We start from the raw sequence: 138,106 nt of genomic DNA, 5'->3' as shown, positions 1-138,106 counted from the left end.
TATTCCAAGAATTGATAAAGGAGCAGAATGACACCAATAGCCTCAGCAGAAGGGTCCTCACACAAGCTGAAGGGACAAATTGCGGTAATTAGCAAACGTTATCTTTTTGAAAGCAGTTAACGTCACTTTCCAGCAGACATATGATCATATTTCAAATATCCATCTAATGGGCTATTAGGATATCACATCCCTCTAATAGCCTACTTTCTACAAATGGGACCACATTAATAATTGATTGCATCTTGCGGATGCTCGCTGTGCACTGATGGACTCAAACTGTCCAGGCATACAACGTTATTACATAATCTAGTTATATACGGGCTACAGTTTTATTGCAATACAAGTTCTTTATGTAAAGGGAAACGTTTCATGGGGTATTTTCACACGTACTTTTATAGGAGTAGCCTATCCGGCGTAAAAGTAACATTCGGCTATATGTCCTGAAATGTAGGCTGTGCTTTGTTCCACATGCATCGCAAAGAACAGACATCTGAGCCGGGTAGAGACAAAAGTACACTGCTTTGCATTCACATTGTACAAATGGGCACGGCTGTAAGTCGGCTAGACTGGCCCCTATTTCCTCCTTTGAAACTTTGATAGATCGCCAGAATAAAACTACTCACCGGGTCCGACTCTCCACACAATCCCAATGCGCAACTCAGGGCATGGAAAATCCCTCCGTGTAAGAGCAAACTCCACAGTGTGAGATGAGAGAAAACGGATAAAGCTGTCCCGAGTTGGAGATGAGGGCGTCACTTGGGAGAGAGAGATGTTGGATTTCGACGCAGTGAGTCTACTTCTTCAATCCAGCAAAAGCGCCGCCAGGGCTCAAACAACAGGCAATAGGTCCGCCCCGCAATCTGTAATGGAAAGCCACACAGTGCGTTTTTCGCGCCAGTGAGATATCCTGTTATAAGGTGATAAAGTGCAGGGAGGAGCCTCGGAAATATCTGCAGCGGTAGATCCGGGTAAGCCCTTTCGTTTGCATAAAAGGCGGGGGAAGGTGCTCGGCCACGCCCAGCCTCAGAGCCATTTATGGTCATGGCTGAAATATTATCATTAGGGTTAGTAGGGTTAGTAATTTTCTCAGTAAGAGAACCTCCTCATATAATAATAATAGTAATAGTAACAATAATAATAATAATAATAATAGGATAATGATGATTATGATTATATAATCATCCATATTATTATTCATAGTACTCCTACTACTACTAGCACAACCACTGGGAAATACAGGGAAATTAATTAATGCATCATTCAAATTCACAGCATCCCTGGAGCTGGTGGGGATTTAGTGTCTTGCTCAAAGACACTTCAGCAGTGTGGATGCTTGCTGACACGGGACCTAAAATCTTTCTAACCACTAGGATTTTTATTTTTTAAATGAAATCTCTCAGGAGTAAATTCTAGGGCTAACAATGTAACTCAGTTTGTCCCAAGACTCAGACTCATCCAATTCTGTCATGATGAAGCTTCTGCTATGGATCAATAATTTCCTTTCAACTGAAAGGATTCAATTCCATCCAGTCCCTAAGTGAATATTGCTCTCTATGTACATGGAGAAGTCCAATTGACTTCTTCGTTCCAGCATGATTAACATGATATCCCACATATTACTCAATTAATATTTAATTATGCCATTATTATATTCAGTCAAGATATTCCACATAGCAGTTTGGTTCAGACACTGTGACTGTTTCCACTCAAGACAGATGTCTGTGTGTCTCCCATTGTTTCAAGATTGCACAATGATGTCTTAACCTTGACACCAAACACTGGTTTTAGCTGATCCTCTTTTCCATTAATCCCATCTGTTAGTGTGACATAACTAGGGGGCATCAGGAGCCTCGCTTGGTCTGTTAAAACGCACAGCGCATATGAACAAAAGTGTGTGTCTGAACTGTACACAATTAATCAGTGTGACTAATGAACTGAAGGTTGAATAATTTCAAACCCCACCCAACAATGTTTCTGTCTTTTCGTTTGGTCTGAAAGACGACTTGTTTCTGTTTCTGTTGATTCTGGCTGTTTCTGTCTGTTGACAGGTTGAAAAAGGAGTGTTGTCTGAGTGCATCCGGATGAACTCCTGACCCTCACTGATCATTTTTTATGTCTGTGAAGCATTTGATCATTAAGAAACAGCTGAAATGTAAATATTTCCAAATCACTTAGAAAGGCAGACAACGCAGCTGTGCAGTAATTTCCTGAAGGTGTATCAGTGTATAATGTTGAGAAGTTGTTGATTTGGTAGCACTATTGCTGATCTCTTAATTTGCTTTACAAAAGATAAGAATGAGGCACAGATAGCTCTTCATTAGCATATTCACCAATGTGACTCAGAACAAGGTATATGGTTCTGAGGTGTAATCAGGGAAGATACTTGAGAGCAAAGCTTTTTCACAGTGAAGGGGGGAGGGTGCAGTGCGTCTTTGAATGGCATGTGTTTTAACACAAAGGAGCACAAAGAGTACACAAACAATAGAATTTAGAGCTGAAATGTCCACAGTGAAGTTAGTGATCTTCTCAGTGAGGAAGCCTCCTCATCAAACAAGGTAATGTCTGAAACAAACATTACTGTATTTTGTTTTAAAACGATGTTTACAGGCAACCTGAGAGGCATTGTGGAACAGAAAACCCCCCGTGAAACTCATCTGCACTCATTGACCTCGAACATTCAGCATAGTGGCTAAAACCATTTGAACACAAAACATGGCATAACCATATTGAGTCAGGCAATGATTAAGTGGAGACATAAACTAATTCCAGCATTTATTGTCTGGTCTGGAGTGCGGTCAGAATGGATTCTGTGAAAACGAATGCATTGTGCTCGCTGGCCTCTGGCTAGCGAAGGGTCAAAGTTCGCCAACGTCTCCCGACAAGACGAGGCAAGACGAGACAAGGTCACCGTCACACACCGCTGTCCGTTTCTCTCCTCCACCTCCCTCTACGCAGCAATATTGATCAGACTGGACCATAGCGTGCCGGTCTTCGCCTTAATTAAGCATCTCAGTGGCCGAGACAAAGCCCCCAGTAGCCCCGGCCATATTCTGGCCAAGTTAATGACACTGATTAGCGATGGACATCTGTTGTCAGAGACGGGCCTGAGGTCAAACACACGTATGGCCTGAGAGTGGCGTCCCTGCCTGGAAGGCCTCTTCGGTTCGGTCACAGTGTGGGTTTCTGGTAGTGCTAATACTGAACCACCTGGCAGTACAATAATCAATCCAGTTCAATCCAAATCGGTTCAACATAGATATGTTTTTATTTCAAGCATCATGATAATCCAAGTTCTTTTGCAGTAACACTCCTGATCATTCTCCACAGTCAGTAAACCAGTCCACGAATATAACAGCTAGAACCCATTGTCTATATTAAGTTGCAGCTGTAAGTGTGAACTCAGTGTTGGGACTAGAGTATGCACAACTTTGTGATCTCAGTTGTGTGATATTTGTCTTATGAAACTGAAAAAATAAAGAGAGGGATGCAGCTACTAGAAAGTTTAGAAGGGAGATTTTCTTTCACCCACAATGCAATGTCTGATTTCACACCACCTCACAGGCCGTAGGTCCTGCAACTTCACGTCCCATATTGTGAAGTGGACCACCCCCCAATCTGCAATGTCAGGAATACTTCATCCCCGCCAGTAAGAAGAAAAACAAAACCTTTGGCCCCATAAAATTCAGATGAGGGCCCTGCTCCACCTCCTCTGTCCTATTCCTTCACGAGGAATGAAAACTTGGAAATCATTTCCTCAGCATGGACATTGTTGGGGGTAACAATGCTTAACACCAACAATAGCCGGCTCCCCAAGTCATCTCCAGCTTAACTTCAAGTACCCGCCATTGTCTTGCATTGTTAGAGTAGCATATGTGTGAGGAGGAGAAAGACACTGGTGAGGGGAGGGGGTTGGGGGTGGGGTTGGGATCCACCTTTTGGGAGAACTCATGCAGGGCACATTAACATCCACTCTGTCGCCGAGGGACTATGGGACAAAATGCACTGGAGGAATTTGGAGGTTTTTCGGGGACTGTCCCTGGAATTGTCCCCATGTAAGAAAATAGGGGTTCCCCTCCCTCTCCCCATGACCTCCATGACACAGGAACCCCCGACCTCTGACCTTGTCCTCCCATCTAAAAAAATACAACCTGAAACAGATTGAAATGAGCCCTGTCACCCTATGCTCAGAGAAAAGCTGATGGGAGCAGATGAGAAAGGAAAGAAAAAAAACCCACACTCACAGAAAAGTGTTATTGCTCCCCAGGGATGTAAAACGCCGTATTCTGACACACCCCTCGAAACACCGTGAGATTGTGATCAGCAGCGTGTAAACATTACCGCTGTGACATAATAGATCCATATCCATGGTCTATAATTGCCTTGCTTACATTGCGTCAGGCTTTTACTATTGATTTTATCATATGTGTTTTTATTTATTCCTTTTTAAAGCGCTTTGTAACTGTGTTTTGAAAAGTGCAGTACAAATAAACATGATGATGTATTATTATATACAGTATATGTGTCCAGGTTATTGACTTAAGTAAAGTCTCTGATTAGAAATGACTAGATACTCCAATAACAAATATATGTCTGAATTTATAATTCATTGAGGAGGAGCTCATGCCATAAATATATTGGATAGTTCTATTAGCACAAAGTTCATTAATGGTAAAGTACAATTACCATTCTATATGTATTTTGTTAAACCGAACAACTCTAGTCTATTATAGTGCAACTTACAGCAAGCTGAAAACAACATGTATGTAAGTGTAAAAGTACTGAGCACTTATGTGAAGTATTTAACATGACTGTAACATATCACAAAGAGACAAGCCCTTGGACAGAGTGTGCAACTATTCAGTGCAAGGATGAAGAGTGCTGCTTCCTTGTAACAATATGGATTGAGTTTGGCTGCCACCTGGTGTCGGCTTCACTTTATTCACCCAGTAATACAAATGTATTAAAGAGTTATGGTGAGTTTGGCATTATAAGGATCTATGTGACTTTTTATACATATATGTATATATATATACATATAAAAATTTAAAAATTGAGGTATTCACATATTCATGATTGTGGAATGTTACTATGTCATTTTAAGAAAAAGAACATTGAAATAACAGTTTTGCACCTGGGATGTCAAATCTTTGATGCTCATTATCTATGAACTGCACTCTACCCAGATAGATCTTTATAATTCCAAGCTCATGTTGTTTAGGCATTATAATAGGCTACACATAATATAAAACACATTATAATAAATACAGTGGACCAGATAGTAAAGTAACATCTAACCAAAAATGTAGTGAAACACACATAAGACTTACAACAAATGAGCTGTTACTTCAAATTACAGAGAAATGTCTTTCAATTTTTGAGGATACATTTTGTTTTAGATTTTACACTGTAATAGTTTTGAATATTACATTAATGTCCAGGAGATGGCGCCATTACATCATTTTCCTCCGTAAAAGTTTTCTACTATAACAGTGAAGCTGTGTGTGAAAAGGTTGGGGTTAATTCGCTTTTACCTCAGTCAGTTTCAGCTATACATTGAAACCGCCATTCATTTATAAATGATAGAACATTGTGCATGTGTTTGTAACGTTTTTACCATCTGACATGATCCAAGTATCCACACAAAAATAGAAAAAGCTAAGGTGGTCACTTGTAAGGAAAAAAAACGTTTATTTCTAGTGTACACAGCATTGATGAGGATGAAGGTCACAGTTAGAGTTTAGGAAATGAATCTAAGTCAACAGGGTGTGTGTGTGTGTGTGTGTGTGTGTGTGCGTGTGTCTGTGTGTGTGTGTGTGTGTGTGTCTGTGTGTGTGTGTGTGTGTGCGCATGCGTCTATATACATACACACTTGGAAACAAATCTAAAAAGATTAAGATGCCTTGGGTTGCTGTGTGTCATAAGACCAGCTGAGTTCCCTGTGCCACCACCATGTGTCCATTGTTTCCACCACTCTAACTGGGTCAGTATACAGTAAAGGGGGGAAACCACAGAGGGATATAATTAGCCCCAACTTTAGCCCCACCATACTCTAGCAAGAAAGAGCCCATATTTTATTAAAAGTCTCAGAGAATGAGGCTTATCTGGGATCAGCTCAGCCTGTCAGATAATGACTGAGATGGTCCAGAGGTCATATTCAGTAATGTGAGATCAGCGTTTCTCTGAAAGGTTAGTTATAGCCTCTGGAGACCTTAAAGCATCTGTCTGCCGGGCTATAATGGATTTGGTGTTATGGCCAGGATATGATATGAATTCAAAGGCAGCAACCTCACCTCACGAATTAGAGTCGGGTGTCGCTGGAAGGGAGTTTCCATCTGTGGGTTTATGAACAACTCATGAACTTAAAAGTAGGACATGTATGATCTCATGCCATTTCTGGATTCCCCCAGCCAGGCTTATGAATGTTTGCCAACAGAAGATGTGTGACTCAATGACTCGTGAGATCCGGCTGTCAGCTTCACCCACCATTCTGCACACACAGACCCATGTGCGTAAAGCAGACTCCTCCTGCAGGGTCGAATGGAAACAGTATGCCCAGCGGAGCATGGTGTCTCAGCACAGTAGGAGGCATTACATTAAACACTATGTGATTACCAGCGCTGCCTGGCCGGCCTCCTGTCTCGGCGGCCCCTCACTAGGATGAAGCGCTGCTATTTCAGACAATCAGCTGATACAGAGGTCAAAAGCAGAGCGAAGGACACATCAGGTCAGATTATGTATGAGAGGGGAGGGGGGACCAGGAGGGAGGTAATGACAGTGGAGGAGGAGGGGCGCGGCTTTTTCTGCTGTGTGTGTCTGACAGTCAAGTGTGTGTGTGTGTGTGTTTTCTGTATTCAAATAGTGGGAAGGGTGTGTTTTTGTGTATGTTTGGCTTTCACAACTGAAACCATGTGTGCCCTCAGCTACGACAGGTTGCTCACTAATCCTTTTTGAATAGGAGGCCAGAAACAAGTCAAAGGGAAAAGTTTTGCATAATGTTACCAATAAAAGCAAAGATGTTTAAGCCTTATCAGAGATGCCAAGCTCAGGATACTGACAGTATGAGTTAGGCTCTGTTGTGACAAGGACATAAAGCTGGTACTGTATGATTAAAAAGTAATAGGATACAGATGAAGAAATCAAACACAGTTCTTTTCAAGGCAGCATTTATGCAACTTTGTCCAATACACTGACTAACTGTATTCCTACTTAACCTACTTAACATACACTCACTAGATTCAATCTAGCGCTGAACGACCCAGAAGGAGATTGCCCCAGCTATGCAGGACACTGTCATTATATAAAATGCTGCACTGTGAGCCTCCATGTTGCATCGCCGGGGTGTTAGTGAAGGGTAACAGGTGGTATCTTGTTTCAGAAGTCCCCGGTTTACATATACACACAGGCATAGGCACACGCACGCACACACACACACACACACACACACACACACACAGAGTGCGAACTAAATGCCAGACTCAGGAATAGACAGCAAGCTGAGCCTCCCTCTCTCCACTTCGCTAATCTTGATATACTGTCCACAGTGTATAGTATACAGGCTACTTTTACTGACACCTTATTTTATAAGGGCCAGTTTTAAACACAGACAACCAGTTTAACTGTAACTGTGACACTGATTGAAAGCTCAAAATGAGGAGAGGGGATCAAGAAAGCCGTAACACCCGAGCTACAGGAGTTTCTGAAAGTTACGATGATATAGCAGAGACATTATAGTGGTTTCCACAACCTCCAAGGCAAACTCACAGCCTCGCAGATGGTGTTAAAAAGTAGACTGCTGTTGTTCTGGTTTTACCCCCCTGGTTCATCTGCATGTCATTTGCATAGACTGGTTCTCCATCAAGTGGTGCACACAGCTGCTGCTATGTGTCAGTCACTTCAGATAGCCTACAACTATAATAATGCTTAACTGCAGCTGCCTGGCTGTATGTTGGCAGAGGAGTTATGTTGAAGATTACATTAACACTGAAGGGGGTGGGGGCTAATAACCGTCATCTACTTTAAGGTACTCTGTGTGTGTGTGTGTGTGTGTGTGTGTGTGTGTGTGTGTGTGTGTGTGTAGGCTAGTACCGACTGCCTGGATATTATTGTTAGGCCTATCTATGTTATGTATACAGTCTGAATGAATGATGTCAGAGACAAGGTAGTAAAATTCTATCTCAAAATTGAATTATCCACATATTCATGATCTTTAAATGTTACTTTATGCCTGTGTGATGTTTCTCGAGGAGCTTTTGGGATGAAATACTTTTTTAAAAAAAAATAGAAAGCTCATAACAGATGCCAAATCTTTGAAGCTCAGTATCTCGGAACTGCACTCCACCCAGACAGACCCTTATGATTCCCAGCTCACGACTCTGGCAGACACACACACAGAAAAATAGCGACAGAGACATAGAGAACCCTTCCTGCTCTGAGTCACCAAACCATACCAAACCAGCACGAGTCTCGTTTTAGCAGGACGTTTAAATGCGGCGTTGCTTTGGGTGGCGTGTCTTTTGCTGCCTTTAAGGGCTTCTCGTAAGCTCCGAAATTGGAAGTTCTACAATCGATTGTCGCGCGTCCAAGTGCCTTTGGCTTGATATATAGGCTAATAGGCATACCAAAATGTGTCCTGTAATAAATGTAGCTTTTTGGTGGCTGTTGATTCATTTTGAGAAATCATCTGTCAAAGAACTACTTTGTGCTGCAGCGGCAGATTGAATAATCAATGTTTTAATTGATTCATCAGGGAAATACAGTGTAATACATCGCTTTTGCCATCAATTATTGATTGACAACAATTGATGGCGGATGATTTTTCCAATCACATTTACCACTTTGTAGCTTCGTTCGCGCGCGCTCAACTGGCAATAGCGACAATTCCGACAGCACTTGAAGGCAGCACGTGTTCAGCGCTGGCAAGTGTCACCGTCAGCACAGTGACATTGAAGGGGTTAAATGACGTCGGAGGCGTAGTACGGAGGATGAATGGGCAGGGGAGGCACGGAGGGAGCCGAAGTGGAGAATAGACAAGCGGAGAGGACGCAGACACGCTCTGAACCGGCTTCTTTAGCTCTGAGAAATATTCCTCACATCGAAAAACATCTTAACTCTCTCATCGTCTTGAAAGCAAATTAGGCGATGGCGAGAGGAGAGGGCGCCGAGCAATATGCGGTGACAAGTTTATTACCAGTTAAACCAGTAAGCGCAGATGGAATCAAAATATCAAAGGTAAGTGAAAGGCTTTAATAGGCTAATTAATTTCGGTGGTTATTATAACGAAATAGATTTGGATTTGTGTGTTACCCCTATGGATTTCCTCTGGGATGTTTTGGGGGGTTCGGGGGCGCACCTTAATACTCGGCAGTTTTCAGGTGCTAGGAGCCAATCTGAATTTGGTTTTGGCGTAGGCTAATTGTGCAGCCGAACCACAGATTACATCCACTGAATCTGTTTCACACCGCTCACATCGTTCCCCATTTCGGTCTACGGGGTTTGAATTTCACCCGGCTTGTCCATCTGTCTGCAGGCAGCTGTTCGCTCATACCACGTTTCCTGTTTTAAAGGGGCCACGTCTTAATTAAAGCTGGCCGTTAAAATAATGTGCTGAAACTGCTCCGTCTTGTGAAATAAACTAGTTGACTGACGCGCTATAATGTGTTAAACAAAGCTGATAGTTAAGCATTTGCATGTTATTATTTTATTATCTCCATTACTGTCATATTGTAATATTTTATCATGGCTTGCTCAGTTAATAAGTCTCTTCATGCATATGGAGCTGTTCAGCTGCTTCTGAACATCAGTGTATTCAACCTGCCTAACACAGAGGTGCAATACACCTTAACCACCTGCAGTACAATTTTTGCTGTGCTATTGCTTTACACTGTATAGGATTTTCCTTACCAGCCGTTAAAGGACGCCTACAGGCTGCATTCCTGAAGTTTTAGATGATCACCTGAGTGGTGCCTGTCCTGTGGGACACAGTGGACTTAGTGGGCTTAAGGGTGTGGATGAACGGAGATAAGGAGACAGTATGATGATCATCCCTGCCATCATCTTTCCTCAAAGCAGCAGCCAATTTTCTGATGAGGCAGAGCTCTCCTTTCAACATCAGGAGATGCTGCAGTTGTCTGTGTGGATTTGAAACAGGCTGTATAAACTCCACTGGGTGACATCATCAAAGCGATACAGCTGATTGGCTGTGGGATGCAGGATGTGATCAGACTCCTGACTGTCTGGTGACTGTTGGCTGCTCAGCCTGAAATGTCACACTACCTACAACATCCTATTGCCAGAGCCAATGGCTGCGCTCGAGCCAGGCGGAGTTTTATGATGTGGGTTGTGTGTGTGTGTGTGTGTGTGTGTGTGTGTGTGTGTGTGTGTGTGAACTAAAGTGACCTAACATTCTCACACCACTTTCTAAGCGGCGCGCAGGGCCAGATCACACCGTCGCAGGGGATTTGTTTCTAATCTGACATTCTGAGCAGTGGGGTGAGGAGAGTTGGCCAATCTCTGTCCCTCACTCTAACAAGTTGTTTAACAGAGAATGACTTTGGGTCTCAGGGCCATGTCGGCGAGGCAACCAGGATGTTTTGGACAGTGTGGGATAGGAGGAGGAGGGTAATTAAGGCACAAAGCAGGGATGAGATAAACTGTAGAGTGCAGCAAAGAGCGATGACAGTGTGATCACACAGCGCACCACTGCTCACATCTCTTCACCTTAATTCATAGCTCCCTTTGGAATGTGAGCATTTTTATTTTTATACAGTCAGACGCACAAGCTGTTCAGAGCTGTCAGCCATAAATGAATCACAGATCCGATCCGCTGCATTTCTCTACAGTCCATAATAACACAACAGCCTCTTATCTTCTCTGCTCGTCTTCTCTCCCTCCCCTCTCCCTCTCCTTCTCCCTCTCCCTCTCTTGCAGCAGAGGGACCAGAGAAGCCGCCTGTCGGTGTGCAGTAAGCTGTGCTATGCCATCGGCGGGGCTCCCTACCAGATCACCGGCAGCGCTCTGGGCTTCTTCCTCCAGATCTACCTGCTGGATGTGGCCCAGGTGACTGAATAGAGCTTCAGACAAAAGGGAACACCAAGATAGTCGAACCACAGGGTTGGAGCCAGAAAGGTTCCAGAAAGTTGATCCAAAAGAATATGAATATCTTTGATCACTTACCTACACTCACTCACCCTGAAGACTAGAGTAGGTAGCTGGTGAATGTTGCTGCCTGTCATATAGTCTTTTAGATTTATGACGGAATAGCCTGATGATGAATATGGCACTTATTTCCTCTATTTGAATGCTCATATCCTGTGTATTGAATGCATTTATGTTATAGTTATTAACAAAAAAGACTGGCATAACTGGCAAGATTTGTAAGATTAACCATAAGTGGCAAATTAAGTAGAAGCTAAAATCTGTGTGTGTGTCCTTCATATTTATGAGTTAATGCATTTGGTAATTCAGTAGAATATACAAAATGGAAACATGTTCCTTTATTAATACATTTCTTCCAAGTACGCACTGATAAGGTTCAAGGCCAAAGCTTGTGCTCACTCTCCGGTGTCGAGTATCATTTTAACAATCTCCAGCATGCAGTAGCCAGTCAAGCGCATTAACCCAGACTCCTACTGTTTTGCTTTGTCTCTCAATTAGTTAGTGCATTAGCGAGATCCACTGTACACTGTGGGAACCTAAATAAAGGCCATTCAGCCCAGGGGATGAGATCATTGAAGCGGTCTTGAATGCTACTTTGTTCTTAAATGATTTACGGTGTTGCATATTTGGCCGCTGTTGTATTCCAAGCACTTAGATACCCTTGAAATTTCTCCAAGTCCCATTTGAGGCATATTCTCTGCTAGATGTAATCCACCAGTGGTGTCACCGCCCTTTTGAACCCTTCACAAAGGCCAGTCAGTGGTGCTGTATGAGGCGGTGTTTGGCGTGTTCCTTGTGTTGGGCTCACTCCCTCCTTTTCCTCCTCACAGCTGGATCCATTCTATGCCTCTATCATCCTGTTTGTGGGCCGGGCCTGGGACGCAGTGACAGACCCAACAGTGGGTTTCCTAGTGAGCCGGACCAAATGGACCCGTTTTGGCCGCATGATGCCCTGGTAGGTGTCCACGTCACATAGCAGCACATGTGTTTTAGGTGGGGTTTACGTGTTGTTTTGCTGATGGGAAGGGGGAGAGGAACTCATTTAAAAATGAGTCGATGGGATATTGAAAGGCGGATCTTTCTGGGAAATGTGAACCACATGCGCTCACTGTACAGTAACCATGACAACTAGGTGGAAGTGGATAAAAGTGAGGAAAAAGAGGCAATAATGTGTGAATGTAGTCTGCGTGAGTGTGTGAAATGCGTGCGAAAGCAAGTGCATGTTATGCCTGCACCAGTTTGTGTATGACACAAACTACTGAAGCTACAACAGTAATTACGCTGTTAATACGCAAACAGCAGCTGAACCATCTCATCGCACTGGTCTTTTTGACTTGGTCCTCGCCTCTTCCTGGGTGCAGATGAGGACTGCCTTTTAACTCCAGCACACTCCAATAGTAATGGGATGTAATACCCAGGTTGTTCACTTTTTGTAGTGAGTTGGCACTGTGCAAAGTTCCAGGAAAAGCAGCTAGAGCTTTGAAGCTGTTGGCTAAGACGGCAGGAGACGGACTCTCGAGCTTGGCTGTGGGTGCCAGAGGGCAAAGAGGTAAATCTCACTGAAGTGATCAATGGTCGGGATTAACCTGAAAACGTTCAAAACAAACACTCACATAAAACACTGGCACCTCATCATGAAGCACATTGAAGTATATACATTTTTTAACTGAAGCATTGCTTTGCTATATATGTGGCACATATGCACATGAAATTTAGCAAGGAAAAGTGTGGGTTTTAGATTGAGATTACTTAGAAGAGTTGGTGAATGAGCTAAGCAAAAAGGCTTTTTCAAATGTTAGTTTAGTCTGAGAAATACTCTACTGCATTTATCACCATACACCCAAGATGATATGGGTGCCTTATGTTGATATTCAAATTCATGGAGGAGGTCTGTTTGTAAAGAGAGACCTTGATATGTTGTCCATTCCCCACCGCTACCACCTTACATGACCAGGCCATCCTTTCACCCATGTATGTAACTCAGTATGTTGCTGCACACTCAAGGGCAGCACTGATCCCTATCCCTAAGTTTGGGGTCCCCAAACTTAGTTCAGCTACCGCTGCTATATAATATGCTGAGCTACACCATATAGTGTTGAGGTGGGGTACGGCTCCCTGTGTGTGTATGTGTGTGAGAGAGAGAAAAGGAGAGAGAGAGAAACCATGTGATATTATCAGTGAAAGGGTAGATTAGAAACCGCTGCTTGTGGACGAGATGAGGTTATTTTCATTTGCTCGAGGACAAATCGAAATATTCTTCGAGCAGTTTTCACACAGGAAATTAGAGTCATATCTTAGGACCCTGGGTATGCAAGGCAGAATGCCGGCTGTGCATGAGCTGCATGTTGTGTGTGTGAGCGGGGGGTGGGGAATTTGCCGGCTTCTCCTGCTGGGATTGGTCCAACCCACAACACACCATGAGCTTTAGACCAATAGGGGTGTGAGAAGCGTATGTGTGTGTGTGTGTGTGTGATTTCCATGAGTGACAGTTTGGGAGGGGGCTTGGCAGCATTGGAGAGAGGTTACCTTGGGTCAAGAAGAGGCCTGATGCTTGGCAGAATGTCAAAGAGGTCATTGTTATACAGAGGCAGTGTGTGTGTGTGTGTGTGTGTGTGTGTGTGTGTGTATGTTCCTCTACAGCCGGTTTGGCTTTTAGGCCTGAACAAAGCTAAACCACTCACTGTCATATGAGGTCCCGTCCGTCCATGAACAAGAGACAAGGACGTCTTTAGAATTATTTATGTCGTTTGAACTGTTCTTGGAATTTGAGGACTTGCTATTTCTTTCAAAAGGGCTGAAAAATATTTTACATAGACAGAAGTTCATTGTTGTGGGGAAGCATAGACTGTAAAAAGGGGAAGGAGACTTGTCTGTTTGACAAACACTGTCACATTTTACCATGTGTTTGTGTATATCTGTGTATTTTTTTTTTTGCAAATGTGTTTTTATTTGGAACACATATTGACGAAAAAAAATTCAGAGTATGCATTCTTGTTTTCTTGACAAATGAACATTTCTAATGTGTGTGTGTGTGTGTGTGTGTGTGTGTGTGTGTGACTTGAATCAAGGTCATTACCAATGCCTTACTGACCTCCAAATGTGACACACGCATCTGTGATCTGTGTGTAATCAGCCATGGCATCAGTGTGCAAAACAGAGCCAATCAAAATGCAATCTGACCTCTATTTCCAGATAAATGAATCTCTTAGCTCTCATTAACCTGATTCAGTCAGCCAATAGAGAGAGATGCAAGGGCTTTTTTTTTTTTTATTTCCACGTGTGTGTCACACAAGAAGGGTGGGGGCTTCATATGACTAGCCAGGCATGAGTGGAGAAGTGTTGTGTTCAATAAACAAGCATCTCTGTGTGTTTAGTGAGACGATGCGCCCCTCAGGGAGAGTCAGCTCAAAAACAAAGCAGAGGCAAAAATATTTACTTAGACATTGTTATGTTATATTTGCTTTTCATTTTTACAGCTCTTTAAGAGTGGAGGATGAGTTCAGAGACTGCAGCTCTTAACCTATTGCTGTGTGTTAATGCTAGTGTGTCCTGCTGGCACAGAAATGTCTTAGTCAATGTATGTTTCTCTTCACTGCCCTGCAGCAAAGCCCATGTCTAGCTCCTACATGGAGAGGCTATTGACTATTACAGCTGGTTTGGACCCACCCGGTGGTCCCCTGTTTCCTCTGTCCATTTCACACAAAGTAAAATGTGAGGTTTCTAAACTCAGACCTCTGCCTTTAACGAATGCTGTGAGCGAGGTCAGCTGGAGGACATACAGAGCTAAGGAAAAGCCTTGTTGAGATTCAACCATAGAGCGATTGTGAGCAAAGAGTGGGGTGAGAGCGAGGTGGGCCAGCGTGGTTCCACCGTAGGCCAGCCCACCCTCCTCTCCCGGTGCAGTTCAGACTGAGCCCATTCTCCACACACAAGCTCTAACAAGGCAGGATTAGGGGGATTATTCACAAAAGACCCGCTTACAAAGCATCAGGGAGAGAGTGGGAAAGAAAGTGACTGTAAGAAAAGAAAAAAAATGAAAAGGGGGGTTAAGCTACAGTAACAGTTGGCAGAATTCATTAAACAAACTTTAGCAGAGAGCAAGGCTGGCACACTTTTTGTATGAAAGGTGTATCAATGGACTGTGCAAGCTGTTTCTACTGGGACACCCCACCCCAGCAGGGCACCTGGATGTAAATATAACTATCAGTAAAGTACATGAACTTTGCCACCATGAAGAGAAGAAAGACATTACACCATATTGTACCAATTCAGCAACATCTTCCTAATATAAGGTGAACCCCAATCTGTCTGTAACTGTAGTGACCCAAAAGAAAAGTATTCTCTCTAAAAATGGAGAATATCTCTGTTTGTTTTACAATAAGGACACATTAACATATCACCGTTGACATGTGAAAACCTTGTAACTAAAATGTTTCATGTTTCAACTTCAACTGAAGGATTGCACGTTCTTCTATGGGCTGAGAAAATTCTTCGACCCCTTGCACTTTTGAAACCCTTTCAAAACCCGTTGGATAAAATCAAAAACACGTGGTAGTCAAGTTAAAAGCAAGGCTGTTTCCCTTAGTTCCTGAAAGGTTTACAGTTTAGAGATACAATGTTTTCACCCGACAGCGACGATATATTCAGCACACTGAAAATGTATCATTCTCTCTCCTAAACGAATCCTCCACCCCTTTCTTCCCAGGATCCTTCTTTCTACTCCGCTTGCGGTGCTGACCTACTTCCTGATCTGGTGCGTTCCTCCGGTGGAGCAGGGGAAGGTCTTCTGGTACCTGGTCTTTTACTGCCTCTTCCAGTCGCTGCAGACGGTCAGTACCTCGTGTTGATACTCTCCAATACTGTGTTCCCTATGGTGTCATCAAACACACACCTCACTGTGGTTTGTGTGTGTGTGTGTGTTGGCAGTGCTTCCATGTGCCCTACTCGGCCCTCACCATGTTCATCAGCACGGAGCAGAAGGAGAGGGACTCTGCCACTGCCTACCGTAAGTCGAGCCTCCTGCGATCAAGAGCTTTTTTTACATTAATGCTGTCATTCATGCACCGACACTCTGCTCCGTCATCTGTGTTGTTGTCAGGTATGACGGTGGAGGTGCTGGGCACCGTGGTTGGCACGGCAATCCAGGGGCAGATAGTGGGTGGAGCCATCGCCCCCTGTGTCCCCACTGAGTACGATGTCCTTGACAAGGGGAACTCTTCCCAAATGGGGTCCGAGGTCAACGTATCCCACATCTCGCTGGATGAGACGGTGAGGCTTGGAGTCTGTTGGCTGGTGTCACATAAAAGATAAATATTGGTAAATGTTAGATACAGCTAATACATTCAGGTACTTTGACAGACTGAGGACATGATGATTTAATCTCTTGGTCTATCGGATTGCTGGTTTTGTTTGACAAGGCTGCTGCCATGTGTTACTCTGAGCTAACGCTGCCTCTTCTGTCTTCTCCCCTCATAGAAACGGGCTTACATGATCGCCTCAGGGGTCATCTGTGCCATCTATGTCTTTTGTGCCGCCATCTTGTTTATGGGTGTGAGAGAGCGAGAAGGTGAGAATCCATTAACTAATAAAACAAGTTTCCATTTACCCAATGGCAAGTTTTGAACATTTCTATTCAAATATTTTAAATTCAGTATCAGTATCAGTATCAGTCTGTATCAGTTGTCCTCGGCAAACAGTTTGCCCCCGGCCATCACCCTTCAAACTGTTGAGGCTTTTCTGTTGCAAAAAAAGAATGAGACAGCCAAATTCTGGCAGGCACTAAATGTCTCTACTTAAGACTTAGGGTCTATGGAGTTGAGCAGAACTTCATGTTACTATTTTACCATGCAGTATTAGAGAGTATTATAAGATATGGTATTACAGCCTGGCATGGTAACTTGACGGTACAGTTGAAATCACAGATTGCTCGTCTGGTACAGACTGCTATGAAAATTATGGGGGTTAAAAAACACTCGTCCCTCCAAACAATTTATGAGCAGTCTATTATCAGACAGGTACAGAAAATAGTGTCTGATCCAACTCACATTCTCCACCCAGAGTTCCAGCTCTTACCTTTCGGTAGAAGATTCAGGGTTCCCAAGAGCAGGCTGAACCGTTATAAACATTCATTCCTGCCTATGTCCATTAAGCTTCTCAACACTAACATGTAATGTAGATGTTGGCCATGAGGGTTGTGCAATATGTCGCCATTGTCAGTAGGTGTGTATGTGTATATGTGTATAGGCAAACTGTTGAATATGTGTATGTGCAAACTGTGTATGTGTATGGAAGCCATGTGTTGTTAAGATGTTGACGTTTTTTACTATGTAGTATGTATGATTTTATCTTCTGTGGAACTGCAGGACAGAGTCCAGAACAAATTTCCTTATGGGGACATTAAAGTATATCGTATCGTATCTACAAAATATACAAAATAAAAACTGTTTCTGAACATAATGGCTCAGTATTCCACTTTGGATTCCACAGCAAAGATTTCCTGCTGGTATTTGGGACAGAGGGTGCAGTGAAACTGATTTTTGTTCTGTTTTGCTCCTCCTGGGTTCTAGAGAGTGGGCGAATAAAGTCAGAGCCCATCACCTTCTGGCAGGGCATGAGGCTAGTGATGGGTCATGGGCCGTACGTCAAACTGGTCATGGGTTTCCTCTTCACCTCTCTGGCCTTCATGGTAAGACTGTATTTCATAATCTATTTTATATTTTATACTAAATGAATATGAATTTCTGAAATTCACAGGTAAGGGTACCTATAGTTTGATTAAAACATCTTTTATCCCTCTGTCTTTGACAGCTACTGGAGGGTAACTTTGCCCTTTTCATCACCTACGCCCTTGGCCACAGGAACGACTTCCAGAATATCCTCTTGGTCATTATGGTGAGTGTTCCCATTTCCACTGAGGAACTCAATACCTCCTGTGCCGAAGACCTGCAAGTAAAATCCCAGAACACAATGGGAAGGACATCAGTACAATCAGCAGACATCATTACCATACCTCTCTGCTCTACATAATTAAAACCTGTTAAGTTCTCCTTGTAGCATAGAGTAACTCTTCAGGATGTATGGGGTTTCCGGCAGTCAGTTGGGGGGCTTTCCTCACGCGAGGAGATGCATGGCCTCGGGGCTGAAAGGGCAGATTTTCAGGGTGAGAGGAGGTGTTGTTTGGGCCCCTGGGAACCCGTCCCCTGCCCACACTCTCGCTCCATGATAGCAGGAGATCCAGGGAGAGACAGGCACACAGTGGAGCTTTTGTTGCCCAGGCGATACTTCACCGCCGCCATGGGAACGGTGCTTTGGTTGCCCCCTCCTTTCCATCATTCTCTCACTGCTTTCTGCTGTAACGCCTTTCCCTCTGATTAGAAAAGGAAAAAAAATAGAGTGATAACTGTTACACTAGGAGAGGTGGGAGTTGGAAAAAAAGAAAGAAATTTCCACTGTATTTGGTCACTTTTGGTCATCATGTGCTGTTTCTCGGGCTGCTGAATCCTGAGCTTGTTCTTGTGCGGTCATTTGACACTGGTTGACCATGTCTGCCCTGGAGGTCAAAGGTTGTCCGCCCCCTGCAGGGTGCAAGTCAAGACCCCATAGAGCACACTGTGCCCTTGTCCCATGACCTTTTCCTCCATTGGTCAGGTTATCCTTTCCAGTTCCCACATTTTCCACAATCCTTAATGAGGTCCACTTAGCACAGAATTTAGATTGATACCAATGGAAAACAAATGTATATGGGTTTTTTTTCATTCTGTGAGCTTGCATGATGATATTAAATGAAACAGTGATACTGACATTCTCCTTTGCATCCTTTCCAGCTGTCGGGAACTCTATCCATACCTTGGTGGCAGTGGTTCCTGACTCGGTTTGGGAAGAAGACAGCAGTTTACATTGGCATCACGGTTAGTAGAGGACACTTACTTTTGGCACACCAAGGCATCCTTTCAAAGATGTGCTGGTGTGGAATGGATTCTTTCAAGTCATGCAATCACAATCTTCTGTCCCCCCACAGTGGGCCGTGCCCTTCATGATCCTGATCGTGTCCATCAAGAGCAACCTGATCATCTCTTACATGGTGTCAGTGGCAGCAGGTGTGAGCGTGGCAGCAGCGTTTCTCCTACCCTGGTGAGCGTTGGTTTATCTTCCGAATCCCTCCCAGAGTGTCTATATGTATCACTTGTGGGCTTATCTTTCCATTGTTGTGTTTGTCCTCTCAGGTCAATGCTTCCAGATGTGGTGGATGACTTCAAGGTGCAGAACCCAGACATCCACGGTCATGAAGCCATCTTCTTCTCCTTCTATGTGTTCTTTACCAAGTTTGCCTCTGGAGTGTCCCTGGGCATCTCTACTCTCAGTTTAGAGTGAGTCGATTGATCTATATTTAATTTCACAAAGTGTCAATTAACCAGCGCAAATGGCATCTGTGTGTGGTGAGAACTGAATCTTCATCATACATTAGTGTACTATGCAATTCGACCTTTGTTCTTCCTCTCCCTCCTGCTCATCATCGACATCATCCTAAAAAGACATTGTCAGCACTCAGATTTGTATTTCCTTCTGCAGGACTGGGAGCTTAGAGCAAAAGAAGTGTATTTGAGTGAGGATTATCTTGGTCTATACGATCAGTGTATGAGATTAGCTCCACATTTACAGTCCAGCAGTCCAGTGGTCATGTGGCCAACAATCGCATAATCCCTTCAACTCATAATCAAGCCAAACTGTACTCACATCAGCTCTCTTTTCTCCTCCCTCCTTCTCTCCGCATTTTTGCGCAGCTTTGCCGGGTACGTGACCAGGGGCTGCTCACAACCCGAGGCGGTCGTTTTAACCCTAAAGATGTTGGTCTCTCCTGTGCCGGTGGCTCTTATTGCTCTGGGACTGTTGATATTCAAGTCCTACCCCATCAACGAGGAGAGGAGGCAAGGCAACCGCAAACTGCTGCAGGAGATGCTGTGAGTGAGGCCAAATGCACACACAAACAAACACTTGTACACACACACACACACAAGAACACAGAGGTTTATACTTGATTTGGGGTAACCAAACAAGGCCAGACACCTATTGTTGCGCAGCAGGACTCATGCATGACCAGAGCTGTCTCCCCCACTAAACAGGCCACTAAGCACCCCAAGGAGGTAACAGGTCCGGTGTCCAACAGATTCACACCGAGATGCTAAATTCAGTTCCGTTCTGGCATCTGATTGCACCTGAGCTAAATTCAAATGAAATCCTCAAACAAACTGTTTTTGCCCTGTCACTGTCATGTATTATGCGCCCTGTTTGGGCAAGCCAAGTCCTTTGTGTGTGACTCTTGGCTGTTCTCCCATCTCGAAACAGGGACATTGAAGCAGATTCTGAGTCGGACTCTGCGGAGCTTGGGAGTGTTGTGTAGCGGAGCGAGGAAGAAGAGGAGAAACCAACCAAAAGGCCACCACTGTCTTGCATGTTTGCACAGGCTGGCAGGAGGGATGAGACCACCAGGCGGGCTGGACAGGCCTTGTGTGTTTTGGGTTCAGCTGGACTAACAGAGGAGAGACCACAGACCGCACTGTGGCCGGCTGCCCGACGCTACCTGAACACAACAGGCCTCCTCCAGCGGATCACACAAGATTACGGGGCCCTCTAGTGGCTAACCGCTGTCGTCTCGTGTGTGACCTGAGTATTTTCTATTGGCCTTCACCTGTGCTTTGTGGTACATTTATGTTTGTTTGCTTGTTTACAAGATTGGACTTTTACCCATGCAGTCTAAGATTGGAATGGGAAGTTACCTAATCTGAGTCTTAAGTCAGCCGAGGAAAGCTGCACTATTTATACTTTACATTCAGATCGTCCTCTGAGGGAAATATATGGTATCAGCCCTTATTTACACTAGGGCAACGTATTCCATCTAGATTGGAGTTGTATGAAGCTGTGCTAAATTTATGCTTATGTTTGTTTTGGTGTTGTATTTGTTTCCTGAAAATGAGAGATACCGGATACAGTTAAGTTCTGCTAACATAAAGGTAATTCTAAATGTACTTGAATTTTCTGGTGGGAAAGAGCCAGTTTCCATGGCATCACAAATGGGGCTGTGATGTATCTAGGTCAACTGAATTACTGCCTTACAACCACACATCTTGTATAGTTAGTTGCACTGAGATTTTCTGCTGAACTTGTTTTTAACCAGATTCTTTATTTGGTTATTTGATTGTTTTTTTTTCTTTCTTTTCTTTTTGCTACTGAAAAGGGTTTCCCTTATGAACTTTTGGGGAAAGTGCTTTAAAAAACTCCAATCTATCTCCATCAAGGTTGACAGCCATTTCTGAATCTAATGTGCTTTGCCTTGACATGGAGGTCGACTCCACACTTTGAAGTCATTTCAGCTAAAAGCATGTTGCTCACTTCCCAAGGGACAGGCTTTATGTAATTATTTATTTTAACTAATTAATCCAAGGGATTATAATTTTCTAATAAAAATGTGTATGGTACTAATTTGTTAACATATATAACAGATAAATCTAAACATGAAGTTATTTGTAACTATGTGAATATGGGGGTGTGCAGCAGTTTGTGTATACTGTTGACATGCATGTCAGTGTGTGTGTGTGTGTGTGTGTGTGTGTGTGTGTGTGTCTGTGAATGGACCTATATGGTGAGGGTTTTTCAAGTCCCGGGGAAAACTCAAGCCAAGTTTTCTATTATTAGACATATCACAACACATTTTTCATCATTCTAGATGCCTTTATTATTTATCAGTCAGCTTTCAAATGTTTCTATTCTCTTAAATTATTAAGTTTACACTATAAATCTCTAAATCTTAATATATAGTCAACCCACATTTTTCAACTAATTTTTCGTTTTTCGGGCATTGAAATGGCACTGAATGTGACAAAGCATTTGGCTTACATGCTTCACTCCTTGGTGTTTTATCTTGCTGTATATAGTGTAAATTGTTAATATTTCTTTCTTAAGTTTGACCATGATGTGACAATGATCAATGTTATGTAAATTAATAAGTGACAAATTGATGTGCTGTAAATTGTAATTTGGGAGTAAATATAGCAAACAGAGAAACGAGTCATTGATTTCACTGCTGACACACTAAATTGATCGTAGAAATCACTGTGAGTAGTATCAAATTGGTGTAAGTATATGAGGACAGGGTCTTTTAGAGAAAACAAATTCCTGAAAATTTCCTGAAAATATTATTTATTTTTGTTTTTTGGATGTCTACCTTGCTCTGATCACTGATTGGAGGTCATGGTTTACCAACCTTTTTATTACATCACTGCAACTAACATAGTAAGGCACTACATCCTGACTCACATGAAACAGGAACAACAGGAGCTCACATCCAGTGCACAGGGACACTGGGGCCTGCAGTAGACAGTGGACTGTATCACTCTTCAGACAAAAACTATTCATCTTAGCAAGCCATGTAGTCTACCACTGCGTCTTGAAATCTTGTTTTTCTTAAAATGAGTGAAAAAGAATTCCAATGGGGTGAGATAATTTCACTTGCTCCCAATGCAAATCAGAATTTTTGAATTTCCTTGAAGCAAGTCTATGTTGATACTAGGGGAGTGATCTGTTTTATATCAAGATACTGTCACTTGATCCAAGAAAATGGTTGAAACTGGTGAATCTGTATTGGAAACAAACGGCATTATCTCACCCACCCAATCACGTTTTTAGAATCAATACTAGATTAAATAAATGACTTGTTATGAATTATTCTGTAAAGAAAGGACAAAATAGGAATAACGGGAAGATTCCCTCTGCTGGAAATTTTGGTCTCATGTAGATATTCACTAAACGGTGCAGGGTTCTTTCAAGTGATGCTATAATCAAGCTAGAGGAAGCCCACAGCCTCTGCATGTTTGAGAACAAGGCCTCGCCACTAATTATCTCCAGCTGTGACCGACGCGCAGATCTACAGTCAGGTAGAAGGACACCAGGCTCTTGCGATGAAAACAAAGTGGCGTCTCTACATTTTGTGGAGTGTTGTATCACTTAGCATAGTCAGCTCCGCATTGGATAGACCAACTAATGAATCTGCACGACATCCTGTTAGAAGGAAAAACGTCTTCAAACTGGGCGCTCCTAAAATCATCGCCGACGCTATCAACCTGTCAACAACAGGCGACAGTAAATCCGCCCAGAGGTTTCCTACCACCGACACCGCATCACCTCAACTCATCTCTGAGCTGCGACCCGCACCTACAAAGTCATTTCCATCTCCAGCACCTGAAAAACCTAGATTCATGCGTCCAGAAAGGGATGAGGCAAACATCCAGTCGCACTTTGCTTACCTCCCAGACGTTTCTGTAACCTGCTCCACGTCTGACTTTGTCGTGCGGGTCAAAACGGCCTTCTATGGTCTTGGCGCAAATGCCGAGGAGCTGAAATTAGGCAGCACCTGCAAAAGCAACGGGGTTCTCGGGCCCTATGGCGACCTGCTCTTCACTTATCCTTTGACAGAGTGTGGTGCCCAGCGTGAGGTAAGATTGCCATGGATGTCATGTGTTCTTTTGAATTGTCCTGCATCTTGGATCCTAGAAAATCACAAGGTGCTACCCCTCCCGACAGATGCCCCCTGGTTATCTGGTGTATAAATTCGTGCTCCACTATGCGCCCTCGTCAGAACGGTTCCCAAGCAGAGCGCATCGGATCCATGTCAACATTGAATGCCGATTTCAAAGGTTAGACTGGTGTATTACTTGTTTTCAGCATGTTGTGTGTGAAGGATACTGCCTACTAAACCTCCATCATGCCCAGGTATCATCATGTGTACCAGCTGGCTGTGCGTCCCACCTGGCAAACTGCTATTGTGCGTAAAAGGCTGAAGGGGCGTCCGAACGACTTCCAAATTCAGCTGATGGATGGTATGCATCAAGACCTCTAGACAGTGGTGGTTAAGGGTTACTGTAGGGTTCAGTAGAATGTATTCAAACTTTGATAAATGCTTGTAACAAATAGGTCTGTGAGGTGGGTCCATATTATGTGATACTTTGTAATGGACTGTCTTAGATTCATGGACCAGGCCTGCAAAGTCCCAGGTGTACCAGCTTGGGCAGACTGTTAATTTCCAGGTTTCTGCTCCACACCTACCACATGGAGGAAAGCTGTACATCAATAGCTGCTATGCTGCACTTTCCAGTGGCTCAAAGTCATCCCTCAAGTACACGATCATCGACAACTTTGGGTGTGTACTGAGGACAGTCATGTTTTAAAAATGTTGTCATTTCACCCTTGGGTTCTGACCTAGATTGGAGGCACAATTACCTTACCATGAAGTGACGTAAGTTCACTATGTTGTCCTCCACAGCTGTTTGTTGGAGAGCCAGAGAGATCCAGGGGGCGCTCGGTTCCTCTCTCCTCGGACGGACAAGACCCTGCGGTTCTCCCTAAGTGCCTTCCAGTTCACTGCTGACCCCGACACCCAGGTGAGCAAGGATTCCCTGCTAATTGTTAAATATTTAGTCTGTTTCACTGTATTACATCACTGGTAACAGTGATAATGTCTTTATTTTAGGTCCACATTCACTGCAAACTGTTTGTGACGTCAGAGGACCCAAGTCCTGTATACAAATCCTGCACCTACAGAGAGAACAGGTGTGCTTAAGCACCACTAATAAATTCCCATACCTGGACTATGATTGACTTCTCTGTCAGCTCTTTTCAAGAGGCATGAGCATACTTGTGCCTCTGCCATGATAGGTGGAAGGCCCTTACTGGTGACGACTCCATATGTGAATGCTGTGATTCACAATGTGTGACCCCTAAACCCCGGAGGGCCATGATGGAAGGTTTGTGATGATGTTGTCCTGTCTGAATAACTAGCCAGACCATTTTATCTTCAATGGTAACATTAACGCATCCAGTATTCCGACTCAGATATGTTGCCAAAGTTTTTACGGTGGTTTTAACTTCCACTAACATGTCATCCCTCTAGCAGTCTACTTCTGTTTTGGCTGTGGGTCAAATGTCCCTAGACTGCCAAGTTTTTCCTGGAAATGTTGTTGTTGTTGTCGTCATATCTTCTCTAATTTGGCTCTGTCTCCTTAGGCTCTGCCAGCAGTGGGCCGCTGTTGGTCTCAGATGAGCCACACACACCAGAAGACGGCTTTCTTCCAGTCAATCCCTCCCTGGTCAGCATGAGAAGAGAGGGCGAGCTTGAAGACATCCTGGTGTTTGACACCAAAATGAATCACCAAATCCATGAGCTGCACAGTCCTGAGGACCAGTGGGATAACACTGATGAAGAAGAGTATGATTATGATGATGGTGATGACGACCAGCAAAGCTACACGTACTTGGAGGAGGAAGAGGAGGAGAAGCAGCTTGAAGAAGAAAGCAGGGTTACCCTTGAAGAGGTAGAAGAACCCGGGTCAGACAAATTGGGTTTCAGAGGTGGGCTCTTTGTGGAGGAGAGGGAAACGTCTGGTGTGAGGGACTTCGAGGAGTTTGGAGAAGATGGTTCAGGGTATATAGTTACAGAGGAGTTTCTAGAGAGAGAGGAGGAAGAGTCAGGATCAAAGATTGAATCTGAGAGAGAAGGATCAGAGCTGAGAGCGTTAGAGGGAAGGGAAGGTGAGGTCTCTGATGAGAAGCAGCTGGTCCATCAGGAAGATGGAGAGCCACCTCATGGGGTGGAGGAGGTGGAGCAAATATTGGCACCAGAAATAGCAGTCAACTCACAGCTGATTAAGACGTGGAGAGAGGATAAGGTGCAGCCACTGGAAACTGAAAGTAAGGAGGAAGAAAAAAGAAAGAAGTACATAGGAAGAGGTGAAGAGGCTGAGAAGATGATAGTCTCTAAGATTGAGTGGAAGGATGATGATGGTCTGTTAGAGGCAGGAGCAGTGGATGGTAGGGAGATGACTTGGTATTTCACATGGAGGTAGTATTACTGTGATGAGCCAGTGCTCCCTGTTTAAAGACTATTCTAGACCACAGTAGGCTATTCTACTGACCCATTTCAATAAAAATATACAACACTGAAAAGCAGTCAACTGTCTCTCCTTCATGCCATAACTTGGCTAACATCAGACTAAGAAAACCCATTATGGGAACCGGTGCCACACCATTTACAAAGGACAATATTACAATTACATTAGACTCTGTTTAGGTTTTCAAAAAAGTCAAAAGGTTGGACAATACACATATCAGCATCACACTTCAAAGACATTCCTCACCTGGTCAACTAGTAAGAATGTAGTAGTGTGGTATAGCAACTGTAACATTGTGCTACAGGTTACACTACTTCTTTGTGTTTCAAATAAAACGAGTTCAATAAAGTAAGACCCACAAGTCAGCAAGGATTAGTAAATGTGGTAAATCAACAAAAAAAAACAATCTTGGCTCTGCTTAGGTACATTGAAACATGCCTCATGTTTCAACCTCAGATGTACTGCCTGAAGAAGACATGCCTGGGTAAAAGGCAATGTGTGTGTATTGTCCAATACTCAAGTTGTACTACATTTGCTGGTCCTTGTTTAAATGTGGATTTTACTTTGTGTTTTGAAACACAAAACACATTAAATTATGATACAAATATGTCAATGCTGTTTGTGACTCACAATGACTTCAAAAAATTGTGATCTTTGACTGATTTAAATTAAAACTCTGAACAGGGTTTCTACTCATTTTCCATTTCAAAATTATGTTCTTTTTCCAGTCTTAATTTCTTAACTAGATTTGAATAGATTTTGTATGTTTACAACTACAAATCTCAAAACCTGAAATGCAACTGCAACAACTACATAAATGTGTGTATCAGGTCTGAACAATACTTTCCATTTTTTTACTGACTTGTGTAATTTCAGAGTGCAGGAATTTATATAACATTTAATTAAGGCTCAGGGTAGAAGGCTGCAGTATGGAAATGTATGCAAATGTCAGGAAAGAAATACAGGCAACATTGGATTTCTTTTATGACTAATACTCAGGTTCCGTAAGGGAGAGTTGGACAATCATCTTGAGAAGAAAAAAGGGATCCTCCTCTCAATACTCCACTCAACAGTCATTGTGACAATTTTATATGTTCATAAATGTTTATTCTGATCACTATACATAATCATTTATAAGATTACAATCACTGAAACCAGTTTGAAATATTTTATAGTTTCAAAACATAGAAGAATCTCCCAATCTTAATTGTGATGTAAAACATAGCTCTCTGTTATAAGTAACTAAAAGCAAATGAAAATGTGCTCCAAAATCATGATGCTTAACATTAAAGTTTGTGTGATATTGATTTAAATTAAGGGCCAAACACATCAATAGCTTTGAATCATAAACAGAAATGTTGAACTATGTGTCGGGTTTCTAACATTCCAGAAAGATTTTGACATGACACAGGTGTGGGATTTTTGAGAAAATAAAGTTTGGATGACATCATGAGGGCTTTACACAACATTGTAAAGAAGGTATCATGTCTTTGTAAAGAGACACTTATCAGAATGGAACTGAACATGAAAGGAAAAATAACTTATGGTAAATCATATTTTTTTAACAAATATAAATGGGTGTAGTACCAACTTTGGAAAAACAGAACAGAATTCCATAGCACACATCCATAATGATTGGATATATTAAATATACAACATTTAGTTATATTTACAGATGAGCGCCCAAGACTCCCTTTGTCAGAAGTAGCCTACTAACTAGAAGCATTCAGCCAAACTCCTCTCTGTTCAGCAGGAAAATAGTGGTACAATCATTATTTGACACTAGAGGGCGGTACATCCCCATCTCTTACAGTGGACCTCCATGAACCAGCAAACACTATGAAGGTAAAGCTCAGAAGACCCTCTGGCAAAGGAAATATATTTACTCTTAATATAATACAATACTTGAGAAATTTAAGACCCACACCATTAACATCAAATTCAAAGGATCTTTCTTTAAAACTCAAAACTCTTCAAAATGCCATTTCTGAAATATTCAACTCCTCCACCCAACTCTGGTTTCTTCTCTCTCTCTCTCTCTCTCACACACACACACACACACACACGTCAGCTTACAATTCAGTCTTATGATTTAGTCCTTCCTAGGTCAATTATTCCCAGGTCTTCAGTCTCCAATCATGTCGACGATGTGTGTCCTCCTTCAGCACTACCTGCAGTCCCATTTGGTTTTTCTGGAGTACCTGGGGTTAGGGAAGGGGGCAGAATTAAATTTAGAAGGTGGGAGAGGAGAAGGGTAATACATTAAGTTAAGAACTGAATGGATTTTCCATACTCTTGTTTCCCCAGGGTAAACAAAAAAGTGAGTCATTATCGGTCTAAGTGTGATGTATATTAACTATAGTGGATGGCCTCTTACCCTTGATGCTCTCTGGCTGTGCTTCCTGTCCCGCAGTCTGCATTTGCTCTGTCTCCCCACTGCTCTCCATCTCTTTGGCCTTCGCTTTGGGTTTCTTTGCTACAGGTGGTGGCACCTTGACTCCCTTCTTCAGTGACTCTGCTTCATTTACTGACTTTGTTACAGAAGAAAGCTCTGCTACCACATTCTTCTGAAAGTTTGCCTTGCCTTCTGGCAAGGGTGTCGTCTCAATCACCACCTTTTTGGTGCTCTTAGAAAAGATAAAGCTGGCAGTGCTGGAGGGAGACTTGTGTAAGTCTCCACCTAGTGGTGATAATGGGGAGTGGAGACTGAGACGAGAGGGAGGGGCATCTTTCGTTCTAGCTGCTGTCCTCAGGCGGATGGCCTCCTGTAGGTTCATGGAGGGAGAAGTGATTGTGGCAGGAGGAGACTTCTTTGTAGGGGAGACTGTGGATGAAGAGGTGGGTAGAACCATAGTGGCCTGGGACTTGGGAACGGCTGGTTGTGAAGTGACTGTGGCAGGTGGAGATGTGGATGTGGGAGAGGTCATAATCAGAGACCTTCTGATGGGCTTCTGAGGAGCCTCACCACTGGCAGATGGACTTGTAACCGGATTACTGGGCTGCTGGGTCCTCATAGTGACCTCAGGCTGGGTTTGGTCCTGAGGTTTGGTAGGTTCAGGACTACTATTGACTGACCTCAGTTTGACCATCTGCAGAAGGGAGGGGGTGACCACAGGAGTGGGTTCCTCTTGTAGGGCAGGGGAAGAGGTCTGCACTTGGCTTTCCGTCTCTGTGCTCACTAGACTAGGCTGGTGCTTAATGTTGGCAGGAGCCTGGACAGGTAGAGGTGGAGGTAAAGGAATGTTTACAGGTGGAGAAGGAGCATGTTCTTGAGCCACTTGTGGTGCAGGTGAGGTTTCAAGAGGTGGTGGAATGGGGACTTCAGAGGGTGGCGGAGGGAGCTCCTGAGCAGCTGGATGACTACCATCAGTGTCTGCAAGTGCAACCTGTGAAGGGAGAAGCTCTGAGGGAGGAGGTGGTGGAATACTCTCTGGTGGAGAAAGAGTACTCTTATGTGAAAGAGGGATAGTTTCAGGTAGAGGTGGAATGCTCTTGGGTGGCAGATTAACTTCCTGGACTGATGGAAGGGGTTCTGACTGTTGTAGTGGTGGAGGGGTAGGTTCTTGGGGTGGAGAGAGTATGCTAAGTGGTGAAGTAGTAGCCTCTTGAGAAGGTGGAGGAGCAACCTCTTTAGCAGATAGAGGGGAGATGTCTTTAGGCAGTGGAGGGGAGACCTCTGTGGGTGGTGAAGGGGAGACCTCTTTCACTGGTGGAGGGGAGACCTCTTTAGCCAGCGGAGGGGAGACCTCTTTCACTGGCGGAGGGGAAACCTCTTTAACCGACGGAGGGGATACCTCTTTCACAGGCGGAGGGGAGACCTCTTTAGCCAGCAGAGGGGAGACCTCTTTCACTGGCGGAGGGGAGACCTCTTTAACTGGCGGAGGGGAGACCTCTTTCACTGGCGGAGGGGAGACCTCTTTCACTGGCGGAGGGGAGACCTCTTTCACCGGCGCAGGGGAGACCTCTTTAGGCAGTGGAGGGGAGACCTCTTTAACCGGCGGAGGGGAGACCTCTTTCACTGGCGGAGGGGAGACCTCTTTCACTGGCGGAGGGGAGACCTCTTTAGCTGGCGGAGGGGAGACCTCTTTCACTGGCGGAGGGGAGACCTCTTTAACCGATGCAGGGGAGACCTCTTTCACCAGCGGAGGGGAGATCTCTTTGGGCGGCAGAGGGGAGACCTCTTTAACTGGCGGAGGGGAGACCTCTTTAACCGGTGCAGGAGGAGCTGTATAGGGTGGTGGTGGCGGGATACTCATGGGTGGAGGGGGGATTCCTTGGGATACAGATGCAACTAATTGGGGTGCAGGTGGTGTTTTTTGTGGAGCACTGATTACCTCCACTGATGCAAAACAGGAAGTAGGTTTCTCCTCACTGGGCTTCAGTGCCGCAGCCTCTGTGGCCACCCTAAAACATTCTGTATTCACCACTGATGTAACAGATGTGGTTGTATGAGCAGAGTCAAGCTGCTCACTGTTTGACTTTGTACTAGGAATGGACTGCTTTGGTGGCACCTCAACCAGTATAACTAACCCTTCCTCACTTAATACTGGGGGTGGCGGAAGGGGAAAATCCATTTCATCAGGCCTGTTGAGAGTCCCAGAGGCTTGTTCCATTGGTGGAGGCGGTGGGGGCCAGGATGACTCACTTGTGGGGGATACAGAAGTTTGTGGTGCTGCGGCAGAAGCAGCGTTTGGGGTGCCTAAATGTGTGGTCTGTTTCGTGGGGGGCTGGGGTGGATGGTGTGCCGGAGGAGGAGAGGGAGCTGGGGAGACACGTACTAATGAAACGGCAGATAATGTATCCATTTTAGTCTTTACCTCTGTAACTGAAGTGTGAGTGTGTGTTGCTGTCTTGGCCTCTTCTTGTTGCATTGCTGCTAGCCTCTTTCCACGTTTCACTAACATCCCATTTAATAACTCACTTACTCTGACCTTCTCATCTTTTTCTGTCACTTTGCCATTTCCTTTCACATCCACATGCTGCTCCACATGAGCCAGTCTTTCATTGTTCTCTTTGTGAACCTCTGGATTCAAACACTCACTTTCTTGAACTTTCCTTGTCTCCACCACATGGAGGGATCCGTTAGTCGACTCCACTGGGAAAGTCTGATTCTTCTGTTTTCTTTCTCCTGACAAGTTCTTCACAGAGCCCTCTCTAGATATGGAAGGAGATTGCCTCTGCTGTCTCCTATCTTTTGGATTCTTCCTCACAACAGCATATGTGTCATTGGGAGCTGGGGGTCCCAGCAGCAACTCAAAGGTGCGTTTGTTATGGGCCCATACCTCCGGGGGAGGGGGTGGAGGTGCATGAACCTTAGGTGGGGGTGGGATGTTGAAGAGCTCTCTCAGGGCCCTGACTGAGGGGCTGGCAATGACCGTGTCGACTGGAGGGTTAGGCTGAGGCTGGGCAGGCTCAGTGGACTTTGTGTTCTCAGGGGTCTCTGGCTGCATGACAGGGGATGGAGCTAAAACTGTAGGAGCAGAACTAGACCCAGGAAATAAGCTCTGAAGCTTGGCCAGGATGCCTCTCTTGTACCTCGGGGAGGAGCTATGGGGTTGTTTAGAGGGCTTGGTTGGTGTCCCACCTTGGCTGGAGTAGCCACTGGAAGGGGAGACTATTTTCTTTAGCTCCTTCTCCTGAGGTGGTTGCTGCTTCTCAGGTGAAGTGTCTTTGGCAACTGGTTCCTCTGCCTTTACAGAGTTCTCTTTCTCTGGTGCCTGCAGATGGGATTTGATTGGGCTGACTGACACAGAACCTGTAGAGTCATCCAGAGAGCTGGTGTCTGCAGTGTAGCCAGGGCTGTCTATGGTCCTGGAGGACATAGGAGAGGATCTAGCCTCCTTAATCTGTCCAGGTTTGTTTTCCATTCCATCATTTTCCTCACCTGAGGCTGACATGCTCTGGGGAGAAGATTTCCCTGGAATCACCCTGGCCTCTGCCAAGTCACGTGACCGCCTTTTCATCTTATTGTGGAGGGAATAGGAGCGGCTTGGAGGAGGAGGAGCTCTCTTGGACTTCATGACAGAGAGGCTGCGTACAAAGGCCGCCTCCTTATTGACCTCATCTCCTTTGGTCCTGGGCTTGCCATTGGAGGTGGACTTGGAGGCCTTGCTGACGGAGGAGTACACACTGATTTTGTCCTCCTTAGCAGAACCCTCCACATCTCCGTCCCGTGACCTTCCCTGTCTGGGGGTGCTGCTGCTAGAGATGGTGGAGGAGTCAGACACCAGGGTCTCTGAGGAGTCAGAGTGGCTCCAACAAGAGCTGTCGGACAGATGGGGGGGTCTGTGGCGGGAGGCAGAGGAGAGGGTGGAGCCTCTGGAGGAAGAGGCTCTGGAGGAAGCACGGGAGGAGGCTGGGCTGGCCAGCAGCAGGCTGCTCTTGCTGACAGTGCGGAGGCTGCTGCGGCTCCGTCCACGGCTGATTTCCACCACCTCAATGGAGGGTGGCATCACGGCATTGGGAATGATTTTTGACAGGTAGGTGGCCTGGGGGGACATGGACATGACAGGGCTGGGCGGCTGCTGCTCGAGGCTGTTGGCAGTGGTCATCCAGGGAACAGCCAAGGACCGGGGCCTCTGCAGGGCTGATTGGTCAGGGCCCAAGCGCTGCAGCAGGGCCAGGTCATCCTTGTGGCCAGCTTGAGTGGCATTGAACTGCTGGACTTGGCCTTCGCTGAGGGGCTGAAGGACCTCCATGTCCTGAGGGCTGACGCTGGCTCCCTCTTGGGCCTCTGCCGCCTGGTGTGGCCCGACAATGGTGGGGATGTCAACGGTCTCACCATTAGGGAGCTGTTCCTCATCTACCATCGGATTCATTGTCCAGCCTATTCTGTCCAGCCCTAATGGAAGACAGGAGGACAAATTAGGACAGATCTACTGTATATCAATAATTAAAGGACTAGACAAGAAAAGAATCAAATGATATGAAATTCAAGATGCTAATTTAAGCCTCTTCAATACCAAGTTATTCCAGTATGTAATTCATGTAATTCAAAGAGTAATTCAAAGAGAGATGTATTTTATAAGTAATGCATGTTAAGGGATAGCTTCATACCCAGTTCTCTCTGGACATGATGTGGGATCCCTGTAACAGTCTTCCTGTTTCTCCGCCTGGTCTTGGCCTTCTCTGGCTTCTTCCCAGAGTTCAAGGGTCTAAATGTTGATCCTGGGTAGATGGATGCATGGGAGAAATGAGGATATTAGCTAAGCACATCACCTTTGGTAATACATAAATTCTTAAAACATTGAAATTAAGCTGAATTCCAGTCCACACCCATCAAATGTTACATCTGTCATTTTATATATGTACATTGCCATAAATTGTATGAGGAACTCAACAATAGTGGATACAAATAAAGCATCACATTTAGGGTTGTGGTTAAATCGAGTTACCTTGTCTGGTGAGTCCAGAGCGGGAAGACCTTGTGGAGACGGTTGACTGTGTAGAGACAGTAGAGGAAGCAATGGTGCTGTCTGACATAAACCCTCCGCCATCCTCCTCTGGTTGGACCGTCATCGTCGACTGGCAGAACCAGAAAAATTATCTATTAATCTTTTAGAGGATAATAGTTTATAACAAGAACTGTATATTTGTGTCCAGAAAACACAGCAACGTTGGATGTGATGTATCACTTACAATGCTGCTTTCGTCATCTTTGTAGTCCACCCCATTATTGGTTTCTGGAAAGTAACATTTAACACTTTGTGTTAATATATAGTCATTTAAAAATTCTTAGTAGTGTTTATATCCTCATGTACACACCTTGTTAAGCAATACACGGACAGTTACAGACATGTTGGCATGGAACACCCCTAATCTACATAGGCGGATTATGAGACAAAGGGCCCCTGGGCACAGGTAGCTACTAAGAGGTATGAGTCAGTGGGTCCTATTCTGACAGATCAGGAGTGGAAAACAACATTTTGGGGTCTTCGTAAACCATGACTTTACATTACCAGGCCTTTGGACAATAATGCAGCACTTTACTGCTAAAGCGCTATAGATAAACTGAGGGGAACACTCACTGTGACAGAGCCATGTTGACACCTTCAAAACTAATGTTTAGGTTATTATAGGGGGAATTTTGGGGCTTTGGTAAATAAATAAATGACAAAGCCCTTCGACTGCAGAGCAGTAAATGTAAAGTTAGTGACAGCATCATCATGCTCTGGCTCAGGGGCCCCCTGAGCTCTTGGGCCCCTGGGCCTGTGCCCGGTTGGCCCGTTCAGTAATCCATCCATGCTAATCTAGTACTGAAGTATAAGAGTGTACTGTGTATAATGGAAGGAGAGGTTTAGTACCTTCCTGCTGCATCAGCTTCAATCCCTCCTGGGCCTCAGTGTGCAGGTCCTCCAAGTACTTGGGCCTGCTGGCCTCAATGAACACGTTCTCCTGGAACAACGGGGGCACCAGGGCCTTCTCCCCATCCTCTTGCTTTGGGACAGCTAGAGGGAGAAAGAGGGGAGAGGGGATCAGCCTGGATCAACTCAAAGCTTTATGTTACTGTAACAGTCGACAAGGTAGCCATATGGACGGGACAAGAGCATTCGGGTATCTGCCAAAGATGTTTAAGCATATGAACAGTACAAATGCATGTAAGAGTTAATAGATGAGAGTGCAAGTGCATTTGAGTGCAAGTGAATTTGCCATCAGGAAAAAAAGAATATATGAAAAAAAAATCACATGAATAAGTTGGAAAGGTTGAATTCCAGTTCCACTCACATAGGATTAAACTCCAATGACTTTGACAATGATTTTTAAAAGGGGATTATCACATAAAAAAGCCACCACCAACAACATATGCTCTGTTATTACTGTGTTTAGTCTAGCCAAACCGTCATTATATTAGACAGTAAAAAGGACATGAATTAAATCGCTGTAACATCATGTTGCGCACATAATACATAGTTTTCCCCATCTTCATTTAACTTATTATCAAATGTCTGAAATAGCATGCCAGAAAAAAATAGGCAACCATCCAAGGAACTGGCAATTTGCCACAAGAAGCAACTTGTATTCAGTCAAATGTGAGCTTCAAGTACTACAAAAAAGAAAACTGGAGTAACCTCTTTGGATGATAGTTGACTCTAATACAATATTAAGTTTTCTTACTGGTTTAATACTATGGGGTCTTTGGAAAGTGAAAACTCAAAATAGAGTTAAGTTATTTTGACTTTTCAGCTGTTGCTCATTTTTAACTCAAGACTCTGTTATGAAGGATTTTAAGTAAGAAACCTAACCTAGATATAAATGTAAATTCTGGATGTTGTTAAGTTGTTTGTGTGTGTAAATGCTGTGGACGAAGAGGACAATAAAGAAGAGGACAATAAAGAATCTATCTATCTATCTACAGCTACATTAATGAAGATAAAGTCACAGTAGCTTTTTGTTCGTGGTTAACTGGCATATTGTGGGTGGCCTGCTGACCACCTGGCATGTTATGCGACCCTGTAATGCATGTGGTGCCCTCACACTTACAGGGCACAACCTGGGATCAGTGGGCTAATAACCTGCTAAGACACTTTTATGTAATGGTGACAGCTGCCCTGCATTTAGCCACCTACTGTATTCTACTGTCCAGGCTGTCAGTATAAGACCATGCTGGAATTAGCCTTGACAGCCATGTGCTCAGGGTGATCGCTGCTATAGTTACCGCTGTCTCTTCTGTAACAGCATTAGCGGTGGCGTTTTCAACCTGGAAATAGGTATTATGTGACTGACTGCAGCACATCTGGTTAAAGATAGAAATTCCAATAACCCATATCTATAAATACACAAAATCCTAAATCCCTGTGCAATTCAGAGCATGTGTAGGCTACTGTCACTTATCTATGACAAGCAATCAATTATTATGCTTTGCCAGACTAACATTAGCAAATGACAATGGCTTTTACGATTTATAGCTACAATGAATGAGCACACAAATTACTTTATTGCCTATTTTAGATAAGACAGTTCACGCAGCCCATCCTGGTCACTTAAAAGTAGTCACACCTGAATGGCAAAATAAATCTCTACAATCAGGGCAGGAACCAGTGGTTTGTGTCATAAATCAATCAAGCTTATTGTACTTGTCTGACATGTATTTTCACTCACCTTTCCTCTTGAAGATTGTTGGAAAGCAGTAGAAATGATTACTGAGGCTATTACTCAGAAGCACCACCATGGCTTATCTTATATCATGTCATGTATTCCAAAAGTTGCGTAAAAGAAAAAGAGGATGAAAAACAAAACACTGACAGATCAACAGGAGTAAATCTCAGTCCGTCGATTCAACAAGATCCTGGGAAGATCAAGACAGCATCATAATCTTGCTTGTTTTTGATGAGGTTGTTTTTGTCAGGACAGGTCCATGTGCAGTGGAGAAGGATTCAACCACCAATAGACAATCAGAGCTCAGACACTAATCCTCAGCAGCCTAATTCCTGCCGTCCCTCTCTCACCACCACCCCCCGCCCCCCTCCCCTTTACCAAGATACTCAGCATCCCACTGTTGCTCCCCATCTGCATGCAGGCTCACCCCGGATTGGTCAGTCAGTACACGGATCACGCTGAGATCATACACATAAACACTCAAAGAAAGAGAAAGCTGTTGTCAGGGATTTGAGGTATGAGTAAAAGGAAGTAAAAGGGAATCAGGGCAGCTCCCTCTTACTTGAGCCACTGCTTTATCTGCATTAATAACACTGATGATGACACACCACCACATACTGCCGGGTTGCATCTAAGTGTTTTGTTTGCTTAATTAAAGTCAGTCTGGAAATGTAGTAACTCCGCAAATTAACTTCCTCTGACTCTAAGAGTCTTCTTCTTTATTCTTTTGCCACAAGGGGGAGTAAGTGAATTGAAATGATTGATTCATTATACAAACAAGATTAGAAACATGTTTAAAAAGAGCCCTGCAGCTCCACTGCACATGGTTGCACATGTGAAAAATGTTCCCTATTCTTTCTACCAGCAGGACATAAGAATTCTTACTGCAATGTAAGATTAAGAGTATAACAGAAAATGTTCAATTTCCCACAGATTCTCAAGAACCCTAAGTATTTTCTAAACTCCAGAAACATTGAAAAGCCTCTTTTCTGCTTGCTTCTAATTCATATTTCTATCGCTGAGACTTCTCCTTCTTCACCTTAAGGAGAAGTCATTTCTCTTTTCCCTTCTTCTGGTTAGGACACCTCCAGTTTAACTGGGGCAAAGGGGTTTTTTCACTTCCTGGTGTACTGAGCAGACATGACATGGAATGTATGACATCTGAACAAATGGAAAACATTCCCATAGTCATGATGTTGCCGAATGACTCAGACAAAAGAAGTCTGAAAAGAAATGAATCACATGTGTTGCCAGTTACCATTTACAGTACCTAGTATTGAGCAGAAAGTGACACTCAGATTATCATATGAATACTATTTCAATAGAATCTATTGCTGAAGTGCTTTAGAGATATGTACAAAACAGAAACAGAAAGTTGATGTGTATGGGTAAGATAATAAGAATAGCACAACATTGATCTTGTTACCATCACAGCACAGCAGACATACAGTCACACACTTGATTAGAGAGGCCTAGAGTTGGGGGGAGGGTGACTGCATGTTTGTTAATGAGGGTCCCATATTATCACTGGCTATGTGATCACATTGTAATTATGTCCATATTAATCTCTGAGATATTAGAGACACCATCTGTCACTGGTGAACTATGAGGGTATTAACGGGCGGGTAGCGATTGTGTATGAACCCCAAACTGATGTTTACATCAGGGATTTGGATAAACATACCAAATCTAATGGATGTGATACTGGGTGTCCAGCTTAAAGTCACGGACATGGAGGACTTCAGCCTCCAGTGAGGAAAAACAATGTGTAAAAAGTCAGATTAAAGGGGAATTATGATTACATTTTATGACATGTAAATAATAGCGGATTTGAAGTAGAACATTTTAAGTAAGCAAACATCTGTTGGCAAGTTTGTTTTGGTAAAATTTGGATTCTCTCTCAGTAAACAGAGCGATGGTCAGAGGAGTTCAGGCGTTAGGTTGCCTCATCAACTGCTGTAAACAAATCACAACCAGTGGAACAGATGGCCGTCAAAAGAGTTTATCAAATGCAACCATGGCAAAGCGTTTTGACAAAAGCATGTAATATTTATTTCTCCTCAAGCTACATTAACTGAATTGTTTGGTGAATTGATTTAGGTACAGTAACAAAGCCATGAATTTATTATGGAGGTATCAGAGCCAAAGTCTCCGTTTTTTGATCCAGCTGGCAGATGATGAAGGGCATGTCAGAGTAAGAGTGTGTGTGTAAGGCAGAATCTTACTCTAAACTTACTCAGAACAGTCAGAAGATACACTGACAGGTATACAGGTAGTGACTTCAGATCGAGGTCCACACACATACACATCAACACAGACAAACTGTAGCTTTCATGTTGTGACTAGAGGGACTTTTGATGGGGATTATACAGATGCACATACCCCCACACACCCCACGCTGTCCCTGCCCTAACTTGCCCCTCTCTCTTGTTTTGCACCACCAGGCAGACAGCCATGCAGAGACATTCACTCTGGCTCTCAGGGTGCCGTCTGCCAGGTGCTTAAGCCTCTCCAAGCAGCACAAACCCAAATGAACACAATACGATGACAGTGGGAAAGGGCTGGAGGCTCGGTGTGTCAGTGTGAGTGCGAGTACATACGGACGCACGTCTGCCTGCGAACACACATGTGCTAATGGGTCCTGGTCAAAGCTTGCGTGTTGAGTTCTTCACAACTCTTGGTTTTCAATGAATTATATATAAACTTCCCTCCATCAGAGCTGAAAGAAAGGAAGGAAGAAGTGTGGTGTGACGATGATAACAGCCCAAGTAACAGATATACCTGCAGATGTCTGGCCCGCAGGGTTACACTCAATTTCACCGTCCGACAACACAATCTATACCCCAGCAAACCAGCATACATACACACATTATCAGATACCTTCAAAAACACACCCAAACACACATGAAGGGGTGCGTGCATGCACATGCAAACAAACCGACACACATTCCATTATTCTTCTACCCAATTGTAATATTAGCAGCAGGTTACCCTTTATATCACAATTAAGGTTATTACACCAATTTAAGTCCTGAACCTCCCCACAGCATTCAACTGCCACTTCACTGATCAAACACACCTAAAAGGTCAGGAGTGAGTGAACTCTCTGCTCTGAAAGTCACTGCCAGCTCTTTAGTAACTACTGTAGGCCTCCCTTGATAGGCTTAGCCATAAGCAATGAATCAAATCTCATTAAAAACTGTGCAGGAGAATGTAAAATATTCAGGCCTGCTAGTGCCTGTAGTGCTACTTTGCTACAGGCTCATATTAGACAGTATTATAGACTCAATGAAATAGTTCTACATTCTCATTAGCAGAATAAAAGTGACAAAAGACACTGTGCACCCAAGGTGAAATGCTCAACAAGTTAGTTCTAATACTACGATTATTGTTTCATCGCAGTTCCTTTTAGTTACATAAGACACCGTATAAAAACACCAAAGGCATTCCATGTGCCGTGTCTGTTCTGTCACAACTGAAACCAAACTGAAACAAAAGTTACGGCCAGCTTCTTCACCATAAATTCTACCTTTCCAGAAACGGTAGATCACCAACCTGGGCACTACACCAGGTTGTGCTGGTGTAAACTGGGCAGGTCCCTCTATTACATACAAGCAGAGTGTAGGCTTATCACAACCCCAGTCCTTGAATACGCCCGGAAAGAACAGTGCATTCTGGGATGTGAAAACTGCATGTCAACGACTGGCACTAGACCACCTCGTCGCCGACATTACCAAAATTTGTCACACTAGTGGAGTCAATCCACAAAGTTCTTCAGTGGTTGTACCATGCATTTCTATAGTATACAGTAATCTCCATTAATCCAAAACAGCCTCATTCAACTGCCAGAGCTTGATGACTCACAAAACTTTCCAAGCACACATTTATCAGTCTCTTTGTAGACTTGCCACAGTGTGTTTGCAACCACTTTCCTTCCGTGACAATAACCTGTGCGGTGTGTGCAAAGCCGTTGTAACCTATCTGCATAGCTTGACAATAAAACGATCTATGATTTCATAAATAATAACTGTTGCTGATGGCCATCGTGCTTGGCTCCGTTACACTGAGACCAAACCTTGATGAAATGTAACCCTAGCATATAATACAAGGACTAGAGGGCATACTGGCACTTAGTTTAGCTCTTCCACCTTTTGAGTGACCTGAATACGATCTCCTCTAATATTAAGGTGTGGCGACTGTTGTTTCACTCATGGAAATAAAGTCTTATTAAGTGCTCATGAAGCGCAGTGATTTTAAAGAAGCATCTGTGAATTGTTGTTTATTGTGCAGTTAACTCCTCTAACCTTATTCATCCAGCGGCCATTTTGAATTTACATCTCAGCGAAGGAAACCACCTGCAAGAGCAAGCCTACTGTGTACCAAGAAAATCATCGAAAGGTCGGGAACCAGACAAACATTTATCATTTCACAGATACCCCACTTAAACATTAGAAACAAATGTATCTCAGAGGGATATAGGTTCACATTTTAAGGTAATATATTTAACTCACTATATAGCTACCAGAATCTAGCCTAGGCAGTAGCTAACTAGCTAGTAAGCTAGCTAACTGTCCCACTAAATTCAAGCAGTAGTAGTTGTTATTCCTGGTTGCTAGTTAATTTGATAACTGTTAAGTCTATCTGATGTCCTCACTTAAGTCCTGCGCTGGATATCAAAAGCATATGATAGCAGTAACTGTCCGTGCCAGTCATATACCTAAATCAACATGGTGAGTGCCATTCCAGGTCAAATTTTAAAAAATTTCAGAAGGAAGTCAAGTTCACCTGAGGCAGTTCCTATAAAAGGGGACAATGTTGAGGTTGACTGCAGGAAAGTGAAACTTTATCAGTTTGTCAGTTTCTCAAACCTGTTTGCCTGCCCTCCATGGTTATTGTGTGATCATCCCAGCACAACTGAGCTTAGCCACCCTGTGTCCCACACAGACATTGTGAAACAATGTTATAAAAGGTGCAACATGTAGCATTTTTTAACATCAATATATCATTGTCAAATTAACTGTGATACCTTGATATAATTACTGTAAGCAATCTGTAACCATCTGCCATTGCAAAAAACTCTGCTTAGCTGTATTTTCACTGGAAGCGGCCCACTTACTGTTTTGTGCCATAAAGCAATCTCCCTTTGTGCTGTAAAGTAATTTGGCAGATTTCCTGTGAAATCTCACCTGGTGGCACACAATATAACATGCAGTATAGACAGAGGCCAGTCTTCTCTGCTAGTGTACAGTGTATCAAAATTAATGTTGTAATGTATTATCGATGTTCAAATGTAGCACTTTAAGTAAGAGGGTTTCGCACCACATGATTGACAGCATGTACAGTAAACCAAGTATATATACAGTATACTTATTTTTTTTATCTAGTTTAAGTATAATTTTACAGTCCTGCTCCTTCAGAGTCAAGTAGTGTCTCTTACAAAATATTCACAAAAGACATTGCCAAATCTTTAGGAATCAATTCTTCACAATCTCTAAACGCTTTTGCACAAGGAGGTCAAATAAAATGACTCATATGATCGGACCATGGCATGCATGCCAGCACACCTTAACACCAAGTACACACACACACACACACACACACACACTCACAAAGGGCCCCCCTATCTCTAGCTTCCTCAGAGAAATATCTTTATAGAGTTCAGGAATGTGAGGAATCTCAGAGGGAGTGTATGGAAAGACCAGGTGACCTTCTGCAGGTATCATGTTGGACTGTATGACTTAATCACTCTTCCCTCCATCTCGCTACTGCTCCTTCTCCTCTACTTGTGCTCTTGTGCCATTTCACCAATCCGAGGGAATTCCTGTTCAAGCCCATGAGAAGCTAAGACAGGATATGAGAGGCCGGAGTTGCCTTAGAGAAGCCTGCCGTCTAGTTTTACACAGGATCAAGTAAACCAAAAACACCACAGGGGCATAAATCACTGTTGAAACAGGTTCGCAAAGACACACAGACACGGTGAAGTGAAGAGTGTACACACACATACACAGACACAGACTGTGTACATAAATAAACAGAATTGAGGTAGCAAAGACACATGACCTCTTCTCAGTGGCCTAGGATGAAACGCTGTCCATGTGTCGATGCAGAGTTACTGGGCCAGTGTGTTTACCACACTGAAAGGTCCAGGAGGCCAGATTTTATCTTCACAAACTAGCTACTGTGCAGCTCCCCTCTCTCTGGTCAAACTCCATGGCCCTTATTTACAAGATTTCACACAAGAGCAAAGGGCAAAGTAAACCTACACAGGGGGTTCACACACTCACCCTGAATGGGAAGCACAATTAACCTGCATTGTCATCCTTAAATGAAATGGAAAAGTAAACACATTAGGAGATTAAATTCTCTGAATGCGTAAACAGCAAGCTACTTTGTTTTGTTTATTATCTGACTGAAGACTAGCGTGTTCCCATCACACGGACACATGCACACAAGCACTTGCACGCATACACACACACACATACACACACACACACACCCCATTTGAGCTTCTATGGGTGCCAGTCTAATCTCATTGCGAGGAGGAACAGTGTGAGCGGTGGGGTCAGGAAAAACAGAACCCCTTGTTCCTCCTTACTGTAAGGGTCCTGGCATGGCCTTTAATTAACTGGCACAGAGCCAACCGCTCTGCCCATACCAGGCATGCGGTGGGCAAGAGGCCCTTCTGGCATCAATACAAATCATCATCAGGGGCTCAACTGGAGGTATTCAATTTTCAGGGGAGGTTTGTGCTCTTCCACAGTGTGTTACATTGCACTGTGCTCTGCCGGTAATAAATGGCCTCTGAACGCAGCTTGGTAAACAGTTAGTCCCTTTCTAATCTGGGGAAGCGTCTGCCGAGGAGTTTTGTGAAGTTCTTGCCAGCACCAACAGTCTGAATGCCACACAACATTTTCATTGCTGAGGGCTCAATAGCAGCATATGTTAACACCTGGCATATAAATCACACTTAATAGTTGACACTTCCTTCTTTATGGTGATATCTATCACCTTAAGGCCTATGAAAGACTAACAATTCATACAGTATATAAAATTCAACAGATAGTCATTTCGGATTCACCACTGATAATGTTTGAAGGTTTGTTCCGGCTTAAATGAAAATCAAACTGAAATTTATACTTTGTACTAGTTCTGAGTGGAGAAACCAAGGAGAAGAAAGCAAAGCTTGTGTCCAATGTGGGAGGCAGCCTCTATGCTGACCTTGGCAGGGAGAAACACCTTATCTCTTTCACAGTTTACTTTCTATTACAAAACTCTTAACTTCACACTTCTGTCGTAGCCAACCATAAGTGGCTTTGTGTGCATGCGTGCCTGTGATGTAGCGTGATGATTGTGTAATGCTGTCTGCGTACGCATGCGCTAGCCAATGCTGATGTGATGTGCGGCATTTGTATATGCATTCATCATGTACCAGTACCGCAAAGATGTGACTCAATGCGTGTTTATACATATTCATCTTCTCGTGTGTTGGACCCGGTGGAAATCCCCCAGCACCCTTCCAGTTGAACTACCAGCTCTGGGCTTCCACTTGGAGAACAGGCAGCAACAGAAAGAGATGTGGCCTTTTCTGTCTGTAAAGTAATCAGCCAAGACTGCACAAGCACTGCCAGACAAACACACACATAAAACAGCCCTTACCAAACAGTGCTGGCTGCACTTTTGTGTTCTTGCATGAGCCAACTCAACGGGACATGCTAGGACAATTAGCGTGCAGGCTCTGATAAAAAAAACTGTTTGTCTGATGTGTTTGCATTTCCAGAGGCCTGATTGCATCACTGAGAAAAGGGTGTGATTTTTCAGACATTTGGTTTGAGGGTAGGAAACTGAAGTTAGTATTTACAATTCACAGTACACTGAACTTAAAAAAGCTGTGTTCACACAACTCGTTGCACAGAGCGCACAGGCACAACCGATATTGTTCAGCATGCCGACATAAATGCACATGAGCAAGCTCCGACAAGATCTGCCTAGCACAACACTGTGAAAAGTCAGACTGCTGCTGCAATGTTCATGTGAGTGTGTGGATTTGTTTCTATGTGTTCAAATATACACTATGGGTTTTAATAAAGTTTTGCATGTGTGAGCGCGTGCAAGTGTGCGGGTGCTTATTAAAATACACCATCCCCTTCACGTATATGACCCTAACAGCACAGCACCTCAACCTACATGTAACCTGAAGACAAGATAAGTGCTAGTATCACAGAACAGGACAGACGGAGATTTCTTCGCAGCAAACAAAGGCTGCTGAAGGTCAGAGGGCAGGTAGTGAGTCACAGTCTGTTCAAACATCCCTCCAGTGAACAAACACACATGCCTGGGAGCCAAGGAGCAGGATATTCAACTGGTTCTCAGCACCTTGTTCTTACTGAAGTAAGGACTTGGGTTACTAAACTCCTCTCTCTAGAACCCCAACAATACATTTTCAGATACTTACAAAGAGCCAATTGCTAAACTATGATCATTTAGCAAGATTTAGTCTACTTTCCAGGTCATTGTTTGACAACTGATATTACGTAACATATGTAAGGGCACAGTCAACTGAACCTCAGAACAATGGAAAAGATGTAAACACCCTTATATAAAAGAAAAGAAAATGGACCATCTTCAAAGGCAATCAATCATACAGTATAGAAGGTTTCCGCTCAAATTTCCCATGGGCTCTTACCATGGCTGTTGCCCTGTAGGTGGGCCTGCTTGCCCGCCTGCTTTCCAGCCTTCTGGGCTCCCTTGTTTCCACCCTGATGCCCAGCAGTGTGCCCGTCCAAGGCCAAGTCAAGCCCAGGACCCAGGCCCAGGCTCTGTCCATTGGCACTGACATCCTTCCTCTTCTTGCCTTTCAGCCAGCCCAAAGCCCGGCCCAGGGAGTTACTGCGCTTCTTCCGGCCCCTTTTGGTGAGCCTTTCCTGGGCAAAAACCTCAACCACATCCTGGGGGATCAGGTCCCCCGTCCCCAGCGAGTCGCGATTTGACATACCACCTCACACTAGCGCTACGCCCTGGAAGTGAGAGAGAGAGAGAGAGAGAGAGAGTGTGGGGGGTGGAGGGTTGGGGGTAGAAATAGAAATCAAATTTAGTCATCATCCAAGCACCACAAGTAATGGCAGGGAAGGGTAACCATTGCACAGACACTTAAACATTGTTGAATAAAGTTGCAGTTGAAATAAATACTACACCCTACATTCATTTTAAGTGCCACCATTCACTGTGTGTGTGTCTGTCTGTGTGTGTGTGTGTGTGTGTGTGTGTGTGTGTGTGTGTGTGTGTGTGTGTGTGTGTGTGTGTGTGTGTGTGTGTGTGTGTGTGTGTGTGTGTGTGTGTGTCTGTGTGGGCACAGCTCAGCCCACACGCCCAGCCTGCACAGACCCCCTCCTGCCTCTAAACCAAACTTCACTGTTCTGCAAAGAACTGGCACCGCTCCCTTCATTCCATAACATGGAGTCATAATTCACAAAGCCCCACCCGTAGGCTCATACACTTTCACACACACACCTCCACCAGGCACATCAGCACACTAGGAACAGCAAAAGAACAGGAAAATAAACATTCACCCATGTGCATTTTTGCCATATGGTCTCCATTCATTTGTACTTTTCCCCCTTTGTGTCTGCTCCTTATCTTTCATTGCCTTTTCGTGCTTTTTTGTTCTCATCACAATGAGCTCATCGCCTTCCCGCTCTCCAAACTCCTCTACTGTGAGGCAGGTTTCCCAACCTAGCTCCTGGGGATCTGTAGCTTACACCGGGCTCCTTCCAGCTGAGCGCTTTATTAGACACTTATCTCCAAATCGTAAGGTTAAAGTAGGAACAGGCCCTTGAGATGACAGGAGTCAAAGCTTGTAAATAAAGCAGATGAGAAAGAGTTTGGGAAGGTAGACGGGGGTGGAGTCAGAGAAGGAAAGCAACTATGAATCCCTTTGAACATTTGGACACGGAGCATGATCGTCATTTGGTGACAGGATGATGACACAAAAACACAAAGTTCTTGGCAGCCACAATTGAGGATCCCTGCGGCACTGACATGTATGAAAAGCAGACAAATTTCAGTCCTTGCAGTGTATGAGGCATGCAACCAAACAAACAGCTTCCCAAAACACTGTCTCTAGGAACAGTTTCCTGCGTACCTCGCCAACACATGCAAGCTAAACCACACAAACCTATGCCATGTTCCCTAAGACTTGGAGAGCCCAAATGAGACTTTTCCAAACAACATCTCATCATCAAAGCTCTACATAACGTTGAGAGGGAATTGCGATGAGAGGTTAGAGTTTTGGACGTATCGCATGGAGCATTTTCCGGCAGATGTGCACTTCCCAGAGCCAGACGCCCGACACACACTAGTCGTAAATTAACTTTTTATCAGTCAAATCTTCTCTAGACTATGTCAGGATCTCACCACTGGAGTCTGCAGTAGGGCTGCAACTAACGATTATTTTCATTGTCGATTAATCTGTTGATTATTTTCTCGACTAATCGATTAGTTGTTCAGTCTATAAAATGTCAGAAAATGGTGAAAAATGTCGATCAGTGTTTCCCAAAGCCCAAGATGACGTCCTCAAATGTCTTGTTTTGTCCACAACCCAAACATATTCAGTTTACTGTCATAGAGGAGTAAAGAAACCAGAAAATATTCACATTTAAGAAGCTGGAATCAGAGAATTTTGACTTATTTTTCTTAAAAATTACTCAAACCGATTAATCGATTATCAAAATAGTTGGCGATTAATTTAATAGTTGACAACTAATCGATTAATCGATTAATCGTTGCAGCTCTAGTCTGCAGGCTTTTAAAGAGGACATGGGGAATATCATTCCCAAACCAGGCAGTGACCATCACTGTGTACACGTCAAAAGAGACTAGAGTTGAATTTGATTCTGGCCTCTCAAGGAAGGGAGGTTTGCATCCAAACTAATGTCAGGGTGTGCAGTGTAGTATGCATGTCTTGGGGCAATGCTGAAAGCTCTTGAGTGCATTCCCAAAGATCATCTGTGGGAATTTTTGAAACGGCTTGTTAGGATCTCAACGTAGGCCCAGTCGAACTTGTTAACAGCAACATCTTAAGTGACACGGCTTGTATGGAGGAGACACATGTGTGAGTTGTAGTGAAAGGCCGATCACAAGCATGAGCATCCGTCTTCTCCAGGGAAAAGTACCAGACCCTCTCATCTCCCAGCCCTAAGCCCTGTGTTTGTCCTGCTGCAAATTACAGTCATTTGGGCATGACTAAGACCCGTGCATCTGTATTGGCTACAGCCGACAATATGCAGACGCCTCCCTTGGGAAGAGGGGGCTGGCTCATTCATTTATAGCCCAAGGGCGGCTGGGAGTGAGCTAACTCGCCGTCTTATTTCCATCACAGAGGAAGACAGGAGTAATGCTAAGAACCCTGGGACGCAGCGGAGGACCACCCACTTGACTGCTGTGTAGTCCGGTCACAAGCAGTTGACTCACGCCATCATTGTCATGGTTACAGATAACAACCAGCAATTTTCGGTTTTGCAAACTGTTGATACGAATTTAAGGAGGTGACGCACGCAATAGAGTGCCCTTCAAAGTTCTCACTGCTCTAAAAATATCAGTACTTTGATCATCTTCATTTACTCTGTTTGATGGTGTCTCATAGAATTTGTCCTAAAGTAACCATCAGAGCTCTTAGGCTTACTTGAGTAAAATGTTACTATAGCAATCCTCTCCCAACACACATAAAATCAGCCTTGGACACACGTAAACTCTTTCCAAACAAAGTTAAAGTAGCCTAAATTACAGAGTTGCTTCATTGGCACAGTAATTACTTTACCCTTAACCACACCTCTCAATTTGTGCCTGTTGATACACAAACAATGCACGCACAGAAGAGGAATTAAAAATCTGATCTCTTGTGAGGCTTTCTAGGACAAACTATATCAAACATAAAGAAAATATCCCAGCCCAACCTCCACTACTGTACATCAAGAGGTATCATATTATCAAAAGTACATCAAGCCTTCTATAGCATGATCAAGCCACATGTAGTGCTCTCTCTCTCTCTCTCTCTCTCTCTCTGTCTCTCTCTCACACACACACACTCTCTCAAGTACTCACTCACCCCACTGTGGTTTTCCAGCCCAGCCCCAATCCTGCTGGAACAGGCATGTGTTCCAACACGCTGTTTACTTATCCCTCACAAAAGATGTGAGGCTTTGACATTGAACAGGAGGCACCGTTCTCTACAGCAAACCTCAACATAGTGTCAATAAATGCAGCGCAACAACAGCGACCGATCATCTGACATTGACAGTAGTGTACACAGCGTTGTGATATATACTGTGGGACACAATATAGCTGACACTGACGTTTTTAAACTGAGTACTTTGGATAACTTTATGTCATGGAGCTTGAGGACATAAATTCCTGAGGAAATCTGGGTCTTCTCTCCGCTTTTATGCAGTGAGGTCAACAGAGTTGAAGCAACACAAAGCACTGACACCTGTCTTGCCTTGAGCAAAGCACAGTAGCACAGGTTACTGTACTTACTAAGCTAGGACCCAAATCCAACCCCAAATCCAGGAAAAGCCAGTTCCTGTTATATTCGACAACTGACTTTGGCTCTAGTGGCTTTAGCACACACTCCCTAACCAGACCTGGGTCAAAGAGTGGCTGCAAATAATTCTCAGTGTTTGTTTTAACCTGCTTGTAATACCAGATAGGTGGGGTTTACACCATCAGGACAAATTCAGATTGTATCGGATAAACTGCTAATAGCCATACTAAATTGACTTTGAAACGGTTTCCTGTCATTCTCTAAGCTTTCTGACACACATTGTATTGTCCTACGTGCCAAACCCCACCCATATGGTAAAGAAGTAGGTTACAAAACATCCTAAAAAGTATATGAAAGTACTACTTGACCTAGGTCTGATCCTAACTCCTAAAAAAATTCCCTCTTTCAATGACAAAACTCATGGGAACCTCACAAAAGCGCAATCGCCCCCTTATCTACTCTGACAAATATGAACAATGTGAATTTTGCAGGTAGGGGAGAAGTTCGGGTTCCAGGAACAGTGAGTCAGAGAGGGAAGCTTACGGAGCAGACTCCGCTGGTGCACTGCCCCATGGGGATAAGGCCAAGCCAAGAGGGAGTGGCAGTGATACAGGCAGCCACCTTTGTTTGAACTAGGACTGGCTTAGTTTAACCAGGAGGCCATTCACTTCTACTTCAGGGCTGCTGGGTTTAACATGGCAAGACTCAACTGTCCATAAGCAAGGTTAAAGTTAGGCTGAATGTAGAAGTTAGTTTCTGCAAGGGGGAAACGACTCCTAATACTGGAAAAAGTGATTAATATGTTTAATATTTTCCTTCGTGGGAAAAAAGGATGCATTTTGAAGTCAAAGGTTAACAGATGTTCGCCAATATGTCTTCCTAGATATCACTGGAATAGGCTCCACAGTAACAGTCGGTTTTGACAATTACAGTTTTTAAACTCCACTTGGAATGAGCGTGCAACTGTGTAACCGAGTAAACGGCAAGAGTTTAGCGGTGTGAAAGCTGGTGTTACTGTACGGCACCTGTAGGCATCAATCAGGGCGTTGGCTGTCGTCTCTGAGCATTATCAAACAAAGGAGAGTACTGCTGATCAAGAGCATACTTAAGCAACCTTGTCTGGGCTAGAACACTACACATTCATCCACACACACATTCAGTATACATGATTTGTACTGTGTGACTTAAGGTGAGGCCACCGAGGGAAAAACTGGAATGACTCAATTCCACGTCTTGAGGAGGTTTCCAACTGAAACCAGTGACAGTCTATGGAATGTGCTTGACTTTATGGTTTAGATTTTGGACAGTGATATCTTCAAATAGTAACAGAACTTTTACTGTGAGGCCAGAAATAGTTTTGAGAAGAGCTCTGTGGGCATCAAACATCAATAAAAGAGTTCAGTTCTTAAGGGAAGGGAGGGTCATTTTAAAACCATTACACTTAGTAGCAAAGCACTTCACTCAAGGAGGCTCTTGGTCTCCCCATTCACAGCAGACTTATTTATATATTAACAGAGAAGATTACAGGAAATATCAATAATAACACCAAACGGCCCACGGAAAGGTCCTTTAAGAGAGAACCGGGGGTGCCCAGAAGTTTCCTAGAAGTTGGTTTGGTACCAAGATGTCAGCATAAATACACAGTGGCAAAGCACTTGGGCTGAAAGACAATCCTTCACTGACATTATGTGGTCCCTTTGTTTGCTGCTGGAAGGATACAGTTTCAGAAAAAGACTACGTAGGTAATGACAGTGATAAAAATAAACACCGCATAAACGCCACAACACTGTAAGACAATAATGACATAAATAAACCAAAATGCTATGTAACTGAACTCAACAGGGCTATACAGGCTGTGCGTTTGAGTGTATATGTGTGTATGTGTGTGTTTGTGTGTATGTGTGTGTGTGTGTGTGTGTGTGTGTGCACGCACGCACACACACACACACACACACACACCGGTACCATGCAGAGACCTGTGGACGGGGCAATGCGATTTAGCGTGCTGCTAGGCCACTGTAGCCATGCAGCAGCTTGTCTGGTAAGAGCAGAGGCTGCATTCCTGAGAGATTGATAATTACTGAGGAACTCTTCTCTCCAAATCTCCTTCACTCCCCCCCTCCTCCTCCTCCTCCTCCTCCATGCCCTCCTCTTGTTCTCCCTTTCACTCCCTCCTCCTCCTCCTCCAGCCCCCCCCCCCTAATACAGTGGCCTAGGACAACGAGCCATAAAAGAAAAAGGATAATGGCTGCCGCATGAGAGTCATTTTGAGATAACATTATAATATGTGGCATTATGCAACTTATTGTTCATTGTGTGTGCTTTTCGGCGAGGAGTGACTAATATGTCAGCTCCCATATGAAGAAAATATATATTTCTCATATATTACATAATATGTTAGAGATATGTTTTGAAATATACAAACATTTGCCAAAACAAGGTATTTGAACATCTAGATTAAACATATTTAGAGTAGCCAAAATATTTCAAATGAATGTCGTCTACATGTTGCATATTTTTTGCATATTTTGACACACACATATCCTGAAGTACATTACATGTGAAATGTGTTTTTTGCTTTAAGAGGCTACAGTGTTTTTGGTTGAATCCCACTAGTCTTGATTCCTGATTTTTTTTTTCCTTTCTTTCTTAAAACAGAAGATAGAAGAGCAGAGAAACCTTGGAGTCTCTCTTGCAATGCATTCTGGGATGGCAGCCAGCAGAGACAGTGGAAGAAGCTCTATAAAGACTATTGGGATTCCAGTATTGTTTGCTGTGCTTCCTTGGGTTGCCAGGGGTCTAAGCCTGGACCGCGGTCTCTGTGGAGCTAAAGCCCCCGGCCCTGACAGGTCAGCCTGGGGGCAGAGGAGAGCGACCAACAGTGGAGACAAACACAGCTGGACAGTGGGGTTTAAAAATACATCCTGGCTTCTCAAAATCTCTCTTCTACCCCAGTCAAAACAAAACATCCACGGCTCGACTGAAATAACAATTTCACTCCAAACCTCATTCAGTCTGACAGTTGCCTAAGTAGACAAGGGACAAGGGTCAAAGAAAAATGTAGGATGGGACTTCAGGGCCTTCAGTTTAGACCAAATCTTTTTCTGTGCAGGCTTATAAAGACAGAAAAGTAAAACCTCTCAGCTATAGGTGGAACTATAACAGAAACTAGTACAAAATCATGACAATCAGAAACGAGCATGCATGTTCCGCCGCCCCATAAACCTATTGATTAAACTTTTCAATGGTGCTGATAACGACCCAGTGATGACTTACTGATCAGCTAATCGCCTTGATTAACAGCTCTCTGTGTTCTACTAATCAGCCAGGAGTGTCTTCTCACTGCGGCCTGCATGACTCGCATAACGTCACTCACTGCCAACCCAGGTCCCGTCCCCTTCACACATAATCATGTGTCTTCACCCATTATAGCACAGCGCTTCTTTGTCTCTCTGCGTCACCACTTGTTCCTCCTATTGCCCTTTCTTGATCAACAGCTTTCCTCTCTCTTCAGTCACCAGTCAACACAGCGGGGACACGTTCTGCAGCCCACAGCGGACAGGGTGACGTCTCAAAAAGGGGAAACTTCAGCCTACCTGGGCTGCCCTGAATGGCAAACTAGGTGCACCATATCACCATTTGGTTTCTACTACGCTTTCCTCTCTCTTCCCAGTCACATCGTTATCGCGCTCCATCCCTCATCTCTCATGGCTGCTGTGTCACCGCCCCGTCTCTATCTATCCGTCTACCTGACTTTATCTTCCTCCCTAATGCCAGGATATCTACCAGGCTCTGCTGTGACTCCGGTGCTTACATAACACACCTGTAATCGCCATGGGTACAAGCCCTGGCATGGCAAAGAAGGAAGAAGGAGCACCAGTATGAGACACACCCTTCCTAAACAAATGCCTCTGTCTCCACCTCGACAACCAGAGGGTACAAGAGGTCAGCCTGAAGCCGTCAAGCTAAAAACAACGGTCATCGGATATTGCAAAAGCTCACCAAGCCCCAGAAACAACAGAACAGGCGAGTCTGACTGCATGCACGCAAAGCATGCATGAGGAAGTCCATCGGCTCAGTGGAAGCGCTGCAACAAAGTATGGATTTGGAACTGGTTTCCGGTCCAAAGTCCATGTAAGGTGGCAGACAAACAGTGGGGGAAGACCTCAGGAGGTCCTGAGATGGTGAGGTTATCTCCTGCCAGGTTAATCAACAAGCAGTGGGTCTACATAAGGGCACCGGGTCGATGAACTGCACACCGACTGTCATTGACTGGAACAGATCGAACCAAGTGTCAGAGTGCCATACTGTAACAAAGTCATATGCTGGGTCACTGATGAAAAAAAAAACACAATAGTCTTCATTGTCAGAGGCTCCATAGTTGAGAGGAACATGGGTTTTATATTACCTTTGCTTAGGATCCCTCAAGGCCAAGCAAAGCAAATCTCCCACACCTATTTTTCCACCATGCCAATACCCAACCTGGATCTCTTGCCATCTATTTACTTTATTTGATTATGCTTTACAATACTGAAATTGTATTGTGGCATTGATTTATTTGTTATCATAATATGTGTTTTCCTGTCAAAACAACTGTAGTGATTAGACAACATTATGCAGCTGCCTCAGCTGAATCCCTTCACCCTCTGTAGATTTGGGCTAGAAAAGTACAGATTTTACATCACACGGTTAGTTGTACTCATGATTTTAACAATTTAACACATAATTCAACAGGATTGATCAGGAGAAAATCACGAATGACCTGCATGAGCCACAACTAACTTTTTTTTTCTCCAAACTTCAGACAATGGCAAAACAAAACAAACAACTGCTGATCATACCTTAACTAAACTTTTATGATCCAGATGGGTAAATTCACCCTCATCCGCTCTCCATTTGAAGCGTCTCCCCGCCGCTGCGTCCTTCCTCTCCAACTCCAAACTTTGCAGTTCACCGTCCCGAGTGAAACTTCAGGTACACCATTTCCGCGAAAAGCACTTCAGTTCAGGAAGCGACCGGAGACTGGATTAGTTTATAGCCTACCCGCCGGTATCCGTTTGTAAGATGTTAATTAAAAGGACTCCCCGCTCCTAGTCTGTTTGCTTGTAGACGCTCCAGTGGTTCACCGAAAGTGAGAGAAGTTGCGCTGCTGCCGCCCTGCAGCTCCCACCTGGAGGCTGGGAGCGCTCAGGTGAGGAGGCGCCGCCGCAGTTAGTGTGTGAGGCCATCTAGTGGTGGGACAGTGGAACTACCGCTAACATCTTGGCCAAGTCATGAAGATATGAAATGATCTTCCCACACTTCGTTTGCACTTTCCATTTTACTGTAAGAAGATCGCATGGAAATGTATCTGTATATAGCCTAATTTGTTTTGGATGCTGCAAATCAAAATTAATTAAAGTTTAGTGAAGGTTCTTGTTGATATGCACAACATGCTGGCCATGAGTTCCGTGCTTGGAGGAAGGCCCTGCATGTAAAAAGTATAAGAAAATGTATTTCCAAAATATATTTTGAATGAATGTCATCTGCACATACAGCAACATGTTTGGCCATTTTTTGTATATTTTGAATCATAGTATATTCTGGAGTATATGTGTAATGTATTTGCTTGCTGTGTGGATATGGGTGAGAATTGCACTAACATTGCCACAGTTACAGGTGATGCAGTCATGTTATCCTAAAGGCACTTTGGATGAACACACATAACACCAAATGGCATATTGGTATGCCAGAGACAAAATAGGCCTTATCAGTTGTAAAATCTCTCATTCATGAAATTCCTCATTGCATATCATATGGTTGTATTAACATTAAAGACTCTTCAGTGCAGTATCCAAAACAATTTCCATACAACTACATGTACCACACAAACAAACTTTAGGGATAGTTGAGGCCAATATTGCATAAAACTATTAATGGGAGAGTTTACACAGTCCTGCTACAGAGCCATCTATGCTTGTAATCCGAGGCAAAATGTGTCTGATAGAATGTATCAAGATGAGTAATGTTAAAAGTCAAATAAATCCGCTTTGTCTGACAGCTTGCAGCCGTGATGTGCATACCTTGTTAGATGTGCGTAAAACACAGGCCATAAAGCTGTCTAAATATATCCAAGCCCTCTCTGGCACTGGCACCCAGGCTGATCCAGACATGTGTCAGCCAACGCATCCAGAACATGTAGGCCAGTCTGCCCCAGCGTCTGACACAGTGTCATGTGGGGGTATGAGAGAGTCTCCCTCAGAGATAGTGTTTCCCTCCTGCCTCCCATGTGTTATTAATAAACACAAAGTGTATCTGTGTTTTCCTGGAGACAGGCGCACAGCAGAGCGGTCCTAAGCTAAAAGCAAACCGCTTCCATAGCTGCTGGGGCTGCCATCCGTCTGGATTGTCGTCTACAAAGTGAGTAGAAATATGAATTGTTATGAGTTGATACTGAAAGGCATACATGAGTCTTTTACTATGAGCTGAAGCTTTTCCAGGTGAGTGGTCTTTGGCTTGTCCTTGTATGCTTTGCAGCCACATCATCAGAAATTAAAAGTGATTACATTTATGTTACATTGTTCTGGATCTGGGTCATCAATACTGATCAACTATAATTTTCTCAGTTTATCTCTCTTATTACTCTTAGTTTGCCTCTTGGCTGGTGATGGACACTCATAGATCTGTGGAGGATTCCCAGGATGGGACTGGCACGGCATCTGCAGAGGTCTCATACGCTGAATTTAGATGTGTTGAGGATATAATTGATCCTGAGAACAGCCATATTGACTCTGAGACAGAGATAACTGACTGTGAAAGCACATGTGACACTGGGTGCCTGGGTCAAAGCCCCATTGCTGGAACAATCCATCCCTTAGAGAGGTGTAAACAAGTGGACCAGGCAGACATGGACAGCTTGGGGCAGCTTTTCGACCAGCATATCCAGCGAGTGTCCCGTCTGGAGAGGCAGAGGGACGAGCTCATACAAGAGCTTCTTCAGCTGCAGCAGCCCATGCTGCGAGTGGTGCAGCACCTGAGAGGGAAGCTTGGGGAGGCGCGGAGGCTGCTCACTCTGGTGCAGCTGGATTACATTGCTGTGCATGAGGATGTGCAGCAGGTGAAGAGGAAGCTGTTTGCCACTGCTAGAGACTGCATTGAGAGCCAGGTGGCACTAGCTGCGCAGGAGTATGAGGTGGCTCAGTCTGCTGTCACACAGGTAGGATCCACTTGTTACAATGCAGTATGTTAACGTCTCACCTTGATTTATTTACTGTGGTAGGGCAGATCATTCCAAAGGGTTTTGTTCTGCCATTTGAGTGGTATAATTATTTGATATCTATGATCTAGGTTGATGGATATTTTGTTTTTAGTTTTGTTGTGGTTGGCGTTCAAGTTCAAGTTTCAACTTTATTTGTTCCAAGTGGGCAACTGGTTTTGTAGCAAGCATTCATCCCAACCCTAACATTACATAATACATGATAAACAACCACAACAAAGAACAGATAGACAGCAATGCAAGGTGTCAAAGCAGAATTTCAGGCATGCAGCGTAAGTCATTATCATCGTCGTCAGTCATTCTCAACATCATGATATCATGATCAACAATCATCTTCTCCCTTTATGAACATGTAGGAGGCTTAAGGCAGTAACCCGTTTTTCATGGTAGTAATGAGATTGATGGCACAGTAAGAGACAAAACCATCTGCAAAAATGACAAAAAACACTAATCTTGTTCATAGCTTTGTACATGTTTTTGTCATTCTCACCTCTGCCCATAGGAGGAGCTCAAGGCCCATATCCAGAGTCTGACCCAGGAGTTGTCCCAGCTGCAGGAGGCCCAGCAGAACCAGCTCAACACCCTGAGGGACCGGGCCAGTAAGCCCTGCCGGCCCAGGGCCATGAGCGATGTCAGCCACTGCCGCCGGGCCTCTCTCAGTCTGCAGCGGCGGCTCAGCGGCAGCATGAGGGCACTGGAGGGCTGGTACGAGCCTCGGCTCATGGCCTTGTTGAGGAGAAGGCAGGCTGGGGAGGAGGCCTTGAGAAAGAGCAGGGAGCTGGGTCAGGACCTGAGGGCCCGCCTGGGGCCACTGAGACAGGACATCCAGAGGCTGGTCCTGCAGAAAGCCTGTCTGGAGGAGAGAATCGCCCTGATGGAGCAGGAGGGGGAGGAGAGCATCACACAGCATAAGGTACAGTGACTAGAGTTGGGGTATTGGTCCAAGTAGGACACATCAGACTTCAAGGATGAATAAGTGATAATATTGAGCAAACCTCCAAAGATGCTTCCTCACTCTACCTCAGGAGACTGTGGAGACACTTGAGGAGAGCCTGAGAGAGCTGAACATGGAGTTTCAGATTCAAAGAAAATCAAAGAAAGATTTGGAGGAACTTAAGGATGGCCTTTTAAGAGAGCTGGACTTTCTCAGGTAGGCTCTTATGATTCTCTCACTGTTTTGACTTAATACTGTATATATTGCTGATATCAGTATAGAAAATATTAACCACAAAATGCCTTTTTCTTATAGAGGCTGTGATGAATCCAGTGAGACCACTGCAGAAGCGGATGCATAATTTTCTCTACTTGTCAGTGGATATCCTTGACTGGGATATCTACATTGCCAGACCAAAGTATGTCATGTAGGGCTGCAACGACTATTTAACGATTATTTTCATTGTCGATTAATCTGTCGATTATTTTCTCGATTAATCGATTAGTTGTTTGGTCTATAAAATGTCAGAAAATGGTGAAAGATGTCGATCAGTGTTTCCCAAAGCCCAAGATGACGTCCTCAAATGTCTTGTTTTGTCCACAACCCAAAGATATTCAGTTTACCATCATAGAGGAGTAAAGAAACCAGAAAATATTCACATTTAAGAAGCTGGAATCAGAGAATTTTGACTTATTTTTCTTAAAAAATTACTCAAACCGATTAATCGATTATCAAAATAGTTGTCGATTACTTTAATAGTTGACAACTAATCGATTAATCGTTGCAGCTCTAATGTCATTGAATGTGTATTTATCATATACAAAAATGTCTATTTACAAACATCTTCACAATACACAACATGATTTCAACATGGTACTCAGATTCTATATCAGAAAAGCTTATTTAACATTTTATCAAATCATATTGTATAGGAACTTAGTGTTGTGTACAAGCATAACATCTGACTTGCTGTGCCAAGAAACAAAGCAAACGTATCTACTGTAAATATAATTTTATTATGAATACACTTACAAAGTACATGAGGAATCAGATGCAGCACAGAAAAAGAGAAAGAACGCAGAGACAAAACACATACAGGGACACTACACAGTTTGGAAAATTCATACTATGGAGATCAGGCAAATAAAATGAAAACCTATGTACATTTTTTAATATCACCAACCAATTCATAAAGATGAAAGAAGCAAAACCATCAAAATGTAAAAATGGACGATGATCGGCAGGTCTGTGATGCTCGTTTCTGTCAAACAAACACTGAGCAATGGGTGTTTCCAAAACTTAAAGACCTAAAATCTGACCAATACAGTCCTTTTATAAATACATGAAACACACCATGATGACAACGCAGCATGTCTTTTTCTTTCATTTTTCTACAAAAACACTGCTGCCCAAAATGTATTTTAAAAAGACATTACTGCTTATGTGTCCAGCATTGAAAAATGGATCCATTTTTGATAACAAGGTCAAAGGAAGAGACTTGCAGGGTGGCCCACTCACGCCTGGACCTCTGAATCTGCAGCGCCTTCTGGGTCCTCGTCATTGTAGATATTTTCAGCCTGCAAAGAAACAATTTGGAAATATTTTACGCCATAATTGGGATTCAATGTCATATTGAGTGCATTTTAACATGAAAAGCATACTATGATGTGTTTCATCTTTACTCAGCTTTTACAAACATCATGTGCATCCACATAATTAAATGAACCTCTGGCACTCCCACCACAGTATGGCAAACTAGGCTCTTACCATCTGCCAGACTTGCATGATGTTGTCTTCTGACACAGAGCAAATGACCCACGGCTCGTTGGGGTTCCAGGAGAAGTCTGAGATCTTAGCTGTGTGTCCTCCGTGGATGAACTAGAGACAGAGAGAGAGAGCAACTGGGATCACAACAGCACCTTGGATTCACCTTAAAAAACACACGCAGTCACGCACTCTTCAAGTGTTCTTCCGTCATCTGTGACAACTCACCAGCAACTCAGGAGGGCCATCCTCAGCATCTTCTGGGGACTGTTCCTCTCCGATTTTACTGAGGTCCCAGACGTTGAGCCGCCTATCTGTGCCACTGGAGGCCAGGATGGTTTCGTTATGGGGAGACCACTGAACCTGTTGGGAAGAGAAAGGCATCAGTTCCAGAACCGGGCGCAAAATTGACCAAAAGTAATATTTCTAATGCCCTTTTCAAACAAAGATACAAAGTGCTGAAGAAACATCATAACATACAAAACCTAAAATGCATAATCTTAATCATAATCATTATAAACAAGTTTAACATATCTCCAGACCAACCGAAGAATAAACCTACGACAAACTATATAACACTTAATTTAACAATTGAATTTGTTGATACTGGTATCAACCTAACCTACCTAACCCTACACCTACTTCTTACCTGGAAGATCTCGTCTTTGTGAGACTCAAAGGAGTGCAGCTTCAGCTTCAGGTTCCTCAGGTCCCAAAGAGCCACAGTCTAAAAACAAAACACAGAGGAGTTAGCTTCCACTGATTCGAGCCACTATACGAATGTAGAGAAAACTAAGAATAAATCCTGCATCATTAGAAAGTAACGCGCTACAGGGACCAGACCCACCTTGTCCGCAGAGCCAGTGGCCAGGATGAACTCGCTGTAGGGATTGAAGGACAGGCAGTTGACTTCGGCGGTGTGGGCGTCCACCGCATGGCTGGGCTTGGAGGTGTTGTTGGACCGTGTGTCCCAGCTGTTCCCCGAACAGACAAAGGCACCGTTGTGTGAAAAGAATGTTAGAAAAGAACGACGACTCTGTTTTCTCATGAGTCATCTCCGAGGTTAGAGAATTCTGTTGTCAAACGAGAGTTGCTTACATCATGAGTTTCTGGTCGTCGGCCACAGATCCAAAGAGCGATTCGTGCAGCAGGTGCCAGGAGACGTCCTCCACCACAGCCGTGTGGCCAGTGAAGATGGTCTTGGCGTCCACAATCTTACCCTCCTTGGGCACTGTGCTGATGTCCCACAGGCAGATAGTCTGTAAATGAAAAGAGGAACTTTAGTGAGAAAGGAAGGGAAACAATGCTAGATACCGAAAGCCAGGTATTCTGTGATGGGACACTCACATGGTCATCAGAAGCACTGAGGAGGCAGCCACTAAGGTTTGGGTTCCAGGAGAGGCCGTAGCCTTCCTTCTGGTGGCCTCTCAGGCGCAGGTCTGGGGTACACTCTCCAGAGGGGTCTAAAATATTAAAATAATTATAAAATAATGCAAAAATGGCGCTTGTTATAGGCTAAAAAGTCAATTAAAAATGTGTTTTAACTGTAATCCCACCTGGTTTGGAGGGGTGCTTTGTGTAATCAAAGACCAGCACGTCGCTGGTGGGGGTCTTGGTGGCGATGATGCAAGGGTTCTGGGGCATGTAGCGGGCTCGGTTCACTTCTCCCTCGTGGTTGATCTTGATCTCGATCTCTATCTTACCACTCACAGATCCAAAGCCTCCGAACTCTGAAACAAGTTATAACAGAAAAATAAAATCACTGTTACAGAGGACTTGGCCAGATGTCAAGCAAGTAGTGCTATTCTGTTAAGTGTGCGGCTCATATTACCAGTCAAGGCTCCAACACATCTTTTCTATTAAAACGCCATGAGCTGGGATATATGGATATGTGACTGTCACCTAGCCCATATCACTCTAAAGCTGAAGATTATTTTTCTTCACAATAACAAATCTCACATAAAATGTGTCTATGTGAATTAAGACGGAATAGTCTTTTTCCATAGGTTTACAGAACTTTATGTGCAATTGTCAAACTTTTCAATACTCAGAAATGATCAAATTTATTTTCTTAGTAAAGCACTCCACAAATGCTTTTTGCACTAGCTGATATGTGGACTCTCTGCAGTCAGTCTACATCATGTTAATGGTAATAATGATGTTGTGGCAATGTTAATTTGTTAATTAGTTGTGATGGTGACAACTGTGTTGGTATTGGTGGTGATGATGAAGGTGATGTCAATGTGTGTTTTTTTGATTTTTGGTGGCTCTGCCTTGTCACCTGGCATAGTGTATTCTAGTTGTCATAATATTACGCTTTATAATCTTGTGACAACCTACTTGCCCCCTCATGCATTCACCCATCTATTCTCAGTAAGAAGAGGCTAGGGCACAATTTATGCTAAAGTTTTAAACAATCAGCAAGGCTCCCTCTGCACAGATCTCTTCTCACCTCCTTTCTCACTGTCATAGTGCGACGCATCAAACTGGGCATCATCATTTGGAAGCTGGACACTTGCGATCACAAGGTGATTCTGTTCGTCAGAAGTGTGTGTCCCAAGAACCAGCCTGTGCACGCTGTAGTCTTTTCCCTCCGGTCTGCGAAGAGGGAGGAAACATTATTATTTATTATTACCTATTTTGGTGTGTGTGAATGCTGTCACAGGTGCAGCAGGTAGTTGCTCACCTGGAGACATCGGGCAGCCACTGGGCGGTGAGGCTGGGCCACTCCAGGGCGTGGGTCATCACCAGGTCATACAGGAAGGGGGTGTTCTTCTTCCAGATCTTGTACTCTTCATTAATCACCCTCTCCTCCACAGCATCATCAAATGCGGCTGCACAGTTAACATTTGCCAAAAACAACACAAAAGAGTGTTAGGATCATAATAATCAAAGGTAAGTCATGCAGCAAATATCTAGACTGAACAGGGAATGCTGGAGCACTCCCTAGCCAGCCAAGCCTGGTCCTTGTTGTGAAGTTAGCACCCAGACTTTATTTGGGTGACACGCTAGCAAGCTGGGTAGTGTTTACTTAAATACTGCAGTCTTAACTAGTATGTAAGCAGACGCTAAGCTTTGACGTATCCCATATGCAGCTGCACCCAGACTGCACAACCGTAACATGTGCATTAGTAACTTAGCTAACCATGGAGGTATTATAGGCTATTAACTCAAGCTAGCTACTCAGCTAACAGCTAGCCGGTTAGTTTGTAACAATGAACGGTGATGCTGGCCGGCGCGCCAAGAACCACCGGTCTAACCTGAGTCTGTTTATAATTCCTGTCAAAACACACACACACATTTAGCTGTCTAATTCAGACAAGTGAACGCCATTACCTTCTTTATCAGCCATGGCGATGTAGCTGAACAGCTAATACTGGAGTAGAGGAAATATTTTACAGACAACGCTCTGAGGAGACAGTGCGGAGGCTTGCTATGGCGCCAACTCCGTAGAACGCGATTAGCCAATCACCGTTCGCTGAAACCGACAGGAAGTTGTCACCGCAAAACACAACTACTTCCTGAATCTCCTTACATGTTGTCGCAACATTGCTGTGAAAGATCAGGTTTGTTCGTCTTGTATAAAACTAAAAAGCGTCATATCTGCAATGGATGACCGTCAACTGGACCTGACAGAGGAGCAGGAAGCAGTCAAGGCAAAATACCCGCCAATCAACAAGAAATACGAGTGTGAGTCTAACTTATTATGATAAAATGTAGCTTAGCATTTTCCTTTCCTCTCTTACTTCACTATGATGTTTTGTTGTTAAAACAGTCCTGGCAACTCAGCGTGGCTTGAACTCTTCATTAATTCATCTATTTACCTAAGTTAAAAGTTAAATAATATATCGGCTAATACTTATACTTTGAAATCAGTATAATTTCTATCCAGTAGTTCTGGTTAGTACAAGCCAGTTACCCTGTCTAATCGCACGCCTTGTGTTTGACCTTTTCAGATCTGGATCACACAGCAGATGTACAGTGAGTACATGTATCACATAAACTTACTGTCAGATCTCGTGTTTGTCTGCTGTTCAGTTGTCATCATGGTCACACGTCTGCTCTCTCTTCCAAGGATCCACTCGTGGGGAAACTCTCTGGAGGAGGCGTTTGAGCAGTGTGCCATGGGCATGTTTGGCTACATGACGGACACAGAGACGGTGGAGCCTACTGACACTGTGGATGTGGAGTCAGAGGGTGAGATCCAGTCTGCAGTACGGAGGAGAGGATCTATCTCTTTAACACATACAGCAGTCATTACTGTTATCAGTTTAGATAAACTAAACTCTGTCCATGTTTTTCCTCCCTGTGTCTCCCGAATAGGTGAAGACATGGAATCTCTTCTTTTTCACTTCCTAGATGATTGGTTATTCAAGTTTAGTGCAGATCTTTTCTTCGTGCCCAGGGTAGGTGTGTAAGAGGACATGAATGCAGTGTTTCCTCTGTTATCTTGTGCAGCTGTGGTGCTTGGGGAGCTAATTCTAGCTTTGTCCCTGTCTGTCACTGTTTGGGTCTATGTTTAAAGTTGAGGTTGTAGTGCTAAAAGTGTTTTTTAATCATAATAAAATCATTCCTTCTAAACCATTTGGACTACACTTATTGTAGTTTTAGACAATAGTAAGAATAAATTACAATACTAATTTTAATTTCACATTTTCTCTGGCAGTGATGGTAATTTCCTTGCTCTAACTAAATGAATACAGAGGAAACACTGAATGAATGAACAACTTGTGTCAACATGTCATAACACATACTATAGTTATTTGTTAAATCATAACTTATACCACAGTGCATTGTTTGCTTAAAAAATCTCTTTCATTCTTGTATGATGGGCAGACTATTGTATAATCGTCTTATGCCATTTTCATGACGGCTAAATGTTCTTTCCATCCTCCAGGAGGTCAAAGTGTTGCACATCGACAGGGTGCGCTTCAGGATCCGTTCCATTGGGTACGTTTGTTCTACAATTAACCATCATGTTGTTGGGTCATTGTCCAAATGTTTTGGCAGGATGGCCATATGTTGAAAACCTACAGTATGTTATCTCAAAAATTACACCCCAGTCTGAGATTAAACTGAGTTGCTTGACAAAAGTAAAATATGCCAAATACAGAAAATACTATAAACCAGAAGTCCTTTGTTGGGCCATAACATTTTGGAGGACCAAATGTGTATGACAGCCGTGTTTTAAGAAATAGGTTGATATATTTTCTTATCTGGCTACATATTTCTTTTGAGGAGGGGTTCGGGTCTAATAGAAGAATATTCGATGATTCTAAACTTCACCACAATCTACTGGAGACAGTAATGACAGTAACACTATAACCTGGGCACCAACCTGCCTCCTTCTCTCCTCTATTTTTTTTCTATTCATGCCAGTGGCATCCCACACATCAGCTGATTGGGTGAAGTCAGTAGAGGTTTTATTGTGACTATTGGGCACATAAATCCAAAGCAATACAGAGCAATATAAAGGGTTTTAGCTGTAGGCTTACACTGCTGTCTGCCTAATCTAAATGATGAGATAGTCTTGACTAATCAGATTTTCCCTGAGAGATCAGCCTTGATTCATGTTAAGATACTGTCCAGGTTCAGAGTGTAGTGTTTATTTATCAAGAAATCTCTTGAGCTTTCTATTCATTCACATCGATTATAGACTGTAGAGTTGTAGGTGGGTTGATTTTTGGATACTCTCCTATACCTGAGAGAGACAAAGCACCTTTTGTTATCCTGCCTATCTGACTTGTTTTCCTGTGGCTGCTCTCTTCATTTCTCTCTTGTTTATTAAAGGTGGGGTGAAGAATTCAGACTGGCCAAGCATCCACAGGTAAGCCAGTGGAGGAAATGTGTCTTATTTTATTACACCAACAAGACCAACACCATTGTTATTAACACCATGGTGAAAGCCTGTTAATGTAACATAGGGAATATTGGAAGAATGAGTCTTTTTATCACTCTTGAAAATAAAAGTGTCATTCTGTACTTTTATTCCATACTTATACAGCATAAGTATGGAATAAAAGTACAGAATGACATGAATAATGAAAGATACAGAAAGCCAGTGACTAGTACTTTTTTTTTTTAAGTGTTATGTACTGTGTCGTCGTTCCAGGGAACCGAGGTGAAAGCCATCACATACTCTGCAATGCAGATCCACGATAAAGAAAAACCAGAGATATTTGTCATTGTCGATATTTGAGGATAACATCAGTGGCAGATCACACCGGGGGACGCAATGGAACTGGACTACAAAAGCGGCCATCTTGGATCTTCAGGTGGTCGTTTGATCGAAGGCACTGACTATGAACTTCTATAATCTGGGTTTTTTTACTTGTGTGTTGAACTGTTTTCTAAGAGGAACTCCAAACTGTCCTTGTGATCATGGAGGCGGGAAGAGTCTCAAAGCTTTCAGATGGGTGAGATGAAGTTGGTATTAATACCTAAGTCTGACATTATTTCAGAAATCACAAAACTTTCAATATTAATGAGCCATCCAGCAATATTATTTACATCCAGCTGTAATTCTAAAACTCCTTTCTGAGAGTCATCATTGAATTGAAAAACTATTTTAAACTTATTTTAAATTACATTTTTAACACACTCAGTTTTATTTGAAATGCTTTACCGAAATCTGTTTGAAATTACATTTTATTTAACACAACATCAAATTCTGTTGATGCTTTATCCATTATTCGTTGTAAATAATCAGTCAATTCAAATTATGTTTATTTTGTGTGGGATTGATTAAATGGTTGCTCTCAAATCCAATTTCCCCCCCCCCCACTTTTGAACTTTGACTTTTAGAAATGACATCGCAAACACTATCATCAACAATCATCCATGACATGATCTTAAAATCTAGAATATGCAAACTGATTTTGTTTGAAATTTTGATTTGATGCTTTACAAAAATGACCTGAAATATAAAAAAAAATTGCATCTGGAGTTTATTTCCAGTACACTGCAGTGGTGTATACAGTATAGCAAGACATTACATAGGGTGATATACTGATATACTGGAATGTCTTTGAACCTGCTTCTGTGATAGCAATACACAAGGCTATACATATAAGTCTCATAATCACAGAGAGTGCTTGGACTGTTCTTTTCTATTCTATTCTTTCCAATCTCTAACCAGACAATTACGTGGAAAAAACACTATGGCTGGTCTTCAAAACACAATGATCATCTTGACACCCAGACATGAAGTATTCACGTTCTGTGATTTCTGCTGCTGTTTTTAAAAGTAGCGCAGCTAGAGTTACAGTGCAGACTACATGGTGTAGACCATTACAAAGGATCGTAATTCGAGAATATAATCTTAAAAGGAAGAATGCTTCATATGAGTCGACATAACTAAATAATGGGGGATTTTCTTTTACAATACTTGGCTGAATACCAAAGCAAACAGATATACAAGATAAATTACAGGTTTCCCATTTTGGAAATGTACCATATTGTACACTGTCTTGGTTTGTCACGGTGCAGACAGTCTTAACTGTGTGTTTAAGAGACACTGACTACTGATTTCACATCAAGTATTTAGTGAGCAAGTTTGCATGCTTTGTTTCTTCCATTTCACTATTCAAATACCTCTATAATTCAGCACTAAATATAATTTCAGAAATGTTCAGCATCTGGTTCATGTGTTCTTTATGATTGGGTTGATTGCAGCAGTTGTTGCTAATTACTTGAATTGGAGTTTTCATGAACAGAGGGTCAATGATTTTTGTGACTTTTTTTTGCCAAATAAAGAGTATATTTTGTATCATTTTTTATTTTTCTGTATGTTTTTAAAGCTTAAGTGCACAATGCATGGCCGGCCTTGTTGCAATCCTTCACTTTCACAGATAGTGTTGGAGTGACCTGATCGAATGCTTTGTCTTTGCTCAGATTAGAATAGGAAGAAAAGCATAGACACTTTTATCAGTGAGGTTCAATTAAAGTGAGTGTTGTAACAAGTGTTTTGCTCTCACTGGAAAGATTCATGAAGGATATCCCTGGTCCCATATAACTGGTCGTAGCCACAGTAGAAGCTGTGATCACCAGACCAGGGGGGTCAACCACATCCACTATCCCAGCTGCAGTGGGCACCTCCAAAGCAGCCAGAGCAGAACAATGGGACTCGACAAGCACGATCACAGTAAATCCTGCACAGTGAGACATCAAACATAAGATGAGCACATTTTACAAAACACTTTTGTGTACCAGAGAATAGAGGGAGTTCATATCTGAGCTTGTAGGTTTTTTTTTTTCCCAGTGATTGAAACCAAGCTATCCTGACAGACAACTATACTCACAGCTGTTCTACATGAATGAATACCTCAGAGTATTATAAGTGGAAATGGCACACAAGAAAAAATGGTTTCCCAGAGAGACCATTCATGAGAAAACAATAACAATCACAACAGTTTAGACACTGTAGGTATTCACTGTACGTTCATGTAAAGTGTCGGGACTGACAGCAGCTGGCTACTCTAGTTCTTCAGGTTACACAGCAGAGGCTCAGGCTCCTCTTGTTGCTCCACCCAGGATGGGACCTGTCTGGATTAAATGATGTTTCAATGTTCTTTTGTCAGGTTCGGATTCAGAAAGAAACATGTGCTTGCTTTTTTGCTGAAGACAGCCAATACAAAATCATAGCAAATCATCTTATAGAGAAGAAAAGGAAAAACGTAAATGGATCATTTGATGGTTTCGACAAGTACAAGTGGATTTTTTTTTTAATACAATGGGAGGAACTGGATAAACCTGAAGACAAAGTGTTCACCATGATCTGGGCACACAGCAATAAACTGGTAAGGGTGTTTTAATAGTAAATAGACAAAGTACATTTTCTTAAAATGTGTTTGCAAGCAGGTAGTTTATGTACACTGCTGTCAAGTTTAACGAGCATTTGAGCACTCTGCTCTGACTTTAGGGAAAAAAATCAAGTCAAAGAGGTGAGCAGATGTGAATGGTGTGATGTGATGAAGTAGAAAAGAAGAGGGAACAAAGAAAGAAACAAAGTTTTAAATAGTTATAAAGACACTGGAAGCTGTTACAGTAGCATTTCCACTGGGAGTAATGAAACCTTACTGAACGCTAATGCTGTTTAGGGAAAGATGAAAAGGCAAGAAAGTAAAGAAAAATGTTTCATAACTGTTCCTTTATTGCTGTCAAACTGTGAAGCTGGGACTGACAGTCGGGAATATCCACTGTATGGTGCTGAGTAGAAACAATAAATAAGTATACATGTCAGACAGCATAAATGCAATTCCTTTTCAAATATGTTACAAATGAAACACAAAATGATTTCACAACAAAATATATGAATTCGTTACACAGTAGCAGGTCAATAATACAGTGCGGCTTATACAATATAATTAACTAAACCAGTTGTTGCTGTGATAAATTCAGCCGCTAGGAGGCAGTATGCCGCCAGTAAATCTGCTCTACATTTTAACATATTGCTGAAATTCTAGGTTTCTGTTTCTTCGATGTTTTTATTGAATGTACTTTTAAAATTAAATTCAGCTATTTGAATGGCTGGTGGAATGCATATTAAGTCATATCCATAAAGCATTGTTGCCATTCAGTCAGACTGTAAACCCTGAAGTGCAGAATGCAGTCAGCTTAGTGCATTTTTACGACACCTCCATCTTATTATCTATGCACATGATTGGTGCTCTCAATTCCGACTTGCGGTGACGTCACTGTCTACTCTTGCGTCTCTTCCTCCTACCAGTGAAGCCATTAGCCACTTAGTGGAAGCTGGCGACTCTCACACAAGCAGCTGCGCCATCCTCCCTTTGTCCACTGAGGCAAATCTAGAGCGCGAAACGAGGTGCAACGAAAAAGATACCGGAGGATTTTTCAACTGAATTATTTACTTTACCACATTCGGTAAACTATCTACCTTTCTAGTTAGCTGCAGTTTCGCCCGGGAGGAAGCGAGCTAACGGCTAACGTTAACCTGACGGAGCGAGTGCATCATGAGCAATACGAATGCTAAGAACAAGTCTGAGTCAGCCTTAGAGTCAAGCCCAGCACAAAAGAAAATCAAAATGGAAGACAGCAAATATCTCCCCGAGCTCCTGGCAGAAAAAGACAGCCTGGATTCGTCGTTCACACACGCCATGAAACTCATTTCTGCAGGTATTGTGATTGCTTGCTAGCTTGTTGGACAATAGCATGGCTAACACAGACTAGCTAACGGTAGTAGCGCGTGCGGCCTAGGCTTTTGCGGGCCCAGACAGTCGCTGGAAAAAAGGCCCGAACAATGGTGCCGGAGCCTCCGGTATACACGTGGCTATCGGTGGATTTGATCAGTTATTCCAGTATGTGTCACCTCTTCGTTATTTTTTTTCTTCTGCGTTTTGTATGCAAAACTCGTAGCAATAGTGGATATTTGTTTTTCATCACCGCGGTTGTTAACCTAATTTCAGCTCAGAGGAAAGCACAGTATATTGAATATTCAAACGTTATGGTTTGTTTATGATACTGCATCCACCTTTTGAAAATTGTAGTTAATTAAATGTCCATCACAGATTCAGACTCGTTTCTTCTAACATTATATAACGTTATCTGTCTGAAGAAGTGCAAGTGATTTGTGTGTGCAGAGCTGGTCGTTGGATTTGTGTATGCCACATGCCTGAAAAAACGTTTCTCCTGTCTGCAGAGATCGAAAGGATTCAGAAAGGCGAGGTCAAGAAAGAAGCAGAGAAAGAAACATATCTGGACCTGTTTGCTACCAGGAACCTCAAACTCAAAGAGCGAGTCCTCATTCCTACCAAGCAGTACCCAAGGGTGAGTCTTCTGTCTGCCCGGAGTTCAGCCATACCGTGGGCTACCTGGCTCAAATGCTGTTTATGGATAGTTTCATAGTTGTAGGTTATTTCTGCTTCTGTCAGACGCGAAAGACACCATATCATACCACAGCTGAGCCTGCTGGGTTGTACAGAGCGAATGGAGCCGAGGCGTTTCACTTGCTTTAGCACTAGGCATGTTAAACCCATTCTCCGTCTTTCATTGAAGCGCCCTCTGTGCTGCCCCAGTTTTAGTTCAGTTCACTTCAGTGTCCCACTAAGCTTTTTTTCTGCATGAATAAGTGTGTAGTCGTCTAAATGCAGTTGAGGAGGAAAAGCGTGACCGTCGCAACCACCCTGGAGTCAAGAAATGAACTGCAATGTTACCTGTCCTAACCTGGTTTCTCAGTGCTGGAGCAGACTATGGCCCAGCTCGACATCTGCCTGTACCTGTAGTCTCTCCTTTCAAATAGCGATATGAGATAGGTGTAATGCAATTAAGTTTTTTTCACTGTTTTATATTTTGTTCACAGGTCAACTTTGTTGGTAAGATTCTGGGACCTCAGGGCAACACAATCAAGAGACTGCAGGAAGAGACTGGCGCCAAGATCTCAGTTCTTGGAAAAGGTTCCATGAGGGACAAGAATAAGGTAAAAGTGGAATAAAGTTTCTCTGGCTGCAGTCTTCAAATGAATTTATGTTAGCCAATGCTATTTCAACATAGGGCACAGTTGTTTATTTGATGGTGTTTACATTTGATGTCTTCCTCAGGAGGAAGAGCTGAGGAAGGGAGGTGAGGCTAAATATGCTCATCTGTCCATGGAGCTGCATGTGTTCATTGAGGTGACAGCGCCCATACCAGAGGCCTACCTGCGCATGGCTCATGCCATGGAGGAGGTCAAGAAGTTCCTTATCCCGGTATGTGTGCAGAAGAACCTCTTTACAGTGTGTGTTACAGACTCTGTAACACACACACACACACACTCTTTGCACCATTTGAGATATCCAAGCAGTTTCTGCCCTGGCCTCTCCTGGTGAATCCCAGGCCTAATACACAATTTTTGTGTGGTCTGTAGGAGCCTGGTGAGCAGGACCAGTACATGGATCCCCACTTCCTGAATGGAGCTCAGGATGGTTCAGGCAGGGGGCGGGGTGGTCCCCCAGGCAGGGGCAGAGGCGGACCGCACAATGCTGCAGGACCCAGGTGGGTCCTTCTAACTTGTTCTCTAGTCTCTTCTATTGCTAATTTAATTGTCTTAATGTGGATCATATTTTGAAACAAGGCTAATGTTCCACAGGGGACGAGGAATGCCACGTGGGGCCCCTCGCGGAGCACCGCGCGGTGGAGCTCCACGGGGAGGACTAGGCAGGGGCGGCGCCCCTAGAGGAGCACCATCCGGTAGGGGCGGACCACCTACTGCGCCTTCCAGAGGAGGTGCAGCTCCCCGCTCTAGACCCCCCTCCGCAGGGGCACCAAGGATGCTCCCTGCCTCGGCCCTTTCCCACCAGCAACATCAGCTCCCTCCCCCCCCCACGTCACAGCCCAAAGCTGAGCCCTATGACGAATATGTAAGTTGCTTAGCTGTCTGTTTCCTCAGTTCACATCATTTGCCTCCTAATGACAAGTAGTGAAAAAGATTTCTGGCAGTTGTTATCCTGGTTCCTTTCATCATAGTAGCTGTGAAGTGACACTGGTTAATGATTCCCCCCCCCCCCCCCCACTTCTAGCCTCCATATGAAGAATCCTATGCAGAGCCAAGCTACGAGGGCTATGATAGTTATTACAGTCAACAACCTGCACCCGCGTAAGTCAACAATCTATTGACTTTATTTGGTGACTGGGTCTGCCTGTTTCTTATGTCTAAATCTAAATTTGAGGCTACTGTCCTGACACTTCCTTGACATTCTCTCCTCAGGGATACTGAATACTACGACTACGGCCACGGAGAGCCCCAGGAGGCAACATACGAACCTTACAGTAAGATTGCATTGATGCCTTTTGTGTTGTTTTCTGCATGCAAGAAATTAGCATTTTTCTGTCATGTAGTTACAGACTTTGCCCCATAACCATGTGACACTTAAATCCTCACTTGGGACTCCTGTGTGTAGTATGTTTGAGCAAAGATTAGACCTCCTCTCACTAAATGCATCCAGAAGTTGACAGGTGTTTTGTGCATGTGTGTTTTTTTCTTTCTGTCCTTGCAGCTCAAGATGACTGGGAGGGCGCGTGGCCCAGCAGCGGGGCCGGAGGCAAAGCCCCCCCGACCAGGCAGCCCAAGGGATCGTACAGAGAGCATCCATATGGAAGATACTGAATGGCCTCTGGTAGAGAGTTGCCGTGGCAACTGTCTCCGATTGTAACTCACTTAACTTTTCAAAAGTAATTTCCCTCTCGTTTGTTCCCTTTTTTTGTTTGTTTTATGTTGACTTTTTTTTAAACTTGAACGAGACATTTTGTTGGATGTATCGTAGAGTGCCAGAGAAATACGTGAACGCAAGAATTTTCATTGTTTATTTGTTTCCATTTAATGTTTGTTTAGGTTGCATAGTTGACAATTAAGCTCCTTGTTACATAAACCTAGCAGGAAAACGAGTGATAATATTTAGTGATATTTGTTGATGGTTATCATTTCAGTTAGCTGTTCTTAACAAGATGTAATTGTGGCGATTAACTTTCTCACATAGGCTGCATTTCAAATGTCCTTCATGACTAGACAAAAATTATCCGTAATGCCTCAATGTAACTTCACTAACTAGAATAGATTTAGTTGCAAATCCAAATACTGAGCCGTTTTGATTAAAAAAACAAAAATCAGAAGTATGCTTTATCACATTTTTGTTTATACTATTATTCCAATCTAGTCGTGTCTGACTGAATTTAGATAATCTCCTAAAATCTCTTTCAAATCCATTTAATTTGACTTCTACAAATGCATCTAGTTTCGCCACCCTTGCAATTGGTATACTCTGATCTGTCGTGTATTACTTGCTAAATGATCACTGATGATCCACTATTTGTTGTGAAGATTGAAGGATTAAGTAACAATCCTTACAGTCTGTAAGGAAAGCTGCAGCCAACTCAATATTTTGTACATAACCTTAGGACAACTGTATGTGCTTAAAGCCGTGCCGTCTCCAAAATGCATAATGCTTGTGTACTCTTGGCTAAATAGGATACTAAATATATCCCAAAATGTTTTGCTGCAGTGCGTTGTATCAATAAAGTTTCTAGTTTCTTTTTAATCGATCTAAACATGGTATTTTGCCTTTGTTGTGCCAGAGGAATGCCTTCAGTTTGTGAAAGTGGTCCTCGGTGGTTCTCAACAATACTGAATAAGCTATTCAACTGTATGTATACACGACATCAACCTGATTTTAAAAATCAAAATTTTATCTATCTTGACCATGAGCACATCCTCTTCGTCTCTGTATTCAAAACTTATCTAAATGACACTTGTCATGTCATCCTCCAAAAAAATAAAGCCATCATTCCTTGAGGTAATGTATTGCCAAATACATGTTTGACATTTGAGAATGATATAGTGCTTGAACGTGTATTATGTCATCAACCTTTAGTTAGTATATCTCTTCAAGCTCCAAGAGCCATGTATCTTCAGCCATTTGAAATAACTGAATTTCAACAGTATTTCAAATCAAGCTTGCAGGGATCTTACTTGACTTTGATGCAAAGTCATGCTGGCTGGTTTTTATAAAAGAAAAAAATCGCAGAGGAGAGGATTCTAAAAGCCTAGAGATCGCCACAAGAAGGTAAAACTAACCCCAACACTCATTTGTTAGATTATTTGTTTTGTTTTCTGTACAAAATATCAAGTAATGCAAGTCATCCAAAACATGTTATCAAAAACACTCAAGTACATTCAAGTACAAAATCTGCTATGAGTAGTTTTTCCGAGCAAAATTAGCCGTACAAAACAATCAGAAATGGTTGTAATGCAACTCTTGCTCTAATAAAAATAATGGTCCATTTATTTCACTCACAAATACTATGTTATCAATTTCCATCTTGATAATTTGTTATAGACTGTAGAATGCTGAAAATTTGCAATTGCACTAAAACCGTAAAAAAAAAAAATATATATATTGGCCGACAAAAACCCTTCAGCTTGAGTTGCATGATACTTTAGTAGTGTAACGTTAATCTTGCATGAGCGTGTTGTCCACTGTGTGCATGTCGCCTCTTGCATGTCCAAGGTCTCATATGTTTTTCTCCTCTTAGGTTGTCACAGAGTTGTCTAGGAGAAGTTGAGACATTGAACACCAGCTTGCAAGTCCTCACGGTCAGTTGAGAAGTAATGGCAGTGTTGTTCTTTAAATATTAGCAGTCGTTTTACCTAATGCACTTTTTGTCTTTGTGTGGAACATTTGAAGGAGCATTGACAACTAATCCAAAAATGTCTCAGAACCTCCCAGGGATAATTTGCTGAGCATGAATGTTTATTTTCCAGTTGAAGAAAGGAAGTGAAGGCTTGAGTACTGCTGAGTCATGACTGTTAAATTCTACCCTCCATCTTCACAGGTTCACTGGAAACGGCAAAGGGCTTGCAGTGTCTCTGAGACTGGTGGCTGCTGGGTATCACACCGATTCTGAAACCTGTTAAATTGATAGAAATTATGTAGACTGAGCATGCTCCATCACTAATTAGCAATGCTCCGCTATTGCCATTGTGGCAGTAAAAGTGCATAAATAATTGAAGAGGATGTACACTGCTCATTGATCTGTAGCTATTTTCTCCTTTGTCAAATGTCAAGTTTTATATTTTTTATGCTAGATTGAAGACTTTTTATAAATTGTTTTAAAAAAAAAAAAAAATTTTTACTACCTCTTATGAAATGACAAAATAAAGTTTTTGTATTTAAATGGTTGCATATCGATATGTCATTTGAGAGACAACTGAGGCCTCTGTCTTTACATTTCACTAAAATGCCCTTTGGTTTGGTATTTGTTGTCGTCAACTACTGCCAGATAATGCCAAAACGTTGCACAGAGCCTGGCAGTTTAGCCTGTTGGTGTTTGAACTGGAAGTTTTAACTACCAAAGGAAATAATCATGGCATTTATCTATTTGGCTGTTGTTACTTTCTTCCCACATTAGCATAGACACACTTGCCTCGTATTTGCCATACTGATTTGCCTGCTGTTATCCTGTTGTCACTTATTTGAATGTTATCCTCTTCATATGCACCAATGAGCTGACAACCAGTAGAGTGAGGAGAGAATTAAGAGGTTCACCAAAAAGACCAGTGCATTTTGATTATATAGGAGTTTGAGATTTACCATAGATGATTGTAGACCAGTGGTTCTCAACTACATGCAGGTTTCATTCCAACCAAACCCTACACCAGCTGATTTCACTTATTCACATCAACCAGAGTATTCAGTGAAATGAGCCGCTCTGCTGTTTTGGTTGGAGTGAAAGCCTGCAGTCTGGTTCTCCATGGACCAAGAGAACCACTGCTGTAGAAAACAATAGCCAACCTGTCAGCACTATGCAGTCGTCTTCACCTCGACTCTGACATCCAGTGGTGAGAAAACTGCATCTGCAGCTCGATGCATCTTCCCACCGTGTTCCAGTTACACTGACTGGCCGAACGGGGGCGCTGTAATCAAAGGTCAAAATTGTGAACTCAAACCTGATACCCCACACCACTGGTCCGATGTTGACACTGTGACGGATGACACAGTTTGACGGTGTTATGGTTTTTAAAAAATTACACTGATTGGTCTGATACAATTTAATCCAATTTACATAATTTTGACAATGTCTTTACCAGAGTCTGTTTGTGTCCTGATTTAAGAGCACTTTCTTTCCAAATCTCTTTTATTCCTGAGTAATTGTGATCACTATTTTGAGTATCAGATTACATTTAGCAGAGTTTGTTATAAAAATCCAATAATTTTGTAACGTAGGTTTAGGTTGTTCCCCCCCCTCCATGTTTAGGATCAAGAGGACAGTTCTCTTGAAACTGAGTTTGTATGACCGCCTTTTCAAAATAAGTGCTATATTAATCCTGGAAAAATAAATAGAAGGGTACTAGGCTATACAAATATCACAGGAAATCTCTTAAATTCCTATAATAATATTGGAGGAACATTATAGTGATACCATAGGCCATGAAAAATTCCACAAAGCATGATAAAGTCACCATAAATTCATTGAGTACCACGGACATTTAACTATAGGAATATTATAGTGATTTTTGGTAAGGGCATATTTAAAAGAACAACATAGTCCACACACATACACACACACAGCTGACTGGCATGGATGCTGAGAAGGGTAAAGGTCTATCTGTAGCTTAATACATCCTGTAAGCTATAAGCTGTAGTTTAATACATCCATGATCTGTAGGCGTATGTGATGCATATTATTTCCTTTCCCATGCTAGAGAAACATCAAATAATCATATTTGCTAAAATTCTTGTTTTCTGTCTCTTCCTGTTGATGCAACATTCCCTTTATCTTGCCCTCTGTCACATATTGTGTGTGTGTGTTGTTTTTTTTTTTTATAATGCATTACTATTAAAATCCTGGTAAAGAAAACTGATTGCATGCTGAAGTGGGCATTTATTTTCTTAGGTTATGGAGAGTTGGGAGGTGAGCAGTGACTTTCTGGCACTTAGGCTGAAGAAGGAAATGCAGCTGGATGGGTGCTAACGTTGTTATCGTTTTATTTCTTGTTGACGAGTCACACCTGTATCATCACTATGTGACTGTAAAACATCAAGTTGCTTTTTATGGTCTGGTTATGTTTCATGAGTCCGAGGTGAAGGAAAGGGGGCTTCTTAACCTCGCTTCCGGGTTGGGATTGCACTTTTCTGACTGTGAAAATCTGCGGATTGTCCCTTTAAAAGACTCTCCTCCCACATGTGGCTAAACATATCCGCGCCCCCTATCCAACAGCGGCAGCTAGTTTCACATCAACAATGAGTACCTTCGTTTGTTACAATGAAAAACACGCTGTTATTTCAAGGAAGAATCTGAAAATATATTGCGTGTAAACTAGTGCTGTATGCTACACAGCAGCGTCTGGTAGAGAGTATCCGCACCGACATCGGTAAGCTCAACATTTCTTGTGGTTGTCTAGCCTGTTTGGTTGGATTGGAAGCTAGCTAGCCAGAGCTACTGTTAGCTAGGCCGCAGTCTTTTGTATTTTGTCGAGCATGCATTTTCCTGTCTTGGCGGAAAGATTGGGGTCGGTGGCTCATTGTAGGTACACGCTGTTTTCGTCTGCAGCCTCATGCCTCAAATATATACGGCTCTCAAGAGAGATATTTGACCTGGCAAGTGAGCAAATGATGAAACTAGCATGCTTGCTAGCTACTAATGTCTGCTTCCGCAAAACTTATTCCATATTTAGGGGCGCGATGCAGCAAGTACAAACTTGTTTAGCTGTTTCTGCTAAATATTTATGAGGGAGCATGTGATAAAGGCCAGTTTGTCCTATATCACATTGTCCTATTTGAGCAATTTGTCCTTGCACATGTTTTGATTTGCAGCAGATTCCTGCCAAGATTGGAAAGATGCATGTTTTGCATGTTTTGGCTCAGGGCACCACTTTTCATTATCAGCTCTTAATCTAATCCAATTATTGGCCAATACATCATTTAATTGCTAATTGTTGTTCAGTGCTGAGCCAGAGAACTGTTCTGCTTGACACATCACAGATTGGTTTAAAAATGTACACCCTATTACTCAATCAGCATTATCACACAGTTGTTAAATGTCTGAGGTCAACCCTCCCAATCAGAGTGTCTGGCCTTTCTTGATGCAAACAGGCAGGAGAACAAGGAAGGAAAACACAAACAAGACACACAGCTGAGAGAGAGTAGCCGTGGGTGTGTCTGCGATGGCTGGTGGAAGGAGAGGGGCGAACCGCACCACTTACTGCAGATCTCCACTGAGCAGTGAGCCAGGCTCGGTCAGCAATGGCAATCACTCCACCAGCTCCCCGGTCACAGGGGTGCGATCACGGACAAGGTAAGTGGGGCTCCAACACACTGACTGCTCCTAACCAGTCACTGTGAGAGGGTGAAGATATGTACATTGCAACCTGGAAGTCAGTAAGGAGGAGCTCTGATTGGAGCATTCGATGGAATAGCGTTGGGTTATTTTAATCACTCCCCACGGCAAGTAGAGTAGACACTGTTCTATTTTGCCGCCTGTCAGTTTGGGCCGTACATGATAAGGTGAGATGATTAGCCCTGGTTCAAAGTGCGCTGTCTCTGCAGGAATGGCTCAGGAACCTGCATCTCCAGCCCCCCGCTGGCAGCCCAGACGGTGGTTCCCCTGAAGCACTGTAAGATCCCGGAGTTGTCCGTGGACCGCAACGTGCTGTTCGAGCTCCATCTGTTCTTCTGCCACCTCATTGCCCTCTTCGTCCACTATGTCAACATCTACAAGACCGTGTGGTGGTATCCCCCCTCACACCCGCCCTCACACACATCGCTGGTGAGTACTCAGTGATATTATCTTTGTGGTTATGAAGGTTTGTTTATGTTGAGCTCATTAGCTAATGGTTTTGCCTGTGGGCTTGTTTGATTGTGATTACTGGATTGCTATTGTGTTGGGGTTTGATTATATATGTATATGTCATGCTGTAAAAAAATTAAAAAATGTGTTTATGTTGGCAAAACAATTGTAGGTGATGTGTTTGATAGCACTGTTTGATTGGTGTTGGGGGTGGGGGGCTGCAAAGATGCTGAAGCATTTTATTTTTATTCTTTACAGAACTTTCACCTTATTGATTATAATATGCTGGTGTTCACAATCATCATACTGGCAAGAAGGTTAATTGCAGCAATTGTTAAAGAGGTAAGAGTTCTTTTTTTCACTTGTTCTTTTGTGTTTTTTAGCATGGCCAGTGTTTCCCCTACACTCATTCAGCAACGGTGGCTTGATCAAAATAAAGACAATGAAAATTCATTATCTTCTAGCCTTATTGCTCACCCAAAGCAATCAAATATAAAGCAGTTGAAGTCCAGTTATGCTGCATATCATCATTCAAGAGTCCAAAATAAAAGCCAAATTTAAACTCCCACAGTTACTGGAACGTAGTAGAAAATTAGAGGAAATGGGTCTTGTGTGTAAACCTCTGTCTGTTTATCTCACACAGCTTTGGTTGTTTCTGTCTTTCCATGGTAAATCAAACTGTATTGGCATAGTAGAGTCCATGTAATTCACTCTTCTGTCTCTGTCTCCCTCCTTCTCTCCCCTGCAGGCATCACAGAGTGGGAAGCTGTCCTTCCCTCACTCCATCTTTTTAGTGATGGCACGGTTTGCTGTGCTAACGCTGACGGGCTGGAGCCTGTGCCGCTCCCTCATATACCTCTTCAGGACCTACTCTGTCCTCAGCCTGCTCTTCCTCTGCTATCCGTAAGTAGAGGAGTCCCATGTAAAACAAAGGAGTCACATTCACACCAGCCACACTCATAAAGTCCAGGGTGCTGTCCATGTTGCTTGTTATGTTTGGTATTTGTTGTCTCTCCAGCACTATAGTGGAATCCCTCGATTGAAACACTGCCTTGCTTTGTAACATTTGCTTTATTAAATATGAATGCACTTAATGTAGCTGGATATCGAATTTCAATAGTATACTCTTCATTTCCTAGAAGTCTTGATAACCTATGCTGTTTGGATGCTTTTATCCAAAGTGCCTTACAGGTCCATAAGTGCTAACAATTGTTGGTTGGCCCCAGTGGGAATTGAACCCCTACCCTGGCAATGTTGTCATGTTCTACCCATGGTGCAACAGGACTACTATACCTGAGATATTCCAGAAATCAATAACTCTTACTCTTGCCCTCCCACAGATTTGGAATGTACATCCCCTTCTTCCGGCTGAGCTGTGACTTCCGGCGGGCGGGTCCGCTCTCGCCCATCGCCAGCATCGGCTCCAAGGAGGTGGGCAGCGTGGGCCGGGGCAGGGACTACCTGACGGTGCTGAAGGAGACATGGAAGCAGCACACCAGCCAGCTGTACGGCGTCCAAGCCATGCCCACTCACGCCTGCTGCCTCTCCCCGGACCTCATCCGCAAGGAGGTGGAGTACCTGAAGATGGACTTCAACTGGAGGATGAAGGAGGTGCTGGTCAGCTCCATGCTCAGTGCCTACTATGTGGCCTTTGTACCTGTCTGGTTTGTCAAGGTGAGAAACTCTCATTTCGGTTTTGTTTTAGGACTTAATGTCTATCTTGATGCCTCTCTGTATGGTGTCATGCAGCACAATAACAGAGGAATCCTTCAGACATAACATTGTTTTTGCCAGGTATCTCAATCAGTTAATTGCTTTTGACATCTCTAACGTCTTTCTCCCCTTCCCCTGCCCCACAGAGTACGCAGTACGTGGACAAACGCTGGTCTTGTGAGCTCTTCATCCTGGTGTCGGTCAGTACCTCCGTCATCCTCATGAGGCACTTGCTGCCGCCTCGCTACTGTGACCTGCTCCACAAGGCTGCGGCTCACCTGGGCTGCTGGCAGAAAGTCGACCCCTCGCTCTGCTCCAATGTCCTCCAGCACATGTACGTACCGCTGCGGTGGAGGGATGTTTGTGTTTGGCCTTGTAAGCCGCTCTCTTTGGGATGCATGTTTATTACTGAGCTCAGGTGAAATGACTCACCAGCCCACTCTTTTTAGCTGTAGAGGAATTGCTGAGTTGACATACAAAGATAGTTACAGTGGATGTCTTTGCAGTTATCCGTTTTAGCTCCATTTGGGCTGATTGGAGTAAAAATCTCACCTCCCTCTTCTCCCTTTCTTTGCATAGATGGACAGAAGAGTACATGTGGCCCCAGGGTGTCCTGGTGAAACACAATAAGAACGTCTACAAGGCCATGGGCCACTACAATGTGGCGGTCCCCTCAGATGTGTCGCACTATCGCTTCTATGTGAGTATTACCGGCTGAACCTATGAGCCCTATAAAAGAGAGCTGGCAACCGCAAATGACTCCAGGGGGCTTGTGCACTCGCTGCACTCTCATTTGAATCACAAAGCAGCAGACCTGATTTAATCAGTGTATCTTGAAGATTGATTAAATGAGACGTGTTACTGCGTGGTTGGAATGAGAGCCTGCGCTGACACGGCCTCTTTGTAGCAAGTATTTGTCACGACCCTAAAACGCAGCGATTTACAGAGAAGACTTTGTTTGATCACTGACAGTGCATCTCTGTCTTTTTCCCTCCCCCAGTTCTTCTTCAACAAGCCTTTACGAATATTGAACATACTCATCATTCTGGAGGGCGCCATGATATTCTACCAGCTCTACTCGTTGATATGCTCGGAAAAGTGGCATCAGACGATATCCCTGGCTTTGATCCTCTTCAGCAACTACTACGCCTTTTTCAAGCTTCTAAGAGACAGAATAGTCCTAGGGAAGGCATACTCGTACTCAAACAGCTCTTCTGACCAGAAAGTCAGTTAAAAGACATAAGTTATTATCGGTCACCTTCACCATGGAACAAGAAAAACATGCATGAGAGCTTTGTATTTTTTCTACAACTGCATTTTGTGTCACTGTTGGTTTTTGTTCTGATCTGCCATAATAAAAAGAAACATATTTTTGTATGACTTTAAATGTTTCCTGTTGTTTTATGTGGTTTTAAAATATTTTTCTGTCCTGACCGCAAGAGGCCCTGTCTGTCTCAAAACTCAAACATTATCTCCTATTTCCCAGCAGATAAGTGAGTTATCATGCATTGCCTGTCAGTTGACAAGATGAACTCAGCGACGTGGTATCATAAGGAACTTTGTCACTTTGTACATTACCTTGTGACACTGAATGCTGAATATAAGTTGACTGTGAGGAAAGTCAGCAATGAAGTTAGAATATTTGCCTTGTGTGACCCTCAACATAAACTGCCACTGATTGCGATATTTCAAGTTGTGGCCCATGAAGGAGGGTGGAAAAGATGTTAACATCTCCTCATCCTGTAGCTTTATGGCAAGCTTTAGAAAATAACCCAGATGGGATCCAAGACTGCAGAGAGCTATCCGTGTCATAGATGCGTTTGGCAGCACGCAGCATCCTGCTATCGCACTTGTCTGACAGGCCGCTGAATAAACATTTGCATCAATATCTCCACCCCTGCTCCGTCCCTGGCACGCGGCGCGGTGAACTGGCCCTTTAAGAGGGATAAAGACGAGCTCCGCACAAGCCGAGCGCATTGATGCCGCGCTTTACATTTCATCAGGAATTTCTAAGGGTGTAGAAGGAGTAAATTAACAGCTACGCGGTCTCTAATGGTTCATTCTGTTCAAGTGTACTTACACGTTTTAAATGTTGGGAGAAGAGATGTGATCCCGTGTCCAGCGGGTTTGCTCTTTGTGCGTAATTGATTCGGTAAGTCTTATTTGTGTCATCCGATCAACGCTATCCGTCTTGTCTGCAAATCATTTCAGATGCTGAGTGTAACCATAATGCATAATAAATTACCGTCTGCACAGCGTTCATATATCCGACTTTCTACAATATGAATAAGCGAGGTGAAAGAAGGGATTTCAGCGTGTAAAGTTCGCATTGTGTGACTAGTGGCCATCTTTGGACAGAGAACCTTTGATTCTACTTCAGCAACAGACACTTGCGCAATATGGACAAGATAACCGCTATTTTCACAATGTGATTTCATCTATTATGATATGGGGTGATGCGTTATTCAGGCCCGGTGTCCTAGAATAAACACGCCGAGCTATTGGACGTTAATGCGGTCTCTGGGTCCAGTAACATACCTTACTATAAAGATCCATAATGCTGTCATCAATTTTAGAGTACTAGATAAATATCGGGGGAAAACCAATAAGTCCCCATAGGAATATTAATAGTTATACCACAAGAAATCAAAATACATTAAGGTCTCTATAAACTTGAGTACCACAGACACTATAAGTCCCAATAGGAATATTATAGTGATTGTTTTTTGTTGGCTGTTTCAGTGAGATCAAGGATACTCACTCCATCTGTCTCAAAGTGGTTGATGTAGGTCTATTTCTATAATACAGGCTCTTCTATCATTGTGGTGCCATTATAATCTGCCCAATGAAGTGTATATTTTCTGGTGTGCTTGATGGGAAAATGTCTTCAATTCAGCACTGCACACTGCTCCAGCCCAGCACAGGTTCTCTGGAGTCCTGTCTCAATCAGGCTGCGCTAAAAATATCCCTGCTACTGTGTCACCCCTGCTTGTTCCACAGGGGAAGCATTCTGAGATAAATCAGAAAATGTTTCCATCAAAATCCTGTCATCTGCACGGAGATGCTGTTCCTCATCTGACCATATTTGAAAACTTAAGGATGGCCTCTGTGACTGAGCTGGCACTTCCTCCCACCTCCTTTTGTTTATCTGCAGATGCCGTTAAAATCCTTAAAGCATCACCAGATCCTTTCCTGCAGGGTGGAGATCCTGAGCTGCAACACTAAGTTTGGCACTGTTTTTGCAGACTCACTGTCAGTATCCTCCACAGATCTAACACTGCTGCTGACTTTGAACTTCCTTCCTTTTTGTTGTTTCAGGACGTCCTGTACATCAGCCAGGCTTCACCCCCTCATCTTGCCCCGGAGAGCTTCACTTAAAACAACAACAACGACGACATGGAAGACAAACGCAAGAAGCGGAGCCCGAAGGTGTCTCTCCCCCAGCCCCCTCCTCCTCCTATCAACCCCCGCAAGCTGTCCGTCCTGCCTGCCAGCAAAAGTGCCACCTTCTCTCTTGGCCTGCCCCAGCCGCCCTCCCCCAAGAACAGAGGCAAGTACAAAAGGTCCATAGGAGCTCCAGGACAGTCCAAAGAGGTGCTCGCTGCGGTCGTAGCTCCACCAAAGACCACCAGGTGTGTACCTTCAACACAGTCACAGTATCACAATATGTCATACTTAATGGACAAGTGAACAGCTGGATGAAAAGCCCAAGCTTTAAATATACACCTGTATTTTTACAGTATAAAAATAACAGTGTTTTAACAATATTCTATTTGCCCAAATTAAATTCTGGTGTTGGTCACCTCTCCGCCTAGAGGAAGTGATGAATCAAAATTTGAAGGAACGATCCAAAAACAACAGCTATTGGCTATTAGCAGTGTACTCTGCATTTGTGGGCCCATTTTGTTGTTTGGTGGTGTATTTTTCTTATTCATGTGGATAACTGGCCAAATGTAGACAGGCATTTCCAGCGAAGCTACAGCGGAGTTTATTAGAAGAAACATTTTCAGCGATCTAATACATCAACAGTAAATGTCAGGTTTTGGTGTCAGTTCCTCAGAATCAAAGAGCGAGGGCTTCTTTCTAGACTCACCATTTTGCACCAATTCCCAACAGTCATACAGGGAGAAATCAATCATAGAAGAGGAAGAGAGACCAATTTCACCGCCCACAGTAGCCACAATAGACCAGAATGCAGTGCAGCCAGAAGACATGTTGTGTTTGCAGTAAGGGGTGCAGCTCTCGCCTTCTCTCGACTTCTATGGGAAAAACTCTCACTCTCTTGGTTGTACTACTGTATCTCTAAGACATTCTGGGAATTGTAGGAAATCACTAACTGAAGCAGAAGTAGATGAGGCAGGTTGCATTTCAGCTCCATGTTAAAGAACTGGAAAGACACGAAAGACGATCAGCTCTAAAAGATAATCTCAATAAGATCTTCAATGCAGTGTATGATGAGAAGACGGAAGGGTGGGATGTGTTCAGATGTTGCCACGAGTCTCTAGAGAGTAGACCGCGTGTGATCCTGATGTCTCCTGCCTCTCCGTGTGTCTGCCAGGCCCCACAAGGAGAAGCCCCGGGCCCCGCAGCCTGCAGGGCCCAGCAAGGTCGTCCAGTCGTCCCCCCTGCAGCACTCCTTCCTCACGGACGTGTCGGACGTGAGGGAGATGGAGGGAGGGCTCCTCAACCTCCTCAACGACTTCCACTCAGGCAAACTGCAGGCCTTCGGTAAGACGACCTCGACCGGCCGGGCCGCCCCGGGAATATTGCATTACTCAGCTGAAAATAAAGCCGGCTGGAAAGTGGCTTTTGTCGCACCGGACAGAACGAAATCGAATCGGCGTGCCGCTATTTCTGTCCATCTGTCTGTTTGACTTTGCTATAATCCCCCTCAGTACCCAAAGAGGTGACACTTTATGGTTTAGTGAGGGAGGGAGTGTTGCGCCCGTCTGGCTAACCCCCCCCCCCCCCCCTCCTTTCTAGGCAAGGTGTGCTCCTTTGAGCAGCTGGAGCATGTGCGCGAGATGCAGGAGAAGCTGGCGCGACTGCACTTCAGCCTGGACAGCCATGTGGAGGAGCTGTCAGAGGACCAGAGGAAGTGCGCCTCAGACCACAACCTGGAGCACCTGCTCTGCAATGTAAGTCCAAGCAGGAAGAAATGTCTGACATGCTTCTACTCGCTCTTGTAAGGACTTCTCAAAAGGTCATCCTGGTCTGTTTTTTTAAGAGTTACAGTATCAGATCAGGGTTCCCCAAACAGCATTTAGACCATCATGGGACTCTAAAACTCTCCTTTGAAAATTATTTTCAGTCGGTGGATTAACCGCTGCTTAAGGCAAGGTGAGGCAGGTTTTACAGACTGCCACCTCTGAAGCTGTTGAGTAAAATATGTATTCCCTAGCTGTGGTCAGGGAGGAAATTCCATCATATCAGTGATAAAAGGCCAATATCAGCCCCATATATCGGCAAACCGCTATATTGGTCTAACCATAGTTCCCACTTCTCATGGAATTCCTGGAATATCCTGGCATTTTGGGAGGTGTATTCCTGTATTCGGGGAATTGTACAAATGGTTCACTTCACAGGAATATACCAGAATGTACTTACCAACTTGTTCCACACATTGATTGCATTAGATTTCAGCTGTTTTTTTTCCACAGCAGGCCCAACTGTAGTGGAAACCAGACTGTTTACCCCTTTAGAAAAACAAAGGGGGGAAGGGGAATAACATTTTTAGGTCATGGAAGCGCTCCGACTTTGTTAAAGATAGTCATGGAATATTGCATTGGAGGTGGGAACCCTGCAATATGCATCCAGTTTTGCTTATGTTGCTTTTCTATATCTTTTAACAGCAGTAAGCACTGTTGTGCTCCAAGGCTCAGCAGACTAAAGCATTTACCATGAATCTGCAATGTTATGAGTCAGGCTCATGACCTACAGTATGTTGCATGCCACCCCCACCTTCCCCTTGTTTTCTTTCACTTTTAGCTGTACATTTTCCATTAGAGCAGGCACACCATAAAATCATGTAAAAACAATGTAGTAATGACTAATGTCTGAGATTACATTAAACATCTACATGTGTAAATGCTGAAATTGTCATATGCTATGATGAGCTACTAGTGTGTGTGTAAATGTAAAATTTTGTCCAGCACAGTACGTGATATGTAGTCCAAGAATGACTTGAAAGAGAGTCTATTGTTAGTGTGCGGCTCCCTGTTACCCTCTGCTGGGCTTGGTATGTGTTCTGTGGGCAGGCTGCTGTGCTATGTGTGAGGGTGGTGTGAAAAACCCTTCAGCTCATTACAGATAGCGGTGCCAAGAATACTTGGTAGCTGTAGCAGCGCTGGATAATTCTGCCACAAAACAGACGGGCTGTGAAATGACTTTCCTTTTGTGCGGAAAAGAAGGGAACTTGAAGAACAACTGCACATCGGCCGGCAGAGGGGAATTCGATTCAAGTATTGATGTGACACGGGGCTGTTGTGTAATATGATCACATTTAATGATTGTTCGCTTGTACTACTGCATCACTTTCTATTTCTAGCTGTTTCTATTTGTGTTTACACCTCTCCAATCATGCCTTTCATTTGTTCCCACAGCTGGAGGAGCTCAGCACCTCCATGTATCCTTTTTCTAATTGAATGGATGGTTATTTATGGGACTCACCTGGCAGTCTGGATTTGAATAATCTGTTTTCAGTTCACAGCCCCTTGTCTTTTGGTGTGAGTCCTCAATGTGCTTGTGCTCAGACAAAAGCTTCACTTGGCTGAGAACCAGGACCTGCCCAAGACATCTGGTCCCTGACGAGCGAGGTGTGGATGATGGCGACCACTCATCTTTTTCTCACAACATCCAGCCGGGCCAGGTTGCCATGACATTCTGATCCAGCTGCCTTAGCAACAGAATGGAAAGGTCCACAGGAGGGGGAGGGGCTCGGTTTTTCCATTTTGTCAATGAAGACGAGGGAATATCACAATGACGTCAAGCAGCAGGCACTACATGAACTCTCAACCAAAATCATAAATCCCTCATTCACAGCACACAAGACGATCAGTGCGTTCATTGTACAAAGAATACATTTTGAGTACAAGTTTTTAGCCCGTTCATCCCATTTTGGTCAATTTGATCAATTAGTAGTACGACTAAATCCAAAAGGTTAGTATACTCCTAAGTCCACTATTTGTGATCCAACTTCCATAACTAGAAGCACATCTAATGAGAGTTTAATTTTTATTATTATTATTATTAGAGCAGGCCTAATCTTTCATATTAGGCCTGCTCTGTTGCATCATTTGAGGAAGGTATTTGTCTCTATTAGCAAATGATAAGAAAAATTGAGCCATACTGAAGTAGCAAGCGCGTTCGGCCCTTACGTTGACAAAGCCACTGTGGGATGCTCAGGACCTTTGAGGGATTTTTCACTCTTTTGCTATTATTCAGAAAGCTCTCCCTCATTTTTATATCTTTGCTAAAAGTTTAATACTGGAAAACGGTTTGGATCTAATAGAAGCTGGATGACCCTTTCTTGAAGGGAGAATATTGGACATTTTGCAGCACTAGTAGCGAGACACGGACTACACAAGGAGACCTATGTACAAAATGTATATTTGATGAAATTGAAATACGTATAGGAATGTGTGAAACTGTTATATGTATTGCCAATGTGCGGTTTGAGCTACTGTATTTACTGACATGGATGGTTTGATATGAGGAACTTGATTTTGTTAGTGCTGCATCAGGAATGCCTTGGCTTTATTTCTATGAATGCCTCTGAGGGCTCAGTAGCAGTTTTCCCTCGAAGCACAAGCCAGCCCAACCTGCTGCTGCAATGCTGTAAAACCACCTACTGTAACATTTAGGTCACAGGGATTCTCTCCAATCAGACACTGGAAGACATTCACTTGTTTCTCTTTCATGACACACTCACTGTGTTCAATAGCATATTCACAGAGTACAGTGCAGCAGGCATAAATCTCTGTTTGGTACAATTTCACAAAGGCAGCTACTTTCATAATTGCATTTTTTGTTGGGGGGGGGGGGGGGGGGGGGTGAGATCATAATTTATGTTTTATTTAATACCAAACGTGAAACTAATGCACCTCAGCCATGATATATAAACGCTGAGAAGGCAATTAGAGTGACGTTAGTGTTCAATTGAAACATCAAAGCATGTGATTAGCAAGAGCAGCTTACTTTGGGTCGTTAGAAAGCTATTATAGGCCTTTCGTTCTACTGCTTGCTAAGCCTACCTCTCTTCTCCTAAGGCCTGGGCCTGCGTAGCCTCTACAGCGACATGGTACATTTTTGACATTGGTTTCTCTCTCAAAGATGCATCAATTTTCCATAGTCCGGCGTTTGCCTTGCTATATTTTTGCATTCTTTTACATGTCAAAGAGATAATTCACCTCAAGACTGATGTTTTCATAACACTGTTTTAGAGATTTGGACATCATGCCATATAAATTAGACACTATCAAAGAAAACAAACTTTGGGTGAAATATGTTTTTACGTGTATTCAGTAACTGTGCCCATAAATAAAAGCAAATTATGAACCTGAAAATCATACAATGTGTTTTTCTTTGTGTTTTACTTTCACTTTTCATTTTCACTTTCTTTCTTGAAGACACTAATCAAAATAAAATGTAGCTGTAATTGTTATGACTATGCAATTTTTCTGAATGTTGAGCTATTTTATTAGACTAACATTTTACTGGGCTAGTCCATGGATGATGTGACATTTTAACCTATTAAAAAAATAAAATAAAATATACATTCAGGTCTAGATACCTTGGAGAGGGCTACGGGTGAAAATGAAGAGAGCCTGCACACCTTCATGCCTCCATGACCAAGATCCACCTCAGATCAAATGTTTGGAGCGTGTGTTAATGTTTTGTAACATTAAATTGTGGAAAACACAGTAAGCTGTTATATTTTCATATTCTGCGCTTTGGTGTGAGTGAAAAGTCCCTTCTCCACTCAAGAATGTGGTCATGAGGCTAACCACATGTAATTTGTCCAATGACAGGAAAGCACAGAGAGACAGTGTGTGTGGGCCTTCTTTATGAAACAGCTGCGGTCGAAACCCTCTTCCCGTATCCAATCCATCAACATTTGAATGAGGCAACTGGAGGCTATTTTTACAGAAATAAAACACTTTATTTATATATCATTCTGTCTCTCCACTTGTTCACAAACAAGTTCAATATAATTTAATGATAGAAGAGTGAAAAGGCTACTTTAAGACTGGCACTAAACTGAGACAGAATCACAGATCGGGGCTTCACCGTTTCTGAATCAACCATTTGTGTAAAGCTAAATCCTTTCCATGTTATATCAGGAGAATTAGTTCGAACTCAACCTTGATTCAGGCATCGGTGTACATAGATATCTCCTTAACAAAAATATAAACATTAATTTTGATCCCCTGTCAGTAAATTTTGGTCATGCAGAAAAAGGACTGTACCAACTCAGCACATCATTAAAATGTTTCATACAATAGGACTTTAAAACCATAACGTTACACAATAGATAAATTATATACTGTAACATCATACAGCATACGATTACAGATTAGGCTAATACTGTGCAATTACACATTTGAGCTGTACAAAAGTATTTTGTAATATCCTTGTTAATTTCAATTCACAAATCTTCAAAACAACTATGTAAGACACATCTTAAAAATATCACATCACATTTGATGAAACAGCAAAAATATACACCTTTCAGGTCCCTTGCTTCCTCTTCTTTTTGTGCATTTCAATGTTACATTCTGCAATAGTATCTCTGATTTGTCTACAGTACATATGTTAAGATTCTTAAAACAAAAAACAGCAATGACAATCATAGGACGGTACAATGTAAATCTCATGATGTCTATCATGATAATGAGCTACTTTTTCAAAGTGCAAAGAGAGCAGGTTGTTGAATATGTGTGAGACCTGATGCCAACGTGTTAAAGTCTGCCCAAGCTTCTGTACCAGAGGAAATCTCGCTGAGATAAGGATTGAGTTAAGAGCTCCTAATTTTTAAGGACTTTCTCTTTAATGATATAAAAGTGCAGGCACTATTAGAAATGTAGAACATCTCTGTCTTCAAGTAAGGTCAGTGTTAGTGTTCTTCTCTTCCAGCGTTTGGTTTCATTTGGATTTTGTCTTTACTCCTCACGGGTAGGACAAAGTCCTCAGGACCTCATTGAGGCCCTTGTGGACATTGGCAGGCTGGGAGGCAGCACACTCGGCCAGGCTGGGCCCCATCTGAGCATAAAGGGCTTGGCACAGATTGGCGGTGGCTCCCCGCACGCTGCCGCCCCGGCCGTGAATAGTGCCGCTGTGGCTGGAGGTGCCCAGGAGGTGCCACAGCAAAGGCAGCACTTTTTGCTCCACCATCTGGGGCTTCCGAGGGTAGAGCGCTGTCACAAGATCTGGATACAAAAAACAGTAAATGAGAGGAAGTGGTCAAACAACAATAACCAGTTCAAAGGCTGTGGCCATAACTGATTGACCATAGTGTCCAATGTGGTGCCAGATAGGACAGAATTATTGCAACAGACATACCTGCAACCTTTTCGATAAGATCCACCTTAGCTTTGCCACTTAGGAACTGGGCCTTGGTGCAGAAAGGCTGGAGGAGGAGGATGTTATCTGTCATGGAAACAAAGAAAATAACATGGTCAAATATAAACTTACCATCTCTCAAACTCTGACTGAACCTCATATTTCAGCTATAAAAGAGATATTTGGACATTAATGCCAGAGACAAGTACCGAGATTTAGGATAAGTGCGTTAATGGCTCCAATAGCAGCGGAGTAGATGGCATTGTTCTTGGAGTTGAGGTGACTGTCCACGATAGCCGGGACCAGGATGTTGACCACCTGGGACAGGTGGTCTTTCATCAAGTTGGTGATTTTCTGCAGAGACTCCAGGGCATACAGGTTGACCTTGCTGTTGGATTCCTGCAGCCTGGCCTTGAAGGCATCAAACACCTGACAGAAGGGGAGAAGGGAGAGGAGTGAGAGGAACAAAGAAAGGGTGGAGGTACAAGAGAGACAGTTCAGAGGTGCTCTCTTGTCTAAACAGATGTGTATGGTAATTAAGGGACTAGCTAGTCAGGTACATGGCAAAGGAATACTGGTATGAGTAGGGAAATATTTTTTTAAAAACTGCTAGTAGTTACTAACCGGGAACATGCTATTGATGACCATGTTGGGGTTGTGCTGGCAGTCAGTCACTAGCTGGTCGATTCCCTTGATCCGCTCTCGGAAGTCCTTTGAACCCAACAGAGCTGAGATCTGCTTGATGTATTCAGTCTTGTCTGCAATACTGTGTACCTGAGATCTGCAGCTGTACTGGCTATGGGACTCCCTGTAGATGGTGCAAAATACATCAAATACTATACCTTTATAAACCTGTGGGCAAATTGTAAATAATATGTGCACTACACAAAATTTGCAAATTACATCTTTGTGCACAAACTACAACAGTTGCTTAATCGGAGGTTTATACAGAGGGAGTCGACAGCATCATACAAAGACACTGAACTCAGTGTGATGTTTACAGGAAAGTCTGGTGTTCTGGCGGATGTGGATACTCACCTGTTGGTCTGGTGGAGTGGCTCTCTGGTGAGAGATGAGGCCCTGACTGTGCCACTGCCTGGGAGGGACCGTCTGCCCCTGGCTGACGGTGTGTCCTGGGGCATCTCACCAAGACCCTAAAAAACACACAACCCCCATGTAATAACACCAAACTTTTTGCATTATTTGTACAGCGGCAGGGTTTGGCCTCCACTGAAAAGGTTTGAATCCTGACATCAAATGACAGATAGACATACACGAACAAACATTGCACCTTAGTCTGGAGAGTGAAGACCGTGTCTCTGACAGTCGGCAGGTCTTTGGTGGGGATGTATTTCTCCAGGATCTTGTCAAAGTCACGGTGGGATGACAGGAACAGCAGCATCCGCCGCCCAAAGTACCTATGGATTGGACCAGTATAATAATGACAACTCAGACACTACTATTGATAACAAATCAATTTGGAGCAACACAAAGCCATTCTCTACATACCGAGCTTCCTGTGAGGAGTCTTGTGCCAGCTTGGTGACGGCGGGTAGGATTCTGTCGGTGAGATCTTTCCCTCCAGACAGGAGGCGGGCAGCGCCAACCTTCTCTACCAGATTGGCCAGGTGCTGGGCTGTGCATTTCCTCACCACTGCGTTCAGATGACTAACAGCAGAGGTAAAAACAGTTATAAAAGTTGATAATTAGGCTGCCACTTGTAATTCTGGTTAAACAACACTTTCTTGTGTGCGTATGTAAGTGTGCATCCTGACCTGAGTCCCCCAGTAAGTAGGGCATTGATGCCGCGAGTGGGGGTGCAGTGCTGCACCATGCAGTCCAGCGCTGCATCCACGTCCTGCCTGATGAAGGCGTTACTCTCTCCGGCCTTCTGCAGCAGGGCCTTGGCTGTCCCCTCCAGCTCCTGGTCCATCGCCTTCTGCAGGTGGCTGTACAGGTCGGCCAGCGTACACACAGCAACCCTCGAGACTCCGGACCGCAGGTTCTTCACCTGGATAAGATTAACTTTATTGCAGCAGCAAAGAACTAACAAAAGAAAAGCAATAATGAAAGGTCTGGAGTTGATTCTAGGTGTGACACTAGCATTTGGAGTCTGGTTCTCTCTCAACATGAGGACCAAAGAAGTGTCAATGACAGTAAAGCAGGTTATCATGAGCCAAAACAAAAACTGTGTCACTGTTCAAATACTTAAGGATTGCACTGTAGATAGCACTACAATCAAGTACAAATATTCAAGATTAAAGATACATTAAAGATAAACATTAACCTGAGGAAAGCAGGAGTTTGTTTTTTTTATCTATCTAGCAATCAGGGCAGAGAGGATGCATGATTACTATGATAAAGACAAATTACCAAGTCAGATATCAAGAGATCAATCAAAAGAGATGCAGTTCAAAGAAGTAACTGATGTAGCTCATGTCAGATGGTCAGTAGGATGAGGGAGTGTGACACTGTGTGATGTGCTACCTCTTGAATGAGAGACAGGCAGACGTCGTGCAGCCTGCTGTGGAGCGTGTCCGAGTGGTACTGGGCCAGACTCCGCAGGAAGGTCAGACCCTCGATCTTCTTCTCCCTGCATTCAAAAATGACACGGCTGACAGACAGCTCATCTTGCAGGGTTCCTACATTTTAAAATCCCATGTTTTTTCAAGACTTCAATTTCTTGTCTGAATTTGAAGATTTTGGTTGGTGTTCAATATGATGTATGCTGATAGTGGCTGGTCAATATGTCTGTTTATCTACTAACGTCTGTGAATGTATGGCCAAAGATTCCGTTTCAAAACATCAAATATCACAATATATGAAATTACTAATTTGCAACTATATAAAATAGGAGGTCATTGTGTATTGGCACATTTTCAGTCTTTTGTAATGCAATTCCTAAGCTTTTCAATACCTGGAACTTATCAAATTAATTTCCCATTTTATTCCATATTTTCTAGACCTGCGTGGGAACCCTGGACTTGAGTTACCAGTATGACGGATCAAAACTATTAATAACAAAAACTGTTCAGTGCGTTCTCCTCTGAAGTAGTGTGGCCCAGATAATGTGTGACCAGACTCACCAGTCTTCTGAGCTGAGAAGTTTGAAGCTCTGCGTCAGCGCCAGGTCGGGTTTGGAAAATGGACGGAGCTCTGGAGGCTCCGACGGATCTCTCTTCTGACTGAGAGTACCAGGGGACAACTCATCTGGATGGCCCCACAGCCACCACAACACACACACACACACAGACACACACACAGATTCAGTCTCATGTTACATCTCTATCAGTCTGAAAACAAGCAGTGTGTGTGGGTGGAGGTGCATTAATAGTAGGTTGTCAAAACAAAGCATTGTGGCACATTACCCGAACAAACATCTTGTTCACCCATGCTCTGTTAGCTTTGATGGTCTAATTAATGTGCCAACATGCTCTATAAACACAGACCTGTTAAAGCACAGGTTTATTCATAGTGCAATGGAATACTGCTGGATTGTAACACTACATAACCAAGTGTGAAGGCCTATTGAGAGCTGGAGAAACAGAGCATCATGATAATGATACAGACGGATAAAGGGATATTTTGGATGCTTAAGATGTAGAGGATGGAGCTTTATGTTGGGTGCAGCGTGTAGAAGATGTCTTGGGTTGTTAGCTCCACTGACCTGAGCTGTGGGAGAGTGAGGGTCGGGTCCTGCTGAGGCTAGGGGCCCTCCTGAGGCGGGGCAAGGTTTTGGGGTTGGGGGGCACCGTGGGGGGGCTAGGCTGGTGGGGCGGAGTGAAGCACTTGATGGGGCTCTGGGGTCCAGGGGGGCTGCTAGGACTGGTGGGACTGATGGGGGACTCGTCGGGGGAATGGTCTGCCTTGGTGGAGGGCACCGTGTTGCCATTCAGATGCAGATCTACAACAGAGAAGAGCATCCATTCAAGTCTCTGGCTGCAAACAGTGTGAGCTGCACACATGGGTTATTTCCTTTGCCTTAAAGAGCATGAAGGAAAACCAAATGCAAATCAGTTAAAGGCCGAATCCAAAACTGCAGAGTGGTGACAACATGTTCAAAGACTGTTGTCTTATTACTGGATTTGTTTATAGTGAATTGATATTCTTTGTCATATCGATATATCAATATAGATATGTCATATCTAAAAAATAAGTTTTACATGTATTTTGAGGCTGCAAAAGATTGCTTACATTTGGTGAAAATAGCCAAAATTTTGATGTTAAAATAAATTTCCAATTGTAGCTTTAAAGAAAAATACAATTAGTGAGGGCAGGTTTCCAATAAACTCTCTTGCCTTTTATGACAGGCGCTTTATTCTCCTCTGCGGGTGGATTAGACAGCATCCGTTTGACGCGGTGGCGTAGCTCGTCTCGTGCAGGGTCCACCTGACCAACCTGACCCTCTGGTGGATCCAGACGCTGGACCCGCATCTTATCCCGGCTGAACCTTGCATTCCTCCCCCTCTCCTACACATACGCCAACAGAAAACACACCAGGGGGCGCTTTGGTAATTGGAGACTTTCTATGTCTTGCAACAGACAATCCTGGTAATGGTTATGGTCATTTCTATTCTATAGTTTACCACTGGACAGGAGTGGGACTAACCTCCTCTGGACGTGGGCTGTCATCATTGTCTAGGTGACTGCCAGATACAGCATGGCCGTAGATGCCTGCTGGGGGGTCGCTGGGGGGTTTGGCCACCATATCACCCTGCTCAAATGACGGGGCAACACCTGGACGGCTGGAGAAGACTGCAGAGCCAAACACACCTAGGAAGCGTTGCGGGGACGAATGCAGAGAGCTCAAACAAATGACTGGAGAGGTGGAGACCATACTGCCTGGATTCATAAACTAATAATGAGAGCCACATGAACTCAGTTGACTTGTGAACTTGATGTGGAGACTATGTTTGCATAAGGCAAGAGCATTACTGGAAAACAAGACCTATGCTTGCCTGCTAAAGGTTTTTGGCTGTCTTGAGAGACAGGGCCTTGGGAAGTACGAAGCCTTACCTTTCAATCTGTTGTAAAACACAGAACTGAGCTAGAACATAAAGAAACAGCTGTAGAGACTGACCTCTTCCAAACACTCCTTCAGGCATGTCTGTGGCTGGTGAGGTCCTGCTGCTGTAGCTCTGAGACCCTACGGGACAAGGGAGAGAAGAAGAGTGATTAATTATACCAAGCTTACAAAATATTATTTCCAGGGGAAACCTATGTTCTCTGTTTGATTTCATCAATTAAACACACTTTGATAATGAGGAGATGTAGATGGATAGGGGTAGAAAGGTTCAAGACAGATTTTCAAGCACACTTTTTTGCATACTCTGTGTATTTATCATTAACTATGCCTATTTTTCTGATAATTCACAGTGGTTCACGATGGCTTCCAACAGGCCATTGGCTGACCTTTGGCAGGCTTCAGAGCTCTGACTGGTTCGCGGCAGGCTGGTTTGACTGGAGGAGAGGAGGGCTCTCTTGTCCAATTCTCCTCCTCAGTTTTGATTGTACCATTGGAGTAGGTGACTCTCTGGCCAACCACACCCACCTCAGATGAGGTTCTGTCTTTCTGAGAAAATCCTAGAGAAAATGCAAACAAGAAATGAACACCTAAATAAGATACAGCACAATGCAACGCAAAGGCCAAAATCATCTTATCTTTACTCTACCTTGAAGGCTGCTGAAGTCCATGGACACAGAAGACCTCAGTTTTGCAGAAGGCACTCTTGCAATGCGAGGCTTTGCTGCTGAAGAAGCAGAGTTTCCAGGACTGTTGACAGATGTGACAAGTGAGAAATTATGCTGGAATATAGCACCAGATGGACATCAGATCACTGCTTTGCCTAGTCACAGGGCTTGGGAATAACATTTACTCCATTAGCTGAAATAATATAAGAGGCACCTAATGTCCCGCCATAATCCCCATGATATATTAGACATAACCAGTTATGCCAATGAGGTAATTTATTAAGCCAATGAATGCATTTGTTAACAAATATTTCTATGTCAACATACTTGCCTGTATCTTAAAAATATTAAGGTGTTATAGACTAGTAGTTTCAAGAAAATCAGTTTTTCCTCATCAGTATGTAGATTGTGTTCACAAGAATGTGTCTAGACACACACACACACACACACACACAGATGCCACCATGATGACAATGACTGCGTTTACATGACTTGAGTATCCCGGTTTTGATCATATTCAGCATATGGCGTTTACATGGAACACAGAGGCTATGTGTTCTGGCTATTCATATCCCCGTATACATGAATACTAGTATCCCGATTACTGATTACTGCATGCTATTTGCGCAGGGGTCTGTGATGTTTACAACACAAACCGGCAATTTTGAAATCGTTACTGATATTCCTTTGTAACTGTTAACCTTAAATTAATTTGACTGTTTTGTTTTGATCATTGGCCACGTAGTAATGTTTCTTTAGTATTTTCCACCGTGACCTGACTTGCTCCACTGTACGTGTTGGGAAACCGGCGTCCTGTAGTCTGTATACTACAGACTTGAATAGGTCAGCATTTCGATGCTTTCTCCCATCTAAACTGCCAAGTATATTTAATTCTTTCATCACATCAGCGCCTGCGCAGGTAGTTGGCAGCGGTCAGAAACCGGGATAAGATGTATACATGCAACAGTATCCCGGTTTCTTTCGGAGTACTCCAGCTAGCATAATCGGGTTTCTCAAAACCGGGATAAGGGCTTATCCAGGTTTCTGAAATCGGGATATGATGTTTACATGCGCAAACACAAAAACGGGATACTTCAAAAACCTGATCATAACCGCGATACTCAAGTCCATGTAAACGCAGTCAATGTGTGCAAATCCTATGAAAACTTGCTGCAAAATGTGGATCCTTTACCTGGTTTTGATGCCATTGTGGGTGGAGTTGGGGGGTGAGTACAGACTGGAAAGGCCACTCTCGCTGGCTGGGCTGGTGACCACGGGGGAGGAGCGAGACGGTGAGTCCAGGCCCAGCTCCAGCTTCACGGCCGAGTCAGGGCTGTCTGGGTCCGGGTCCGAACTGCTAAGGCTCACTTTGGCCCTCTTTTTGGCAGCGCTATTGCGCACTGAGCGCAGCGAGTGCAACATCTTTAAGCAACACACAAATTGGCACACATGAGCATGGAGAGGAGCATACTGTGTGTAATGCAAAACAGCTGTCAACTGACACGTAAAGTGCTGGATCAATAGCAATTTATACATGATCAAAACCCTTTTCACCTATCTAGTGCTGATACTCACTCACTGCAGATATTCAGACTATATCTAACCTAATTTTTCTCCTACTGCAGTTAAGGGGAGGGCGCAATAACCCATATTTCATTTCACTGCACTGAAGTAATCAGGGTTTTGGGTACAGAACATTCAGGATTCCCTCATGTCCAGGATGCAAGCTGAAACTTGCAGTGTCCTATATTTTCCAGCTAGCTTTCTAAGGAAAAAACAGACAGTTTTGCTGACCTCCTCCATATCTAGAGGCTCATCCTCTTGAGGATCTTGCACAGTATTGATAGTCAAAAGATCCAGATCAAGGTTCCTCTCCAGCTGTTGGTTCTGGGGGCTGGATGGAGCTTTGGACCTCTGGCCGTTATGAGACTGGGCCCGCTCTGCTGGAGGGAGAACTGGCGAGATGGAGAGGGTTGCCCTAGTGCTGCTCAGAGCCCGGCGGAACGATGAGGTGGAGGAGGAACTCACCAGGGAGGCACGAAGAGGCCTGGGAGAGCATCTGCTAGAAATCTGGTCTCCTAGAGGGGGCAGGGGATGGAGTAGAAGAGAAAAGAAACTCACTTTCAAGAAGATACAGGCACCAAGATAGAGAACACATCTTTACATTCCATTTAAAACCCTTTTACTAGATTACCCATTCCCATCCCCTTGCCTGCTGTGTCTCTCCAGGGGCTGGGGTCTCGCTGGTGAGGGCTACTCTCTCTCTTGTTGGGCCAGGTGTTGGACATAGAGAGGGAGGAGTCTGCTCGACGGCGGGACAGTGTTGGAGTGAGCAGGCCTGCTGGGAGTGCAGCCAGTGGGTAGGAGGGCAGTAGGAAGGAGCCGGGTGTGGTGGGGTTAGCGGGCAGGGAAAATGTGCGCTCAACACTGGGGTTCCCCGAGAGAATGCGTGCCTTGGGTGCCACTGTGAGAGACAATCACAAGGATATTCGCCCTGAAGGACCCAACAAACAACACCTACAAAGGTAGGTAGGTGGAAAAATGGTTCATGGTTGGCTGAAGTTTGAAGATTGTTAAGGTAAGGATTCCTTACCACTGTCTGGGTCAGAGAAGTTGGTGGTTTTAAAGATGTCGGGGTCCAAGTCCAGGCTTCCGCTTCTCCTGAGGCGTGCTGGGGACTCCCTCCTCCTGGAGGACTGCGGCTTCTGCAGCTCTGCAGAACCTACATGGAAAATATAGTCTGCCATTCTCACTAGAAACCTAGCAGGGTTGCACGATACTTCAATAGTACCTAGTATGACAATAACAATCCCTTGCTATATCCATGATAAAAAATATACTGGACAAAGGCACTATAGGTATTGTGACCCTACAATTATTAAAAGTCTGCTGAGGTATCATGATGCTACATATATAGTATATTATACTCTGTACATGACCTGGTGGTATCATAGGATAGAAGTGTACTATTGTAATAAAGTTGCTGATGGTCAGTTCAACTCTCTTTCCACTGCGGTGATCCAAACCCTTTATTTAGTATGGATATCTGAGCCGATCCAACTATTTTAGTTGATATGTTTGTGTCCAAGTTTAACAAATATTGCTGACCTTTTGGCTGAGAGGTTTCCATCGTGAGGAGTGCTTAAATTCAATCATGATAGAAAAACACATTTTATGAGAATTGGATTGGATAGATTAGACGGACATTGTTTGTTTGACCTGGGTGGTAAAAATTGTTGGCAAATTCTGCAGCCCACAGTTAAAACAGATTCAAGTCCAGTCTTGCCTGGGAGGACTGGCTGTTCCTGTACACAGAGGCCATGCAGGGGGTCACACACTAATATTGAGAACAATTGCAGGCATAAAGACTGGACATTTACACAGTAATGTTACACACAACAGGAAAACTTTAGCAAAACACATTAACTGATTAGTAGTGGGTATGGTAAAAACACCTGAGATTAAGTCTCAGAACACCTGCTACAGTTGTAATCTTGATTTAAGGATTACCACTAGCATGTGTCCAGATTACATGAGCTATAGTAGTAGCAGTGGAAGTGAGTTTGAGCCCTGTGTAAGCAGTCAAAATCAAACAGCCAATGGATCAAGAAAGGAAAGTCCCAGATCAGGGTTGTAGCCTGCATCTCATGTCAGTGATGTTTTTACTGGATCATCAGAGGGGGATATTGACATGAGGTCATGTTGAAAACACAAAAATGTGGTGATGAATAGCAAGATATAGCAAGTAGCCAATAGTTCCTTTTCTCTCAGAGTAACCCTCGTATCTAGTCTGGACAATCCCCATCATTAGGCCTCTTCTCTTGACTGCTCTGCTCCTAGCTGAGGGCTTGTCAATTTGAGTGAGCTGCTGGTAAGTCGTCTTTAATTGGACTCCACTGACAGGGACCATGAACCCATGATCCCTTGTTACAATTACAGCAGCTGTAACACTGCACATTGGCTGGGCTTGATTCTCTGGTGCAGTTGGCTAACTGCAAGAGCCTCTCGCTATTGATAATCAAGCAGGGGGAAGAAACACATGTATTAGGGTCTACTATATACCACATTCTCTTACCAGTGTAAGCAGCAGAGACATTTTAGGGCTGAACTGATGTTTTAATAATTAGCCTGCATCCATGGCTCATGCTCTGAATCTGTTTATTGAATGCATCTCCCATGGAGAGGACACAGAGTGTCTTTCTGACTCCCACGTCAACAATCCATCTTGTTTAAAATGACAGCCCAGTTGCCACATTTCTACAATATTTCTGGCACCCACATACATTGAAGCCATTGGACAAATAACTCAAGAAAAAAAGCATCCGTCAAGGCTATGTTTGTAATCTACATGGGCTTAGCTAATTGTACAGGTTTGCAGCTCCACAGATTTAAGAGCAGCAATGCCAGGTGAAATCCTGAAAGACGTTTAAAGACAAACTGTTGAGAGGATTCCTAATGTCCATAACATACCAGTGGGCTAGTCAATGGATGAGTGGTACGGTGCAGAGGATTCTATTGGCATCTTGTGAGACTGGTATGACACTTGTCAGCCAGGCAGCCTAGCAACCTGCTCTTCTCAGGGCTTTTGGTGGCGTGCGGCAGCGTGGCTCCTTTGACTCAGCATGCTAATCCAATTCAAAGATGCTCTAATTTAGAGTCCAGCTAAAGTTGACCATGACAACGACTGAACTGCACTTGACACCTCATGGTCTTCACGTGAGTATATAAGAGAGGGAAGTGGGGACACTCACCAAAACTGGGTACGTATGTCTCTGGACTCAGCTTCCTGGATAGGGACAAGCAGTCTTCACTGGCCAACTATGAGGGGGAAGAATTACATAATACTGTGAAAATCATTTCCTTTGAGAGTGACAAGAAAGGGTTCAAATGACAAATCCGAAGCATTTGAAGTTCAAATGACAAATCCTGAGACAGAGGGAGCCTCAGAGTAATTCCATCCACTGGCCTCAACAAAGGGACATAGAAGAGACTTTGCCAGCTCAGACAAGAGACACTGGCCTTTGGGTGGGATTCTGCTATTGTAAGGAGACACACCTCAATGTACATGATGTCTACTGTTCTCATGAAACTTTTACTGTCAAGGTGCAACCATGGCACCTGTGAAACCTTGGTCTAAGATGAATAAGTGAAGTAGAGAGAGAGTGATGACAGATTTTTCCATCACTGCTCACATCTCATCCTTTGAGGCCGTCTTTGGCTGAGGTCAATCTCACCACCTGCTATCTGATCAACTCACATTGCAGAGCACTCAGTGTGATTGTAATCAACACTAGAGCAGTAAATAAGCCTTGTTTTACAACCACAACCCTGTGATATTACCAATTATGTTTCACGCCCCCTCCAACAAGTGCGCTGTGTGGTAATGGTGTTGCCGGGAAACAGAGGCTGCTGTAAACAGAAGGTTTTCAAGGGAAGGCTCTAAGCTGGGTAATAGTTCACAGAACAAAATATGGTAAATTCATGCCTCATAAAATACATCTTGTCATCATGGCCCATGGACATTATTCCTATTGGTTTCATAGTAGCTGAATGTTCAGTGAATATATAATTATCCTAATGTTTGTTTTCAAGTGATACAATATATGATACAACTTCCATAATTCACTCCTTAACCAAATGAAGTGGTAGGTTAACCTGGTATTTATATAACCTGACTGTCGCAAGGCTCATTCTTGCAGTGTCCTTGTGCAGGATAATGAGCCGCCTACCTATTCCAGGAATGCCAGTGTGCTCTGACGTGTATAGTTTAACAATGTAACAAATTCCTATTGTGTGTATATGGAGTCTGGACACATTATGTTGCTAAAGAAATGCTCTGATGTAAATAATACAGACAAGGCAATGATCGTTTGAAGAGGACACCACAGAGCTGTGTGTGGTAAGATATCATCATACCTGTTCAACATCATGAGAGGTGTAATTACATTTATGTATGTTTTCCAAAACCACCTCTGAGAAAAGTGCCACCTCTGGGATTTCATTAGGCTCTTTAGGTCGGTGCCTTTGGTCTTTGGTTATGAGCCAGCTTATTCAAGCATTAGGTCTACAGGCAGTAAAGGAGTTGTTCAATATTCTGACTTTTTTTGTTGTCTAACATAAGCGATGGGCAGATTAATGTTTGTCAAGACATCAGCTTTTCGAGGATGAATGAAGTATCATCGAGGTTTCACTTAATCAGCTCCATGTGAATTGTGCAAGACATAAAACAAACAGAAAGCAACCATGTTTCGCACACACAAACAACCAATCTTTTCATGCTCCTTGCAATTACTGCACTTGCTGAGTGATTGGAGACAAATCAACCTAAATGCCTGGCCCTTGAGATCCTAGGTGATTTCAAAGTCAATATGAAAGACACTTTGGTGCTCCTAAAACCTCGGTAAAGGCAGTCAATGGATGACTGATTAAGTGCTAATCGCTTTGGATTTGCATGGTTATTTTTAGAAGCCCTTATGGACAAAAAAGGTGAACACAGCTTGTTGAGTCAATGACTGCTTCATTAATGACAATCAATGACAAACTAAAAGGGCAAAATATGCGGCAGCTGCGGCACCTTTATATGTCTGTAGTTGTGGAGACAGCATCATAGAGCCAATAAAAATGTATCAAGAAATGTGTCCAGATTACATAAGTAGCATGTGAGATAAGTGAGAGTATGGCAAGTCGGTAGTGATGTTGGACCCCACCTGTTCAGAGCACTTTCCATTGGGGGCACTGCATGGCTGGTCACTCTCAGTGGATGAGAGACTTGACATCTCCCAGGGCAGCTTGTTCTTCCCTTTACCTGCACTGACAATCCTCCTTTGAAGTGGAAGGTCATCAGTGAGAGAGCCTAAGCTGCCGTAGCCGTACAACCGATCAGAGTCTGGTTCGGTCCTGTGGCTCCTGGCACTGCTTATCCGCCCTCCATTGAGCACCCAGTCCAGGTCCGCTCCAGAAGCAAACTGTGGGGAGGACCGATGTCCTGGTTTGGGCACCACCAAGGCATACTCCACCACCCCCTCTGAGGAGAGTCTTGGAAGGACGTGCCTTGCTCGTCTTGCTTGCACAGCTGCCATAAGACCCTCCGCATCCTCATTGAGCTCAACCATGTCCACAGCTTTCATCAGGGGCTGTTTTTTCCCCGTGTCAAGGCAATAGTCAAAAACAGCAAACAGTTCAATGGCTGCAAGGCGGACTTTCCTTTTGCTGTCTGCAAGATACGGTGCAACTTCAAAACAGAGGTTAGGGATGTTGAAATCCTTCCTGGGATGAGTGAGCATAGCTGCCATGATGATGTTAAGGACATCTTCTCGAACCCTAGAATTCTTGTGTCTCAAGTTTCCAATAACAAGATCCAACACTTGACGAGGCCCCACAATTTTCATCAGCTGTCGAAACACATTCATGTATTCATTCCTGGTGACAGTGCGAGTGTCTCCTAGGGCCTTCAGAGCCACAAAAGCTATCTGTTTGAAATATTTGTCTACATTGGAATCTAGCCGCTGAATGAGTATGTTTATTACTTGTAAAGTGCCATACAATACTTTAAAATTGCTGTCATCCAGAAGTCGGGGGAGAAACTTGATGAACTCTTCAATACTGTCCGATGGGACTAACTTCATGTCCAATTCTGAGAGGATGTGTTTAAGTTCTTCCACCCCATTTGTGCGATTTTGGTAATTCTTCAGGTCCAGAAGCTGCTCATGTAACTCCTGGGAGATCAATCCAAGTATCATCATTGATGGTCTTATGGATGTGGTCAAAGCTGAGAATTCAAAGAAATAAAAACAATCCAGCGAGGATAGAGATATTCCTCTTCTTTGCTTTGAGATTCCATTCTGAGCGGCTGGCGATGTACAAATGGTCTCATGTTACGATGTTAGATGGTTATGCTGTAAATCCAAAATACAAGAAATGAAGTGGAGTTTAGGAACACAGAACAGAATGTAGATCGACTGAATAAATCCCTAATCACCTATAATTTAGTCAAATGAAAGCCAACACAGCAAAGAGTGAAAAGCGTCGTGACAGCATCGGTAACAGTGTATGTAAACAAGCTGCAGTAATGAGCCATGAATACAGGATATCTGATGGGGTGTCTTATTGCTAGATAGCATCCAGATCGTTCACGTACAACAAAAGGAAAATAACTACCTTAGGTTAGGCGTCAAAACCACACAACCACTTGTGGCTGTCAGTGGCACCGTGTGTGGAGAATGGTTGAAATAACATTTCTTGCTGTGGTCTCATTCTGCTAACGTAACGTTACTTCATAGCAATAAAGTGTGAGAAATGTCGACAGCAACCTTAGCTAGTTATACGATGTTACTGCAAAGCCTCCAGTGGGATAATACTTCCCGACTGACGTTAAACAACATAATTAGCTGACTACATAGAACATTGACTGCAGCATTGCTCAAAAGGTGCTAAACTAGCTAGCCAAGCTAAATACGTTAGGTTAGAATTGGCTGGGCTAGTAAAGTTAGAAAAACAGCAAAAAATTAGACCTCGCGTTTCCCCAAGTCCTCCTTCGGTGACGCTCGACGAGACTAACTACGTCGTCCAAATTTCCATGACATACTCGTGCAGCTACTGTTCTATAAGTACAGATATTTCCCGGCTTGTAACATTAGCTGATATCTGGTGTGTTGAATATTTGGGAGCTACACAGGCATTCAACGAGAAGCCCACACACACTGAGGCAGCAAAATGGCGAATACATGTCGCAAACGGAGCGCTTCCATGGTGACGCGAGTTCCAGTCTCCAGGAGCTAGGAGGGCTGTCACGTGTGTGCAGCGCAGAATGTGAGAAAAACTGAATCAAACACTGACAAGATATTTAAAAATAATAAGGCCTAAACCCGACTAAAGGTGATATGGCTACCCAGGATTCTGAGTGTTCCATGACAGTGCATTCCCCGGGGTGGTTTAGAGCTGTTCACAGATAGTTATCCACAATAATATCCTCAATCATAACATTGACTGTTTTGGTTTGGTTGTAAACTCTATTTTAGGTAAGGTGCCATACACAAATATCAAGATTTGTTCAAACATCATATTTTTACATATTCATATTTCTTCATAGTTCCATTACTTGATCAACACGGTTGATCAACAAAAAAACAACAAAAAACACTTCATTTAGGTTAAATGATGAAATATCATCTTGTCAGTACATGTTTATGAAGCAAGTATATATTAATCTGCAATTTTCTCAAAACTCCCTTTACTTTTGGGAGGTATGATTCAAACTAGATTGTACACACTGTGCATTGCAAACCTGCTTATTATTATGCAGGTTCTGTCTCATTTACCCTGCAGTTAATGTATGACTCACTTGGTTGTGAACTTTTTCTCGGAAATGGTCATCTTCAAATGCCCTCTTCAGCTGGGATGCTTATTGCACGGATCGCAAACATTTGGATATTTAGTTTTCATAGCCTTCATTATTTTTTTTCACTGAATACAGGGCTGAACATAGAATTGAGGGAACATAGGGCCTAGCAGAATAAAAAATGAGGTATAGGGACTATGTGAATTAAGGGAACATAGTGCAAGAACATTAGTCAGAGGAAACATATAATAATAATAATACGAATAATAATAAGATTAATAAGAATAAGAATAATTTGCATTTCAATATTATTTTTTCTGCAAGACCAAAATACGTTTTTTGTTGTTGTTGTTTTTTTATTTATTTAACGGCAAAGCCAATGCTGTTTTGTGATTGATTTAAATATATATTTTTATTAATCATAACTATCACGATTCGTGGCTTGTTCTTGTACGTACATATTTGTTAATAACAGTACACGTGCTTTTATTTTGAAACCAGCGGAAGTGGCTCTGCTATTCTCGGTAGCTTGCTATTATAAGAGCTCCTCGGTAGCTTCAGATGTGGCTAGGTTGGCAGTAGGTTGTTTTCCTGACAGCCGCCCGGGGTTCCTACAGATCGCCGCTGAACTCCGCCACTGCAAAATCGATCTTTACAGCGGCACATCAGACGCACAATAAGTTACAGGTTTGTGTTTTGCACTTGACGTAATATAGGCTGATGTTATCTGACAACTAATGTCACGTTTTGTATTTGTCAGCCATGTTACTGTAACGTTATATCAATCAATGATGCAGCTAGCCACAGTAACCGTGTTTATTTTTAGCAGCTAACCTGCACTGACTGCAGTGCAACGAAATGGAGAAATGGGCACTGTGTATTTGCTGGAATGGAATATCGTTAACGCTACGTTGGAGTAATGTTTGTTAGGTATAGTGTAAGTGGGTCATCCGTGTAAGGTGTTTCCGCACTAGCTAAGTTGCTATCGAGCTTTTTCAGTGTGTTAGCTATTTCCCGATGCAACGCTAAGAAGAAGCGACTTTTGATCTGTGAATGGGCATGTCCTTCGTTCAAATCAAGCCAAGGCCTCAGTCAACAAGCTAACGTTAGTCAGCTATCGTTAACGTGTGAACGTCGGGCAACAAAAATGCACAACAGCGTTTGGTCAACATCGTTGGCTCAAGGCTGATAACTTGAAAATTATAATTTGACGTTGCAACGAAATGCTGAGAGGGGCTTTAAATAAACGGTTTGTCTTTGCAAGAAGAGATGGCTAAGTGATGTTGTAGCTAATGTTTTCTAGCCAGTAAGATTGGTTAACGTTAACCGTTAGCTTTGAGAAGATGCTTCAACCAGCTTGCCACACAGTAACGTTAGCCAGCTAACAGAACGGGTCTGACTAATCCCTGGATGGCTCCAAAACATCACTGAACGCATCATACTGCCCAGGCGTGTTTCCGTATTACATGTTGTATTTACGTCATGTTGTGTATGTTTAGTTGACTTTGCATTCGTGCGATCTTCATCGACTAGGTGACAATTTGTGTTTATTTTCGCTGATTAGTGATCACTGTTTGTTACCAGTTATTCAGAGAATCTCACTGAAGCAGTATACTTTTAACAAATGTCAACATGGCACTGATCTGTGGATTCTGCTCTCAGATGGACCAGCAGGCCCAGTCCTATATGCTTGCCAGTCTGACACGGCCTCACTCTGAGCAGTTGCTGCAAGGCCTCCAGCTCTTGCGGCAGGATCATGAACTATGTGACATTGTGCTGCGTGTGGGTGATGCCAAGATCCATGCCCACAAAGTAGTGCTGGCCAGCATCAGCCCCTACTTCAAGGCCATGTTCACGGGCAACCTGTCGGAAAAGGAGACCTCTGAGGTGGAATTCCAGTGCATCGATGAGGCAGCGCTCCAGGTATGCTCGTAGCCAGCAGAGGTTTATTTTTAAAGCTGCCCTGAACAAGTGTTTTACCTCTGTTTTGTTTTTATGAAGCCTTTACTGTAGCTTTGCTCTTTCTCTTCTAGGCCATCGTCGAGTATGCCTACACTGGCACTGTGTTTATCTCCCAGGAAACGGTGGAATCTCTGCTACCAGCTGCCAACCTGCTCCAGGTCAAGCTAGTGCTTAAGGAGTGCTGTTCCTTCTTAGAGAGCCAGCTGGATGCTGGGAACTGCATAGGCATCTCCCGCTTTGCCGAGACATATGGCTGCCACGACCTGTGTCTGGCTGCCACCAAGTTCATCTGTCAGAACTTTGAGGAGGTGTGTCAGACGGAGGAGTTTTTTGAGTTGACGAGGGCTGAGCTGGACGAAATTGTGTCCAACGACTGTCTTAAGGTGGTCACTGAGGAGACTGTGTTTTACGCCTTGGAGTCGTGGATCAAATACGACGTGACGGAGAGACAGCAGCATCTGGCTCAGCTGCTGCACTGTGTGCGCCTTCCTCTCCTCAGCGTCAAATTCCTCACCCGCCTATATGAAGCCAACCACCTTATACGCGATGACCACGCGTGCAAGCACCTGCTCAACGAGGCCCTCAAATATCATTTCATGCCCGAGCACCGGCTTTCCTATCAGACGGTGTTGTCCACCCGGCCGCGCTGTGCCCCCAAGGTGCTGCTGGCAGTAGGCGGCAAGGCTGGACTGTTTGCCACACTAGAAAGGTAATGCTAATAGTCTTTAGATAATAAATTAAATCTTTTCTTTTTTTGAAAAAACAACTTTCTAAACTAATATATTGGAGCTGAAAAACTTATCAATTATCAGAGTTATAATAGATTAATTCATCATCATAAATTTCGTCATTTATCAAGTAAAAAAGCCTGCTTTCTGGTTACAGCTTCACAAATGCGAAGATATGCTTGCTTTATTCTGTTTCATGTCACTATATAATGACAGTGATTTTTTTTTTGGCTGTTATTCAGACTAAGTAAGCAATTTTAAGACATCACTTTAGGCTCTGGTAACTTAATTAACTTAATTTGTCATTATTTTTTACATTTTACAGACTAAATGATTAATTGAGAATGAAAATAATCATTAGTTGCACCTCTATGCTATATTGTCGATGTCTTCTTCCTATTCTGTATTAAAAGCAAAAGTTGGAAAATATGGGTATTTTCTGTCTCTCTTGCAGCATGGAAATGTATTTCCCGCAGACGGACTCATGGATAGGACTCGCCCCACTCAGTGTGCCCCGATACGAGTTTGGAGTGGCGGTGCTGGACCAGAAGGTGTACGTGGTGGGGGGCATCGCCACGCACATGAGACAGGGCATCAGCTACCGGAGGCACGAGAGCACGGTGGAGAGCTGGGACCCCGACAGCAACACCTGGTCCTCGGTGGAGCGCATGGCCGAGTGCCGCAGCACGCTCGGGGTGGTGGTGCTGGCTGGGGAGCTGTACACCCTGGGAGGCTACGACGGCCAGTATTACCTCCAGTCGGTGGAGAAGTACGTGCCCAAGATGAAGGAGTGGCAACCTGTGGCGCCCATGACAAAGTCCCGCAGCTGCTTTGCCACCGCTGTGCTGGATGGCATGGTGTATGCTATCGGGGGCTACGGCCCAGCGCATATGAACAGGTAAGAGTGGTTAGGCTGTTTGTTGTTTGACCTGTGGAAATGTATGTCTGTTATTATATTACACATGCTCTATATTAGTGATGGGGAAATGTGAATGCTAATTAAGTTAGTTATCTAACAGGCTAATGATCTCGTCAAAGAGTGCCAAAAACAGATGGAACAGACACCCCTTATGTGTGCATATTAAATTATGAATACCAAAAACATGCATCCCCTGTACAACCAGACAAGAACTTTTTTTAATGTGTAGGTCACATATAGATTAGTGTGTTACCCAACAGTTAATTGACTAGTAGTCACGTTATCACCCTCATCCCTATTTTCTATTTGTTCAACTTATATTTGATTAGTTTAGCCATATTGTATGACATGGTACACCTGTTTTCCTTTATTCCCAAAGTAAGTTTCTCCATGATTTGAAGACTACAGAAAGCCACATAGGATCAAAGCATACATCTAACCTCTCTTTTTCCTACAGATGACATTTGACATCAATAACATATTTATGGTGCCCTGCCACTGTGCCACACCTTTTTATATATGGGCTTTGATCCCATGGAAAAGCTTCTAGTCCCCTTTAAGCCCTCCTAACCACACTGTCTTTCTCAAGGTCCTGCAGGTTATCTAATAGAACTGGCAAACAGGTGAAGGATGTTAAGTGTTGCTGAGAAAACAGCCAATGGCCTGCTAATGAGCAGAGAGGAAACTTAACAGACAGAAGTGGCTGCTGAAGTCTTTGTAGAGAAGCTGCTGGTTGGATCTGTGTTGTTGCTGTGGATCAGTAGAGAGGGACGTCTCTGTTGTTGCTAGTCTCCTTGACTCCCCAAACCCCTCAGGAGAATGTGTTTGGACAGGGAATCTTTGGGGACTGTTTTTCTTTCCCCAACGCCTTGTATGCCCTTACATACTGTGAGGCAATCCCCAAATTGCCTGTTTTCCAGTGATGTTGTCAAGAGTTTCATCACTTTGACTCTGGTAGGGTAATTCACAGTCGCCATAGGTGGCCTCATTAAACTAGTTGCACTGGGTGTGTGATCAGACCAACAGCTAGTGCTGACTTGAAAAATTTTTTTTCCTTCTGTACCTTCACGAAATACTCCAATATGAGCATGTATTGGTGCAATTTTAAGCATTACATATGTACTCTTCAGTTGAATTGGCATGTTAAGCCTGATGTTAGTATTTTGTTATAATCTCTTGTGCTATAGCCCACACTCCATAGCACAGTATCGCCCCATTATGCCCCGAGTTCCCCATCACAGAGAAATTGAGCTTCGAAATCAAGCCTCTCATGTAGCGCAGACTAGGTTTACTTCAGATTGTCCTTTTGTGTTGTAAAGATTAAGACCACAATCTTGCTAACCTCAGTCACCAGATTAAAGAACCCTAGGGGTTAATTACATGGTCTACCTGTTCTTAAGCTGTCATCCTGTGCACCGCTACACACCCACGAGGATTACGCACTTTAACCACGATGTGTTTTGTAACTTGTGCTGTGTCTGCTCTCCGCAGCGTGGAGCGGTACGACCCCAGCAAGGACGCCTGGGAAATGGTAGCCCCCATGGCAGACAAGAGGATCAACTTCGGAGTCGGAGTCATGCTAGGGTTCATATTCGTGGTGGGCGGACACAACGGAGTATCCCACCTGTCCAGCATCGAGAGGTACGATCCGCACCAGAACCAGTGGACAGCCTGTCGGCCCATGAATGAACCGCGCACTGGTGAGTTGAGATACTAGAGTGTTGAACTGTTGTATTCAGAATTTAGTAATACTAACTATTGCATTTAGACAATGGTGAGTTTAGCTTGTAATCAGCCAAATATGACTGTTGTTGTGTCTGTCCCAGGTGTGGGCTCTGCCATCGTGGACAACTACCTCTATGTGGTGGGGGGTCACTCGGGGTCGTCCTACCTGAACACTGTCCAGCGCTACGACCCCATTACAGACAGCTGGTTGGACTCCAGCGGCATGATGTACTGCCGCTGTAACTTTGGCCTGACTGCCCTTTGACCCATGGCCCGGCCGGCTAGGACCCCATAAGAGAACTTAGACGAAAAGACTTTTCTTTTTTTTGTCTCCTGCTCCTTCCCCACATTCATCCTCCGGGGGCCGGGGAGGGCCGCGCACCGACGTGAACACCAGAGAAGAAGAGAGCCTGCTGGGTGGGATGAATGTGCCGGGCTAGCTCTCCGGCACACGGGACCACCGACATGGCTGGAGAGAGGAGGAAGAGCTGTGTGTGTGTGGATAACAGAGGAAGATGATGAGACGGCTGTTGTCACGGAGATGAGGAGACGACCGCTCTACTGCTGCTGGACCACAATGAGGACTCTGAGCCATTTACCAGAGGATTGTGGGAGAAATCCGTCACTTTGTTTCTTTGAACATTCTGTGTTATGTTGATAGACATTGTTTTTGTTCATGCCATTAATTCTGTGTATAACACTCCAGTCTGTTCTCTTTTTTTTGTTGTTGTTTTTTTATTTCTCTGCTGCAAGCAGAACCACGTGTTCCAATTTTGTAGAACCTTGCAGTTTGCTTGTGTATTTGTATGAAATTTGTGGTTGTTGGCCATTTAGTGTGTATGTCTGCGTGTATGCTCGGGAGTACGTGCATGTCAGATAGAAGGATTGTTTGTTTTGTTGCGTGTCTGTGTGTGCAGAACTGATGCTCGGGCTCAGTGATTGACACAGGAGTTCGCACACTGAGTTTGAGACTTCTGCATCGAAATCAGTGCTTCACAAAAAGAGAAAAATTGGAATCTTTATATTTACTTAAAAAGGGCTGCCTTTTTTCTCTCTTGTAAATAGTCTAAATGAAATATATAGATATGAATATATCCTCTAGTGCATTGCCTGTAAATGTTCTTCTGCACTGGGTCACTAGTGTGTGTGTGTGTGTGCGCGCGTGTGTGTGCGTGCGTGCAATTTGGTTCAAGGGTCGATACAGAGGTAAATGACAAACAAACCCCGCTGAATTCTCCTGAGAGTATTCGCCACTAGTCTCTGCTTCATCCTCGGAGCCGTTCAGAAATCCCCATGTTCCAGCTTCTGTTACACCTTCCTGTGGTCGGGTCACGCACTTCGCTCTTCTTCATAATTGTTAAAATCGACCTTGGCCCTCTTTTCACCCCTCGGTCTGTACACAATACTAACTGGTGCTATATTTAGGATTCAGGATTCAGCTGTTTGTGTCTGTGTTGCCTCACACAATGAGGTCAACTTTTGTTCAGCCTCTGTTCAGTTACTGTCTTAGTTATTTGATTTGTGTGCATTAAAATGCTCAGAATCCAAACGCCCCCACCATGCAATAAACTAAAGCAGTAAGTCCTACTGTGGTTAGACAGCCACAAACTTCTGTCACACCTAGTTTCCTGATCCTTTACGTCTGTAAATTAGCACTATGCTTTATGTTTATACTGATTTTATATTGTCATCTCTCCCCTTCCTTGAAGATGCCACAAGCAATGGCTCCCCTGACCCACTGTTATCAGGATATAAAGATGCTTTGTCATTGTTTCAAAATGCCTATTGCCAGTGCGGTGTCTTGCCAGCTATGAACAAGCCTTTCCCTGCTTGTGATTGGCTCTGATGCCCGAGCTTCACGCTCACCGCCCCGCCACTAACCATGTGAGCCTCATGTGGCCAAGGTCTTGCTGGCAAGCTCAGGTTAGAGGTAATCTGTTCACAGTCCCATGTGAAGTGCCAAAATAGGACCTCCTTACTCAAGTCTGATAGAACTTTCCCACCCCCAGTGCTAGAAATAGCCCCCCCACCCCCGATTGTGTGCCACAATCAAAACTTTTTTTTTTTCTTTTCTTTATTGCTAATGTTACATTCTTCCATGCTTGTCATATGGAGGGGGATTATAAAGCACCAAGGGCTGTACTAGCCAACTCAGGCCAAGTTGTCACTTTCACCAATCCTGTGGCCCTGGGAGAGAAATCGGACTGGCAAACTGAGTTCTCCAGGCTGGACGAGGGCCTGTACAGCTTTGGGCTAGACTGAGGGACGGGTCAAGCAGTGTGAGGAAATAGATGGAGCACTAGACTAGGACAGACTATGCGCGACTAAGCGTGTCCTCTTGAGTCTCTTGTTTTTGTTTAGAGTCTAATTTGAGTTGCATTGTACACTGATGTTTGCACAGAAGTGGAAACTTTAACAGAGCTCTGCATTGCACTTACCAAACTATTTGATACATATTGTAATTTGTACATACGTTTTGATTTAGGCTGATGGCATTTAGATGATGCAATAAGACTTCTGTTTCCTCTGTGGATTAATATATTTTTTGTGTTTTAATTTAGTCTCTTTTTAAAAAGCCAAGGCATCTCATATTGCTGTAATGGAATCACACATGGCATGTCTGTCCGTTCACGTTGTTGGCTCGTTAATGCTCGTCTGATGAAACATCAAACGGTACCATTGGCTTTGTCTCATCCTACTGGCATTTTGCGCTATCATTATAACTTGTGTTGTGCATGCTGGTTCATTTGTCCAAAGCATATTTTGTTGTTTGTTTTAGGCAGATTCAAGGGGATTGTTCACCATTTTATTCATCGTTGGGTAAACGGAGGTATAGACCTTGCCTTGTACTTAAAACACCAGACAGCACATGTGCTCTTCCAGTTTACCCTTGCACTCTAAACTTAACGTTTCAGTAAATCAATTACTGACAGTTTTTTCTCCACAACAGAATTACAGATGAGAACTTTACTTTAATGAGATTTGTCTTGCAAATCGGTCAGGATGTCCTTCAATTAAAGAAAATGGAGATTTAAAAAAAAAAAAAAATTGCAACTGGTGACACATTTGCAGTTTATGATGTTGCAGACTTTGCATCACTATACAGTACTTTACTCTAAATTCCTGTTCATTTCTAATGATTGTTTCATGCATAACTGAACGCCATCCAAACTTTATTCTACAAATATATAACTTTTTTTTTTTGGAGAAAGATGGGGGTGAATGGAGGATTTGATGTTTCATTATATTTATAATTCTAATTTGTATTGTTCATGTTCTGTAACATTATCTAGTCTGATTTTGTTTGCAAATTCTGTATTTTGTCTCATGTTCATTGTATATATGTCATTGTGTATATATACTATATCATATATATATGATATATATACTTATATGATATATATATTTTTTTAGATTTTATGTGTTGGTCACTTTAAAGCCCAGACGCCATCAGCCAGAGCACAAATCACGCGGGCGTAATTGTGTGCTGCTGCCATCATTCATCTAGCATCAATGTTGCATACACGCATCACATACTGTATGTTTTTATTAATTTTAGGAATCCAGTTGATTTCAAAGGTGTATACGGACTAGTTCTTTAATCATTTTTGGAGAGAGCCTGATGAAATCTGCAAACGTGAATCTGCAAAAGGGATGTTAAAATGAAGTTCTTACTCCATTTTTCTTATGGCCTAACCAATGTGTTGTTTTGCCACCACTCTCACCAAAGTGCTTGTTTAAAGAAAGCAGAGGGAGGACTAACACCAGGTCTGGACTGGACCGCCACTCGAGTGTTTAGTGTCTGAAAGAAATCCTTTGAAACTGATGTCAATGTTAGCCAAATTACCACTCTGCTTCTTTTACATTTCCCATTGTGTGTCTGAAGTAAGGTGATGATCTTGAATTTTATATCCTGTGGATTATTACTGGAAGTACAAGATAACCTTAGATGTAGAAGCAGTAGCTTTTTTCACATTTTATCATGTTTTGATTGAAGACATTTTACATACATTTTAGTCAGTTTGTGTGGTGCAGTTGTACCCAGTTAAATAAATGCCTGCCTTAAAAGGTACTGTTTGCGCTTATTTGCCCCTTGTTATGCCCATCCATGCAATGCACAAGTGCAACACAACAAATCAATACATGTAGTATAAAAATATCTGTATTGCATTTTAAAAACGACAGCGGCTGCATAGAAAAACGGCAATTGAAAACTATTTAACAATTTAACACAAGCATTTTTACTAAACAGGATTTCATTTAGTTTCACAACAACATTTCATTGGCAGAGGCACTGTGTGATATTGATAATTGAGGTTATGTGCAGTATGTGCTGAGCTATAGTGTGAAATTGCTTGAGTTTAATTTGATCAGTATGGAAATAAACCAACTTAGTGCCCCGGAAGGCAAACAAGCTTTTACACAGGTAATGTTTATGCTATGATACTGGTGTCAGAAATGAATCACATTTCAGACTGTATTAAATGTTATTTATACAATTTTTAAGAATTGAATTTGGATTGAATCAAAGATAAATTTATTGTACTGTCTGAAATGTTTACCTCTACCAACTGACTTTTTAACAAAACGCAAGAAATGAACATGACATGGATGATGAAAAAAGCAAAGTGTTACTTAGTTTGGTTGTTTCTTTTCCTCTAAAACCACAGTGTAAATAGAAAGAGCACCAGTTCAGTTTGAGGCAAGGGCTGATATGCATAAATGTAACGCTAAGAAACAGACTGGCTCACACACAAAACTCTACATCTGCAACTGAGATGGAAATATATATTCCCTGTGCAGTCATCTCAATACACACTCATGACAACCGTTGATACAAGGTTGCTTTATAGCAAATGCACTGTCAATGTAAATCCATTTAACAACCATAAAATTGTTAAAACAATGCGATGGCATTTCCCCTGTGAGGGTGGTAACAGTATATGCATACGATGCATACGATTATCATTTGTGCATACCAGCCCGGAACTATTATAGTCCATTACATTCTTGGATTCCAAGCATGCTCAAAAAGGAGAAGCAATTTTCATTTTGCACAGCGAGCTTTCTGCAAGCGTTCGAGCAAAATAGAGCACGTGTCATTCAGCTGTAATCTCGGCGCGAACAGACATAGCGATTGTTGACAGGAAGGAAGCAATGTCAAATTCTAACTATGGAATAAGTAGTGAAATGTTTTTTTGAGTAATGTAATGCCATCGAAGGGGTCATGAGACAAAATAACCACATGATGGGTGGGAGAATGTTTTGGCTCCTGTGCATGGTGTGACAGTCTCTCCTCCTTAGTGTCCCTTGTGTATCCAGTTGGCACCAGACGAGCTCACTTGTCAGAGGCTCGGATGTAGACCAGCGAGGAGAGCAGCAGGAGCTCGGGGGGTTTGTGTAACAGGATCAGATTGTCGCTCCTCAGGCCGTCGTAGTGCATCCAGTAGCCGTCTATCTGGAAGGCTGCGGAGTAGTGATGCTCCTCCTTGTTGAAGAGTGTGGCGCCCTCCAGTGAGTACCTGTAGGAACAACAGGCTCAGTTGGACATGCCTGTGTTTTAATACCATTCCCTTTATGCTGCAGAGGAAGCTCAAAGTAAAACTAAAAATAATAGAAAGCACAAGTAAGCACCCCTTTGGTCTGTGAAAAAGGCATAGGAGGGGTAGAAGTAACAAAAAATGAAATCATAAAAATAGATGTGATGTAAATGCTTGTGAACTGAAAACAGCAGCAATGAAAATGCATGTAAAGTGAAAAATTATAAATGGTTTTATCTCAAAAGTTTGAATGTAGGGCTGCAACTAACGATTATTTTCATTGTTGATTAATCTGTGGATTATTTTCTTGATTAATCGATTAGTTGTTTGGTCTATAAAATGCCAGAAAATGGTGAAAAATGTGGATCAGTGTTTCCCAAAGCCCAAGATGACGTCCTCAAATATCTTGCTTTGTCCACAACCCAAAGATATTCAGTTTACTGTCATAGAGGAGTAAAGAAACCAGAAAATATTCACATTTAAGAAGCTGGAATCAGAGAATTTTGACTTATTTTTCTTAAAAAATTACTCAAACCGATTAATCGATTATTAAAATAGTTGGCGATTAATTTAATAGTTGACAACTAATCGATTAATCATTGCAGCTCTATTTGAATGATAACTGCCTCGCAGATATTAAATGCTTGATGCTGCAGAATTTTCTACAATTAGATAAAACCAAATAAAATAGTCCTTTTTGGCCCACCCAACTCCATTAAATTGATTCACCATAAATTAGATACTGTGTGAAACGTATGAATTTCTGATGATAATTTGAGTCCAGGGAGTTGTTCAATCTTGTTTCTTTCAACTAAAGATTAACAATATTAACCAGTTTTTATCTTTTAGTGACGTGGAGAGAGTCACCCATGCTTTTATCTCTTCACGCTTACACTACTGCAACTCTCTCAGGAATGCAGAGAGTCTCAGTTTCTCCTTCTCCAACTTGTACAAAATGCAGCTGTCAGGATTCTCATCATCACATCACCCCAAATAGCAGCTTTACACTGGCTACCTGTTAGTTTCAGAATTGATTTTAAGATTTTACTGATCACATGTAAGGCATGGATGGGACTGGCAAGCCTTTCCTGGGTTTGTCTTTTGCTGTGTTAAGCGCTTTTGTTTATTTGCGCATATTCAGCTGGAATAAATGTTTACCTTATGCATCTTTTGCATCTGTTTTGTTTATTCTGGGCCGTTTTTGGAAGCTCCTTCCCCGCTGTTTTTCTAAGTGGATACATGGCTATATCACAGACCATTTAACTCCATATGGGCCAGATCGTAGCCTGAGGTCCTGGCAGCCAGATCCCTACTGGCTGTTCCGAAATGTAGATTAAAATGATCGGGCTTTAGCCATCAGGGCTCCTAGACTTTGGAACAACCTGCCTGAGGAGCTCAGTCTGGCTAAATCTGCATCACCTTTTATATCACTTCCTAAAACTCATTTTTATAGTCTTGTTTTATTACCTTTTATTACTGTTTTTGGCCTGCCTTTTATGACTCCTGCCTTACTTTTATATCTCTTACCACATTTTTAATCGCTTATACTTTATTTTGTGGTTGTTTTTTTTATTATCTTTGTAAAGCGCTTTGTAACTGTTACAAACAGGGATGCAAACTCATGGAGAGTGAAAAAGGTGACAGATACCAGGGCAGACACAAAATCACTCAAAATCATTCACTTAAGTGCCCTATTTTGGGATCAAAAAGGTGACTGTCACCTAAAGGTGACTAGTTTGCATCCCTGTACAAAGAGCTATATATAAATAAAGAGTATTATTATTATTCAGATAATAAGTAACAAATGAAAGCAAGTGATGACAAATGATAAAACATGGCTCTGTTACCACTTGACAAGTTAGGACTCATTTTTCAATTCACAAGCATTTTTTCATCACTTCTATTTTAATTTCTCTATTTTTGTCACCTCCACCCCTCATAAAAGCAGCGTGCATCCAGCTGAGCTGAAACTAACAAGCTGTGAAAGCTCCATACCTGTGCTGGGACAGAGCCAGATGGTAGGGAACATAGGACAGCTCCTCTGACTTCCACTGCTGCATGTTGAGAATGACAAAGGGTGGGGGTCCGTGGCAGAAAACCCTCTGAGAGGACTCCCTCAGCCCGTCACACCTATTAGGCAGATAATCAGACTGTCAATAAACCATGATAACACAGAACTGAATTAGGAGTTGATGTACATCCTCCACATGCCTCACCCCAGTTCTTTGCAGAGTAGGATCTTGGGGCAGAAGAACTCGTCTACAGCTGACTGAATGGGATCTCTGTGAGGCAGCTCATGAGGAGGGCTGGGAGAAAACAAAATGTCAGGGCAAAAATCTGAGAAACAAGAACAATGTCAATCAACCAACAAAACTCATCACCCTGGCCTCCTTCGTGAAAGGAAATTTCATTTAAACAAAGATTATTTGTGATGATTTAGAATAAACAGTGCACCCGCACACTGTGGGTGAGCATGCCTTTATATGGCTCTGCCCGAGACCAGAAATGGGTGGCGACAGCTAGGAATGCAGTGCACCCTCTTCATCTCACCTCAATTAGACAGCTGGAGATTCTTAGTTTGGGTTAACATGTCAAGGGGTAGAAATGAAACCCATGTGAAGGAGTTGCACACCAGCTGACTTGAACCATTAGCAATATTTTAAATAGTGACAGGGTCCTCCCATTGGGACAAAGTCCATCTGAGCTCTGTTGGACTCAAAAAGTAGGACTTTTGCACTGCTAAATTACAAACAAGTGTTTTTTGTTGTGGAAAAGTCCTAACACACATAGTATCACTGCCAACCAATGCTGGACAGGGTGAGACTGGGTTGCACAAAGCTCACTTTGTTGCATCAGATAATTATGCAGCATGTGTCTGGCTTACTTGATGCTGATTGTCCTCTTGATGAACTCTTGGAAGCGGGCTGGACAGCTCCAGTTGGTGCACAGGCTCTCCTGCATGGTGGACATCAGGTTCTCCAGGTTCTTGGTGAAGTTCTCGTGCTCGTTGCCAAACAAGTCGATCTCTAGGGCTGCCTGGCGGACCGCAGACCGGTACTGTCGCTTGGACATCCTGTCCCAGATCCACAGCATCTTCACCGTGGTGTAGTCATAGGAGTCCATCAGGTAGAGGAAATGCTCCACAAACTGCTTGCCCAGGAAGACGCCCACCTCCCTGGGAAAGCCCTGGTTGTCTCGAAGGATCACATACAGGATCATGAGGAATCCATCGATGGTGCAGGTGTTTTTTAGGTTGATCTTGACGTACAGAGGGGTGCATGATATAGCCTTCCGTCCCGCCCTGATGGTGTAGACACCACCCCATGGAAGCACAGGCCTCCAAAACGAGCGGTCCTCTTCATCATTATTGTTGATTGAGGCACGGATCTCCTCAAACAATGTCTTGGACCTGAGAACACACGTGCATTAACGTTACAGTTAAACTGTAGCTGACTGATGAGAAGATGATGAGACTGGTTTTGATGTGGGTGAGGTTTCAGCCAGTCTCCTCGCTAGATCTGGACGGGGCTGCTTTACATTTTGAAGCCAAAGCCTAATGGAGACTTTAGCATTACAGCGTTTGTCAGAGACTATGCATGCCCGTACAGCTACAATGGAAAAGCAAGCTCTAACGTTACATCGACTTAATCGGATAACGTCTATTCCCATTCCAGGGAGTAGACGGAGCCCCACCACAGGCCAACCTGCTACCAAGCTAGCTAGCAGCTGCAGCCAACCTACCTTTCGAACTGGAGACTCTCCTCAGTGTTTGAAATTAGCGTTTGGAGGTCTTCGGTGTCGTTCAAAACACAGAATTCACTCTCCATTGTTTTCTGTGTTTCTTCATGTCTTATGTCAGGCTTACAGCCTATAGCTTAGCAGTGTTTTCTAGTACTTTCTGCTGATCTCTAAATGTTAGCACCTTTGAAAGGTTCAAAACACATCCTCGAGTAAATGTCAAGTTACGCCCATAAACATTGCTTTTTTTGACAGGAAAATAAACCAGTGTAAATGCAATACTGCCATCTGCTGACTCGCGACGTAATTCCGTCTATCGACAAGTAGTCCCCGAGCCCCACCTCTCCGCCTCACGTGGGTGGGATAGTAGAATTCGTGTTCCTATTGGTTAATATAGTCTTCCTATCATTTCTAAGAGGTATACGATTGGTTATCAGAGTTGACATTTTGTCAACAGTCCCGCCCCCCATCAGCATCCTGCCCACTGTCGAATCTGAAGTTACGTTCGACGCTATTCCTGAAAGTTAATACGGTAATTTTCAGCGGTAGTGCAGGATTTGTCAATTGAGTGTACGCTACCACCGGCGGCGCCAGCTTCTCCGACGCTTTGGAATAAACTTAGTTTTTTGAGGACCACTCTCTTCTTGTCAAGAGACTGATCTGCATCACAGAGAGCGGACTGCCAGGCACAACGATGTCAGCTCAAATCATAAGTGGTAAAGAGGTTTCGGCGTGAGTATCTGATTTTATCCATGCACATTTACGCATGCACCACTAACCAAATTGGTCCAGCAGCCAAAAACCATGCGTCTGTATGCTGGCTTACTTGGCAGCTAACTAGCTAACTGAGTTGGCGATATCTGAAGTTCCATGTTATATTCGCTCTGCATTCTGCACATGTTGCATGCAGCTGTTTGGAGTTGGGTTGGTTTGAAAATAATCTGTTTTAGCTTGTGCTGCCGACAGACAGAGGTTTTAGGCTTCATTGACAGTATGAATTACTTGTACACGGTGTTGGCCACGTGCAGCAGGTGATCATCAGGCTAACTAAACCAAACTTTGTGTTAGTTTTAGATAACTAGCTGACAGATGAGAGGAATCCCTTCTAACATTGCATGGGATATTTGTATCCTGACAGGTTTGTGTGTTAGTCTTGGAAAGGTGTATCACTTTGACCTTTGACTAGCAAAGTTAGAATTTGGATCTAAATCTATAAAGTCAGGTCATAGCAAACTTTGCCAAGAAAGATTGCAGATCTTGTAGTATTATGTAACAAGCTGCAATGTGGTCTTTGCCCTGTTGCTTCAGTGACCTCAAGTGGTGAGGCTGACAGAAATTCACTTATGGGATTCAAAACTAACTTTTTCAAAATTCTAACTAAAGTTTAATACATTGCTTGTAACTTGAGTACACTCTACAAATGGGTTGGTTATGTTTTTAGCTTGTTTAAAGTTGAACTCAGCCCAAGTGCTGGAGATTACCAAAAAGGTTGGGCACTTTCAAATACTGTATGTGTTGAAAAGACAAAACCTTTCCTATGATGTACCAGTGGGGAGAAAAGTGCAACTATGTGCAACTAAAAGAGTAACACTGTGAGTGGCACATGCTTGTCACAAGACTGGACTGCCTGCACCCTGTTAACTGACCCCTCGCAGTACTCATTAGGTAATTATTTCATGCAGCAGGATGACCTATGGTCTGTTCAGCATCTCCATACACCCACTCTCCCTTCAATAGGAGGATGATTTGCGTTCATCAGCTCAGAAGTAGGAACAAAAGCTCACATGCCAGTGAGTGAGTTGGAGAGAAAAGAAATATAAATATCTTGGTTTACAATGAGTTTTTGTGCCAGACAGCTACTTTTATGGGTCATTGTTGAGGATGGCTATTCCTTTCAAGAAATGTCATGTTCTGCAAGCAATTAGCCAAAAGTCTGTTTTCCAGAAAAGCTCAGTTGACACATTGACCTTAATCAGAGTGCAGCTATATTGCATGAATGTCCCTTGTTTATCGGGATATGACCTAGTTGATCAATGACTAGGAACTGAGAACTCCTTTCTAACATAACAGGCTATTTTATCAGCCGTTATTGTCAGGAAGATTGTGGTTATGATGCAAGATGTTATATTGATTGGTTTCATAAAGTGAGGGGATGATGATCTTTGTCATTGTTTATAGTGTTTTGTTTCTCTTCTGTATGAATAAACAGAGAGCATCTCTGGCGTGGGAAAGCGTGGGTCATATGGATGATTAGGTCTATGTGACAAAGTTGCAGGTATAGGTCTATGGATTGTATTGTTTGGACTATGCCACTTAAAATGACCTATTGCTGTGTCATTGTTTGACTATAGGGGTTAGCTCAAAGAGCAACACTAGGTTTCCCTCAGAGGGTACGCCAGACTGTGTTTATTTGGTTATGGGGGGTTGAAGACACTAAGATCATACACTGTTAGGAGCCAGGCTATCAGAACACACTTTGGACCCTTTCAAGGAAGTTTATACACTACTGTACACACACATCATACTGTATATTTTTACATTTTCATTTAGCATCACTGGGGAAAAAAACACACTCAGGATAGGTGAATAGGAAAAAACTGCCCAATTGCCCAAATTGGTGTCACTCCATTGTGTCATGCCTTCGCAATCAATGGTAATCACATGCTGTAGCCTATTTCATCATTACAGCCAATGGTATTCATGTGATGCACAAGGAGAGGATACAACTCCTGTAAGCCCACTTTGTAGTCTAAAGCTGAGTTTTAAACAGGATTACCAGACTACCTTTCGATCCCATTTAGCAAGCCATTTTTTTGTTCTCATCCAGAATGAGTAAGATCAACAAAGCAGATTTGATGTGTGATATCATAGAATACAAAATATATTTACTTACGTTTGAGCTTTGTTAGACGAATACCATAAATCATTATATGTTAACAGGATTGCCAAGAACTTGCATTACTTTTTATCACCATGAGCTAAAGTCCAATACCTCTGTATTGCTGCCATCTAGCTTGGCTAATGCCTAATCTTTGCCTTATTTAGGCCCAGCCTAGTTGTTGCCTATTTGTTCTCCTCTCAGAGTATTGGAATGTTTCCCAATGTCCAAACTGTTAAACGGATAAAGCATTACGATAAAGACCAGAGATGGGACCATTCACCTGAACTGACCCCTATGATGACCCAGTTTAGCATGAATTATAATGGCTATCACTGTGCAATACTGCTGTACTATAGAAGCCAAGCTCCATGGCTTGAGATCTTCATTCAAAATGTTTACCATTCCAACAACAAGATGGCCAAATGGCATTTAAATGTGCACAAACTGTGGAAACCTGTCACTGTACTGAGACTAAAACCACACTTCTATTCTGTTCTGTTCTCTTGTGCTCTCAGGCAGGTGAGGGAGAGGCTGAAGAAGGAGGTGCAGCAGATGAAGGCTCAGGACCCCAACTTCAGACCCGGCCTGGTGGTTCTGCAGGTAAGCACTAGACGGGAATTATTATTACTGCTGAAATCACATATATGGATGTTTTACCGGTTAATTTGGCTGTGTGCTTTCCCATGGCTTGCCCCTGCAGATGGTCAGCAGGTAAGGATTTGATCATTTGTGTGTCTTGACCCAGTCTCAGTGTGTGCTGCATGGATACATGGTGTATGAATGTTTCCTTTTCCACTACCGGAGTAAAGTAATGAGTCTGTGGTTGTAGACGGAGACAGTCTTTTAGCCTGCTTTTTCAGTGCCATGGAGCTAAAGTGATGGGTGTTTTTGCAGGTGGGAGACCGAGATGATTCCAATCTCTACATCAGCATGAAGCTGAAAGCAGCAGCTGAGGTAAACAGATTTAGTGTGTTTATATACACATGAACACCCCGCTTTTGCTGGACACTGTTTGCAATCCTCCCAGCTTTTTTCTAAACTCTTTCTCTTTGCACACAGATTGGAATAAATGCCACACATATGAGACTTCCCAAGACAGCAACAGAGGAGGAGGTGAGGAGGGATTGGAGGAATAAGGATCTTCCGTTCTTCTGTCGACACACACACACACACACACACACACACAGTTAACACTTAGTAAATGGCATACTGTGTGTACATGAAAGTGAAGAAAAGAGTCTTATTTGTCTTCCTTGTCTGTAGGTTCTTCACAGTGTCAGAGAGGTGAATGAGAACTCGTCGGTCCACGGTCTCATCGTCCAGCTGCCCTTGGACTCCATCCACAAGATCGACACAGAGAAGGTGACCAACGCCGTGGCCCCAGAGAAGGATGTAGACGGGTAAGAACCAGCATAAACTGAAGATGAGGGTGTTCATCTTGTAAATTTTACTGAAAGTTTGCTTCTTCCTCTTTTGAATCGCGCTTCTCGAGATTATTGGGAGCTGTTCATATTCACTCAAATACCACTGACCCAGCCCTAATTTGTGAGAGTAGAGTATAGTATGTGAAGAAAGGCCTTTGGTTTATGGAACTCAGTTCTTCGTTCACCCCACTAAATTATTATATTGATCTGTATTGTTCTGGAGCCAGACTGAAAGGGCCACAGAAGTGCTTCTCTGCTGCCTTTGGGCCTGATTAAAGGAAAGTACTCAGATCCACTTACATTGTTAGATAGCATCAATTTGCGATGTCAGTGCATTCCAACGTGGCTACATTGCATCCTGGTCTATTGAGTCTAGTGTTGATAGAGAAATTTGTATCTCAGCCTCTTCTACAATGTATTTCTCCCTGTGTGATTGTTGAAAGTCTGTGCAAAATGCTGACTCTAGAAAGAACCTTCGCTCTTTGATTCTGAGGGACTGACATCAAAACCTGGTGTTTATCGCTGATGTTTTAGATAGATGAAATGTTTTCTACTGTTAAGTTCCATTGCATCTGTGCTGGAAAATCTTGATGTGACGTCTAAGTTTGGCAATTATCTGCGGGAATAAGAAAAATACACCACAACAAAATGGGCCCAGAAATGCAATAGTTGTTTTATAACAACTCCCTCAAGTCCCTCAATAAGAACGAGTATACCAGTGATGAGCCCATTTATTTCTTTCATCTAGTCAAATAGTCATGATTTGCTCTAGGGGTCTTAACGATCCATAGCTTGTATGTAGGCCAAATTGTTTAAAATTTCAAATTGTTCAGTTGTGTGTGTTTTGATGTGTTTATAGACTGACCAGCATCAATGCAGGGAAGCTCTCTCGCGGGGACCTGGGCGACTGCTTCATCCCCTGCACCCCAAACGGCTGCATGGAGCTGATCAGACAGACTGGTAAGTACAACAGGTAACACCCTTAAAGATCTGAGTCTGTGTTCTGGAAATGTCTGGACTATGGGAAAAGAACTTGAATATGGTTTGAATGCCCTGTCCGCTTCTTTGCAGGCGTGTCCGTGGCAGGGAAGAGAGCGGTGGTGATCGGCCGCAGCAAGATAGTGGGTGCACCGATGCACGACCTGCTGCTGTGGAACCACGCCACCGTCACCACCTGTCACTCCAAGACCGCCGATCTCGCCGGAGAGGTAAACCAGCAACACCACCGCCCACCTCCAGATTGGGCACGTCCGATTCGTAATGCCCAAGCAAGCGTGGCATCAACATTGCACACGCAGCTCTCTCACATTCATGAAATATTCACTCATTCATACATATTGATGCATAAGGATTATCTGTCATGTGGTAGTTCATGTATCTTTTTTTGGTTTTGATTTGTCTCTGCTCAGGTGGGCAAAGCAGACATCCTGGTGGTCGGCATCGGGAAAGCAGAGATGGTTAAGGGAGAGTGGATCAAGAAGGGAGCGGTGGTCATCGACTGCGGCATCAATCACATTCCAGGTTCGCTTCCCAAGGCTTTTCGGTCAACTTCAGTCACATTTGTTGAAAGCCAATCAGTGAAAGTGGGTTGTTTGGTATTGACCTCATGCCTTCTCCCTGCCTCTTTCAGATGAGACTAAGGCCAGTGGGAAGCGGGTGGTGGGCGACGTCCACTACTCCTCAGCCAAGGAGCAGGCCGGCTTCATCACCCCGGTGCCTGGTGGTGTGGGACCCATGACTGTGGCCATGCTGATGGGGGTAAGGTCCATCCATAGAGCGAATCCTGAACTGACCTCCGTTTAGACATTCATTAAAGTTTAATGTCACTGAAAGTCTCAAGCTGCTGTTTGTATACGACACAGAGTTTCTCACATTAGCCTTATCAGTGCAATTCAGACTCACCTCTCCTTTTAATAGAGTGACACAGCACACAGTGACTGTCAATTGAGCGGGATGTTTTTTTTATGCTGAAGATAAACTGCCCTTTCAAATGGTCATTTTTCACAGCGCAGCAGTAATTGCATTTTTATCATAACTGACTGAATGGAGAATGACTTTTGATTTGCTTCATTTCACTGCTGGCATGCTTATTAGGCGAGATTAGGGTTGAACATTTATAGTTATTGTCTAGAAGTGGAAATGATGTGATTAATTCCTCTTTTCGTTTCATGCAATCAGATGTTAAGTCAAAGTGTGTGTGTGTGTGTGTGTGCGCGCGCACATGTGTGTCTGTGTTTGTGTAGAACACAGTTCTGAGCGCCAAGCGTTTCCTGGAGAGCCATCAGCCAGGGAAGTGGGGCATTTCTTACACCAAGCTCAACCTCCAGAGGCCTGTGCCGAGGTTGGTATCACATTTCCTCCCTCTTGTGCCTCCTCTACCTCATAGAAATGTGCTCAGTTCATTTTTCACCACATGGTTTGCTGAATAATTCAACATTACACTTGCAAGTGGAGCCTGTTCAGTTCTTTACCTCACGTTAGAAATCTCTTGAATGTGCTCCTTGCGCGAACGTCCTTGCTGTTTTCTCCTGTATTCTGATGAATAAGCGATTGTGTGTGTGTGCGTGTGTGTGTGTAACTCCAACAGTGACATCGTGATTTCTCGCTCCTGCGTACCCAAGCCCATTGACTGTGTAGCAAGGGAGGTGGGCCTGCTCTCCGACGAGGTGGAGCTGTATGGCAAGACTAAGGCCAAAGTCCAGCTGGATACCATCAAACGCCTGCAGGCCCAGCCAGATGGCAAATATGTGGTGGTCACTGGGTATGCTGTTAGCCTGTATTTATATGTGTGTTATCTTTGTCTTTCTGTGGCCTTTTCACATTTATTTTGAACTGATGGTTTGCGTTCTATCGATTTTTCTAGTATTTCTGTAGCATTTTGTGGGAAAATTGATTAATCCTCAACACTTTTCTACAGATTTTACCAGTAACAATATTTACTGATGAAGAATATGATCATGGCTGATGAGGTTTTCTGTCCACAGCATCACGCCCACCCCCCTGGGCGAGGGGAAGAGCACTACCACCATCGGCCTGGTCCAGGCCCTGGGAGCCCACATGAAGCTCAACGTCTTCGCTTGCGTCCGGCAGCCTTCCCAGGGACCCACCTTCGGTATTAAAGGTCAGCGCTGGAAACACTTAGCGGGAGGGTAAATGGATTGCAAGCTGTTAAAATGTATTTATAAGTAGTAGTCTTGTCTTCCCTCTACAGGTGGTGCTGCAGGAGGCGGATATTCCCAAGTCATTCCAATGGAAGAGGTACTGCACTGCTCTTTATAAAGTCAGAAATGGCTGTAGTTTATATAAAAATACAAAGACAGTGTCATTTAACGTTATGGTTGTATTGATTTCAGTTCAACCTCCATCTCACCGGTGACATCCACGCCATCACTGCTGCTAACAACTTGGTGGCTGCTGCCATCGATGCCCGTATGTTCCATGAATCTACCCAGTCTGACAAGGTAATTACTCCCTTTTTGTCGGTGGGTTTATAAAAAATCACACTGTGTACAAGTTGATCAGTGGGTTGTGAATATTTTGTTCCTCTCCATGTATCCTCAGGCTCTGTACAACCGCTTGGTTCCCCTCAGCGGAGGCCAGAGGCAATTCTCCCCCATACAGATCAACAGACTAAAAGTAAAAAAATCACATCACAGACTTGTGGGTTTTTGTGTATCTCACAGTTAAGATTGCAGGGAACATTCATTATTTAAGCTTATCTGTGTTTGTTTAGAAACTAGGCATTGAGAAGACTGATCCCACCACTCTGACTGAGGAGGAGATCACCCGCTTTGCCCGCCTGGACATGGACCCCGACTCTGTCACCTGGCAGAGAGGTATGGACATAAGTACCAAATGACGTCTCCTAGTCTTCAAGACATCATGTACCTCACTAGGTCTATGTCTTTGTGAGTGAATTGGCTCATGCTTTATTGATGAAAAACACATTTGGTCTTTGTGTGTCATTCCAGTGTTGGATACCAATGACCGTTTCCTAAGGAAGGTCACTATTGGCCAGTCGCCCACTGAAAAGGGATACACTAGAGAGGTAAGGACATAAAATCCACAAAGGTATGTCTTATTCAGTTCAAGCATGGGTTCCCAAAGCGGGGTTCAGGGGCCTTGAAAGGGTTCCTGGGAGTCCCCAGCAAATTCGGGAATTGTTTAATTTCACTTAAATTTGAGTCACCGAAGGTTAGCAATGAGAGAATAAGAACGACTGTTTCGCTGTCGTCACTGTTACCTCCAGTATGCTTATGTAATTCTGTAGCAAGTCATATTTAGCAACAAAAAACTGAAATAGAGTTCCTTAGGGAAAACTCTTATCAAATGGTGACCAATGGTCTAATGCTTATCTATTTAGGGCTCCTTCCTTGACATTAAAAAGGGCATTTCTAATCCTTTTATCTTTCTCATCGTATACCGAATGTACCTTCTCTGATCCCTTTTGGCTACATTGTTATTGATGATAATGCGACATGCACTTGCGCTCCCCTCCTCCCTCTGTCCTCCAGGCCCAGTTTGACATCACGGTGGCCAGTGAAATCATGGCAGTGCTGGCCCTCACCAGCAGTTTAGAGGACATGCGGCAGCGCCTGGCCAAGATGGTAGTGGCCACCAGCCGTAGCGGGCAGCCCATCACCACCGAGGACCTGGTCAGTAGCCAGCGGTCTCTTCCCTCTGCAGCTCTAAACCATGTGTCTGTATACTTACATTGTAGATAAACTCTCTCCTACACATGATGTCATTACCGCCACTGGTTAACAGCCATTGGTTTTGTTTATTGATTAAACTATTTGATAAACCTCAGGTGCTGGGAATTAATCAGGCTCTATGCAACTGGATTTTAGATTTTCTGTCAGATAGGAAGCAGGTGGTTAAGATAGGTAACATGTTCTCTAGGCCAATGACCCTCAACACTGGGGCCCCTCAGGGATGTGTTCTCTCACCTCCGCTGTACTCACTATATACCAATGATTGTGTATCCCATTCTGGATCTGTGCCGATTTTTAAATACGCAGATGACACAACAGTGGCAGGCATGATAAGGAACGGTGATGAATCAGCCTACAGGGCGGAGGTGGGGGTCCTAGTGGAGTGGTGTAGGGCAAACAACCTGATTTTAAACATCACTAAGACAAAAGAAATGATAATTGACTTCCGGAGGGGTGAGGTGGTCCTCCCTCCATTTGTCATCAATGACCAGATAGTGGAGAGGGTTGACACTTTTAAATTCCTTGGCACCACCACATGCCACACTCTGAAGTGGGAAGTCAACACCAGCCACATAATTAACAAGGCCCACCAGAGGCTTCACTTTCTGCGCCAGCTTAAAAAGTTTGGTGTGACTGGGGAGGCGATGCTGCTCTTCTACAGAGCGACTGTGGAGAGTGTCCTCGCCTTCTCAGTCACAGTGTGGTATGGCAACACAACCGCCCTTGAGAGGGGACAGTTAGAAAGAGTTCTATGCACAGCGTCTAAGATCACTGGCTGTGACCTTCCCTCTGTGTCCTCTATACATGCCACACGTATCAGACGCAAGACACAGAAGGTGATCGCCGACCTTCTCACCCTGCTAGCTCCCTCTTCAAACCCCTCCCCTCCGGAAAGAGATTACAGAGTTTTAGTTGTAGGACATCTCACCTCAGGAGCAGTACATATCCTGAGGCTGTTCGTTATTTGAACTCTGACGCACAAGCACTTGTAGTAGTGGAGCAAGCATTAGCCAACATGCACTTTAAAAGTAGGTAGGTAGCAGCACAAAGCAACAAGCACTTTAAAACAAATGTAGCAGCACAAAGCACTTTAGGACTTTATCATATTATGTATATTTGAATGTATAAATGTGATAACTGTTTTTGCTGTTCTTATTTCATATATTTTATTAACTTTTGTGTGTGCTTTTTTTTTTTTTGTCTGTTCTTAAGAGCTGCACTGAGGCAAATTCCTATCAACTGTGTTGACATGGCAATAAAGTATTGAATTTAATTTAATTTAATTGCAGAGGGAGGGTTAATCCACTTGTGTGGAAAGGCGCCATTTTGATCTAGTAACTTTGTGAAGTCGTCAGTCTGATGTGATGTTCTCGCTCCACAGGGTGTGAGCGGTGCTCTCGCTGTACTAATGAGAGATGCCATCAAGCCAAACCTGATGCAGACTTTGGAGGTGGGTGAAACGCGCAGCACACTCTGTATCACGGACGACTCCTCAGGCCAGAACGCTACTATCCAGAAGGGACAGTGTGGGAGTAGCACTTCAGATCTTTAACTAGGCTGGGAATATATGTATTTGTGTAGTATTTAGACCCACCGAAAGCCTCCCACAAGCTTCCAAAGGCAGTCTCAGACAGTCTGGAGAGGACAGATATTGTTTGCTGGTGGCTGTTTTTCCAAGTTGCGAGCTAATCCCCCCTCCCATTCCTCATCTCAGGCAGGAGTGGGTAGAGGAAGTGGCTCATTGGCTTGCATTCAGTGAACTGATCTTTTGAAGCCCCTAGTTTCCTTTTAGCCACACTAAAGTTTGTCAGAGATATCGGCTTATTCTCAGTAAAACTTTGCAAAATGATCTACATTTCAGCGTGTGCCTCAGAGATGACATTGCCTTGAGTTATGTGTTTCGCTGCCGTTATCACATGCGGGTCGTCTCGCTCCACAGGGAACTCCTGTGTTCGTCCACGCCGGCCCGTTTGCCAACATTGCCCACGGCAACTCCTCCATCCTGGCTGATAAAATTGCCTTGAAGCTGGTTGGACCCGAGGGCTTCGTAGGTAAGTGGAGTTGAGAAAATAGTTCTCTGGCTGCTCTCATCAACATCTACATTTGTGTGCCTTTAGTATTAAAGTGGTCAGGTATAGGCCTATGCTGCAGTGGATCATTTGCCTGCATGTGTTGCTTATGGTAGTGATGCTGTAGTAGATGTATGAGCTTAACACAGCATATGCCATTTGGTGAAGATTTTATCCAAAGCACCTGTTTGCGTGTTTGTGGATTTGAGAAAAATAAAATAAGGCCATAAACATTAAAGTGCTTGCTTTTTTTAAAATTAAAATACAGCACCCAAATTTCCAGTATGTCTCAGCTCTCTGGATAAACGCTTTCCACCCTGAGAAAAAAACCCTGATGGAGATCTGCTGTTTAGAAATGAAGGATTTCATCAGGATTTCTTTTGACAAGATCAGAAATAAAACATGATTCTGTATACTTGTAAACCTGAAAATGACTCTGGATTGTCACCAGTGATATTACTCCGTATTCCTTACAGCTGCAGGTTCTGCTGCTGCTTAAGTCTCTCTGCCTCACAAACGCCTCTCCATTGTGTCCAACAGTGACGGAGGCTGGTTTCGGTGCCGACATTGGCATGGAGAAGTTCTTCAACATCAAGTGCCGATACTCCGGCCTGAGGCCCCATGTGGTGGTGCTGGTGGCCACCGTCCGAGCCTTGAAGATGCATGGAGGAGGACCGACTGTGAGTTCACTGGGCTTTCCTCAATGTTCTGATAAGATATATATATATATACAATATCAGTGATTTAGCGTCTAAAATCACGTTTACATACATTTTTAGATGAGTCCATGGTTCACTACTGTGCATCCTAATCCCACTATCAGCCTTAAGAGCATGCACACATCACATTAAATATTTCCTGCATTCAATACGGTGTCTCATCCTCCCCCAGTGAATGTCAGTGTGCTGCTGTGAATGTAATTACATTTCCTGCTGTGTGGAGGTCACGAAGCAAGAGCTCATTCATATTCCATACTTCTTCACTCACACCAACAGTTGTTTGCTGCCTAATAATCACGAGGGAAGCAGTTAAGGAAAAATTATTAAAGTGGTCTTTGTTGTCAAAAATTTGGTCTGTTAATTGTTGGATTTTTTTTTTTTTTTTTTTTGCTTTAGGTCACAGCTGGGATGCCATTGCCCAAGGAATATGTGGAGGAGGTAATGCATAAGCCATAACTCACTCACAGCTATATATATATTTAGCTATATATTTTCCCCCTCTTCTGTAGTAAGAGCAATCAGCCAAAATGTGTCCCTTCCTCTTTATGGTCATTTTGTGTTGATGGGTTGTGTTTCGACATCCACTCATTAGGAGCCTGGTTAACAACACATCTCATGCAATTGGCTGAGTTGAACTTCACAACCCCATTTATAATGCAGAGCAATTCATTCAAGTTCAAAAGCTTTGTATATGTTTATGCATGAACACTTTATAAGCAACTACATAAAACGCATTCATGTAGATTGAGAATTGCTGCTCTTAACTCCCTTTTAATAGGCTTTATGTAAAAAGGGTATCAGTGTTGAGATGTGTGTGTGTGTGTGTGTGTGTAGAACCTTGAGCTGCTGGAGAAGGGCTGCAGCAACATGAGGAAGCAGATAGAGAATGCTAAACACTTCGGCGTGCCTGTGGTGGTGGCTGTCAATGCTTTCAAGTAAGTGGTGGATGATGATGCGGTGTGTGTGTGTTTCAGAAGAAAAGGCTAAAATTGTTCATGTAACAAAACGGTAGATAAAGAGAATTTAGATTATTTTTGTTTCACTTGTCTAGTTTCTATCCAAATACATTATGCGCAAATTATAATGTACTGAATTTGAAAGACTGAGAGGAAACTGCAAATTATGATTAAAATGTCCTCGGTATCTCAAAACAGCTTTTACCCTTGCTTGAATTTTTTTATGCGTTCCCCGATTACATTCTTAAAGAAACGCACCTAATTCACATTTTATTTTTTGTGACATCTTAAACTTTGCTTGGCAGTTGGATGAAAGCAGCTTCTGTGTCTGTCTGTCCCTAACGATTACTGACCCGACCTGCAGGACCGACACCGAGGCCGAGCTGGACTTGATCTGCAGCATGGCCAAGGCTGCGGGGGCCTTTGATGCCGTGCGCTGCTCCCACTGGGCCGAGGGCGGAGCCGGGGCCGTGGCCCTGGGCCAGGCCGTGCAGAGGGCCTCTGAGGCCCCCAGCAACTTCAAGTTCCTCTATGATGTGGAGGTACGGGCTCTCACCTTGACTGGTGCACTTTTGTTTTTCTCTTTTTTTTTTTTCTTCCAGTTCACTCTTATGTTCTCTCTCCACAAATTACCCATTCATCCGCCTATGTCTCCTCACATTTCTTAGTCAAAGATGGCTAGAAATTTACACAATATTCCTGCACTGATATGCCAGGAAATTTGTATATTATTATTATTATTATCATTATTATTATTTTGGCTGTGATGGGAAATGGAGATATCAACCAATGACCCCCCCCCCCAGTCCCACTCTTGGAATGGGACTTTTTGGACTTTTTTGAAAGTGATCTCCACTACTACTTCACATTAGATTGCATTACAGTACGTCATTCAGCAGACGCTTTTGTCCAAAGAGACTTACAATACTATTACAATGCTACTTGTCAGGGGAACCAGGGCAGACCGGCTGTCTTGTCCCCCCCCTGTGTCTCTGCATGAGACTGAAGAGCAGTGTCTTAATTTACTAGAAAATACCATGTTGCATAATTCATCAGTCTCTTGGTGAAAATGGATATCCGTAATAAAACAAAACAGCCTCATATCTTCGGGCCTTAACCAGAGTCAAGTCTTGTAAATGTACAAATGTTGTCTGGCTGGCATTGCTGAACAATAACTTCCTCACAGAATACACTGATGCTAGTGCGTGTATGTTTTTAATTCCACTTTAGCTCCCCATCGCTGACAAGATTCGGATCATCGCCCAGAAGATCTACGGGGCCGATGATATCGAGCTGCTCCCAGAGGCCCAAAACAAGGTGGAGCGCTACACCAGACAGGTTAGCACCCCTGGGAGTCGAGATTTATTATTGTCAAACCTGTTTGTCAGCTGCTCCTGTCAAAAGAGAAGATAAATTAGCCGGTGAATGCTCGAACAGATTTGCCGTTTTATAATTTTTGTGGAGAAAGGAGATCCAGGTCCAACAAACTCGACTGTGCTTGTCGCCCCTCAGGGTTTCAGCAATCTGCCAATCTGCATGGCAAAGACGCACCTGTCGCTGTCTCACGAAGCAGACAAGAAGGGCGTGCCCACGGGGTTCGTCCTGCCCATCAGAGACATCCGGGCCAGTGTGGGCGCCGGCTTCCTGTTCCCGCTGGTTGGCACGGTAAGCACTCCTTCACTTACACCAAGAACATCTGTTTACCACGGTGCTGCTGCTGCTGTGGTCATTAAGAGGCAAATGCAGGTCGGTCAGAGCTGTGACCCTTCTCTCCTCTATACCTGTGTGCTATTAACCTGCGTCACAGTGTACACAACTATATTTTCTACAAACAAAGTCCAGTTTTTAAACTTTGTTTCATTTTTTATTTATCTCGTTAATAAATTTCTACTGTGATAAGTTTACTAGGATCTTCACAACTTGGCTGCAAACCTTCACACAACTTTCATAATCCTCTTATCATATTCAAATGACATGACATCGCTTGATGTTATACAGCATGAGAGCTTTGTTGCAATTACTTTGCAAGGACTGCTGCAATACAGTGATGGATGCCTGTGTATATATAGCTGAATCTTTGTATGATCATAAGACAACACCTACTCTTAAATTTTAAAATAAAGCACATTGTTGTATAAACTGTGCTTCTACGTATAGATGTAGTGTGTGATAAGCTGTGTTTGCCAACGGTTCAATAAAATACAATACTTTATTGTCCCTCAAAGGGAAATTTGTTTTCACAGCTTTGCAGACCTCACATAAATACATATATACATATAACACACATGACATTCAGCGTGGCAGTTTGTTCAGTACCTCGATAGCAGAGGGGACAAAGCCCTTCTTAAAACAGGCCCGTTTCCAGGTCAGAGACCTGTACCTGTGACCTGATGGGAGGAGTGAGAAGAGTGGATTGAGGGGGTGTGGGGGGTCGTGCGCTATGGTGAGCGCTCTGTGTGTTAGGGCTCTGTTGTTGAGGTCTGAGAGGTTTTGGGTGGGGAGTCCAATGATTTTTGAGGCGTTATGTGTGATGCGGGTGAGTTTGTTCCTGTTTGTGGCAGTTAGCATGGTGAAGAAACAGGGTGAGCAGTAGAGTAAGATGGGCTGGATGATGCTTTTGTACAGTAGTGACAGAAGGTGAGGGGGACAGAAAGAAATGGCAGAAAGTCTTTGCTGGCTGCGTTTATGGATGTCAGTGGTGTGTTGATCAAAACTGAGTTTATTGTCCAGAGTGAGTGCAACTCTTTGAAGGAGTTGCATGTGGGGTTATGGACTGTATGGTGTGGACTGGGGTTTGTGATGACCATTTCTTTTGTCTTGGTAACATTTAGCTGAAGATAGTTCTCTGTGCACCATTGTGTGAAGTGGGATATGGAGTGCTGGTAGACTGTAACTGAGTTATTGTCATTGAGGAGTGTAGAGCTGCAACGATTAATCGATGAATCGATTAGCTGTCAACTGCCAACTATTTTGATAATCGATTAATCGGTTTGAGTAATTTTTTCAGAAAAATAAGTCCAAATTCTCTGATTCCAGCTTCTTAAATGTGAATATTTTCTGGTTTCTTTACTCCTCTACGACAGTAAGCTGAATATCTTTGGGTTGTGGACAAAACAAGACATTTGAGGACGTCATCTTGGGCTTTGGGAAACACTGAACAACATTTTTCACCATTTTCTGACATTTTATAGACCAAACAACTAATCGATTAATCAAGAAAATAATCGACAGATTAATCGACAATGAAAATAATCGTTAGTTGCAGCCCTAGAGGAGTGCAAGTATGGCTGTGTCATCAGAGTATTTGAAATATGTGGTGATGGGTGAGGGACTGATGCAGTCGTTGGTGTAGAGTGTGTACAGGAAGGGGCTCAGCACACAGCTCCGGTGTTGGTGATGATGGTGGAAGATCTTAACTGTACCCACTCTGACAGCTTGTGGTCTGTCGGTGAGGAAGCTGTGGACCCAGTTCAGTTCAGTTACTAATGTTAACTAGCAAGCCAAGTATCCTATGTTACTGTAGAAGAGATGAAGACAGGTGATCAATTAGAGAGTCAGAGAGCTGAGATCACATTTAAATACACTGATAATTAAAAAGGTCTATATGTCATCAATGACTGTACAGAATATGTTTAGCTAAAAGGCTGTGTTATATATATTGAAGTGACTTTACACAATGTTGTTATTGATGGAATCTTCTGTGTCTGCTCTTCCTAGATGCCCACAATCCCTGGCCTGCCCACCAGACCCTGTTTCTATGACATTGACTTGGACCCCGAGACTGAGCAGGTCAATGGGCTCTTCTGAAGTGGGACTCTGCACTGTTTACCGGTAAGGAGGGTCATCCATATCCATCTCATACTGGAGTCGCCATTCACTGCTGATAACTGAACATTTTCATCCTCTCTGTTTGCTCTTTCTCTCTGTGTGCAGAGCTGGCGCTCCACCCCCACCCCCCCACCGAGCCTTAATGAAATCTGATGGAGTAATAACTGGAAGCGCTTTCCTCTCGCCTGCCAATGTTTTCTTTTTTTATTTCACAGTTTTTTCACTCAGCCACTGACATCTGTAAATAATTCATTTGCTGCGCCCAGAAGGCCACTGATGGGTAAATTAAGGAACTTAATTAATCACAGAACAGTTTTATTGCCCCTGAGATTGCCACTATGTGTTAAACGTCCTATTTGCATTCCTTTAAGTTAAATTGCTGGCTGCACATAAAGTGTTCATATGCTACGTCCCTCTCTCATACATTTCAAAGTGGTACTGGGAGAACGAGATCTGGAGTCTTGCATCAGGTTGTTGTTTATATTTGTGTCCTGCAACAGATGTCCACTGTCATTAATAATGAACTGAACTGACTATGCCTTTCATAATAAACGCACTACTAAAAATGAGGCAAAACACAAAACTAATGCTGCCTTTACAAAATGTTTTGTGACAATCTTTGCGCCTCAGATTTTCTATTTTGCCTGTCCTGTATTCTCATAAAATATTTTCAGTGTCTAACATTGTTGGAGTAATCGGCACTACTGTGAAACTGAAGTATCGTGATGCTGTAAATCAGTGGTTTTGACTTTTCTATCAGGAAAGATTGAATAAAGTCTCTTTGATGGAAAGCCACACGTCAGGCTTGTTTTTCTGATTTGAGAATTCCGTCTTGATGTGTCTCTTGTACCTATTCTTAGAAATGGGTGTTTTTCTCTCTCATTTCTCCCCCACTTTCATGTTTTTCTCGGCTTTAATATTGCAATCTGCATAGTTATGTTATGTGTGGGTGTCTCCAGACAGTGACTGATGACGTTCCTTAGAGATGAAGGTGAGTCTGACATGACACATGCTGGGACCCTTATCTGGCAAGCACAACACAAATGTACAATGATGGATCGTGATTGTTTTCAGTATAAATCAAGGATATTATTAGGAGTTGTGTCTTAACTGCAGTTTTAAAATGCAAATGAATCAAGAGTAAATGCTGTCTAAAATACCCTGCACTTCAAGGCATAATCCAAGTGTATTATTTGGTGAATAAAAAGGCTATCCTATTTTCTTACTCTGACTGTTTAGTGACGCAGGAGTGGTTGGCAATTTCTTGCATCGTGTAACACGTCAATCATTGCATCACTATGGAAACCCATGTGCGGTGTTGCTGCTGATGATAACGGAGCTCTGTTGAACAGTCTGAAGTGCAGAGCCATACTCAAAGCATGGTAACAGGAATATGTGCCACGTATGATCAAGTGGAGTAAGAGGAATGAACAGAGAGCTTTGATTTTTGACAGGTAAGAAGCAATTTTACATAAAGGCTACTAAATGATTTATATTCTGCTGAAATAATATGTTAATTCATAGACATACACTCAGAAATAAATTGTCTGTAGCCTATATAGAAGAATAACCTCTTTTTAAAACAAATTATTTCATTGGCTAGTAAGATACTCTACATTTTTTAACATGCAATTTTATTATTCTGTTTCC

The 138,106-nt window shown here is 43.3% G+C and overlaps 14 protein-coding genes across 21 annotated transcripts in view; 9 read left to right on the top strand and 5 right to left on the bottom strand.

The window, feature by feature from the left end:
• LOC139645851 (protein L-Myc-1b-like) overlaps positions 1-896 on the bottom strand; it is a 3,715-nt gene extending 2,819 nt beyond the window's left edge. The window contains exons 1-2 of the mRNA XM_071521712.1: positions 624-896; positions 1-66 (exon numbers count right to left, since the gene is read on the bottom strand). The exon at positions 1-66 is cut by the window's left edge and continues 569 nt beyond it. The gene's annotated coding sequence lies outside the window, so the exon portion shown is untranslated. The remainder of the gene's footprint in view (positions 67-623) is intronic.
• An 8,157-nt stretch (positions 897-9,053) lies between these two features.
• LOC139645842 (sodium-dependent lysophosphatidylcholine symporter 1-B-like) lies at positions 9,054-22,151 on the top strand. Of its 2 annotated transcripts, none has more exons than XM_071521700.1 (14): positions 9,054-9,228; positions 10,930-11,055; positions 11,985-12,109; positions 15,860-15,983; positions 16,081-16,159; positions 16,253-16,422; positions 16,630-16,720; positions 17,721-17,839; positions 17,962-18,045; positions 18,978-19,061; positions 19,172-19,284; positions 19,377-19,520; positions 19,935-20,111; positions 20,497-22,151. In XM_071521700.1, the coding sequence occupies exons 1-14, from the start codon at positions 9,139-9,141 to the stop codon at positions 20,549-20,551; spliced, it is 1,581 nt and encodes a 526-aa protein (XP_071377801.1). In that variant the 5' UTR covers positions 9,054-9,138; the 3' UTR covers positions 20,552-22,151. The 2 variants fall into 2 exon arrangements, with proteins under 2 accessions (XP_071377801.1, XP_071377800.1); XM_071521699.1 differs by having other exon boundaries at positions 10,927-11,055.
• Positions 22,152-23,402: 1,251 nt separating this feature from the next.
• On the top strand, positions 23,403-26,045 carry LOC139645873 (zona pellucida sperm-binding protein 3-like). The gene is made up of 8 exons (XM_071521742.1): positions 23,403-23,639; positions 23,728-23,840; positions 23,917-24,023; positions 24,169-24,343; positions 24,467-24,584; positions 24,674-24,753; positions 24,859-24,947; positions 25,207-26,045. The coding sequence occupies exons 1-8, from the start codon at positions 23,403-23,405 to the stop codon at positions 26,043-26,045; spliced, it is 1,758 nt and encodes a 585-aa protein (XP_071377843.1).
• A 1,045-nt stretch (positions 26,046-27,090) lies between these two features.
• Positions 27,091-53,837, bottom strand: LOC139645824 (NHS-like protein 3). Its single transcript, XM_071521671.1, has 8 exons — positions 53,562-53,837; positions 44,869-45,199; positions 34,394-34,537; positions 33,729-33,772; positions 33,485-33,614; positions 33,147-33,257; positions 28,468-32,931; positions 27,091-28,291 (listed from the first exon to the last, which is right to left on the bottom strand). The coding sequence occupies exons 2-8, from the start codon at positions 45,173-45,175 to the stop codon at positions 28,227-28,229; spliced, it is 5,265 nt and encodes a 1,754-aa protein (XP_071377772.1). The 5' UTR covers positions 45,176-45,199; positions 53,562-53,837; the 3' UTR covers positions 27,091-28,226.
• A 1,529-nt stretch (positions 53,838-55,366) lies between these two features.
• LOC139645872 (syncoilin-like) lies at positions 55,367-57,353 on the top strand. The gene is made up of 4 exons (XM_071521741.1): positions 55,367-55,915; positions 56,478-56,888; positions 57,001-57,125; positions 57,225-57,353. The coding sequence occupies exons 1-4, from the start codon at positions 55,367-55,369 to the stop codon at positions 57,268-57,270; spliced, it is 1,131 nt and encodes a 376-aa protein (XP_071377842.1). The 3' UTR covers positions 57,271-57,353.
• A 561-nt stretch (positions 57,354-57,914) lies between these two features.
• Positions 57,915-62,124, bottom strand: LOC139645835 (histone-binding protein RBBP4). Its single transcript, XM_071521688.1, has 11 exons — positions 62,010-62,124; positions 61,360-61,507; positions 61,126-61,271; positions 60,230-60,403; positions 60,021-60,136; positions 59,772-59,932; positions 59,521-59,647; positions 59,323-59,400; positions 58,902-59,036; positions 58,677-58,787; positions 57,915-58,486 (listed from the first exon to the last, which is right to left on the bottom strand). The coding sequence occupies exons 1-11, from the start codon at positions 62,023-62,025 to the stop codon at positions 58,424-58,426; spliced, it is 1,275 nt and encodes a 424-aa protein (XP_071377789.1). The 5' UTR covers positions 62,026-62,124; the 3' UTR covers positions 57,915-58,423.
• Positions 62,125-62,204: 80 nt separating this feature from the next.
• Positions 62,205-66,422, top strand: zbtb8os (zinc finger and BTB domain containing 8 opposite strand). Of its 3 annotated transcripts, XM_071521702.1 has the most exons (7): positions 62,205-62,363; positions 62,630-62,654; positions 62,749-62,870; positions 62,997-63,079; positions 63,571-63,623; positions 64,464-64,500; positions 64,786-66,422. In XM_071521702.1, exons 1-7 carry the CDS (start codon positions 62,282-62,284, stop codon positions 64,870-64,872), a joined length of 489 nt encoding a protein of 162 aa, XP_071377803.1. In that variant the 5' UTR covers positions 62,205-62,281; the 3' UTR covers positions 64,873-66,422. The 3 variants fall into 3 exon arrangements, with proteins under 3 accessions (XP_071377803.1, XP_071377804.1, XP_071377805.1); XM_071521703.1 differs by lacking the exon at positions 62,630-62,654 and having other exon boundaries at positions 62,205-62,367; XM_071521704.1 differs by lacking the exons at positions 63,571-63,623; positions 64,464-64,500.
• Positions 66,423-68,407: 1,985 nt separating this feature from the next.
• Positions 68,408-74,311, top strand: khdrbs1a (KH domain containing, RNA binding, signal transduction associated 1a). Of its 4 annotated transcripts, XR_011695253.1 has the most exons (11): positions 68,408-68,810; positions 69,334-69,461; positions 69,994-70,110; positions 70,232-70,378; positions 70,537-70,664; positions 70,744-71,029; positions 71,189-71,265; positions 71,377-71,438; positions 71,666-71,840; positions 73,698-73,758; positions 73,998-74,311. XR_011695253.1 is itself a non-coding variant. In XM_071521723.1 (9 exons), the coding sequence occupies exons 1-9, from the start codon at positions 68,648-68,650 to the stop codon at positions 71,773-71,775; spliced, it is 1,203 nt and encodes a 400-aa protein (XP_071377824.1). In that variant the 5' UTR covers positions 68,408-68,647; the 3' UTR covers positions 71,776-72,707. The 4 variants fall into 4 exon arrangements, 3 of the variants coding, with proteins under 3 accessions (XP_071377824.1, XP_071377823.1, XP_071377826.1); XM_071521723.1 differs by lacking the exons at positions 73,698-73,758; positions 73,998-74,311 and having other exon boundaries at positions 70,759-71,029; positions 71,666-72,707; XM_071521722.1 differs by lacking the exons at positions 73,698-73,758; positions 73,998-74,311 and having other exon boundaries at positions 71,666-72,707.
• A 2,070-nt stretch (positions 74,312-76,381) lies between these two features.
• On the top strand, positions 76,382-81,027 carry tmem39b (transmembrane protein 39B). Its single transcript, XM_071521726.1, has 9 exons — positions 76,382-76,536; positions 77,258-77,459; positions 77,711-77,930; positions 78,210-78,293; positions 78,700-78,854; positions 79,292-79,625; positions 79,811-79,998; positions 80,244-80,364; positions 80,665-81,027. Exons 2-9 carry the CDS (start codon positions 77,329-77,331, stop codon positions 80,896-80,898), a joined length of 1,467 nt encoding a protein of 488 aa, XP_071377827.1. The 5' UTR covers positions 76,382-76,536; positions 77,258-77,328; the 3' UTR covers positions 80,899-81,027.
• A 650-nt stretch (positions 81,028-81,677) lies between these two features.
• ccdc28b (coiled-coil domain containing 28B) lies at positions 81,678-86,471 on the top strand. The gene is made up of 6 exons (XM_071521734.1): positions 81,678-81,816; positions 82,983-83,296; positions 84,223-84,392; positions 84,648-84,802; positions 86,267-86,289; positions 86,417-86,471. The coding sequence occupies exons 2-6, from the start codon at positions 83,061-83,063 to the stop codon at positions 86,469-86,471; spliced, it is 639 nt and encodes a 212-aa protein (XP_071377835.1). The 5' UTR covers positions 81,678-81,816; positions 82,983-83,060.
• A 2,354-nt stretch (positions 86,472-88,825) lies between these two features.
• LOC139645850 (TOG array regulator of axonemal microtubules protein 1) lies at positions 88,826-104,577 on the bottom strand. The gene is made up of 23 exons (XM_071521711.1): positions 104,426-104,577; positions 102,623-103,810; positions 100,667-100,733; positions 98,509-98,637; positions 98,110-98,379; positions 97,710-97,990; positions 97,108-97,337; positions 95,897-95,997; positions 95,637-95,807; positions 95,305-95,370; positions 94,834-94,997; positions 94,523-94,691; positions 93,892-94,128; positions 93,311-93,434; positions 92,712-92,817; positions 92,000-92,235; positions 91,734-91,892; positions 91,516-91,642; positions 91,263-91,378; positions 90,849-91,032; positions 90,434-90,653; positions 90,225-90,311; positions 88,826-90,091 (listed from the first exon to the last, which is right to left on the bottom strand). Exons 2-23 carry the CDS (start codon positions 103,655-103,657, stop codon positions 89,832-89,834), a joined length of 4,539 nt encoding a protein of 1,512 aa, XP_071377812.1. The 5' UTR covers positions 103,658-103,810; positions 104,426-104,577; the 3' UTR covers positions 88,826-89,831.
• A 1,257-nt stretch (positions 104,578-105,834) lies between these two features.
• On the top strand, positions 105,835-114,638 carry LOC139645846 (kelch-like protein 28). Its single transcript, XM_071521705.1, has 6 exons — positions 105,835-105,939; positions 106,915-107,175; positions 107,286-107,923; positions 108,397-108,840; positions 110,353-110,561; positions 110,688-114,638. Exons 2-6 carry the CDS (start codon positions 106,915-106,917, stop codon positions 110,849-110,851), a joined length of 1,716 nt encoding a protein of 571 aa, XP_071377806.1. The 5' UTR covers positions 105,835-105,939; the 3' UTR covers positions 110,852-114,638.
• Positions 114,639-114,750: 112 nt separating this feature from the next.
• Positions 114,751-120,033, bottom strand: dorip1 (dopamine receptor interacting protein 1). Its single transcript, XM_071521737.1, has 5 exons — positions 119,868-120,033; positions 119,011-119,535; positions 118,343-118,432; positions 118,122-118,256; positions 114,751-116,108 (listed from the first exon to the last, which is right to left on the bottom strand). The coding sequence occupies exons 1-5, from the start codon at positions 119,951-119,953 to the stop codon at positions 115,925-115,927; spliced, it is 1,020 nt and encodes a 339-aa protein (XP_071377838.1). The 5' UTR covers positions 119,954-120,033; the 3' UTR covers positions 114,751-115,924.
• Positions 120,034-120,463: 430 nt separating this feature from the next.
• mthfd1b (methylenetetrahydrofolate dehydrogenase (NADP+ dependent) 1b) lies at positions 120,464-137,212 on the top strand. Of its 2 annotated transcripts, XM_071521678.1 has the most exons (28): positions 120,464-120,596; positions 123,261-123,345; positions 123,640-123,699; positions 123,805-123,858; positions 124,009-124,145; positions 125,029-125,129; positions 125,241-125,377; positions 125,579-125,690; positions 125,800-125,927; positions 126,413-126,510; positions 126,757-126,930; positions 127,154-127,290; positions 127,381-127,427; positions 127,523-127,630; positions 127,731-127,805; positions 127,903-128,005; positions 128,141-128,217; positions 128,684-128,824; positions 130,266-130,334; positions 130,824-130,935; positions 131,494-131,633; positions 132,069-132,110; positions 132,507-132,607; positions 132,993-133,170; positions 133,859-133,966; positions 134,141-134,293; positions 136,346-136,459; positions 136,562-137,212. In XM_071521678.1, the coding sequence occupies exons 1-27, from the start codon at positions 120,559-120,561 to the stop codon at positions 136,433-136,435; spliced, it is 2,805 nt and encodes a 934-aa protein (XP_071377779.1). In that variant the 5' UTR covers positions 120,464-120,558; the 3' UTR covers positions 136,436-136,459; positions 136,562-137,212. The 2 variants fall into 2 exon arrangements, with proteins under 2 accessions (XP_071377779.1, XP_071377780.1); XM_071521679.1 differs by lacking the exons at positions 120,464-120,596; positions 123,261-123,345; positions 123,640-123,699; ... (1 more) ...; positions 124,009-124,145; positions 125,029-125,129 and adding an exon at positions 125,131-125,142.
• Positions 137,213-138,106: the final 894 nt, after the last annotated feature.

The sequence above is a fragment of the Centroberyx affinis genome, unplaced genomic scaffold (assembly GCF_046629955.1).
Source record: "Centroberyx affinis isolate AG114_WGS23_722 - 3 ecotype Tasmania unplaced genomic scaffold, CSIRO-AGI_Caff_v1 ptg000915l_1, whole genome shotgun sequence".
Lineage (NCBI taxonomy): Eukaryota > Metazoa > Chordata > Actinopteri > Beryciformes > Berycidae > Centroberyx > Centroberyx affinis.
Note: the sequence above shows the minus strand (reverse complement) of the source record. Positions and strands in the feature narration are given on the sequence as shown.

Bases quoted from the DNA above. Each gene is read 5' to 3' on its own strand.
- LOC139645873 (XM_071521742.1), top strand. From the start codon at position 23,403: ATGCGTCCAGAAAGGGATGAGGCAAACATCCAGTCGCACTTTGCTTAC. The intron at 24,344-24,466 runs GTGTGTACTGAG...TGTCCTCCACAG, and splicing joins ACGATCATCGACAACTTTGG to CTGTTTGTTGGAGAGCCAGA. The intron at 24,754-24,858 runs GTGTGCTTAAGC...CTGCCATGATAG, and splicing joins TGCACCTACAGAGAGAACAG to GTGGAAGGCCCTTACTGGTG.
- mthfd1b (XM_071521678.1), top strand. From the start codon at position 120,559: ATGTCAGCTCAAATCATAAGTGGTAAAGAGGTTTCGGC. The intron at 127,806-127,902 runs GTAAAAAAATCA...GTGTTTGTTTAG, and splicing joins TACAGATCAACAGACTAAAA to AAACTAGGCATTGAGAAGAC. The intron at 132,111-132,506 runs GTAATGCATAAG...GTGTGTGTGTAG, and splicing joins CCAAGGAATATGTGGAGGAG to AACCTTGAGCTGCTGGAGAA.
- LOC139645872 (XM_071521741.1), top strand. From the start codon at position 55,367: ATGGACACTCATAGATCTGTGGAGGATTCCCAGGATGGGACTGGCACG. The intron at 55,916-56,477 runs GTAGGATCCACT...CTCTGCCCATAG, and splicing joins CTCAGTCTGCTGTCACACAG to GAGGAGCTCAAGGCCCATAT. The intron at 57,126-57,224 runs GTAGGCTCTTAT...TTTTTCTTATAG, and splicing joins AGAGAGCTGGACTTTCTCAG to AGGCTGTGATGAATCCAGTG.
- dorip1 (XM_071521737.1), bottom strand. From the start codon at position 119,953: ATGGAGAGTGAATTCTGTGTTTTGAACGACACCGAAGACCTCCAAACG. The intron at 119,536-119,867 runs GTAGGTTGGCTG...GTGTGTTCTCAG, and splicing joins GAGAGTCTCCAGTTCGAAAG to GTCCAAGACATTGTTTGAGG. The intron at 118,433-119,010 runs GTAAGCCAGACA...GTTTTCTCCCAG, and splicing joins AAGAGGACAATCAGCATCAA to CCCTCCTCATGAGCTGCCTC.
- ccdc28b (XM_071521734.1), top strand. From the start codon at position 83,061: ATGGAAGACAAACGCAAGAAGCGGAGCCCGAAGGTGTCTCTCCCCCAG. The intron at 84,393-84,647 runs GTAAGACGACCT...CCTCCTTTCTAG, and splicing joins AGGCAAACTGCAGGCCTTCG to GCAAGGTGTGCTCCTTTGAG. The intron at 86,290-86,416 runs GTATCCTTTTTC...GCTTGTGCTCAG, and splicing joins GAGGAGCTCAGCACCTCCAT to ACAAAAGCTTCACTTGGCTG.
- zbtb8os (XM_071521702.1), top strand. From the start codon at position 62,282: ATGGATGACCGTCAACTGGACCTGACAGAGGAGCAGGAAGCAGTCAAG. The intron at 62,364-62,629 runs GTGAGTCTAACT...TGACCTTTTCAG, and splicing joins AATCAACAAGAAATACGAGT to ATCTGGATCACACAGCAGAT. The intron at 63,624-64,463 runs GTACGTTTGTTC...TGTTTATTAAAG, and splicing joins TTCAGGATCCGTTCCATTGG to GTGGGGTGAAGAATTCAGAC.
- LOC139645842 (XM_071521699.1), top strand. From the start codon at position 9,139: ATGGCGAGAGGAGAGGGCGCCGAGCAATATGCGGTGACAAGTTTATTA. The intron at 16,160-16,252 runs GTAAGTCGAGCC...TGTTGTTGTCAG, and splicing joins GGACTCTGCCACTGCCTACC to GTATGACGGTGGAGGTGCTG. The intron at 20,112-20,496 runs GTGAGTGAGGCC...ATCTCGAAACAG, and splicing joins AAACTGCTGCAGGAGATGCT to GGACATTGAAGCAGATTCTG.
- khdrbs1a (XM_071521722.1), top strand. From the start codon at position 68,648: ATGAGCAATACGAATGCTAAGAACAAGTCTGAGTCAGCCTTAGAGTCA. The intron at 68,811-69,333 runs GTATTGTGATTG...TCCTGTCTGCAG, and splicing joins CATGAAACTCATTTCTGCAG to AGATCGAAAGGATTCAGAAA. The intron at 70,111-70,231 runs GTAAAAGTGGAA...TGTCTTCCTCAG, and splicing joins CCATGAGGGACAAGAATAAG to GAGGAAGAGCTGAGGAAGGG.
- LOC139645835 (XM_071521688.1), bottom strand. The intron at 59,648-59,771 runs GTAAGCAACTCT...TTCGGGGAACAG, and splicing joins GACGACCAGAAACTCATGAT to CTGGGACACACGGTCCAACA. The intron at 58,487-58,676 runs GTAAGAGCCTAG...GTTTCTTTGCAG, and splicing joins TCATGCAAGTCTGGCAGATG to GCTGAAAATATCTACAATGA.
- LOC139645850 (XM_071521711.1), bottom strand. From the start codon at position 103,657: ATGATGATACTTGGATTGATCTCCCAGGAGTTACATGAGCAGCTTCTG. The intron at 98,638-100,666 runs GTGAGTGTCCCC...TTTTCCATGTAG, and splicing joins GACATACGTACCCAGTTTTG to GTTCTGCAGAGCTGCAGAAG. The intron at 98,380-98,508 runs GTAAGGAATCCT...TGTCTCTCACAG, and splicing joins CTTCTCTGACCCAGACAGTG to TGGCACCCAAGGCACGCATT.
- LOC139645846 (XM_071521705.1), top strand. From the start codon at position 106,915: ATGGACCAGCAGGCCCAGTCCTATATGCTTGCCAGTCTGACACGGCCT. The intron at 107,176-107,285 runs GTATGCTCGTAG...TTTCTCTTCTAG, and splicing joins TCGATGAGGCAGCGCTCCAG to GCCATCGTCGAGTATGCCTA. The intron at 108,841-110,352 runs GTAAGAGTGGTT...TGCTCTCCGCAG, and splicing joins GGCCCAGCGCATATGAACAG to CGTGGAGCGGTACGACCCCA.
- tmem39b (XM_071521726.1), top strand. From the start codon at position 77,329: ATGGCTGGTGGAAGGAGAGGGGCGAACCGCACCACTTACTGCAGATCT. The intron at 77,931-78,209 runs GTGAGTACTCAG...TATTCTTTACAG, and splicing joins CGCCCTCACACACATCGCTG to AACTTTCACCTTATTGATTA. The intron at 80,365-80,664 runs GTGAGTATTACC...TCCCTCCCCCAG, and splicing joins TGTCGCACTATCGCTTCTAT to TTCTTCTTCAACAAGCCTTT.
- LOC139645824 (XM_071521671.1), bottom strand. From the start codon at position 45,175: ATGTCAAATCGCGACTCGCTGGGGACGGGGGACCTGATCCCCCAGGAT. The intron at 33,258-33,484 runs GTAACTCGATTT...CCATCTACCCAG, and splicing joins CTCTGGACTCACCAGACAAG to GATCAACATTTAGACCCTTG. The intron at 32,932-33,146 runs GTATGAAGCTAT...GTCTTCCATTAG, and splicing joins TCATGTCCAGAGAGAACTGG to GGCTGGACAGAATAGGCTGG.